General features: G+C 34.2%; 4 protein-coding genes and 1 long non-coding RNA gene across 7 annotated transcripts; 4 read left to right on the plus strand and 1 right to left on the minus strand.

Annotated features, from left to right (window-relative positions):
- The first annotated feature begins 35,525 nt into the window (after positions 1-35,525).
- Positions 35,526-61,719, plus strand: LOC128235636 (uncharacterized). Of its 2 annotated transcripts, none has more exons than XM_052950442.1 (10): positions 35,526-35,587; positions 39,067-39,108; positions 39,754-39,860; positions 42,777-42,848; positions 44,234-44,295; positions 50,373-50,422; positions 52,894-53,003; positions 57,750-57,821; positions 60,906-61,056; positions 61,544-61,719. In XM_052950442.1, exons 1-10 carry the CDS (start codon positions 35,584-35,586, stop codon positions 61,618-61,620), a joined length of 747 nt encoding a protein of 248 aa, XP_052806402.1. In that variant the 5' UTR covers positions 35,526-35,583; the 3' UTR covers positions 61,621-61,719. The 2 variants fall into 2 exon arrangements, with proteins under 2 accessions (XP_052806402.1, XP_052806410.1); XM_052950450.1 differs by lacking the exon at positions 35,526-35,587 and adding an exon at positions 38,801-38,819.
- A 5,738-nt stretch (positions 61,720-67,457) lies between these two features.
- On the minus strand, positions 67,458-85,840 carry LOC128226780 (uncharacterized). The gene is made up of 6 exons (XM_052936832.1): positions 85,837-85,840; positions 79,068-79,174; positions 78,806-78,877; positions 69,503-69,574; positions 68,623-68,776; positions 67,458-67,525 (listed from the first exon to the last, which is right to left on the minus strand). Exons 1-6 carry the CDS (start codon positions 85,838-85,840, stop codon positions 67,458-67,460), a joined length of 477 nt encoding a protein of 158 aa, XP_052792792.1.
- Positions 85,841-92,916: 7,076 nt separating this feature from the next.
- On the plus strand, positions 92,917-99,873 carry LOC128233677 (heat shock 70 kDa protein 12A-like). Of its 2 annotated transcripts, none has more exons than XM_052947475.1 (10): positions 92,917-93,203; positions 93,467-93,514; positions 94,532-94,667; positions 95,011-95,159; positions 95,769-95,848; positions 96,022-96,163; positions 96,589-96,739; positions 97,442-97,576; positions 97,678-97,886; positions 98,177-99,873. In XM_052947475.1, exons 2-10 carry the CDS (start codon positions 93,506-93,508, stop codon positions 98,885-98,887), a joined length of 1,722 nt encoding a protein of 573 aa, XP_052803435.1. In that variant the 5' UTR covers positions 92,917-93,203; positions 93,467-93,505; the 3' UTR covers positions 98,888-99,873. The 2 variants fall into 2 exon arrangements, with proteins under 2 accessions (XP_052803435.1, XP_052803442.1); XM_052947482.1 differs by having other exon boundaries at positions 92,917-93,115.
- Positions 99,874-102,887: 3,014 nt separating this feature from the next.
- LOC128233686 (uncharacterized) lies at positions 102,888-108,603 on the plus strand. The gene is made up of 3 exons (XR_008260753.1): positions 102,888-103,020; positions 105,118-105,252; positions 105,588-108,603. It is a non-coding gene; the product is annotated as an uncharacterized LOC128233686 (long non-coding RNA).
- A 6,785-nt stretch (positions 108,604-115,388) lies between these two features.
- On the plus strand, positions 115,389-121,405 carry LOC128226784 (heat shock 70 kDa protein 12B-like). Its single transcript, XM_052936844.1, has 7 exons — positions 115,389-115,415; positions 116,013-116,092; positions 117,733-117,875; positions 119,570-119,704; positions 120,192-120,364; positions 120,693-120,945; positions 121,239-121,405. The coding sequence occupies exons 1-7, from the start codon at positions 115,389-115,391 to the stop codon at positions 121,403-121,405; spliced, it is 978 nt and encodes a 325-aa protein (XP_052792804.1).
- The last annotated feature ends 491 nt before the right edge of the window (positions 121,406-121,896 follow it).

A 121,896-nucleotide genomic window follows, 5' to 3' on the forward strand; every position in this document is an offset into this window, starting at 1 on the left:
ATATCTGCAAAAAACATGTTCCACTAATCTCGGATGTTGCATATATCAAGTGAGTTTATGCTTTTCGGCCATTGATAGAGATTTATCAGTGAAATAAAAATGATATTTTACTGTTTTTAAACAGTACAGTAAAAATATAAATTTTATAAGAATTCATTGTTTCCGAAATTTAAGCAAGAACTCACGTCCAAAACAAAATTAATGTCATTGGACACAATTTCAACGACGTCATTAATTTTCGTATGACGTTACGTTCGCGTTCAATTTGGCACGTGTTTGTAAAAATATAAACTGTCATTCTTTATCCTTTATAGGCCTACAGAAAAATTATTTCGTGTTTTTCCAGTGTAAATTTTCTTTCGCTGAGTTAAACCAAAAGTAAACAGAGATTTTGGTGTTCCCTCTGTGAAAATATGATGCACTTTTACACTAATAAAAAACAATTATCCTTTAAAAAGTTTATGAATTACTTACATAATACATACTGTCAATCAAAACAAAACTGCGAACTATTAGGGATTACTTTTAAAATTCATTGTCAGTCATTGCGATGTTAACATTTGGAATGTTTATTGTGATCCTAAAAAAACAAGTTTATGCATATACATGTACATAGTAGATTTAAATGAATACTCATCTTAGGTCGATACTGAAATAAGGTAAGATCGAATTATTTTTGTAATATAGAAGAACAGAGTTATTTACTTGTCTGTCATACCAACGTATTACCTCAAAATTGAAGCATCCATATCTACTTGCCAGGGGATTTCCACCGTGGTAGTGATAACGTGCGAAACATGCCTATAATAAAATAGAAGGTTAAATACGTACATGTAAGTTAAAGTCGTGTTTTAAATGAATAATCGTCATAAAGACTCATGACTCACACAGCTTCTATCCCAATTTCGATTGCAAAGCTATTCAATTAAGATTTATTTAATTATTTCTTTATTTATTTATTAATTTTACATTGAATAATCGCCATAAAGACTCATGACTCACACAGCTTCTATCCCAATTTCGATTGCAAAGCTATTCAATTAAGATTTATTTAATTATTTCTTTATTTATTTATTAATTTTATTGTTATGGGGAGGGAGCGTCTTAGACTTCACATACGACACGGTTACTAAGAAAACAAAGACTCATTTTTCGTGTTTAACCATTATACCATCTCCAAACCCTGAATTGTTTAAACTATTTGACTAAATCATAAAGCCTGTATTGTGCTATGGTTCCCATACCTGGGGTATGAATTTAGTTTTACATGTAATATTGAATGTTTACGGACTGATGTTAGCGTAAAACCTTTGCCTGTTAACATATACCAATTCGTGCATGATACATATTATACGTTAGATAGTTCATTTGAGTATAACCTCAAGGTGTGCTGGAAATGTTTGCAACCGATAATGACTTTCAAATACTTCATATCATAATCAATATAGTGTAAATTCGAGGTCGGGACTAAACAATGAATTTAATCGTAAGGTTAAAACATCAAAGGTTCGTGCTTCTATACAGTTAACATATAGTGACTAAGTGAGATCTAGTAACTTAAGCTAAAGTGCAAGTAATTGTTTTGAGTTCTAAGTACTGTTAAAGTTAAGAAAACTACGTTAGTTTAGGACATTGGGGTCAATTGTGTCAATGTAGCAGCTGGTAGAAGTTGAATAGACAAGAAGGTGAGCTAGTTAGGATATAGCTTGCTGAGGTTACTTGAAGTGACCAGTCAATTTATAAGTAATAGAAACACCAATCACTTCGTTATTTTACTTCCATTATTAGTTGATTCGTTTACATTCAATAACCATTTGATACTAATAGATTAAAGAATTGTAGTAAATATTAACGAGCAGCAAATCAATGGCCATTTAGGGGCAAAGAAACAATTTTATTAAACAAGTTAATAGCAAAGATGCTATAATCAATAACTACGTGTTACACCTCTGAACCACTCGACTTCTCATTTATCCATACGAGAGGATATTTGCACATTGGCACGTGAATTATCCGAATCATACACGAGTTATAACATTTTGATCGTAAACACACATCCATAACAGACCGAAAAGGGACGCTGTGTTGTATGATGCCTCAATCCTTTAAATAAAGTTTACGAACCATGTATGGCTTTTTATGTTAAGATAAATTGAAACTCAGCGATTTTGTTGAAGAAGTAGTGTTGAAACTATAATGAATAGATTGTTATTTTAACAATACATGTAAGACATCCTAAATCGTGCGTCGAAGGAAAGACCGCTTTCACAATAAAGTTATTTTGCCGTCAAAACAGGTTACATCGAAAAATTCCGAATTTTTTTTTTCCAAAAGTCATTATTAAGGCGTTTCAATATTTCAATTTTTAAAAATGAATATTAAGTTGGTATTATGTTTTTATGCTCTAAATGAGCAAGTTTGCATATATAGTTCAAGATTTATATGGTTTACATCGTTTGGCCCCCTCCACTAAGTATGCCCTAATCAGCCCTGTAGTAATAACCCTGTCCGCCTATCCATAATGACTTTGTCACTGTAACAGATTTCAACTGCCAACTTAACAGGGTTTTTCATAGTAACGATACACTCGTTTATTAAACCCAAACTAAGATATTGTAAATTGCATGGCCCTTTGTAATGTTATGAAAATTCAGCAAATCAAGAGACTTTTCACAGAATGTTTTTCAAACATAAGCATGTGAATGTTCGTATAGAAAGTGTTTAAACAATCATTCATGCTTAAAGCTGCACTCTCACAGATTGAAGGTTTTTTTTACAACTTGTTTATTTTTTGCCTTGGAACGAGCCAAATTTTGCAAAAATCCATGCAAACCAGTTAAACTAGACTGCTGACAAAAAATTAGATAGCAGATTTTTATATTTAAGTTCAAAAATGTGTTTTATGCCATTTCCAAGACAAAAAAAGTTGTAAAAATGGTATATCTGTGCTTTAAATAAAAATTATTGGAAAAAAGGTTAATTATAGTTTAAAAGTTAATAAAGGTCATAACATGTTTTCCTCTTGCACATTTCAAGAACCATTACTCAGTAGCCAACTGTTCCCTACTTTTCTCCCTTAAATGGATCAGCAAATGATTTTTCTTTTCATTTGAATAGTTTTCGATGGAAAATAAAACTTGAAACATCGATAGATGACAATGTGATATTGTATGTTATATAATAATCATAAATTGAATCAATGTTTACCAAATCATCTCCGTTCACATGATAAAAAGCGTTATTAATAAAAAATAGAATTAAAATAAACGGATTGGTTCATGGCAAAAGGGACTTGCGCAAAATAAATCAATAAAACGTTACTTGGTTTTTGTTTCCAAATTATAACCGTCGACTAAACAAGTATGTTGTTTATAAATATAAAAAATAGAGTGTAATTTTATAATTTGTTGAAAGCAATATAGCTGTACCCAATTGTATAACCAAAATCTCGTAGTAATATTTCAAAGTTAACTCCCTGGCCGCTGGCCTTTTATAGTATATTTAACATTTGGCTTGTGTTATTGTGTAATCTGGTGAAAAACTTCTACAAATCACACTTGTTTCAACTTTTTCAAAACATCATTTTGTGCACATGAATTCTGAAGTTTGGTCGAGAGTTAATTATTCGCCAATACTCGCAAAGCCATTATGTATTTATGACATGATATAACGTGTTAAGTAATGTATGTTTACCAATTCACCAAAATGGTCAATACACAAAAAAAAACGCTAAAAGGAAACAGCTATGTTATTTCAGTACAAACCATATCGGAACCACATGATGTAAACGTGAAGCATTGGCTCGGATCAGTGACGTCACCTTGGTTGCCTAGAATCGTACCGTAGAATCACAATGATAACACTGAGAACTATCTGGAATGAAAGACCGTGTATTGCATTATTTCATGCTTTGTCCCACGAGAGTAGTGTCTATTGGAACACAAGGGAACAGGTTACTCACTGCAAATTTGAGCAAACTTATTTTGCCAACGATTTGTCAACGTCGCTTGTGGCGGGGTCATCAAGGAGTCAAAATTTCGCAGGTGTGTATAATTGCAGTATTAAAATGAAAATTACAGGGATAGCCCATAAGTAAAACACAGTGTTCATTAGAACAGAACTGTTTAGAACAGAATATAATATATTTATTTAGATACAAGCATATACAGCTTATAATCATCAAAACAATTATCATGGCATGCACAACAGAATATATAAATTAGCATGATTACAAACATAAAGAAACAACAAGAAGAGAGCAATAACCAGTTTAGGTAATGTTAACTAAATTGTCTCTGATCTGATTTGACTTTATAGTAAATATAGCCAGTGTGTGTAACAACGACTTTTTCTTAGAGTTAAGAAGAGTAATTAACGGTTTAGAGACACAAGGCAAGGTTCAAAACAACTATAAACTAGAGACACAAACGTACAAATACCACAAACAGACCACACACGCATAGAAATATCTTGATTAATAAATGGTGTGATAACAGCATTGGAACGGTCAGTAAAACACTAGTCCAAGCCAATTTGATATCATTAGAGACTGTCTTATCGGAACAATCTAAATGTTTATGCAAAAAGCTACAGAAACAAGCTCAGTAGCAAACAGTTTGAACATGAATCCGGTTTAATGGCACTGGTAAACGCCATACAACATAAAATCACAAACAAGAAACATGGAAGAACAGCACAAAACTCCACAAACAGCACAGTGCATACATACTATATATAAAAAAGGTATGTTTTTCGAGGATTGTTAGGTTCCGCCTTGAAACGGTTATTCAAATGTAATATACTGGGGGTTTAAACCAGTTTAAGTGCACAAACCTCACTCTTATCCCAACAATCCAAAATAAAGAAAAAAACGCAAGAGGTTAATCTTATCAAAGTATGCATTAACTTGAGGAAACTTTACAATAAAACAATTAATAATAAAAACTTATAGGTAAACCCCCGTACTTCTATTGTTACCATCCGCAGTCTATGTCCCCTTTATACACATTACCATTATGCATCATAGATTGCCTGCTCTACTTAAACTTTAACTGCACAATATTCATTGAAAACGGCAAACTTAGGAGTGAAACTATCACATTAAAAATAAACTATTTTTAAAATCAAGGGTTTTTTCTTTACCTTGACCAAAACTAAACTCATCACTTCCGAACGAGTAAATATTGCCCCAAATAACAATATGATATTAAAAAAGGTTGCGTATGTTTATATAAGATAGTTTTGGCAAATAAACATAGCGTACTGTGAGAAAGATGATAATCGTATTTTTAAAACGTTTTCTTGAACCTGAAACTGAATGTTCGACCATTTGCTTTCGAAACAAATATACAGCCAAAACTACTGCTTGAAAATAAAATTAGATTTTATATCAGATATCAACTATGTTTTAACTGTTTGACTTTGTGGTGCGAACTTTCCAGAAATTTCACACCACAATTTAATAGTTTTTCCCAGCCACACCATGTTTGCACTAACACACGAGGGAATTATAAACTATAAACTGACTCTTTAAGAACTATTTCTCCATGAACCGGAAATATCAATGACAACTAAGTCAACAGATAGAAAAACCTTGCGTGAGTCGCGTCCAGTGAGTAGCGGCGTAACAATCAATCTTTCCAAATTAGGAGGTTTTCAGAAGAATGAATATGATATAAAAAAAATCGAAAATAAGCATAAAAGAATCCAAGAAATTGTTGATTTCAGTGAAGGATATAATAACATTAATTTACTCATATAAAAACTATATCTTCACTCTGGCTTCGCTCTTGTGATATTAAATACGATCTTACACTGAAGTCAACAAATAACCTCTATATATTTGCAAAACGTTTTGACAGAATCATCGTTTAATAACAAAGTGAGTTGTAAATAGAAGCACCTTGCTGGAAACTATTATTATTATTATTTCCCAGTTTCGTTACATCAATGCTAGGTTTGAATAAAAATGTGAGTTGAAAATGCAATTAAATTAATGTACAATTTAAAACGCATTTACCGAAGAATTGCTTTCTTTTGCAAAACCGTGAATAGAACACAAATTAGTGAACATTGGCAATTTTCCTCCTCAATAAAGTTAAGCGTTTTAAAAAAAATGGTAACATATAATAGTTGCCTTACTTGATTTTATTCCACAAAAGTGAGAGTTGCAATCTGCTCTGTGGTCACAACATCTGAAACATCCAGAAATGAACAATGGCTCCGTGAAGCGAACTTGTGCTTATATCTTTCACAAAACACGGGGGGGGGGGGGGGGGTAGCCTTCAATTTTATTAATCATGGGTTTTTGCTACATCGTGATTGCAAGTTTCGCTTTAATGCCTTCAACGGTTTGGTTGTCATGTCAAAGATTTAGGAGTTCTGCTCAAGGTTTAAAACAACGACCTTGCAGAAGATTTCGAGCACACCATTAAGACTATGACAATACCTCGGCTATGCACAGGAGCTTAAAGACATGCTGGATAACATAAAACAAAGTACCATTAGGATAACACACTGGCTTACGGAAAACAAACATTGCAAATCATTATTGCTAACTTGTTGTAAGAAAGGTTGCAACAATACAAAAATACTAAAATCATTTATTTAAACTTACGTCAATTTTGGTGTTATCCATTTTCACTTGTATACATTACATTTATACTGAATTTGTTCTGCAAATCAGATCTGTTTTTCGATGATATTGTCCGAAATTTAAAACTTTAAAATTTGTTTAACCATTGTTCCAAAAATAAGATAAATACTTAATGTTGATCAGCAGTGAAAACTCTTACAAATTAATAAATTATCTCACAAGAAAATGACAAAATTCTATCTATTAATCATGTATAAAAGCGATGATTGACACCTCAAATTCCATTCCTTCAATAAAAAGCCTTTCGGCAATTGCGAATAGTTTTCTATGAATGCAACATCAGCAGGCCAAAGTCAAATTAATCTACATGTAAGTAAGTGTTTATATATTATTAGCTAAATTCATTGTTGTCATTAACGTTGCAATTTTCATTTAAAAATGATTTTATTAAAGGCCTATTTAAGTAGGTAGCCATAAAATGTGTAAACCGGTGGGATCGTTCTACTTAGGCCACTACTTTTATATAAATTGGTTTACAAAACCGGCGGGTCTAATTTTCCGAAAAGTACAAAAAAAAAAAAAAAATGAATTTCACTATTTTTTCAAAATTATTTTCCCGACCGTATTGACTTTGGTGCAAAACAAAAGAAAAACGCAGAGATAAGAGTACGAATGCAGTAGATCTCGACTGGTTTGTTGTTCCGTGGTCGTAATTGCCAATTTATAGTGATAACATGTGAGCCAGTCAACTGTTATGGCAGCGCCGATGGCAATGGCGGAATTGACGATAGCAGTCATTCTTTGTATGAAATAATTAATTAAAATATGCAGGAGTTGTTAAAATAACAATAACAATAAACATTGGCAAATTTAACAGCCGACACAAACAATAACTGTCACGTGATTGTTGTTATTCCCCGCCAATTTAGGTCATGAAAATATTGTTGTTTATAGATAAAAAATAAAATTGTCAGCGGCTGCCATCGAATTAGTAGACACAAATATCTGTAAATTATGTGTGAGAAAAACATTTTATAACATTTTATGGTTAAATATCAAATAACAGTGCACTAAGTGTGAGTGGTGAAATCGAAAGTAAAATTTCTAAGTTGATACCGGTGACCTAATTTCACAAGTTCGGTCGATGGTGTTTATGGATTTGAAATCACAAAATGGTTTGGAAATACTTGTTATTGAGTCAATGTAAAGCTTGTGTTTATTCTAGATTACATGTTTATTCATGTTTGGGTTAATAGTAGAGTAAAAACAATGAAAGAGTTGAACACATGTCTCAATGACATTTTAATACTAATGCCAGGAGTTGTGTGCAAAACATTTAGATAAAACAACACGGAAATCTATTTTGAATAAGTCCATTTCAATTTGTAATGAACTTGATATTTCACTATAAATGAAATTTGTTGTTGTAACCAAGGAATACTCTTTAAAATGAAAAATAAACAAGCATGAAGTATAGATGCCCTGTGAACTCGTGTATACACAAAATGGCGGAGTTGGGAGAAGATGAAAATATCCGATACATAATTATGGATTTCTCTGTTACTATCATTGGTACATAAAGTTAAGTCACATGCTAGATTTATTATTTTGTTATGTGATTTTTATGTACTGATGTGGTAATTTGCTGCAAGATTTGAATTTGAAATGGATTTGGTGAACATCCCATGGTAAATATCCCGGTCCGAAAATATCCGAACTTAGCATGGATCGGGTTACACACAACTAAGACACACCATGGTAAAGGTTATTAAAACTCAAATCTAGGTCTAGTTTGGTTTTTAGTTTTTCAGGAATTGCTTTCACAATGTTAAAGCTCAAATGTCTTCATAAAATGTTACTTCCTTATTTACAAAATTGGTAATTATTTTACTTTATTGGCATTTTCCAATATTGAAATAACTGAAACAATATTTAGAAAATATCATGTATTGTTTTAATACCGTGCATTTTTTTGTATTTTAATGCGTAAAATTGCCTTCTCTTTTTTTCAATTTAATATTGTTCAGTTTAGTGTTCTGCATTCACTTTTGCTTTAGCATACCGTTGAAGCTTAAAAAATGTCTTGCTGAGTGATATTCAATGTATCTTTGATAAAAAGTGTAGTTTATACATGTAAACATGTTTTATAGTCAATTTCATTGATGTTTTATATGCACATTATGTAAGATTTAAACTGTGTGTTTAATTAGAACTTTATAACTTTGAGTGTATTAAAACATGCATTAATAGCAGTTTAAAAAATTAAAATGTCATGTAAATGATATAAATTTTTAAATGTTTTTATGTTGTTCTCTGATTTTTACCCTTTAAGAGTATGTTTTGTGACTTTTTTCCTTTTTTTTTTTTTTTTTTTTTTTCGACCGCCCGATGGACATTTTTTCCAAAAATTCTTGTAAACCAAAAAATAAAAAAGGAGTGGCCTTACAGCATGGCTGCGATATTTTTCTTTTAGTTTATGATAATAGGTATTTTATTAACAATTATGTACATAACTTATAAACTTTTGGTGTAACTACAAGTAATGAATTGCGTTTTTGATGTGAAAATCAGATATATGAACTCAGATGGGCTGGTAAAAGAACGCATGTCCTTCTGACTCCACACACTTTGAACAGCCCAACTTCGTTCATATCCCAATAATGACATGAAACACGCAAATCGTTCCTTTAATGATCACAATTGCTTCACGCTCCGCTAAAATTGAAATATCGCGCGTGACAGACTTTATAATGTCACATAAAAGGTTAAAGAAAACTAATATAATAAACAATAATAGCGTAATCCATTCTCTTATGATATGACTTCGATGGGCAGGATGTATATGTGTTGCAAATGTGTTGTGTGACAATGGTCACAAAAAAGTAGACCGAACATTGGGGCGTTTTATCTTATCTGGAGATAATTTATCTTACTTGGCTATAACATCTAGGTGCGGCTTTGGAGAGTGCTAAAACATGCCCATATGACTTGTTAGACTTTGCATGTGGGCAAAGGTCATGATATAATATTAACATAGCAGACAGCAATGTTCTATGTGTAAAGATGACTTATGCCATGTGCTTTTAAATCATTATTCGATGTGATAGAAATCAAATGAAATACAAAAAGTAAGTCACTATTTCACATAGCAGGTGAGTGCACGGTTCAAAAACACCAGAAAGAATGAATAAATCTATCGTTTTTCAGATACAATAAATGCTTTTTTGTCAGTATTAGGTTCAAAATAACTTTCAAACAACATTTAAGATCAATCAATGAAAAACATTTTTGTATTATTAAGAATGTCTTCTACATAATCGACGTCTTCAAGTAAAATTTTAGACATGAGTATTATGATCTGAATCAGATAATAGCCTTTTGAGTAAAACTACTCTAAATTACAGAAAAGCATGCTCAAGCGGCAACTTGTGTTTTTATCATCATGCCAAACAATTCACAGTCATTTGATAGGCATTTTTTGAGATAAGTGTTGCCTTTTGAAAATTGTGTTCACGAATACCCGAAGCCGCCATTTTGATAATATTGACACCAATTAAACGGTTGAAATATAAAACTCCACGCATCGGTTTCTTCCTTTACAAAACATACCATAAAACTGCGTTGGAAAATAATAATCTATAATACTTTAGCTTTCCAAAAAACGTTTTCCCACAAACACATTCGGGTTGCTATGAAAATATAGGTGCGGTCGCACATACAAAAACAGTGTGTGGAGTCCGAAGGATTCCACGCGTACGTTGACCAGCCCAATTGCGTTCATATACCCGATAATGACATCAACCCCGCAACTCATTACTTATATTTACACCAATAGCTCATTATTTCATTCAAGAATTGTTTTTTTTTTTATTTCATTTCATTTAAGAAACCTTTCAGTAATCCTGTCTTACCCATCCTGTAAATAGAACGACCCGACTGTAACCGGAAACATTTCTTCAAATGACGTCACAATAACGCGGGAAAAGATCAACCACTTGAAACACATTTGGCAACAATACATTTAAAATAAAATAAATTAACACTTTCTAAAATGTTGATTTATATTTACGGGCCCTGCTGACACAATACAACAATAACAAGATCAATAGTTTTCATGTATATTGTTATGCGATGAATTGCGACCCGAACAAATTCAAAGATGTTGCGTTTATCGATTGATAAACGCAATTGCCAAAAGGCAGTTCATTTAAGGAATGGAAGTTGAGGTGTAAATATTATCCCATACACCTCAGCTACTTATAGTTTAACTATAATACTAGTGTGATATCGCCCCGTTTATACTGATATTCAAGTACTTACTCAGAACATGCTATCACCTCACCCGCACTCTGTCGCTTTCCAATCACATTAGTGGATGCTCCGCATTGCTGAAGAATAAACAGAGCGAATTTGCGATTTCTTGGTCAATATATTCATTTTTCAAATTCAAACAGATGAGTATAGAGAATTGTATTCACATGGTAATAGGATATAACTTCTATGTGCATAACACACTATAGGTCCAGGGTTTCTTTGAAAACTGTCTCCATTCATGTTTTATTGCACATACAAGTTATTGATGCCTCTTTCATCTTGCATATACATTTTGTCTTATTTTGAAAACCTGGTTACTTTAAAAGCTATAAACACTTATAAGGTGCTTTTGAGGCCGGGTTTTTAATCTGTAAAAAATATTCAAAATTGTTTTGCCATTTATGTATAACATACGAACTCCATTTCGTCACATTTGAATGAAAAACACAAATATCAGTAATAAAAAATAAAAATTAGTATTACCTGGTTCGTTATATATATTCAAATCTGTTTTGTTCTTTGCTATGCTACATGAAATTTATCTTTTTGTCTTGGATTGAACTATTCCCGTACAACAGAGTGATATGTTTCCATTCCGCGCTATGACGTCATTGGATATAACAAATTTGATTTTTAGACCGCCTATCATTAACGTTATTTAATGTTTTTACCACTCTGTTCAAATACAATTTTCATCAGAAAATACAACAATTTTTCTTCCTTGTGTAGATAAACCTTTGATCAAGTAATAAAACAGTTATTTCATCGTTATTTGGGTTTATACAGTCAAAACTATTGTCCCTTGGCGTCGGAGGTGACATTCTGAACTGCCTATCGGCCTCGAGCAGCAGATGACGTCCGCTCCACCTCGAGACAACAGTTTTGACTGTAATCCAAGATACAATGAAATAACGCTATACTATTAATATGAATATTCATGTATTACACAGTTTTGCTAGACTTTTCCCCACGGTATAATATTTAGAGTAACCAGCAATATAATATTGTCTGAACGATATCCTTCATTACGCCTTCCACAAACCTTCAGCACCGCCAGTGCTTCTTTCAAACTGCTGCGCAGTGGTTCTTCCCCGTGCACTGAGCAATCGTGCATTTGTACAACAATGAAGGTACGTATTTGTAGATAAAAATGGTTTGGGCGTCCAGAAAAAATATGAAATAGCTTTTATATATTACCTGTCGTGAACGACATCCAGCTATGTACACAACTTCTGCGTTCGGAGTGATAACCTCATCCATGTAGCATTCCTTCAAAACAGAAAAGGAATCAAACTATGGCGAGCCATTCGATGCGCCATTGTCGGCTTACGAAAATGAAATTTCATTGTACAAAATCAATGTATTATAAGCGCTGTATTTGTGTTGATCATTTTTTTGTCGAATCTTTGGGATCGTAGTCTACTGAAACGTGTTTTGTGTAACGTAACTTTAACGAACCTCAATTATATTATCACATACAATACTCGTGGTGCACGTGTCGATCGTCCTCGCGTTCAGACATCGGCGACACGATAAAACGTCTTCTGCTGGTATTGAACCCAGTACTGGAACATTGTGTATGGGAAATATATCATTGCTTTTTTGTTGCCGCGTTCAATATAAGAGAGAAGCAATTACAGGAACAAACAACAAGTGGAAGCGATTAAGTGTATGTGGTATGAAACATAGTTTTTATTCTGTTGCAGTGTTCAACATGCGAGAAAAAGAGAAATAGTTTTATGGTCAACAGGCCAATTATCTGCTTTTACAAAATGAATTCAATGGGGATCCGAATACTGCGATTATCCCGCGATGACAATACGAATACTGCGATTATCCCACGATGAGAATACGAATACTGTGATAACCCCGCGATGGGAAAACTAATACACCGATTATCCCACGATGAATAAACTAATACTGCGATTGATCCGCGATGGGAAAACTAATACACCGATTCTCCCGCGATGAATAAACTAATACTGCGATTGATCCGCGATGGGAAAACTAATACACCGATTATCCCACGATGAATAAACTAATACTGCGATAACCCCGCGATGGGAAAACTAATACACCGATTATCCCACGATGAATAAACAAATACTGCGATTGATCCGCGATGGGAAAACTAATACACCGATTATCCCACGATGAATAAACTAATATTGCGATTGATCCGCGATGGGAAAACTAATCCTGCAATTATCCTACGATGATAATACGAATACTGCGATTTCCCCGCGATGGGAAAACTAATACACCGATTATCCCACGATGAAAAAAACTAATACTGCGATTACCCCACGATGGGAAAACTAATACTGCGATTACCCCACTATGGGAAAACTAATTCTGCTATTATCATACGATGATAATACGAATACTGCGACTATCCCACAATGAGAATACGAATGTTGCGATTACCCCACGATGAGAAAACGAATACTGCGATTACCCGACGATGAGAAAACTAATACTGCGATTATCCTGCGATGATAATACCATTATCCCACGATGGGAAAACGAATACTGCGATTATCCCACGATGAGAAAACGAATACTGCGATTATCCCACGATGAGAAAACTAATACTGCGATTATCCTGCGATGATAATACCATTATTCCACGATGGGAAAACTAATACTACGATTATCCAACGATGAGAATACGAATACTGCGATCATCCCGTGATAAGAAAACAAATACTGCGGTTATCCCATGATGAGAATACGAATACTGCGATCTTCCCATCAATGAGAAACTAATACTGTGATTATCCCGCGATAAGAAAACTGATACAGAGATTATCCCACGATGAGAAAACGATTATCCCACGATGGAAACACTAATACTGTGATTATCCCACGATCAAAAAACGATTATCCCACGACGGAAAAACTAATGCTGCGATTATCAGACGATGGAAAAACTTATACTGTGATTATCTCACGATGAGAATACGGATACTGCGATTATCCCACGACGGAAAAACAATTATCCCACGATAGAAAAACTAATACTGTGATTATCCCACGATCAGATAACGATTATCCCACAATGGAAAGACTAATACTGTGATTATCTCACGATAAGAATACGGATACTGCGATTATCCCACTATGGGAAAACTAATACTGTGATTATCTCACGATCAGAATACGGATATTTTGATTACCTCACGATGGGAAAACTGATACTGCGATTATCCCACGATGAGAAAACTAATACTGCGATTATCCTGCGATGATAATACCATTATTCCACGATGGGAAAACTAATACTACGATTATCCCACGATGGGAAAACTAATACTACGTTTATCCCACGATGGGAAAACTATTACTGTGATTATCCCACGATGAGAATACGAATACTGCGATTACCCCGCGATAGTAAAACTAATACTGCGATTATACCACGATGGGAAACCTAATACTGCGATTATCCCACGATGAGAATACAAATACTGCGGTTATCCCATGAAGGGAAAACAAATACTGCGATTACCCCACGATGGAGAAACTAATACTGCAAATACCCCACGATGAGAGTACGAATACTGCGATAACCCTGCGATGGGAAAACTAATACTGCCACTATCCCATGATGGGAAAACTAATACTGCGATTATCCCACGAAGGGATAACGAATAATGCGATAATCCCACGATAAGAATACGAATACTGCGATTATCCAACGATGAATAAACTAATACTGCGATCATCCCGTGATAAGAAAACAAATACTGCGGTTATCCCATGATGAGAATACGAATACTGTGATCTTCCCATCAATGAGAAACTAATACTGTGATTATCCCACGATAAGAAAACTGATACAGAGATTATCCCACGATGAGAAAACGATTATCCCACAATGGAAACACTTATACTGTGATTATCCCACGATCAAAAAACGATTATCCCACGACGGAAAAACTAATACTGCGATTATCAGACGATGGAAAAACATATACTGTGATTATCTAACGATGAGAATACGGATACTGCGATTATCCCACGACGGAAAAACAATTATCCCACGATGGAAAAACTAATACTGTGATTATCCCACGATCAGATAACGATTATCCCACAATGGAAAGACTAATACTGTGATTATCTCACGATAAGAATACGGATACTGCGATTATCCCACTATGGGAAAACTAATACTGTGATTATCTCACGATCAGAATACGGATATTTTGATTACCTCACGATGGGAAAACTGATTCTGCGATTATCCCACGATGAGAAAACTAATACTGCGATTATCCTGCGATGATAATACCATTATTCCACGATGGGAAAACTAATACTGTGATTATCTCACGATCAGAATACGGATATTTTGATTACCTCACGATGGGAAAACTGATACTGCGATTATCCCACGATGAGAGAACGAATACTGCGATTATCCCACAATGAGAGATGGGAATACGATAAGTAAGATTATCCCACGAAGGGAATGAGAATTATAGTACCACGATTTCGAAATCATGTTGCTGTTATTCGCTTTTCTATCGAGGGATACCAAGTCAAATATTTTTACGAGTGTTTAAAGATACGCTACAGTCTGTAATTCGCTTAGCAAATCGAATTTAATCGCATTGAAAGCTCCTTTAATTGCATATTATGCATAGCAAATGTCCATGCGAATATGCCCGATTAAGGAACGATTACATTAAGGTTGCCTTACGTTTTGAACACATCTTCGTAATATAAGGGTTTTACTTTCGTGACGTTTGTTTGCCGTACTAGATCCGTTAGTGTCAAACAAGTTTGGTTGGAATTCCTAATGAAACGAATACATTCATTTGATGTGCAGGTTCGGGCTTTAAAACATTGCATTATTTCGCAGTTATATAATTATGCAAATGATTTCTGTTACTATGGTGTAATATGGTACTTTTCCGTTTAAAATAATAAAAATCTTTATACTTTTTCTTTTCAACAGTGGCTTTTTTCTGGTCTTCGTGATCACCGAGAAACCCGATACCCGGAAAATTTACTTATTTAAACACAATTCTTTTTAAAAGGTAATAGGTAAATCAAAACGTGATAACTTCATTATTGAATTATGATTACAAATGCGTGGAAATCAACTGTAAAGCATTAAAATCCATGTAAAAGTGATCAAAAATTTCGCCGAACATTACATTAAGGTATGTGTCTCAGCCATAAACAAGCTAAGTTATTTTTGCAAACGCATTTCGAAGTCAGATTGAAGTCAGGATTTTTTATTGAAAAAGTTAAGTATTCTTTTCAGGAGATTTGGGAGTTTCGACTCAATCAAATCGCATTTTCTGTCATAAGTTCATATTTATGTGTCAGGGTATATAAGAAATAAGATGCAGGGCCTTAATCGCTCTCCTTTCCTCGAACCATTGTAAAACTAAGAATGTCATGGAAACACCCTTCGTTTGAAACCTTTGACATGTGGTTTAAACTGACCAATCATACATGCAAGGAACGCAGGACAACTGTACCGTTTAGAGATGCACTCTTACATGAAAATAAGATTTACCACAATTAATACAACTGATTTAATATACCAAACAAAGGATAAATAAATGTCGAAAACAATGGTTCTTATGAATGATACCGAGTTCAATTTGATAAAAAGGTGCAGAAAACACGGTATTTCTACATTATATGACAATAGTATAAGCCACTGTAAATCTTTTACACTCACCAATCATGTATTTTTTTGCGTATTCACCTATTGAATACACAGTTACAATCTTGTTATCAGTAATTTATATGTTCCATAAATGCATAAGTTGTTAAAGGTATATTACTCCATAATATATATTTTTATATAGGTGTATGTTTTGATTTTAAATAAGAGTGTAACTTTAAATAGAGAAGGCCATTTAAAGATACGTATCCGATAGCCAAAAAAAATTGCAATTTTATCCAGCCATTGGCTTTAATGTTAAACTTGATCTCTTGTGAACACAGATAATATTTGAGCATTGTGTGAATTTATACTATTATGTGAAATAAATGGCTAATAATTTAGTTTGTACTTTCTTGATTATTTAAATAGTTTGTAAAGCTGTTATTTAATGAAACTGAATTCGGACGGGAATTGGCTTATTTTGCAATCCCTTAGGGCTTAAAAAGCTTAATAATATTTGTAATTATTTTCGAATAATATTTACATAATCTTTCTGTACCTACAAATGCTTTCAAATGATACCAAAACAGAATGCGGTCAACAGGCTTCAAAAATCCCTGAGTTGTATCAGATACATAGAAATGGATAAGGCCATGTTAACGTTTCAAGGAGTACTTAAGGCAATGATCTTGCCCAGATAATGTATGGTGTATCCCCGATAATGGAAATGATGTTTTCCATCGCCACGAATTAATAACTCGTACCCATGACTTAGTTATCTCTAAGTCATGATCACGACATGCTAAGTCGTGGGAACAATTCCGATTAAGTCACCATACTGTTCACACGTTTACAAGTATTTCGTAAATATACAGATACATTGCTTACCTTGAGGAACGAGTAACACCACAGCAAAAAGTATCAGACCTGCGAATAAAAAATCGTCTAAAGAATAACAATGTTATAAATATAATTCGTTATTTACTGAAATGGGTTTCCCATGCTGGTACAAAAAAAAAGTTCTAATTGATATACAAACTCAATGATTATATTATTTCTTAAGTTACGCTTGTCTATTGAAACGGTACAATGTTGTCTGTGCCATAGGATAAGCTGAGGAAACCAACCCGAACGTTTATCATTCCGGGCTTCCACTTAACATTGTGTGTATACCACGTGATAAATTATGTCATATATTCTACGTCGGAATGCAACATTTTGCTTAAAATAAAGACTTAAATAAAAGATAACTTTTCTTTTACTACACCATTTTAAATAAAAAAGGGCAGTCTATGCCGCTTAAATAGCCCCGCCTTCGTTTTATTACCGAAATTCGATAAGGTGATTAGTTTCATCAAACACTTCGACAAACCTGTTTCCAAAATAATGTTTTGACAGTGCTCGGTCAGACGGCCGTATTGCGAAAAGGTTTGTCGAAGTGTTTTTAGAAATTAAACTCTCAATCAATTTCTAGTAAAAGACCGAATGTGGAGCTACGTAAGCGGCGTAGATTGCGCTATGTTTTTTTTTAAATGGTGAAGAAATAATGAAGATACCTTTGTTTAAAGGATTCATTCGAAGCAAAATATAGCCGACGTAGCATTTATGACGCAATTTATCACGTGGTATACAAACACTGCTTAAGGAGTAAATGGCGGGGTTGATGTCGTTATCGGGGTATGAACGCAATTGAGCTGGTCAAGGTGTGTGGAGTCCGAAGGACGCGTACTTTGTTCAGCTCAATTGCGTTCATATCTCCGATAATGACATCAAACCCGCAATTCATTACTTATATTTATTAATAGTTCATTATTTTATTCAGGAATTGTGAAAACAACACATCATTTCATTTAAGAAAATCTTTCAGTAATCCTTTCTTATACATAACATCATGCAAATAGAACGACCCTACTGTAACGTGAAACATTTTATCTAATGACGTCACAATAACTCGGGGAAAGATCAACCACTTGAAATTACTTTTAAACGTAAAATAGAAACACTTATGACAGCAATACATTTAACATATTATAAATTAACACTTTCTAAAATGGAAAGTTCCATTCTGGTTAGTCACTCCGTATTTCAGTTGAAATAAAGAAGCAAAATAAAAAGTTAACCTTTTATTTATCTTACATATAAATTCTCGGGAAGTACTACCCTTTCATATGAGACCAAATGTATATGAGGTATCTAGCATGATTGTCAATTGTTCAATGAAATCACAAGGATATTTGAACATTAACTTCCTTTAAGAGTCAAACGTTTATTAGGTTACATTTGTGTATATTGTAAAATGCATACAATGGCGAGTTAAATAAGATATATTTAAAATTCTTGATATGTATAAACGTTCATCCATACGTGAACATATGGCAGAGATCGCTTCATTTTTGCCGAAAGGCATTAACGATGAAATTGAAATAAAATAATTTTAAGCTTGAGCTAAGAAAGATTATTTCAATTTATCAATCCAATTAAGCTGCATTTTGATTCCAAAAATGAAGATATTGCTAAAGGAAACAGAACTTACCCATTGTGTTGTCGTCGATCTAGATACCGTAAATGGCCGCAATACGTGATTGTTTCTGTGCCCACTTCGGACTCGTTCAGTCTTTTATCTGATAATGACCTTAAATTTACATCAGGCTATAGGTCAGGTGTTAGATTTCACAAAGATACTATACATGGCCAAATGAAAATGTTTAATGACAACGGTTTTCAATACTGAAATCAATAGAATTAAAATAAATTAAATTGTTATTTGCTTTTTGGCGCAAATTACCAATTCGATCATGTCCAAGCGGAAACTGTCCGCCAAACATAAAAAATGACCATAGTATTGTGAGTGCATGTCTTTTTGTGCGTACTTATATTTGGTATATGTGTATGTACGTATTCGTATGTAAGCTATTAGATGGGTATGTTTGTATATATGTGGGTGTGTACATGGTTTGATCTCTATGTATGCAAAGCATATCAGTTCCTACTACAGCTATTAATTACGTTTATATGTTTGTTTGTTTTCAAAACATATCTAAACAGCATGAATCTCACGATGTCAGCATAATAATTATTACACTATCCAATATATCAGGTAGTATATAATGGCATGTACAAACATTGCATATGATACAAACAATAACAGATGATCACAACGACTTACAGTATATGCATATGCAAAGTTTCTTCTGACATAGACATTTCCACCATATACACATTATTGTAGTCCACCTAAATGACCGTCACTGAGTCTTTTGGCGATTATTTGTCTACGATGGCAGACTCGAGGTCACAGGGATACATAAGAAATGTCAATATAATAAAAGATTATCTCTGATCGCTAATTATTGTAGCTACACATTATTGCACCAATATTCGGTATTGAAAACTGTCTCGAGTCTGAATCTCTCATTCACAGATATGTGATGATGTGTAAACCAATATTAGTGTTAAACAAGTTAAAAAAATGGTGCGTATTCATAATAAGAAATCTGTGAAGAAATATTTTATCTTTACTATACTGAATTTCGGATAGTACCCTATCTCGGACATAAAATCAAATCAGAATTAGTTCATGCAATGGTTCAGATGATCTCAGCGAGAACACAATAAATACAACAACAGTAAAAGTGAAAAGAAAAGAACAAAAAGAAGAATATACCAGAGATAGCATCAGAACCAACATAACATAAATAATTGCTGTAGATAAAACATGTCAAACTGATATTAATAGCAAAGGTGTTCCAATTACGTAATTCGTCAAAGTGAAAACACGAAGTCCGGTCATTTAATCACCGATCTGGTTACATATGTATGTCTTTTTCTTTATGTTTGTAAATAAGAATGAAGGTATCAGTATGCACGTGGGTATATGGGTGTGAATATATTTGCTTGTATGTACGTGGGTATATGAGTATATATATGTGTTTGTGTGAGGATGTGGGAATAGAAGTATATATGTATGTGTGAGGATGTGGGTGTATGAGAATGTATGTATTCGTGTGGTAGATGATAATGTATGTATTTGTGTGAAAGTGGGTAAATGAGAATGAATGTATTTGTGTGGATGTTGGAACATGAAAATGTATGTATTTGTTTGGATGTGGGAAAATGAGAATGTATGTATTTGTGTGGAAGTGGGTAGATAATACTGTATGTATTTGTGTGGATATGGGTAGATGATAATGTATGTATTTGTGTGAATGTGGGTAGATGATAATGTATGTATTTGTGTGGATGTGGGTAGATGATAATGTATGTATTTGTGTGGATGTGCGTAGATAATACTCTATGTATTTGTGTAGATTAGGGAAGATGATAATGTATGTATTTGTGTGGATGTAGGTAGATAAGAATGTACGTATTTGAGTGGATGTGGGAAAATGATAATGTATGTATTTGTGTTGATGTGGGTAGATGATAATGTTTGTATTTGTGTGGATGTGGGTAGATGATACTGTATGTATTCTGTTGATGTGGGTAGACGATAATGTATGTATTTGTGTGCATGTGGGTAAATGAAAAGGAATGTATTTGTTAGAATGTGGGTAGATGATAATGTATGTATTTGTGTGGATGTGGGTAAATGAAAAGGAATGTATTGGTGTAAAGGTGGGTAGATGATAATGTATGTATTTGTGTGGATGTGGGTAGATGATACTGTATGTATTTGTGTAAATTTGGGTAGATGTTAATGTATGTATTTGTGTGGAAGTGGGTACATGATTATGTATGTATTTGTGTAGATGTAGGTAGATGAGAATGTATGTATTTGTTTGATGTTGGTAGATTATAATGTATGTATTTGTCTGGCTGAGGGTAGATGATAATGTATTTATTTGTTGGATGTTGGTAGATGATACTGTATGTATTTTTGTGGATTAGGATAGATGATAATGTATGTATTTATGTGGATGTAGGTAGATAAGAATGTATGTTTTTAGTGGATGTGGGAAAATGATAATGTATGTATTTGTGTAGATATAGGTGGATGATAATGTATGTATTTGTGTAAATGTGGGTAGATGATATTGTATGTATTTGTTTGGATGTGGGTAGATGATAATGTATGTATTTGTGTGGATGTGGGTAGATGAGAATGTATGTATTTGTGTGGATGTGGGTAGATGAGAATGCATGTATCTGTGTGGATGTAGGTAGATGAGAATGTATGTATTTATTTGGATGTGTGTAGATGATTATGTATGTATTTGTGTGGATGTAGGTAGATAATAATGTATGTATTTGTGTGGATGTGGGTAGATGATAATGTATGTATTTGTGAGGGTGTGGGTAGATTAAAATGCATGTATTTGTGTGGATGTGGGTAGATGAGAATGTATGTATTTGTGAGGGTGTGGGTAGATTAAAATGCATGTATTTGTGTGGCTGTGGGTAGATGATAATGTATGTATTTGTGAGGGTGTGGGTAGATTAAGTGTGGATGTGGGTAGATGATAATGTATGTATTTGTGAGGGTGTGGGTAGATTAAAATGCATGTATTTGTGTGGATGTGGGTAGATGTAAATGTATGTATTTGTGAGGGTGTGGGTAGATTAAAATGCATGTATTTGTGTGATCTGGTTAAATCATAATGTTTGTATTTGTGTGGATGTTGGTAGATGAGAATGTATGTATTTTTGTGAATGTGGGTAAATGAGAATGCATGTATTTGTGTGTATGTGGGTTAATGATAATGTATGTATTTGTGTGGGTGTGGGTAGATGATAATGTATGTATTTGTGTGGATGTGGGTAGATGATAATGCATGTATATGTGTGCATGTGGGTAGATGAGAATGTATGTATTTGTGTGGATGTGGGTAGATGAGAATGTATGTATTTGTGTGAATGTGGGTAGATGATAATGTATGTATTTGTGATTGAGTGGGTAGATGATACTGTATGTATTTGTGATTGTGTGGGTAGATGATAATGTATGTATTTGTGTGGATGTGGGTAGATGATAATGTATGTATTTGTGTGGATGTGGGTAGATGAGAATGTATGTATTTGTGATAATGTGGGTTAATGAGAATGTCAATCTCATTAAAATCATATCGTGACGTTCACTTCATTTCATTACGTTATGTACGATCTGATAACATGACGTTAGAGGTCACCTCAAGTTAACCTTTATAACTTGCATATGCATAAGCAGGTGCACTAAATCATGACCAATGATAACGTTCGTAACGTATCAGGTTTGGTTGAAACTTTAAATGGCGTCGTTGGTGACGATGCTGACCCGGGATCTCCCTGCCCGCTTTAACAATTTCTTTCCGAAAATCAGTGACTGTTAGCCTTTGATAAATTAACGAAGCGTGAAATAAATAACAAGGTCAAGGATGACAGTTAAATTGAATCGGAAAACGACAATATAAACTTAATTGGATTAAAGAAAGTTATATAATGCTTTTAAACGAGAGCATATCGTGTAAATGGATAAATAACATTATTAATTAGACCCATAGATGATACACCATTACAAACCTGATGTGATGTTTTGAATTTGACAATGTAATACAAATTTGCGAGCACGAGCAACATCATTGTCTAGATTCCTGGACCTGAACTTCGTTCTCAGACGTTAATCACGGTGATTGACCAATTAAATGCTGAAAGTTAGTCATTATTTGCACATTTCTATGCTTGCAAGTGTTCATATTGATACATTGTTAATGTTATATGTAAACACCTAAGTATAGCATGTGTAAACTATCATCTATGCTAATCATGTTGCACAGTAAATGTTACTGTAGTAAGTTTTAACTTGACTTGTATTTAATTGTGTAAAGCTCAGTCGGGTTTTTTTTTGTTATTTTTACGAGGGAAACCCCTGTGGTATAAACTGTTTTTACTGCATTGCAGCTGCAATATTTTGGAACTTAGAAGAGTGAGGTTCATTTAATAAATAGTATTTTTTTATATTATCTTTTATTAGGAGAAGGATGTATCATCAAACAGGTTTTAAGATAATATAAAAAAAAACCAGGAGCCTGGGACCCTCTGCATTGGATTAAAAAAATCTTCTATTTTTCAGAGAATGCCCAAAAATATTTTGATTTAAGAGTAAAGACTGAATCAGGTGAATGATATGAATATTTTGTGGGGTATTTCATTTAAGTTATACTTAGAAATGTGAATTAGGGTGTTATTGTTTATGATTATCATTCTAAATATCAATAATTACATTCGACATAATTGGTTTCGCCTTTGCCAACCCGACGTCAGGTTTTGATATTTGGGAAGTGTTTCGGCTGATAAAATGGAAGATTTTAAAATCTACTTCATCATCATATTCACTATAATTCAGTAATCACATCATTCGAGCGGAGTATTCTCGCGATGTTGATAAAATACTGAGCGCACATAGCAGTCGGAAAAGCTTTTTCCAAAAAAAAACAACCTTCTTTTGTTACAAGAAACAACAACCTTCTTTTGTACACATCTGATAAACTGGTTAAAAGCAGTCAACAGTTGGGTGTTTAGATGCTTTCACCACCTAAACTTTTTGTACTAAATTAATTGAGGCATTATATTTCACTTCAGAGAAATTTCTATCATATTTCGATTTCTTTAATTGTTTATACATGTAATGGAACAATCTGTAAAGATAACATCGATTCTCTTTCAGCCAAAATAGGGAGGATGAAGTGACTTGATTATTTTCAAACCTCTGTATCTAACTCGGTGATTTGATTAATTATACTTCAAATATACAGGAAAAATAAATGAGATCATCGTATTCTGGAAGCAGTTTATTAGATAAAATAGATACCCGATATATGTAGCCTTAGTGTTCAAAACTATATTTTGTCCAGTGGGATGGCAGTACTTTTCAAATCTGGTATACATTTATTAAGGTAAATCAGCATTCAGTAGTTATTGATTTAATGAAGTGAATCAGTAGGACTGAACAGAAGCTGGGTCAGTTGACAAAATATCATCTCAAACACTAAGCCGCTAAATGGTGTGTCTGTCATTAAGACATTTTATTTTGGTAAATTCAAACTAATTAACTTTAACCATAACATAAACATAACATAAAGAGACACATTTAATACAACAATTAACAAATAAAATAGTTAATGATTGTTGACGAACTGTATTCATGTGCAGTATATATAGCTAATGAAGTGAATGTCACTGATCTGTATAAATGATCAAATTCATCATAGCTGATCATGTTTAATTTGAACTTCAAATATTTTGACTCCTGTTTTCTTTTTTCTTAACATATTGGTTTACATAATGGTTGCTGTTATGAGGCAGCCAGAGTCCCAGTTGTTCTGCACTTCCATAGTGTACCTTAATAATGAATTGAAATAATAGTTGAATAAATAAATTCGTGATAAATGCTAAGCTACAACAATATTGTATTTTGGATTCTAAGAAATAAAAAATGTTAAGTCATCTAATATGATTTACTTTAAATTTCTTCACTGATTTCTCTCTTTGACAGAGTGAAAGAATAATACTTAACAAGTAAATTTCCAGACTTGAAATGTAATATCATTCAAATTTTTACAAATTTTTTTTTATCTTTACACAAATATTGCAAACACATGGAATCCAAAGATGCTTTAATCATTAACTTCAAGTAGTATTATATCTACCTATTTTCTATTCCTTAAATAAAATAAAAAAAAGTTTGATGAAAATTTTAATTGAATATGTATTCACCTGTTCTGTTTGTGTCTAGGGATTACCATATGGATATGGTTATTACAGGAACACCTTCTTCTCAGACTTTCAGACAGCTGGACTTCCTGAATTGTTCAACTAAAAGCAATAAGTTGTCAAAAAACACACACATTCATTTCACTTCATGTCAATGTAACATTAGTTAGTAATTTATTCTGCACACAAGAACACAAGTACATAAAACATGTATTCTTTAAATAAGCAGTGAAATTATAATTACTTGTTTTAATATTAGTGTAGGTCTATTTTTTAAGAATGTATTATTTTGGACAAGTACATCAGTAACATTCATCCATGGGACAATATTAAATACACTTGGAGAGTACTGTATTGCATTTATGAAAGTACAGATACACACAGGTTAAGCAGTACTTACCATCCATGATACCTGATACAGTAACTGCTAAGATATACGTCTGTTCTGTCTGGTTCTGTATGTTGTAACCCACAGTTTTTCTCTAGCCAGCCAATCAGGGCACTGCTTGCATCGCCCTCTCATTCTGTGATCACGTTGTAATCATGTGATCACAACAACTGTTAAAATAATTTAAACATTATCAAAATATTCAAATGTTAACTCAACCAGGGAAGATAGCTCAGATCATATTTGTTTCAAACTCCATGAAATGAAAGTGTACAAGCTTCAATCTAAGGAATTTATAAATTAATCTACAACTGCTAGTACATACCAATAAACTCTGCTTGTATCCTGGATGGGGGTCATCTCGTTTCAAATCCTTTATGATATCTGTATTGTAGGATATCCGGTTGGGGAAGAGATCTCAAAGACTCAATTACATTGTTATTAATAAAATTCAGCTCATTTATTCAATAGTATTCATCTATGACTGTCATAAATTATTATCATTTACATTATTATTACAATATATTGGCGAAATAAACACTTGGCCTCCATCAGGGCCTGGTTCACACATCAACTATGATGATCTACAATAATTTACAATATTAAAGTAACCTGCGAGGTTAAATATGGCGGGGTGAGGCTCGAACCCACGACCGCCGGAACGCTAGCACGACGCTCTACACAACTGAGCTAACCGGGCGGCTGGTTCTTACACACACACAATACGATTTTGTATTTACGTTTCATAATCCGGTGGTTTTATCAAACTGTTCATTCCAATAATTCTTTCCAAGCAGGCCTTACAGAGTATCTAATGATGCAGCAGAGTCATAACATTTGTACATACGAAATGAATAAATAATGTAATATTTTTGGTGAAAATGAAAGTGTCAGTCAACTGGACAAACAGCAAGTTCGTAACATTTCATGGACATCAGAATAACCGTTAATATTATGGTATGAAACTATTCATATTTAATATTTTACTCACGCTTATATATCCGCATCGTTTATAATAAGTTAATAGTTCGTAATATTATGATCATATTAGATTGTTTTACTAACAAACAAGTTCAATTTTCTAAGACGCCATTTTGTTTTTTGGTAGTGTTAATTACGGGAATACTTCAGTAATCAATGACACGTAAAAAAAACAGTTAAAAGAAAATACAGGATGGAAAGGAATATTTATTATAAACTTAATCCAGTAGCAATCGGTTTACATCTACAAGTGACGGATGCCGGTGTTTACCTCGTAAATAAACGGCTATTGCAGTGTAACCAGGTCTAAGTTTTAATATTGTGGTTATCTCCCTTTGACCATTCATGATTATTGAAAGTATAATGACCTATGTGACCTTTTGTGGTCATCAGGTGTGACCAGTTCTTTGCTTAGTTTTGGAGGGAATTTGAGGTCATTGTTCACCTGACTTCTGTGGTAGCCACTACTGGTAGGCACAGCTGATGTATTTTATATGATGTAACTTTCAAGACATTTCAAGAGGTTAGTCATGGTATTATTTCTAATTCTTTATGATTGCAGTTGAATTGTTGTTTGTATTTAAATTGTAGTTATTGCATTGTTTTACAATTCAACATGGCGGCATATAAATGTATATTGTGTATTCTTAGCATGAAGATACCACATTCTTCTGTGCACTTATCACATTCTTATTTTTACAACCAGACAGACTAACACGGGCACAGTTTGGATAATGCAGAACGGAGAGTGAGTTGTAGTAATAGACTACCCGATCCACAATCGGTATGTAAAATGTATTGTTGCTGTGTTAGTTTTGTGCTTTATGTGTTTTATAGTTTTCTATGTATTTTAGCAATGATCACGGCCACTAGATTGTCTCAGCTAAACTATTCAATTGAGTTGAATAGTTGTTATGACTTATATTTTATTTAGAAGTCATTTATTTATTTTTATTGATAATATATATGAATTACTATGTATTAATTCTTTATATTATGCTTATGATTTTTATTTCTGTATTTTCAGAGTACGTCATATTATATTACTCGTATTGGATATTATGCTACATTAAAAATTGAAGTGTGAGCAGCTTTGAGTTTCCTTAGAACACCACGCTAGGATATATAATGAACCTTTAACTGACAAGCTAATCCGGAAATAGCAGCATCTTAAAATGGTGTCCTTTTAATGGCATTTGGTATACAGAGAGAAAAGTAGTTTCGGAAGAAATCCTGAAAGTTTCATCAAAACGACACCATTCCGAGCATACGAATTTGCTATTTTTTGTAAAATTGCCATATACTCACAGCTTAATTCGGCCATGACGTTTGGAGAAAACGTCTGCTTCGTGTCTGCCTTCGAGGTAACGAGCAATTTCATTGGCTAGTGGAGAGGTCAATCTGAGGTGATCCATTACGCGAAGTCCTCAGATCCACATAGCGTAACGTCGTGAAGCGTGTATTGGGGATCTGATTTAAATGAGATTGTGAGAATGTATGCATTTATGTCGATGTCGGTATATGAAAATGTTTGTATTTGTGTGGGTGTGGGTAGATGAAAATGTTTGTATTTGTGTGAATGTGGGTAGATGATAATGTATGTATGTGTGTGGATGTGGGTAAATGAAAATGTATGTATTTGAGTGGATGTGGGTAGATGAGAATGTATGTATTTTTTGTGGTTGTCGGTAGATGAAAATGTATGTATTTGTGTGGATATGGGTAGATGAGAATAAATATATTTGTGTGGATGTAGGTAGATGAGAATGTATGTATATGTGTAGATGTAGGTAGATGAAAATATATGTATTTATGTTGATGTAGGTATATTAAAATGTATGTATTTATGTGGATGTGGGTAAACAAAAGGAATGTATTTGTGTGAATGTGGATAGATGATAATGTGTGTATTTGTGTGGATGTGGGTAGATGATTATGTATGTATTTGTGTGGATGTGAGTAGATGATAATGTATGTATTTGTGTGGATGTGGGTAAATGATACTGTATGTATTTGTGTGGATGTGGGTAGATGATAATGTATGTATTTGTGTGGATGTATGTAGATGATTATGTATGTAATTGTGTGGATGTAGGTAGATAATAATGTATGTATTTGTGTGGATGTTGGTAGATGATAATGTATGTATTTGTCTAGATGTCGGTAGATGATAATGTATGTATTTGTTGGATGTGGGTAGATGATACTGTATGTATTTGTGTGGATTAGGGTAGATGATAATGTTTGTATTTGTGTGGATGTAGGTCGATAAGAATGTATGTATTGAGTGGATGTGGGAAAATGATAATGTACGTTTTTGCGTGGATGTAGGTGGATGATAATGTATGTATTTGTGTAAATGTGGGTTAATGAAAATGAATGTATTTGTTTGGATGTGGGTAGATGATAATGGATGTATTTGTGTGGATATGGGTAGATGAGAATATATGCATTTGTGTGAATGTGGGTAGATGATAATGAATGTATTTGTGTGGATGTAGGTAGATGAGAATGTTTGTATTATTTTGGATGTGGGTAAATGATTATGTATGTATTTGTGTGGATTTAGGTAGATAATGATGTATGTATTTGTGTGGATGTGGGTAGATGCTAATGTATGTATTTGTGAGGGTGTGGGTAGATAAAAATGCATGTATTTGTGTGGATGTAAGTAGATGAGAATGTATGTATTTCTATGGGTGTGGGTAAATGATAATGCATGTATTTGTGTGAATATGGTTAAATGATAATTTTTGTATTTGTGTGGCTGGGGGTAGATGAGAATGTATGTATTTGTGTGAATGTGGTTAAATAAGAATGAATGTATTTGTGTGGATGTGGGTAGATCATAATTTATGTATTTGTGTGGGTGTGGGTAGATAATAATGTATGTATTTGTGTGGGTGTGGGTAGATGATAATGCATGTATATGTGTGAATGTGGGTAGATGATAATGTATGTATTTGTGATTGAGTGGGTAGATGATAATGTATGTATTTGTGATTGTGGGGGTAAATGAGAATGTATGCATTTGTGTGGATGTGGGTATATGTAAATGTTTGTATTTGAATGGGTGTGGGTAGATGAAAATGTTTGTATTTGTGTGAATGTGGTTAGATGAAAATGAATGTATTTGTTTGGATGTGGGTAGATGATAATGTATGTATTTGTGTGGATATGGGTAAATGAGAATGTATGTATTTTTTGTGGATGTCGGTAGATGAAAATGTATGTATTTGTGTGGATATGGGTAGATGAGAATGAATATATTTGTGTGGATGTAGGTAGATGAGAATAAACGTGTTTGTGTAGATGTAGGTAGATGAAAATATATGTATTTTTGTTGCTGTAGGTAGATTAAAATGTATGTATGTATGGGAATGTGGTTAGATGATGATGTTTGTATTTGTGTGGATGTGGGTAGGTGATAATGTATGTATTTGTGTGGATGTAGGTAGATGATAATGTATGTATTTGTGTGGATGTGGTTAGATGATGATGTATGTATTTGTGTGGATGTGGGTAGGTGATAATGTATGCATTTGTTTGGATGTAGGTAGATGATAATGTATGTATTTGAGTGGATGTGGGAAAATGATAATGTATGTATTTGTGTGGATGTGTCAATGAGAATGTATGTATTTGTGTGGAAAAGGGTTGATGAGAATGTATGTATTTGTGTGGATGTGGGTAGATGATAATGTATGTATTTGTGTGGATGTGGGTAGATGATAATGTATGTATTTGTGTGGATGTGGGTAAATGATAAAATATGAAATTATGTGGATGCGGGTAGATGATAATGTATGTATTTGTGTGGATGTGGGTAGATGATAATGTATGTATTTGGTTGGATGTAGGTAGATGAGAATGTATGTATTTGTGTGGATGTGGGTATATGATTATGTTTGTATTTGTGTGGATGTGGGTAGATGATAATGTATGTATTTGTGTGGATATGGGTAGATGAGAATGTATGTATTTGTGAGAATGTGGCTAAATGAAAATGAATGTATTTGTGTGGATGTAGGTGGATGATAGTGTATGTATTTGTGAGGATGTGAGTTAATGAGAATGTATGTATTTGTGTGGATGTAGGTTGATGAGAAAGCATGTATTTGTGATGATGTGGGTAAATGAGAATGTATGCATTTGTGTGGATGTGGGTATATGAAAATGTTTGTAATTGTATGGGTGTGGGTAGATGAAAATGTTTGTATTTGTGTGAATGCCCGTATGGAACTCCTTTTTAATGGTCACAACATTGTAATTACCTCCCTTGGTGAAGACTGTCGTCTGTAGCATCATGGAAACCAAGTCTTGTGGCAATATTTAGAACGCTAATTAATTATTTATCACTTTAAATTTCACCATAAAACAGTTTTCACGCACCTTTCATGAAATAATTCTTCACTCTCATTAGAAGTATTTAAAGACCGATTTGACTATTAACATAATCTGAATCACTGCGCGCATATCCATGACAACCACGAAATATTGCATATCCATACACAATTATTTTCACTAAGCATAAAAGAGTTCCAGCAAAAAAATACATTTTTACTTATTTTTTTTAACTGAGGTGGGAGAAAAAGCATCTACTATGACCGCTTGTGTAATATAGGTCTATCCCGACCCTCGCGCAGGGTATTTTGCGGAAACTCGTTTCCGCAAAACACCCTACGTTCGGGTCAGAATGAATCTTACACTCTTGGCCATGGAAGATACTTATAGTATGTATTTGTGTGGATGTGGGTAGATGATACTGTATGTATTTGTGTGGATGTGGGTAGATGATACTGTGTTTATTTGTGTGGATGTGTGCAGTTAATAATGTATTTGTGAGGATGAGGGTGAATGAGAATGTATGAATTTGTGTTGATGTGGGTAGATGTGAATGTCTGTATTTGTGTTTATGTCAGTAGATGAGTATTTAGGTATCTGCATTTATTTTGGTAGATGAAATTTGATTCCAAGAAATTAATTTACCCTCAAAACGATATTAGAACAATGGTTTTCGCTTTAGTTGGTTGGGAACAATTTGTACTTTTATATACACGATAAATTTAACAATTAATTTTCAATTGTGTTTTTGGGTTAAAAAAAAAATAAAGTGTCCTAGACTAAATCTTCTACATTTCCATTTTTAACATTATTAAAACAATGATTTCAGCAGTAGTTTTCGGCTCATCATTCATTTGCATTATCAAAATAAAAATAATTAGTAATGTTTCAAGATAACATACGTTGACCTCAAATATACCATCCTCACTAGGGCGGCAATCCTTAGCAATTGGGGCGTAATGTCGATTAGGGCGGCAACGATACACTTATTCTGCTGGAGAAAGTCCAAGGCCACCACCAGAGGAAACAGTTATTTTACAGTTATGTGTAAGGTGTGCCATACCCTGTTGACCGGCCATACTCCTGCCAAGTAACGATCATTAAAATAACCTCCGAATCCAATGTTACTTGCATCAATATATAAATCAAGAGTGGCCCAACTGTCCCAACGGTCGGGGAGCATCATAAAAATGACATTAAAAGTATCTATAAACACGAACCAGGGTTCAGCGTGAACGTCCAACGTGAGGCTTTTCTGGTGATGTGGCTTCTGAAGACCCATAGTTAAGTCAATCATGCGCCAAGAAACGCTCTACCGGGTACGTCAACCGCACACGCAAAATTCAAAAGACCTATTAGTCTGTGCAGTTCCTGTAATGTAGCTTTCGTCTTGCGTTACATGCGGGAGAGACAATCACGTTTTCAAAAAGAAGCATTTTAACCATGGCGAAAAAGTCGAGCTCGATTCAAACGAATGTCATCGTTGTATGAGGTAAATAAGTTTTTTCCTCGTTGATGGGAACTTCCATATCGAACGCAATTTTGAGGAAGTTATTCAGGTGGGTAAGGCTGTGGTTGTATGAAGGGTTGAACGCAAGAGAAAGTCATCTAAAGTACGGGTGCAACCGGAAATACCAAGTTTGTTCGTGGCCATTTATTCAAGAGCTGATAAGAATCGTTCGAAAAGGTAACACGAGTGGCTGAGGCCCATTGGCAGAGTTTTGTCCGCATGAAAACTCTAAGAGATAATCCTTAAAAAGACCCCAGGACATGTTGCCGCAAAGGGTGTGCTAGGTTTATCTATGATGTAATCCGTTTTAGTTCTTCCATGGCGTATGATGGATTTTACGCTATTTACCCATGTGTTCTGTGAATGTGTATGCAAATGAAAAAAATATGCGTTCATCTAAATAATATGTTTGTCAATGTTAGCAAATGTCATCATAAGATTTTCCTTCATAAAAAAGCAAACAAAAATAGTATGAAGAAAAACAACGCGATAGACGTTATACGAACAAGTGATTAAATTAGACTTTGTAAGAATATAACACTTGACAATTTCAAAGTAAAACAAAGGGGATTAACTTCTTTACAACTTTAATAAGTTCATGTTTTTGGTTGTTTATCTAAATATTGCAGTGAATTATATTCTGCTAACTAGCCGTTTAAAGCATACCGTTATACCTAATCAACACTGAATAAACGTCTATTAAACAAACATAGACACTGTGAGGGAGCAAGTTATGTGATGTCATTGAAATGAATACGGCCAATGCGAGCTTGAAACTTGAAACTTGGTTGTCCGGTTAGCGCAGTGGTTAGCCCACTCGCTTCTCACCAAGGCGACCCGGGTCCGATTCCCGGCCTGGGCGCATGTGAGTTTTGTTAGTGGTCACCAAGCTGGACAAGTGGGTTTTCTCCGGGTACTCCGGTTTCCTCCACAACACAAGACCACACACTCGCGCAACATCGTGCCAACGAGAGTGACTTAGTATAATCTACTATAGCTTCCTTCACAATCGTTGTAAAATATATAATGTTTAAAGTAACTTGAAACAACGAAATGTATTGTTTTGTAATTATATTCTTTACGCTAATCGAATTAAAGCAATACACCTAACTCACTGTACGCCAATTGATTTGGGCTTTCAAGTGGTAAATTGTCTGTCATTCTTGGTGATGTACTTTTTGAAAACCTTGCAAAAATAGGAATCGGTGATGCAGACGTCCAAACGTTTTTGTTTTTTTTTACTGATTTGCGAAAACAATAATAGAACGGATATACGCAACATGTTCAAAACAAAAAGTTTGTCTAGAAGACTAAAACAAACCGTTTAGAGTACCAATGTATTAAATTCATAGGGTAAGGAGACAGGCATAGTCCTTTCCCCAAACCCATTCACCGTAAAAGAAGACTTACAGCAGTGTCGACAACTGTTGTAGCGGTCATTATAACATTCTTTTACAATCTACTCGTGAAATTGGGCATTCTAATTCGTGATTAAAATTGATATAAACATTTTTATAAACATATTCAGGTTGATGAACTCAATTCGCTAAGTTTATTCACACAACCATGGCTCTTCCCTTCAGACATCAAAACATACTCTGATTTGTGGTTTACAGTATAAACTAGAGCTATTCGTTACACCTTTAAATGTATAATAAGTCGTCCTACAGTTAAAGTATGAAGAAAGCGAGGAACTACCCTCGCAATGTATAATTGGATTTTATTTGACGGCAACAACGTCATAAACTTGCAAGAAATGTTAAACGACGCAAAAACACCCACATTGAAAGTTGTTTGATGGTAGTTTACATCGTGATTACTTATTGAGAGAAAAGCAAAATTAAGTAACACATTCCAGCAGGCAAAAACGGATTTTAAACAAAAGTGACGTTTTCAGCAGTAATAATTGTGCCGTCAATTATTGCCGGTTGTCATGGTTGTCATTTTTATAATAAAGCCTTATACCAATAGTAAAACAAACATATTGGACATTGACTTGGATTTGGGTTTAACCAGTTGTGTGCGAGCATGAATTGTTAATAGCAGCAGTTATTTCGATTATATATTATTATTTTATTTAGTTCCTAAGAAAAGCTATGCAGCCGCCATTTGGTTGTGCTTCCGGTGGTTTTGATGTAAAAAATTCAGGTAATATAATATTGCATCAGGCAATTTGTTTTTGCACATTGGTTTCATAAGCGTCAAATAACACATCTTAAAATTTAACGCAAATAGGTGTAGTGTCGGTAGTGTGGTCGTTCTCATTATTTTATAGATCATGATTTTTTTGAAAAACAAAATTTCGTCTAGCAAAAGAATAAATTAACTTTTTAAGATATGTTTTTTTCGTGAAGAACCAGTTTTAAATATATGTTAGATTACTTGTTACTTATTTTATGATCTTAGATTTAACAAAGTCGCTTATCAGTGCTCGTAATGGACACAAGTCATTTACATCAAATATGTTGTCATATTTTATGCTTTGAGTGTCGCCCTATTCAAGATGTTATCTCATTCAGAATGTAAAGAAAAACGAAAAACATTTTAACCACATCATGTTCTTAAGGTGTTATTTCAAGTCTATATTAGCCTAATGGTGGCTCCGGGATTTGGAGTTAGAGGGGTGGTAACTTCAGATGTGCGCCCCGCTTTACAGAACCGAAACAAATGTGATTGTGTATTATATTTCTTGTTTATTTTTACGACATAACGAAATAGGTTTTCCGTCATAACGAAACTTTAATCATATTCGAATAAGGTTTTCCTTTGTGTCGATATTACAAAATGATATTTCGTAATCATGAAATCAATGCATTGCGAAAAGAAATGTGCATTTTTACCAGCCAAATGGCTCCGTACAATCAGGGGCGTCGTAAGATCAGTACCAATTAAGCATTACTTTATGAATTCACAAAAGTCGTGTCTAATGTTGCACTGAAGTTCAATGAAAGACGTCTATCAGTTATATTGCACTAGATTTAGATTTAATTATGCATGCACCAAGTGCATGTCGACCTGCACTCCAAAGACCCTATATAGATACAAGCCAACGGGCAAATGAGATAAGGATGCACTAGTTATAGTCCTGATTAATGAACAGTTTGCTGGGGCTCATTCACAAGAACTGACTGAAAATGAGTAAGTAGATCTGCTTCTTCTTTCAAACTAATGTTTGTGTCATTGTATGAAATATATTGTCGAAACACTACAACGTTACCACAAGTAAACAAGTACGCCTCATCGGGGCAATGTAGTTAATTAATAATACTCAGAAAATGACATTTTGTATCCAAATTATGCAATAAGGAATGGTAGTTGTTGAAAAAACGTAGCGCGTGTATCTTATGAAACTAAAAACAAAGCACTTGTGAATAACTTATGTAATGCAAGCTATTATTGATAAAATGGTCATTTCCATTCATGTTTAATAACTAATAAAAATAACAAAACTAATTCAAATGGCATATTATTATTTGCATTTGGCCATCATTGCATTTAATACCTATCTAATTTTGAAAATCAAATATATCAATTGGTTTGTAAATTGTTCTCGAAAGGCATATAAAGTGTACTAGAAATAAAACAAGATAATGACAATTAAAAATACAATTGTTTTGGTGTTTACATTTGTGTATGTGATGTTCATATGTTTGTGTTGTCTAGTTTATTGTCGCTTGCCTTGTGCCCCATAAACAGGGTTTATTTTCGTGTTTTTCGACAACTGCGCTTGTCCCTGTATTTTTATTGTATTTTAGATGAATAGGTATTGCGCAAACGCGTATTAATCATTATTGCTTCGGCTCCGTAAAACAATATAGCATGCCTCCAACATGAATGACGCAACGCCATTAGTCCGGGACCGGTCACGCTGTAACTCCATATTTTTCATTTTAGGTCACACATCTTTAAATAGTACCAAAATATCGTCTTTATTCCGATTCTGATGAATAAGTGAAACATTTTCCATAAATGGATCAGTGCTAATAGTTTGTCGACGTAATATATACTTACCCGTACCTTCTTGTTATTGATAAATCGATAATGTCACACATCCCTTTGTAATATGAATGTTGGTCACCTTCCGGATACCAAAGATTGGTACATTGGCTTACGTCACATTCATCAGATACAAAACAGCTGATTAAACGCACCTAAACATAAACGAAAGAATGCTATTGGTCCAGGATTTGTCACGTGGTGACCCCATATATTTTCCATTTTGTGTCACGTAATTATATGTAACCAAAAATTGCCTCTATGATCTGATTTAAATAAATAAAGGAAAAATTTTCCATAAATTGATCAATGTTAACAGGCTTTTGACATGATATAAACGTTACGTGGTTAGTACGTAACCTTACATTAGATATACGGTGTGCTGGAAACCATATTCCAACTATATGAAATATTTTCCCCGTATATCAATATCGTGTGACCTCTTAACCCCAAAACTTCGCAAGTGGGTATCCAACGATTCATTTCTGAGTATAATTCAGCAGTTAGAAAGTGGGTTGCAAGTGGTTATCCAACGTTATTTTCTTAGTCTCTTTCATCACCTAGAGAGTCTGTCGCAAGTGGGTATCCCACGATTCCTTTCGAAGTCTCGTTCATCAGCTGGAGAGTTTGTCGTACGTGGATGTCCCACGATTCCATTCGAAGTCTCATTCATTAGCTGGAGAGTCTGTCGAAAAAGGGTATCCAACGAATTCATTCGAAGTCTCATTCATCAGCTGGAGAGTCTGTCGAAAGTGCGTATTCCACGATTCTTTTCGAAGTCTCATTCATCAGCTAGAGAGTGTGTCGTACGTTGGTATTCAACGATTCCTTTCTTAGTCTCTTTCATCAGCTGGAGAGTGTGCTGTACGTGGGTATCCAACGATCACTTTCTGAGTCTTATTCAGCAGCTGGAGAGTGTGTCGCAAGTGGGTATCCAACCATTCCTTTCTGAGTCTTTTTCATGAGATGGAAAATGTGTCGTTCGTTGGAATCCCACGATTCCGTTCTAGTCTCAATTATCAGCTGGAGAGTGTGTCGCCTGTGGGTATCCAACTATTCCTTTCTAAGTCTCATTCATGAAATTGAGAGTGCGTCGGACGTAGGAATCTCACGATTCCTTTCTAAGTCTCATTCATAAGATGTAGAGTGTTTCTGACGTGGGTATCCAACAATTCCTTTCTCTGTCTCATTCATGAGAAGGAATGTGTCGGTTGTGGGTATCCAACAATTTCTTTCTGAGTCTCATTCATTGAGAGAGTGTCTGACGCGGGTACCCAACGATTCCTTTCTGAGTAGTTTTCATCATATCGCGAGCAACGACATGTGTCGCAAGTGGATAAAAAACATTTTGAGTATTGTGTCTGTTCGCTGCGTGTTTTAATACTATATCACTTCTGTTTTTGTCTGATGTGGATGGACACCACAGTAGGGCGTAAAACACTTGCGAACTTGTAAGTCCAAGTAGACTTGTGCAAAGGTTCACTGCAAGATCTGTTTAAGAAGAGAATTAATAAAAAAAGAGATCTGATTTTAAAACGAAATATCTAAATGTAATTATACTTAATTTGGAATGATTTAATAGAAACAAAACGAATACAGTTCAATGTGTCTTTGTGCTAATCAAAATTTAATTATTTAAATAAATTTTGCCAAAAAATATTATTCTGGACCGTATTATTATATAATAATATGTAATTTTGATTATACATTTTTTTATAAATATGTATCAATATAAACATGTTTGTTAAGTTATTGTTACTACAAATAGGTTGATTCGCGGAACAAAACCAGATAATAACAAAAAAAAAAATGACAAATCACCCTGGGCCAAGGACAGAGTCAGGATTTTGACCTCCAAATAGATTGACAAATTCTCAAAATATATTTAATATTTTGCTTGTATACACCTTCATACTAACTCTCTCCCCAACTCTCACTCTCTTTCTTGGACACTTTGTTGAACGGAAGGCATTGTATTTGTTATTTATATGAATTTTCCATTTTGTATTTTAATGTTAGTATTTATTAAGGTTCATTAAAATAAACTGTTTTCCGTTTTTGTCCAGATTTGTTTAGAATGTTGGAGATTTTTCTATTTTTTATGTATGTAATAAAATAATATACTTATAAGTACCTTTGATCAGTGAAGATATTTTGACAAGTTTTGTTGAGTATATTTCATAACTCACGAAGTGTGTCAGTCGTCCTTCAGATACCATAACACAAGGTCAGGCGTCATTCCCCATTACAAATATAGCAATACATCGTGATTCAGATAACCTAATTTGCAATGCCATATTGGTCATCTGCGATAACTGCATTAGCAGATTTTATTTATTCAGTTTTAATGCGTTTCTGATTTCAAGTGCAATGAGTGAGTTCATTTTAATGATTATTATATCAAATAATTAAACTTATATGCTAAAATTTGATTTCATAAATGGACTGTAAAATTGCAATGCATATATATATATATATATATATATATATATATATATGTGTGTGTGTGTGTGTGTGTGTGTGTGTGTGCGTGCGTGCTTGCGTGCGTGCGTGCGTGCGTGCGCGTGCGTGCATGCGTTCGTGTGATTAAATTTAATGAGAAACTATTTCGATTATTTCAGATGTTTTGGTTTTATCGTTTATTAGTGTCGTCGTGCCTGGCGGTAAGAGATTCATGAGTTCTGTAATTTTATTATCTATTTTTCTTTTAACATCGTCCTCTCTATTTTCATTCTTAATACAGTTAATATCAGTCCTTTACAAGAAATTTAACAGTTCGTGATTCGCTAAGGTACAATATATATAAATCAAATAAGTATCCTGAATGGAAACCCAAAGTGGTCAATACGACAAACAGCCTGGTTAGAAAGACTTTAGAGTCTTACAATGCAACCTCACTTTTTAAAACAAAATTGTCAAATGACGTGTAAGTCTGTCCAAATTCACAATTTTTAAGGGGTAAACATCTAGAGTAGTTTTATAAATAATAATCGCATTTATATGAAAAATAGTGTTTGTTATCTGCCACCTAAAATTCATTATACTTTTTTAATACACACTTCCAAGTTTGATGTTTTAAATATGTGTGGTCTATAACGAGTGCATGATGCAGCGTCAGAGAGTGAAAACCCGGAGATTAACTAATTGTCAAGTTTGGGTACCAAAAACTAAACCTCACATAAACCAAGGCTCGGAATCGAATCCGGTGCTATTGTCTAGAAGAGAGTGCGCTAACCACGGGAACAACAGTTTCCGAATTACAACTTGAACTTCTTTATTGAACTGTGTACGATCTAATTTTTTTGCAGTGTTTTCACAGATACCAACGCAGAATATCTTAAAGTGTCGCTTATGCAACAATGCCAGGACATTAGCCGACTGTTCCACGCTTACTTTGTGTACCAATCAAACACAGGTGATGTTCATTTAATACCGTGTTTGTTAGTTAAGGTTCATATTTTTACAACGATTGTAAACCAATTTATCAATATATTGTATTAAACACTCCCTATTGCACGATGTTACACTAGAGAGTGGTCTCGTGATGTGTGTGTGTATGTGGGGGGTCCAGGATAAGCCGGAAGAACAGCACCTGTCAGGTTTGGTGACCATTAATCAAACTCATAAACCCCAGCCCGGGAATCAAACCCTGGACTCTTTAGTGAGAAGAACAGACGACACGAGTGCAAGTCCACTTACCACTACATGTACCTTCGTTTGGTCACCAGGAATCACTAATTCACATTATTGTACGTCGGATACTTTACTAACTCTTGGAAAAATAGAATACCGCTTTGGTCAGTCCTAGGGGCGTTGACACCTGTTGCTAATGAACAGTTTTCGTCATTCTCAAGAACTAATATCGTGTAGCGGTGGATGAAGTATGTTCTTCTAAAGGCTATAGTACTCCTTATGTGCATCTGAGTTGGGATAAACCGAATATAGTGTTATACCACCGAGACGTTAAGAATTTGTGGTCATGTGTAATAAAGTCAAAACTTACATGTATGCAATTTCATGTCGGAATGTATCTAGTCAGTGGCGAAGCTCGAACATTATAAGTGTGCAAGCCTGGTTGCTAGGTGTATTACCCGAGAGTCTTGATAATGCAGGATGCGCTTATGTGCATTTTATACTATGTAAAAATACTATTTTTGAAAAGTGTGTACAGTTGGAGCCTAAAGCGCCTATGTGGAGTAGGTCTAGGCCTTTTGCGCTATGTGAAGCAGGCCCAGGCCCAACACGATTACGCGGAGCAGGCCCAGGACTATAACACCTACTTGAATTAGGCCAAAACCTGTAGCGCCGACTCCAAGCATGCTTAAGTTTATAGCGCCTACTTGGAGCAGGCCCAGGGCTAATGCGTAAACATGGAGCACCTACATGGAGACGGCCAAGGCCTATAACACCTACTTGGAGCAGGCCTAAGTCCATAGCGCCTACTTGGAGCAAGGACAGGCCTATAGCGCCTTCAAAGAGCGGACCGAGCACTAAAGCATTTACATGCAGTGGGTATACTCCGCCTAAGTAGACACAGTCCTATTGCATATAAGTAAAGCAAGTCAATGGTTATAGTGTCTTCAAGAAGCAGATCCAGGCATAAAGCGCCAAAGAGGGGCGAGCCCAAGCCTATAACGCCTACGTAAGGCAGTCCCAGGCCTAAAGCGAATACGTTGAGAATGACCAGCCCACTAGCTGCTACTTGAAGTAGGCACAAGCCCTAAGTACCTACGCGGAGCCTAAAACGCCTACTTTGAACAAGCTAAGGCCTATAGCGCCAAATTAAAGATGGCGCAGGCCTATAGCACCTACGTTGAGCAGGCCTAGGCTGAAAACGCCTACGTGATGTAGGCCTAGTTTTGAGGTGCCAACGTGGAGCTGGCTCGAGCCTTACACGCTAACATGGAGATAAAGGTCTACAGTGCATTCTTGGAGCACAGCCAGGTCTAAAGCCAATGCCTGTATCGCCAACTTAGAGCTAGCCAACGCCTGAAGCACCTACGTTGAGCAGCCCTAGGCTAAAATCGCCTACGTGAGGCAGGCCTAGGCCTATAGCGCCTACGTGGAGCTGGATAAGACCTTAAGCGCCAACATGGAGCAGACAAATGCTTATAGCGCCTACTTGGAGCAATGCCAGGTATAAAACCTTCAAAGAGCGGGCGCTGGCCTAAGGCACCTACATGGAGCAGGCCAAGTCCAAAGCGCCTACTTGGAGCAAACCTACAGCTAGCGCGCTTAAGTGAAGCAAGCCCAGGCAAGTACTAAAGAAGCATTTTTGAGAAGGCCCAGGTCTATTGCACCTTTTTCAAACATGCCCAAGGCCTATAGTGACTACTTAGAGCCGACCTAGTCCTAAAGCGGCTAAATGGAGCACGCCTAGGCCTATAGCGCCTACTTGAAGCAGTTCTAGACCTATAGGACTATTCGGAGCAGGCTCAGGCCTATATCGCTTAAGCCCTTGCCTAAAAGCACCTACATGGAGTAGGCCCAGGCCTATAGTGCCTACTTTGAGCATACCAATGCCTGCCTATAGCGCCTGCATTGATCAGACCCAGGCATAGAGCGCCTACTTGGACCAGGTCAATTTGTAAATTTGTAAATTGGTTTTATTTTTAATGTCTCATTGACAACCAAATATTGACCTTGTCCAAGTAGGCGCTATAGGCATGGGCCTGCTCTGCAATGGTGATATTGGCCTTGACCTGCTCCAAATAGGCGCCCTATGGCTGGGTCTGCTCAATGCAGGCGGTATAGGCATTGGCATGCTCAATGTAGGCACTAAAAGCCTGGGCCTACACCATGTAGGCTGACCTGCTTAATTTATAGCACCTTTGCGGAGCAGTCCAATGCCTGAAGCGCTTACTTGAAGCAGGCCAATGCGAATTCCGCCTTCTTGGAGCAAGCCCATGACAATAGTGCCTACTTTGAGCAGGTCAAGCCAAAAGCACCTTTGCGGAGCAGGCCCATGCCTATAGCGCTTACTTGAAGCAGGCGCAGCCCTGTAGCGCCTAGTTGGAGCAGGCCCAGACCTAAAGCGACTACGTGGAGCAGGCCCCGGCCTATAGCGCTTAAAATAGCTACACTTGCTATATATTGCTATTAAACTACTGCTTTATTTATATTTTAATGTATATGTCCTGTGTTATTGTTGTTTTTACGGCATGTGTCTTTCGTCGAATGTCAAATCATGTCTCTTGACAGGATTATCGTTAATTAATTCGCTACTTGGCTTGTATCTTTTGTTTCCCGGATATGTCTGTGATAATTCTGAAATTGCTCAGCCCATGTTTTTGCAACGCTTATATTCGAAATGTTTTTTTTTCATTGGAAGGAATGTTACATGGAGGAAGTGATTACCTCGTCCTCTACCATTGTCTACAATGGCGGATGCCGTGCAATAAACGTATGTGTCCCTGTTTACTTTAACACTTCAATTCGGTTTACACCACAGTTTACTTTACTAGTGTATCTCATAAAACATGCAATATCTCGTAACATTGTAACTCGACCTTTCCTCGAACTCGGTACACGATTACAATGTGCGCTACGTCGTGCTCGATTCTCGATTACGTTCTGTGCATCGTGTAACCGATATTCGACTATGCTTTGTGGTTCTTCGTGCCCGGTACCCGATATTAAGCTCTGCGCTTTGTTGTGCGCTAATAAAATGGTACCCGTATAAGTTGTTTGTCGCAATTGCTCTACTACTTGCACTATAACTTGTACGTGCAGATACCTGAAAATATGGTTTCAATCGTCGTTTGCGAAACTTCACTCCGCGTGTAACGGTAGGCATTTCGGATCTCATGTAAAACACCTTTCTTTGGTTGTATAGTTGCAAATATCGTTAATGTCGTAGAATCCTTTTCAAACCGTTCGGCGTAGATAACACATACCATGTTTCTTAGATATCCAGTACATAGCTTTAACTTGTACAAAGTAAATCTACTAATACCTTGATGACGTAACGTACTAAAAGAAGTCTACACATACCCTAAATGTCCGACCTAATTACTATTATAGAGATGGATGAAATTAAAGCCAGACAACTAAGATGAAATAAAATCTTGGGTTTGCTTTTCATTTAACATGTCGTCACTATAAAGAAGGTTTAAGGTGTTCATGTTAATTTGGGAATTTTGCATCTTCTCGCATTATCCCAACAACATGGTATTCGATTTAATAGTGATATTGCATTGTCATAAACGTGATCAAACTGTTTACTCTACACTCAACATCCAAAAGACCGCCATGGTGCCGTACAATATATGTAAAGACTTTATAAGATATAACTACTTATGTTTTGTAAATAAAAACAAATCAAGTAAACTAAGATCAGAACGCAGCAACTGCCGCATTCTGCAGAACCAAGGAGTTCGAGATAAACAAGTGTTCCATTTAAATGTCATCAACATTGGCGACAATGTGTTACTTTAAAACCTGAACTCTTCATGGCATTTATTTAGGACCACAATGTTGTTTGTATTACTTCTTCTTAAAGAATCAATCGAATATGTCAACCTTTGCATCAAACCAATATTTCAATGTCAAATTATATTTGAAACTTTCTTAAAATTAAGTTGATATTAAGAAGCTCGGTGCCATCTCAGCCTTATATGACCACATCTAATTTCTAATAACAAATATATCTGAGGCTTGTTTTCGTTACAAAATGAATATTTGGCGGTTTCATTTTGCGAAATGTTTTTGGTTGTCAATGAGGCATTTTTCATGAGTCGGTTAGGCAAACGAAACACATTGGTTTTATCTTTAATATGTTTCCTTCAGCGCTGTTCAACTTCATCGACGGCCATTGGAAAACGACAGGGAGACTTGATCTCATGCTCGGAGTATGTATTTTAAGCTCTTTTTACAGATATTTACTATATGATCCTTTGTGTTGTTGTCCTTTTTTGGCAAGGATGATTTCTAAGTCAACATCCAAAATTAATATACACTCTTACACAGTTCATAGCATTACTTAATAAGTAGCACATTCATTTGGGAAATACTTGTAAAAATCACCTGAAATACATGCGTACGTATTCGTACAATCAAACTAAAGACAGCTGGCTACTTAACTGAACTACTTTATTAGTACTCTTTGGACAACTATAAAATGTGTTTTTGAAACGCCGCATTTGAAAACTGATTTATCTCCGTAACGGGGACATGTAAGAGAACCGTTAAGGTAAAACATAAAAAATGAAAAAAAAAAATAATAATTCAATTCCTTTGCGTATTTTCTGAGTTTTGCTTCGACAAATATCATTGGAAGATAAATCAATTACCTTAAAGGCTTACTTTAAAAGAAGTTACCCAGTAGTTAATATTCCTTCCCTGTGCGTTTCTAGGCATCGTCTTCCGTACTAGTACAATGATATAAGTTTAATTGTATGCAGTAGCTATTGAGATATATGTTTCAGCCAATTTTGTTTTATGATCATCAAATTTCAGATATTTTTTTTAAAAAGAAACATTGCTAAGAGATAAGGTTTTATTAATTTATTTTATATAGTTATTCTGCATAATACTATTCTTTCAATAATAAATAAAAGCAAGAACATTTTTTTTTGTTTTATGAAAGATAATAACAAAATATTAAAGATTTTTTTATATTCTTTCCATCTTATTCTGCGACATGAAAGCAAGTTTCCATAGAACTCGAAATAGCCATGTCAAAGTTCTGTAATTATTCAATGCCACAAAATGGGCTCTTCACGCATTTTCAGTTAATCTTCAGGAAAGAAAACAAAGCTCATTAATTAAAAGTCTACAATTGGAAAGAAATGCGTTTACAAGCATGAGAATAGTGTCAGTGGCAAATATGTATTGCTAAATAATAACTCATTTCCTTAAGGTGGAACGCGACTATGAATTTTTTTCGAGTTACTGTCTGAAAATTGGTATACGAATAGAAGAGCATATGCCAAGTTAGGGACTGTTTTTACTTTTTAAATATTCGGAACAGTTTTGAATCTACGAGTTTTCAGAATATGCAACTGACGTCAATTTTGAGACGTCTCTCATATTTTTGCGTTCCAGCTACAATAACCGATTTTCTTTCATGCTTTACGATGAAATATGGGGGTTTAACAGTGAAATAACAACAGTGAAAATATCAATTTGATATTTTCACTGCAAAATAAGGAGTGCAAATATCAACTTTCAGAACTACTTTTAAATTCCTTTGTTGTTACATGTACTTGCCTTGATCAAAACAGAACATTGGACTTCAGTAAATTATGTCAAAAAATGTTAAAAAAAGAAAGAAATATTTTATAAATTTAGATAAATATATAATTGGAAATTAACAGCTTACCGTTTATTACCGGTTATCCCGTTTATCAAACATTTTACTGATTTTTGAAGCTGAAATTTCGAACATTTGCTTTCATACCAAACAAATTACAGACAAAAACAACTGTTCGAACATAAATAAAATTTTATATCCTCGTTCAAATGTATTTTGAACTGTTAACCGTTGTAGTACGTAAAATGAGCTTCCTGGAGAATTCACACGATTTACAGATAGATCCGATATTTTTTTTACCCCACCCACACCTCAAAATGTGTCAACAAACTAGAGTGGCATTTACTCTTTGGAAAACAAACATTTTAAATCGAAACAGACTGGTCTCTGACAGTAAGATGACTGAATATTAACTTACTATAAAATACGCGTACATGCAGTCTTAAACTAAGAAGAATGGTTAAAATCCAACGAGTATCCACATTTGTTTTGCTAACAGATTTGACCTTCCAAATTTTCATTCTATAAAATAAAAAAGTGTTTTCATTATTTTTTGGAACATATGTGCACTAATTATACTTCATTGTTTACTGTTCATAAAGCTTTGCAATAAAAAACGAGCGAATATTAAGCTATAAGAATAAATAGCAGAGAACTATTTCTCAGCAAACCGAAAGTAGAAAAGTTGACAGCTATAACTATGCATGAGGGGCGCCCCACGGGTAGCGGCCTAAAGCCCACCCTTTTCAAAAAAGGGGGTAATTCAGAAATAAATACAAAAACACAAATAAAACTCCGAAAATAAGCATAAAAGAAACAGAAAATTTGTTTATTTTAGTGTAAGATCGTATTTTATTTCACTCGTGATCATAAAAAAACTACATTTTCACTCGTGGCTTCGCCACTCGTGAAAATATGTTTTTCTATGACACTCGTGAAATAAAATACGATCTTACACTGAAATAAACAAATATCCTCTATTTCATCAATTCTTCGTATACAGCTATGAAATTTCAACGTCATGTACGTCTTGTGAAAACGTTCACGCTCATATATTTTTCTTTCTCTTGTTGAACGTTATTGTTTCTAAATTCGTCTATAACGTCATTTTTCGCAGGAAAAACGGCGTCGTATTTCGCGGGAAAAATGGCGTCGTATTTCGCTGAAAAAAGTGCGCCTTTCTTTAATTCTTGAAACAACTGCTCATTTAATTTTTGATTTTTTTAAATACATGTATTCAATGTTTTATTACAAATCGCCTGATATCAAGAAAAGCGTACCTCACCGACTTCGTTTTTGCGCAGTATCAAATAATCAAACCCCTATACCTGTTTCTTTTTCAATACGTAGTGTATTTAAACGTTTAGCATGACGTTAATCGAATTGTTTATGTTTATTAAATGGAAAGATTAGAAATCTTATAGTGTCTGATCAGTTTTATGTTAGGGATATTTGTTATTGTTGTTGTACAAAATATCTAATTTCACACAAGACGGGCGCTGAATATACATCAATGACTTAAATCTGGCGGCTATTTTAATGAGAGGCTTTCTTAATTATTAAGCAATCTCATTTGCCGAATTATAATAGTTTGATAATACACATCAATAATCGTTCCAGTCACTATGCTATGAGCTGTGACTATGCTGATTAGTGCTTTTTTATACATACATCTACAGTAATAACACAACAATAAACGGTTCTACTACTTTATTAGTTACCAATTTCTTTAATAAGTATCAGTAGAAATCTGCAGTTATAAGGCTCTAAACTAGGCAAAAGCATAGTAAATCCAGTGTGTGACACTCATTTCATACACAAAATATAACTTACAAACCAAAAAATGATAATCGACAGAAATCTGCATTGTAATAAGCACAAACGGATCCCGGCAGTAGAGGGGGTGCAGCCCCCCCCCCCCCCCCCACCTCCTCCCCTTAAAATCATCCAAGTTTTCTTCTGTATGTCACTATCGGAGAAAAATGTAATAGTATACAGATCTATAAAATACGCGACTATAGAGTTAAGTGTTTTGAATCTAAGTTTGATGTAGTCAATCGGTTATCTTTGAATAAAAACATATACAATTAATAAATTCCACTAATATTGGTAACCATATTATTGACTAAGTTCGGTAGTGAATATAACTCTTGAACATTTTTAACGAGCGTCATTTGTTACGCAACGGTTTGGGGAGGGGTGGTGGATGGTCAGTTCTTGACGTTAAAAAACAGTTGAACAGAAAGAAAATGACTCATGTGGTCAATATATAACGGGGTCAATCGGCGTTAATTATAAACACACAAAAATTTTAAAGTGAAACTCTTATTCAAATCAATATTCCACATGTATAACAAACATTTATTTTGACTGATAAACCCTTACTTCTAACTTAATAATAAACTCATACAAAATATTATTAACTGATTACAAGATTGTAACTTTTTATTTAATAGTAAAGCGCAAAAATGATTCATTTTTTGGTGAATGCAAAAGGATTTACTATGGTCTCATATTTCTTTCAAATTAAACTCTTCTTCATAAGAACCATTGTATTTATTCTTAAAGGCATATTAAAACAATAGTATTAGTTGTGGTAAATCGTATTTGTGTTTAATACTTATGTTTGCACTGATTGTAAATGATCACATTGAATTGTTTCTATTATCTCATCTTATTAAGGGTTGTTATATTTCACACAAATGCACTCACATGAACGCACGTATTCGCCCACATACTCGTACATGCACGCACGCCCATACACACGAACACGCACACACATACGCACACGCACACTATGATAAAATATAAATGACGATCTTAAAGTTAATGTTTTTAGTGCAGTAAAATGTTTAATTGTGTTAATCAATGCCCCATAACGAGTTATTTTGTTTTACTTTACCACGCAAACAAAGCTTCTCGTGCGTACAAGCAAATTCATGAGACAACTTTCGGCGATGCATTCAATGCCCATTATACAAAAGCCAACATAGCTACCTTATCCCGCACTCAATGTCCCTGCCGTGCGTATTGTACACGCGTGCGTGCGTGCGTCCGGGCGTATGTACATACATGCCTGCGTGTGAGAGCGTACATGTGTGTGAGAGCGTGTGTGTGCGTGTGCGCGTGCGTGTGTGTGTGTGTGTGTATGGGCGTGCGTATGATCGGTTGTGTGTGTGTGTGTGTGCGTGTGCGTGTGCGTGTGCGTGTGTGTGTGCGTGTGTGTGTGTGTGTGTGCGAGAGCGCGAGCGCGTGCGCATATTTGCATGCGTGTACACGCGTGCTTGAGTGTGGGATGGTGTGTGGGGTGCGTTTTTACGCGTGCTTGCGTACTTGACTGTATTGTACGTTTTGTGCGTGTGTTTGTATGTAAGCTATAACAGCCCTTAACAAAATGAGCTTACAGTAACTATTTAAAGATGCACACTTACTCCCCCATCTCAACTCAACTCAATATCTTAATTTTCCCCATGGTTGGACATATTCATAATATATCCAAACATTGATAGACATAGAACATAAATAATAGTATATACAATAATAGTACAGTTTAAAATTATAGCATATTGTTGTCAAAATATTTATATAGGTAGGATATAGCTATATATAAGTATAAATTAAAAGCTTACAATTTACATGCAAGTCTATTTGACTTCCATGATAGTAAGGTCGTATGTGATCTGACGCTTGGATGCAGAAATATTGTCGAAAACAAAGGTTTTTATGAGAAATACCGAGTTGATTTGAAAGAAATGAGCATAAAACATGGTACTTTTACAGTATAAGATTAGAGCAGACCAGAGTAAATATTTTAGCATTCACCAATTATTTAATATTTTTGTGCATTCTGTTATTAAACACGCGGTTAAAAACTTGTAATCAGTAATGAATATTTTCCATAAATGCATTAATGAGTAAGAAGTTAAAGTTTTATTAGACAAAATTGATCTTGTTATACATGTTTATGCATGGATTTTGGATAAGCATGTCACTTTAACTATAGTTCATTTACAATCAGTGCTTTAATTATTAAAAAATGTTAACTATTCGGAATTTAACAGAAGAAAACAATGTTGAATTATTAATTTAACTAAAATTAACAACAACTGTTATATGTTATTGATCAGTGGTTTATTCAAAACTAAGCTCTTATTAGCGTAAATAATAGTTCGATTTACGTCATGCTAAACGTTTTGTAACAATACGTAATGAAAAAGAACAGGTATAGGGGTTAGATTATTTGAAACTGCGCAAAAACGAAGACAGTGAGGTACATTTTTTTGATATCATAGTTTCAAAACTGTTCCGAATATTGAAAATGTGAAAACAGTCCCTAATTGTGCACATGCTCTTCTATTCGTATACCAATTTTCAGACAGTAACTCGAAAAAAAAATCATAGTCGCGTTCCACCTTAAATGTTTCATTTGAGTTTATATTCAATATTAATTAAGCTAAATAGATCTTATACCTGTTTGTTTTGCTGTGTGTTGTGCATACAAGTTTGTATGTCCATTCTCTGTTTTGCCATATGCTTTGTTATCTAGCTTGCAAATGGGGGTCATGACTGCAAATACAATTCGAAAAATTTAAGAAAATTACCAATCTGCGTCATGAGCCATTTTACACTTATTTATGAAACCAATCATTATATTTAAATAATCTCTCATTACAGATGTTGCAAAAGTGGACATGATTGCAATTCTAAGATGTGCGGTATAAAGAGTAAGTAGAGTCAAATCTTGAAAAACGTTATGTTTTATGCTTTGTATGAATATTTACACGTGTTTTATACTTGTCGTCATTTTCGTATGATATTCAGCAACATGTGTCTATGATCTTCTGGTAGATAATTGTTCTGTTCTGTTCTGTTCTGCTCTGTGTTGATCGTATTTGTGACACACACAAGGAGCATTCAATATGGAATGCAAATAAAGCCAGCTCATGTATGATTACGATTAATTGTAATGGCTTTAATTGTTTTGTTGAAAAACAATTCATATGGTGATAGAACGGATCTATGACATCTATGTTATTGGTTTTGTTAATTAAGGAATTTCGGCATATGCATTCATGAAAATTTAACAACGTCTGTGGACTTTGAAAAGCGTAACAAATGATAAACATTTGTGTGAAAAATGTTTTCAACAACAAGCACAATCAAATATTTAGTCATTTTTATGTTCTTTGTTTACAAGCATGGATACTTAAGCAGTGATATCATACAAAGAATAAATATGAAACATTATCTACCTTACAGACGCGTCAGATAAAAAATGAATATAAACTGGAATATTTTAAATAAATGCATCAAATGTGAAGGTTTTAAGATAACATTTTACTACGAAATTCAGCTGCTTCAGTATTCATTCTCAGAAGTTTGTACCTATCTGTAAGTTTATTTTTGCCTAAAGTTGTTAAATGAAATTGTCATTATAATTTATATGTACGAAGTGTAACACACTTTGTCGACAGAATGGCATTGCTCCAGTTGCTTTGCGACATTTCCTCAGGAACAATAGAATTTCTTCAGTTGCATAACAAACAAAGTGCCCCTTTGCCAGGTTACTGCCCAATAATACAAAACTAACTACAGTGGCAAACATATTAGTAACATTACCTAAGAATGAACACTGTTTAGAGGCACGGATAAGGGTCTGAAAGACATTAAACGAGAGGCAATAGTACGAAAAACATAAAAAGACCAGACCCTCATCAGAATAACTGCATCACTGAATTATGGCATTGGTGCATCACCAGCTTACTGTACCACGAGATTACCGTTATTATCACGAGATTACTAGATCAGAACTTATAGGGGGTTCAAATTATTTTACATCCGCATAATCTCACAATTGTCCCAAATTAATTATCAATTAATGATTATAAAGGCCAAAATGCATACGGGGTGAACTATAAAACAATGAATAACAAAGTTACGTGTCCTGTGATGAGACGCTGTCATCTTTACCTCTCATTTAAAGGTACATTGAACTGGTTGGAGTAAATGGCAAAAGCAATTTTTTATAAACCTAAGTAAAACTCTACAAAATGTTGCCCTTGAGTATTATATTATAAACAATCCTCCCAGACTATGTTAATTGTAGCTACGAATTGAATTCCACGTCAATTCGTATTCAATTAAGTTAAATATGGGATAAATGATTGAAGTTTAAAAACAGTGTTTCCCTAATGATATATTTAAGGGATGTCTGACAGAACGTGGTGATGCAGGGAGGGATGTCCACTCCCATTTTATGACGTTTTTAGTATTTCATTCACAGATGGTGCAATTCGACCTATATTGCATAAACTTTTAAGATAAAAAAGTGTAATAAAAACGAAATCAAAATGATCAGAAAACACAAAAGATGCGAAATAAATAAAATTAAATGACTTCTAATAACAGTTTCAACCAGGAAAACGTATGTTATAATAAGCTGAAATAAGATTCTAAAGGACTTTAATCAAGACCTTTTTTTCCATTTCGACCTTTTGAAGACGAATTGCCAGTATTTGGGAACATCCACTGTCGCTTAGTTATTATTTTTATAAGATTTTATTAATTTCATATAATGGTCAACACATATATAATTAAATGATCATTCGTCAAACTTATTGAATCATCATTGTTTGATTTAAATTAATACATACATTTCACATCCAGTGTGCTGCGCTAATAAATCGTTTAACACCCACACTGAATGAAGCACCACTCATTAGGCTGACATTAATTGGAGCGCAAACTTTACATCCTTCCTACTGGCAGATTTAATATTCGTTTTACTGCATACTTTTAATGACATGTAGTACACCTGGATTAAGCATGCCAAACGAATTAAGGCATTCGGGATTACAGCTCTGCCTCTGAGGGCGTGTCGCTTCTGATACCCGATAAGGCCCTTGAGGAAAGACTGTCTATACACCTTGACAGAAATGGCACAGTATCACATCACAGCGCTTTGAGTTTCATATTGCTTTGTTTATACAGTGTCTGATACTAAGAGCAACAAAACATCGTCAAATAAGGTCTCAGTTCAGATGTTCAATTGTAATGGTGTATGATTATACATTTACATTCTCCATATAATATACACTTTTAGATAAATAACCAACCGGTAAACCGTCAATAATATTAACCAGATTGAACTGATTATAATACCATGCGTGTTTGATCAATACGTTTTCTATTCAAGACCCCTTAGCTAATTCTCAATGCTACTTCTGTGACTCGGCGCACTCAGCCCAAGGAGACGTCACTGATCCAGAGGATTGCATTACTATGACAACATGCGATGTAGACCAGGTATGTTTCGATTGGTTAAGGTAAAATGTTCATGACTGATTACCTGTATTGTTTGGTCATATTTGAAAGCAGTTTATTGGCAGCATTCGATTCACGTCAGACATTGTTGTAAAAAAGATTATTTAGAAGTTATTTTAAAATATTAAAATAACAGTAACTTTGATAAACTAATTATAAAATTTTAAAATAGCAATAACTTGGATAAAACTTGTTCGATATTCATGCAAAACAATCTTTGGTTATAAATACATGCGTAAATGCTATTGTCCCAATACTTTCCGACTTTCATTATTTCAATTGCATCACATTAATACAATCCAAACCACAGGGACAAGTCCAGTGGTCAAACTGTAAAATTAACAAAGGCACAAGTATGGATCCAAAACGACAATAAACTAGGGACACATATAAACGTATGAACACTACACATACACACACACACACACATGCAAACGCTACAAATAGACCACACGCGCATTAAAATAGCTTTTCCCAAAATTTAGAAATGATACCCTGGCCTTTGACCTACTGAACCTTGTTTCCACTATTCAACTGATCATAGACTATGCGCATACTAATTTTGAAGACTGTACATTCCAAGAAGTTGCAAAAAATTAATTGGAAAAGAAAGCGCCCATAACATTTCTAGTTGTTGGTTATTACGACCTTGACTTTCGAAGTTATCTGCCTAAATTAATGTGGGTCATACACTGACAATGACCATTGTGCATACCAAGTGTGGTGACTACAAAGTCGGTCACAAGTATTTGATCTAAAACAAATACTAAAAATAGTTCAATATTTGTATGAAAAACTTCAGAAACAAGTCCAGTACACGAAACTTTAAACATAAACCCCGTTTAATTGAACAAGGTTTAACGCCAATGACATGTAACACAAAAACAATCACAAACCAGAAACATGGAACAACAGCACACAACTCCTAAGGGATGTTTAGCAATTCAACAACTCACTGCCTTGGAACGGTCAGTAAAATGTAAATTTACAAGGGGTTTTCACAAGATTTAATTGATTAGATAACAATGTATTATTTTAATAGAATATACTAGCAAATTAAAGTTTGATATTATTTGTAACATCCTCACTATCAAACCGCGTCCTATACACTAAGCCGTTCAATCGTATACAAATAAAGTCAAAACATCCACGTCCGATGATACAAGTTTTATTGTAAGCAATTATTTATGTCTTAATTGTCAATTGTTTTGTTCAATTAAACGAGAGTAAAGCTGACTCTCAGATCTTAACCAAGTATACTATCAGAATCCTAACCAGAAGCAGACTACTCATAAAATTCCCAAAATAAGGTTTTATACTCCCTAATTGGTCCCTATTGTAGTTGACAATTCAGACGTGTTTCCTAATTCCCCTTAATAGTTGAATGATATCATGTGACAATAACCAAAGTATTTCACTGGCTATCGCCACAAAAAAGAGCTTGTCAATCGATAGTTTCAGTGACGACAAAATTAACTAGACCAAACCCCTTAAATAGGGTTTAAGGAAACAAGGTAATTAAACTAATTTCTGGACAGTACTTAAACTATCCATTAGCGGTTAACCTAATCCGTAGACGATTGACCTTCGATGGTACCATGTATCGTATGAGTTAAGCAAAAGGCAGATCCTTTGATAATTATAATTCAAGTCTTAGGGCCGTTCTTAGCATATGCTAAAGCGATTAACTGTTCCATATTTTCTCAGAATATCTAATCGACACCTGCCGGTAACGGTAATAAAGCTCAAATGAAAATAAGCGCTATGGTATTTCGACCGCTTAGTAGCAAAAGAAATTATGACAATAACTGCAATGAATTAATATTGGAGAGGCCCATTGTGTTACATATTGTAGAACAAATCACCACAAAACAACATTTTAGATTACACATAGCCAAAAATGCCAGGAGAAGTGATCCCTTACCTCATCCTACCAATATTTTAACTACACATGTTCTTTTTTCAACATCTACAACCTTAAAGTAGTTTTACTTTAGGCTTAATTATGGCAAAACCTGGACGCATTAACTATATTGTATGTTAATCTAAACAAAAACATCGTTCAATATACGTTATTTCGTTGACACTAACTAAGGTCATTATGGAACAATTGGTCTTACAGCATTTGTCTGTAAAATATATTTTGTGCGAACCGAATTAGATAAACCCCTGTGGCATTAATTTGATAGTGGTTTTGTTTTGTATTTTTGCTAGCAATAGATTTTACATTAGGAGTTTGGTTCATTATATGTATGAATTCACACACAAACAGGGGACAATATACACGTTGAGGCAACTGTCGAATAATCAACCTTATATAAGAACAAAATGAACAAAATCAAATACGAAACATTAAAACCGCTCGGTCAACAAAGTATAATTGTTTTCTATATGTATGATCGATATAAATAAGTCCAAATGATTTGATAGTTCTTGACATAAGTATAAAATAAATAGTTGTTTCGATTATAATATTTATTCAGTATCATAGTTTGCAGTATTACAAACTCTATGGACAAGCATAAAAGAAATATTCATCTTCTAAATATTGATGCACATACGAAATCTTAATTCTCTTGAAGATTTGGTATAGCGGCCTATTTAGATTTAGATTAGTAGCAATGCATATGCATCATCGCATGCTAATGAGTCTTATGCATTCCTCTGCCATTCCCACTTCATGGACTACGCAAGACAGCCCTATTGCATTTTCCAATGTTTAATAGTAGACTGAAACTTAGAAAATATGAATTATAAAAATAAATTAAGATATGCATATCTAGTGTCCAAGATCTTCTCTGCGCATTACATATTCAACTGAACTTTAATGAAACATTATTCCCCAAATAATATTTTGTTTGTGCAAGTACCGCTATATCACCGCTATGATTTATTATTTTTATTGTTGGTATTATATGCTGTATTTACAGACATTTGATTTTGAGCGTTGGTTTTCAGTCCTCCTTTCAATTAAATATAAATATAGATAAGCAATCTGTAGTTCCCAAACATTAGTTACGCTAATACCTTTTAAAGTTTCATTTTCATATACCATGAAAAAGGATCTGTATTTCAGAAATAAAATGCTATCATATACATCGGTTACAACGGATCATAAACGAACATGACAGGACTTGATTCCTTTGGCCTTATTATACCATAACAACTATCGAAATAAGCCTTACAAATGCAGTTGAGCACACATATTTTGAATTCCCTGTCACCGGCTAGTGTCAAGTATTTAAGGATTGAAATTCTTTTCGGGGCCATGCATTCGATCTTGAATGTCCCGTTTAAACGGCAATATCTTCATGGGTAAATTGCCATTTCGGGCGGGGCATTCAAGATCGCATTAAATGGCCACGAAATAAATTTAAATCTTTATATTTACATGTTTTCTGTTCAGTTACAGTTTTTTCTCGAAGTCAGTACCGCTCTTTTTAACCTCATTACGGAAATGCATTTTTTAATATTACGCAGAAAATAATCCTGTTATGTTCTCTCGCTTTTTTGTTTTTATGTATCTTTGAAAACTTGAAATCTGCCTCTATGTTTTAATTAATAACATCTTCTACCTTTTTCAAAGAATTTTGTAAGACGTTGTGTGTTCGCACAAGGGAAATACTTTTAATTAAAAAGAGATTATCCCGTTCAAGTTAGTTAAATATTTGTTATATTTTGACATTATGCGTTCCATAATGTCCAACTGTTCTTTTTTGTAAGTTTACTACGTAACTGTAAATAATCTAAAGGTTACCTCCACTCAAGTTGTATTCGTATCACATTCGGTTTCACGACGATGAGTAAAAAAAACTATCAAATAAATAAGAGTTCTTCGGATTAAGGCAAGCCGGATAATGTAAACAGCATTGTGCTGACAATTCGTTTTTCCATCATTTCATTCTTTGCTTGAAAATCCATAATAAGTCTATTCGAATTCGCTCTGTACAAATCATTGACCCTCTTTCTTCTCATGTATTAAATTTCACAATTAAGTTAAATAAACAAGGACCTCTGAAGAGGAACAATTTTCTTAAATATGCAAATATCTTGTATTCTTGATGTCGAAATATATGAACAGTGTTCAAAATGTAATACACAATCGTCTCTTCATCTGTGTTGTTTTCAATGTCAACACCAAATAAAAATCGCCTCCGTATTAGTCTACCCTGGTTATAGTTACTAGTATAATTTCCTAAACTATATTCGCTTTTGCCTCCCATTCAAATTTTAAAACCCATGCTGTTTCAACGTATAAATAAATTGCGATTAAGTACTGGATACTGCACTGCGTCTATTTTTTTTAAAAAGCGAACGTTAAATTCAATTGCGAGCGTTCCATGGGCCGCAAAACGTTTATTGGCCCTGGCTGCAAAAATGATAAACGACGATTCATGCAAATAACCGCGGGAACCCTGTACAAATGTGCTTCTCTATATAGAAACATATGTATTAATTGTCTATGTAAAAATACTTGTATCGTAGCGATTGTTATTGTTTGATTGGATGCGTGTACTGTGCATGCGCCTAACTATCATTTGAATGATAAGAAGGTCGCCGAAATTAGTACGCTTCTGATTCGTCGGGAGCATTCATGCGAAAATGAATGTCACTCCATTTTCACAGAAATGTGGTCGAAATTGTGAATGTTGTTTTGTCATAATAATATTGGCAGGAAAGCCGATCATGAACTTTGACTCACTATTTACTTGATTTTCTATTTATCAGGCCTGTTTTGGGCAAAACAAGTACTATCCAGGGCAACCTACGAGCTTCAGATACGGATGTTTCAATTTCGAGGTAATCAGCTAAGTATATCTATCCATAAACTCCTGATAACGGATTATGGGATCTGTATATATACATAATATTCTTTGCATGAGGTGGGTGAAAATGCCTTTGTCTCTGAAAAAAGCATAACTTCTGGAATATGATAATTCTACAACAAATTGTATTATTATCATTTATATTGTTATTATTATTATTCTTATTCTTCTTATTATTATTACTATTATTATTATTATTATTATTATTATTATTATTATTATTATTATTATTATTATTATTATTGCAAAAATATGAACAACAAACTGTTTTGGCGTGTCAAGCAATACATATTCAATATTTTATATGTGTGTGCTGTAATGCAATTTGCATGTTCAAAAGAAAAATGTGTCCTGTTTATCAGGGCATGATATGTTCAATTGACTATGTGGTCATGCCTCGGGATTTGTCACATTTGGATATCGCATTAAGTAAAACGGGGCCCGATTCGAAAAGCATTTGTTTAATTGTTCTATCAATATCTTAACGAGCCAATCCAAGGGTAAGTGTTCTTTGCACTCGGTTATTGAGATTCATAATGATCATTGTTTGTTTTTTCTCTAAAAAGTTTGATCAGTGAAAGAACAACACTGAAAATATATCAATTTGATATTTTCACTGCAACTTATTAGTAAAAATATCAACTTTAAGAATTACTTTTAAAATCCATTGTAGTAACTTCGAACATTTGCTTTCATACAAAACAGCGTGGTCTTCACTGTATACCTGGTTAATGAGCTGTCTTCAAACGAATCAGACTGGTCTCTGACAATGAAGACTCAATACTCATGTATCATAAAGCAAACTCTAAAACTAAGAACCTGTTTTTATCCAATGATTTTCCGCAAAAGATCAGTAAACTCTTTCTCCACGAACCAGAAATAGAAAATTGACAGCTACGTCATCATGCCTGAGGGGAGTCCTACGGGTAGCAGCCTAGAAATAAAATCCATCAAAAATGAATTAAAACAAGTACAAAACAACGCTGCGGGATAAAAGAAACAGAAAAAAATGTTGATTTCAGTGTAAGATCGTATTTAATTTTACTTTTAATCGTAATGGCTTCGCCACTTGTGAACATATCTTTTTCTAGATCACTCATGGAAAACAATACCATCCGACACTGAAATCAACAAATTCCATTTGTATAATATCGTTATTAAATAGTAACATTAATTTACTTATAAAAAGTACTAGCAAAACAGTAGTTATAAAAGGTTGTGCTAATTTGCACGAGGAATGATGATCTATGTGTGAAAAAAGGCGTTTTTGTGTACAAACGAAAAAACAATGTTGCTTATTTATTGCATGAACAGTTAAACGTTGCTTATCATTGTTATTCATTATAGATGTAAGTGATCATATGTCGTTCGTCATTTTTCTTAACTTGAATTAGGGCTTATATAAAATATATCAAACACATTTATATTTAAATATTAACAAAATATTTTAACAGTCATTTGTTGAATGGTTTCTCATTGTGTGACGAAATGTAGCTCCGTCTTTTCAGAAAATTAATGATATCTTCAATTCATGAGATGGTTTCTCATTTTTCTCATCTTTAAACACTCGAACAGCCCGTATATGAGAGAGGACGTACTTTTCACGACGATGAGTAAAAAAACTGATTATTTTTTAATACATAAACACTGTTTGATTTGATTGCAATCCGGATATGGGAGTTGTTTTCGAGAATATCAAACTCATTTTTATACAATCTGAGCATTTCCTTTAGGTTGTGAAAATATATGCAATTAACAACATATATCTCAAGAACCGAGGGCTATATTCCCTTTCTGAAACTGCTCTGTATTTTGGTCAAATGGACAGGAAGAATATTTTCCTTGTTCGTTTTTTTGAATTGATCAAGGTTTACCCGCGCCTATTTGTTGCATTATGGCTTGACCCCGCCGTAACGCCATCATGACTTAAATTGTGGTTAAATTCCAAAAGTGAAGAGTGATAGAAGTGACTGATATTCGCAGTTACATCCAGATATTAGAAGACTTGAAGAAACAGAGTGAAACACTAGAGATCCGGGTGAGATACCCTAGCTCTTTGCACATAGACATCTTTGTTCTTAAACGTGCTCGGTGTAAACCACAAATACATTGGATCCAACTTTCCTGGGTTGACAAACATACGTAATAATTTTATGTATAGTATGTATGCACTGTGCTGTTTGTTGAGTTTTGTGCTTGTCCATGTTTCTTGTTTGTGATTTTATGTTATATGTCTTTGGCGTTTACCTAGTGCCTAGTGCCGGGTTTATGTTAAAACATTTTGCTACTGAGCTTGTTTCTGTAGCTTTTCGCATGAATATTGACTACATCTTTTTCTTAGTACTACCGTTTAAATGCCGAGCGTAAGGCAATGGAGCTACTGGTATTGTACAACATAAATCCTTTGCACAACGTATGCGCCTCTAAATGCATTTTAAGAGGAATTAATGTTTCAATTGCCGATATATGATCTTGAGTTATACAATCAGGTCAAGCGTAGCCTGATTTTTCAATTGCCCCCTGCGTCAAAACCTATGTTGGATTTTCCTAAATTGATTGAATGTTTTAGAAAGCAACAGGCAATTGAATAATATTCCCAGTTATCATCTTTAGGCTAATCATTTAGTTTGTAAATTAATACTTTCTACCACCACTTCGCTGATTATTAAAATGAAATATTCGATCGTTGATAATTGTCACGGGGGATGTGGACGAAGTTACTTTTTTGTGTCATATTTTCAAGGACAATATGAAATAACTAGGCTAAAACAGCATATAAGTTATTAGGGCCCTCATTCATTCGCATGATAGTTATTGACCAAATAAGCTCCGCCTACTTGTTACCGCTCCGTAACTCTATAGCCACAGCTATATAGAACACTCTTAAACACTGTGATATAATGATAATAAATTCTTAACTTTGACCAAACCATATATCAACAAACTTAAACCAATTGCCTACATATGTTCAAAATGCATATAGGTTTATCTAGCATGTGCTTATGGCCGGGAGTCATTGGCAAACATTATTTTCTATCATTGCAAATGTATGTTGCAGATATGCCGCGTTATGATGAAAAATGCATTTGACGACTTAGCCCGATGCCTTGCACCAAATGCCACTAATTGTGGAACTGATCATTCGGGAATCTGTAACGTTTGCTGTAGAGGTGGAGGATGTAACTATGGTGATTGTCATACACTAAGACGTAGGTCGTTTACTGTCGTGTAAAATTAAAATCATCACGTTTCTTGTTTCTATTTCTACTAAAACCTATTATTGACTATAAAGCTCAGCGCAATAAGTGCCGTTTTAAGTACATTGTACCTTGCTTGTTATACCAAGTTGTAAAGCATGACTGAAAAATTTAAATTGTAAAATAAATATTGTCAAAGATTTTCTTATTTGTATGTTTACCTTTAACCATTCTCAATACAATTTATTACTTCGGTATATTTGCATGTTTTCTGCACAAATACTAAACCGCAGTGTGTGAATAATATAGCAAACTACACGTATTCAATTCAGACACTTGTTCCAAGTTCATACAATGGATCGATAAAATATTTAGGTATCGAAGGATGTAAACGAAAATGTATTATCTAATGCATTATCTTATGGCACGAGGAACAAGTATGCTTTCATCCCCGATATGTGAATGAACAATCTGATTAACAGTCCTACTTGCTTTGCAGAGCGACTGTTTGAGGAGTACAATCGTGGTGTGTTTAGTGTTGACACCTTGAAGTCCACGCCTGGTGTAACAGGGTAACACATGCGGAGCGGACTTTTAGACAGTGAGGTCGCCGTACAGACGACTGTGAAATGCCTTGTTTGTATTGCAATACATTGAAATAAGGGTATTTTCTCAGCGGTGGTTTTTGTATCTGGTGTATTATATTATCGGAATACACTCTCATGAGCCCTATTATGTCACACATAAAGGCCTAGTTTGTGGAAAAACTGACTTGCTTATTACCAGCCGCCCAAAGCTTATTTGTCCCCCTGGGACAGGGTGCCACAATTCCCGTGTAAATGTTTAGTGGCTAATTGCTATTGAGGTTGTGTTTTTTTATAATTCAAGAGGTACCGTTTATTCAATGAGTTATCAAATCAATGGTCCGAGATCTGAGGGATGGTTGAGGCAATAATCATTAGGACCAATCAACAAACGACTGAAATATCTGATATTGTTTGTGCTTTTTTCATTGGGGTGGGAGGGGTGCTACTTATGGAAGTGTTAATCAATGCAATTGACGTTTCGCTTGAACAACATTTGCGGTAATTAAAGGTAACGTTAGTAGGATATAACCGTTGGTATGCATTGGGTGATTTAAAGTATCAGATACCTTTAAATTGTACTGAACAGTAAGCTTTACTACGACACAGTAGGAACTTCTAATTATGCTTTGTAAAACGAACAGAGAATTAGCCGATATAAAGAGATGTGATGGAACAAGGACAAAGTCGTATCGCGCACAAAAATAACTGAAGCGTTTACGGTGCAAATCTGTGCCGATTAAGGTTGTATCTCCGGACATTGCCATCAGTTAACATGTGCTTGACTGACATGGTGTGATTTACATTTATGTTTTAATAGGTGTTTCCGAAAGCTTACAAAACGAAATTAAACAATATGCACGACACCCCTACATGTCTATGCCAGTTGTTTATATCTTTACTTTTATCTGAAAATTACAAACTTTCATAACCTTTCCAAATTTAACTCGTTTTGCAATACAGAATAGCGATAATCTACGGTACCCCGAATTTTGGATACACACATTGATTTAAATAAATTAGGTACCTTTACGAAAGTCAACTGATGTTCAAATATATAGGTATTATGGCTTGACCCCGCCGTATAATAAGTATTTATCATGGCTGCTCGGGTAAGATAGGTTCATCCAAACCCGAGCGTAGTTTTTTTTAAGGCAACGAGGTACACTTCGCGAAGGTTTGGCCATGGTAGATGCTTTTATCTCGAACCTCAGTTAAATAAAAAAGGTCTCTTTTTCCGCCGGAACTCCCTGTTGTGCGTAGTGAAAATAATTTGCGTATTGATATGTGATGATTTGTGGTTATCATAGAAATGCGTGCACTTTGTGTACAACGTGAAAAAAATGTTTTGATGCCAATTGAACTGGAAATGAGTTATTTGGAATTCAAATATTACCACAAGACAAGGTTTCTATGGTGTTACAAGGGACTGTTTACAACAAGGGAGATAATTGCTTGAAGACAATAAAAAGTATTCCCATACGGGTACTTTCTTTATCTTTGCCCGCGTGCAAGATAAAAAAAAATCCAGCATGGGCAAATATTTTGATCTACTTATATGGGGTGGAAGATTTGTTCTCATTAGATGTAAGTTTTATATACAGGTTTGCTAATTAAATGTTCTTTCACAGTGCAAACACGGTTTGAAGGACACGAACTAAAAATGTTTTATAAAATCAATTCCTATTTAGTTTTGAGGGTTCATATTTAGCAAGCATGATTCATATATCAGTTGCAACATGTGAAGCTTTTAAGAATGAGTTGGGCAGTTTTTACAAAAGAAAGTTCTATCAGATATTAAATCTAGAAGCATTTACAATTTTCTGGAATCTAAATGCAGAAAAAATAAGTTTTGTGTCAAAATTGTCAGAAATACCCAATCAATTTTGATTTTTTTCTTTTTTTCAAAAAGTTGCATTTTGTAACCAGTAAATGAATTTCATCCATCATTTTTTTATTGAATAACTTTTATATTTGAAAGGATTTGATCGAGAACTCTCAAGTACCTGTTGAGTATGTAGTCTGTGACATTTTGACACAAACATAATGTTATTATGTCGACAGACATTTCCGTAAAATATGAATGCTTTTTTATCCAAAATCTGATAAAATTTCATTTGTAAAATTTAGTCAATCCCTTCCAACACGAGACATGCCACCAAGAACGTATGTATACTCCCAAATAAGATCGTTCCTTAAAACTAAATAAAACATGAACTTTTAGAACGACGTTTAAACATTTGACTTTCACCGCCCAAATATGCTCTGCGGAAGGCCATTAAGTAGTGCACAAAATAAATGAGATATAACTGAAATCACAGCTTTTTTCCTCTTAACATGTTTCTATTTATCTATTTTTTTGCGAATAAGAAGTGGTTCGTTATTTGTCAATGTTGCACTAGCATTTTATCCTGTTTAATACATATGTTTTGCCAGTTAACCCGGCTTTTACAAATGCATAGATCAATACAGGTCTTGATTTGCTCAAAAAAGTATTTCTGAGAAGTACAAAACTGTGCAAAAATCAAAGTAGTTGCAATGGCATTAGCTGGCGCTCAACTAAAATCAAAAGTAACATGAAACTAAAATAGTGAACTTTATAAACAGAATAATATGTATAATCATTTCAGCAAAATGTATTCTCCTGGTGTTTTTTTTCCTTGATTGTAAAGTTGCGGTAGACTCGTAAAATCAATTTCTGATAGCAGGGCTAATTATTACATTTAGAAAGTGACTAGTCGGTGTTCTTTTTGTTATTTACACATGAAACTGAATCAAAGCATGTATATGCCATATTAGTCAATAGGCTTTCTTTGTAGGTTTTGAAGCGGCTTCGTTTGCGATTTTAGAATCAAAGAGCTGGAAGCACTGAAAGACTGTCGGTGATGTAACTGAAGCAAGCAAACACAACCGCTAAGTTCTTTCAAATGAAAAGCGATGAATCGGTTTGATACATTTGATGAACTCCCTTAAAGTAAATGAAAAAGGATTATAATAAGCACAAATTTATCGTCCTACATAATTATAAAGGTCCCTTAAAAAAGCAAACCGAAACATTCGAATTCGAGTTTTTTCTTATTTTTTTGTATAATTTTACTCGAAATCAAGTATAATAGTTTTTATAAACAGTATTAAGACAATGAGCGATTGAAACTTCTGAAATGCTATTAAATGCACGATTAAACATTAAATCATGCAAGACTGGGATCACACAGTTTACACCGACAATTTTATAAACCACGAATTTTCATTTATAAACTTTTGACACGGTTTTTAAATGTCACAAAAATTAAAAGTAATGCAGCATACCTTTTGGAATTTTCAGGAGCACTAATGTTAACAGATTATAAAGCACTGGGTATAATTTCAATTTATTTTATTGCAAAATGGACGGTTTTGAATGTAACACGACCCCAAACACCATATATGGGATGAAAGTCCACTCTTATACTGTAGTTTAAACAACACTAGGAAAACGTTATGGGTATTTTAAGAAAAATTGGATGACCGTAACCACTATGCATTTGATAAAAATACGCAATCACGCGTAGGAGCACAAAAAAGCGGTTAAAAAGTAAACAATCAAAACTACATCAAGTAAATTTTACATGTCCTGCAAATATTTTACACTCTCGGCTGCAAGCCATTTGGAAAACTGTTTCACAGAATCGCGACATTGAACATAAATATTTTAATACACACTGCCTGCGTAGCAACAAAACTATTCACGTGAATGTGGGGAGTCAAGTACTTGCTTAAGCGTTTTAAAGGCGTTATTGCGTTTTTCATGGCAAAACATTGCATGTTATTTATAGTATGATTGTTTATGTAATTTGATGAGTTTAATTGAAAACAAATGTAAATATCGCATTTACATACTAAGACATTTTACCCTACAAAGAAAACTTTGCTTCGCCATATTTTTTTCAACCCGTATGCCATATCCCGGCATATAAGACTGACCATATCGAGAACATATTTTATGCATAAAACCTTTTTATAAATAATTCATACGCGGTTTATAATGCGGTTACAGAGTCCGTGAACTAAATCGAACCAATTTCAAGCAATCATCTTTTAGTGTTGTAGCAATAAGTATGCCGAAACTGGGAGTGTTTGAGATAATTATTCGGATTCAAACTATCACAGCGTGTCAATATGATGTACAGTCATTCTGTACTAATGGGTGTAGTTTTTAAAATCAAACAGTAATGGCGGTGTCCGTTGGTTATGATGAACTGAAGTTGATCTTTACTTCAAACACCATCGTCTACAAAGTAACCAAACAATATTTAGTGTCATTGCTTTATCATTAGTCGAAGCAAAAATAGCATCAATGTATGCGTTTAGAAAGGATAAATTTTGATGAAGACAATTCAGAAATGACCAGAAGTGATCGATTTCGGACACATAGGTAAAAACTAACTACTATATATACACCAGGTTACTTCTTCCAAGTCATAATCGATTATTGTGCGATGCCCTAAACAGTTTTAATTGTTGTTAAATCTAAAACATCCCAACCATAAAAGTTGTACATAATATTTTATTCAACAACACTAATTCAGTGACGTTTGGTACGTTATAACTTAATGCTAAGTACCAGGATGTGCAATGTTTTTGTTTATTCGGTGCCATGTTTTAAATTCAACGCTTGCAGCAGCGAGTATTAAATTCCGATTTGGCGTTATATGTCCTCACCAGAAATTGTTGAGGACTTCTAGCCGATGCAGTACAAAGCAGAAGTAAATATCCCATTGCAGTGGTGCATTATTTGTCGCAGTGACGTTCATTACGTGAATTCAAATATCTGAATAAACTGAATAGGATAAGCATTCCAAATGTCTTAAACATTTTAATATGTTTGTTTAAAGCGTCAGCTTGGCGTTTCTTTTGACAAATGATGTTTTTTTAAAGCGTCAGATTGGCGTTTCTTTTGACAAATGATACTTAATTAAGTGTTTTCATTCTCTTTAGATCACAAATCAAGTTTAATTTGCAAAATTAACAAAACACGTGTTGATATGTACAATAAAAATCGTGATGTGAAAAAGTAAGATTTTATGTTTTAAAGTATCCAAGTTTTTATTATTAGAATTATTAGAAAACCACATAATTTCATCAAAGTTCTTCAACTCTTTCTGACGTTTATTTAAAATTTTACGTCATAATATAAATTCTAGTACGTCATACAATGTCAAACCATTGTGTCAGGCAAAACGTTCGGGACGTTATATACGTAACGTTGGATGTTAATTGGACCTTGAAATAAGCAATTAAAATGTATAGAATAAATCATAAATTTCTTTCGTTCAAATATGTTGCGGTATATTTTTTGAAAAAATAAAAATTATTATACATACAATTTCAATACATTTGTGCCAACGTTAATATTATAACACAAGGTAAAGTTACTTACTACACTACAGAAAAGCGATGTCATTGTGATAGGCGATGTACAGCTTAGTATGTATATTTTTCAGACTGTAAATCTTTTACACAATGATCTTCCATTACATACATTTTATTGGATCATTTAAATATTTTATCTAACGAGATAGTTATAGAACGTGGCGTAAAGTATATGTACGTCAACAAATGCCGTGGGGTCAGTAGTCAATGAGATGATGGCTTTCATATATGAAAAGAATAACGACGCAGGACAACAGATGTAACACACCGGGATCACAGAAAATTGACAAAACGAATGAATAAGTTAACATTTCAGTGAAATGGCGAATGTTTAATACTCATACTATTACATGAAGATTGATAAGTTGTTTACGATATCATGCTTCACGTTGTCGTGTGTGTTCGCATCGCTGTTGTTTACGATGTGGTTGACTTCAAGGTATCCAGACTAAACAAACCCTGCTTATACTCTTCAAACAGACGACCTGCACGTGGAATGAAATATATATTTAGCTACCTTTACATTATTTTTTCCTATCTGCTTTTCTAATCTAAATATAAATTATACGCTTTTGATTTGTACTAAATAGTTTTTGAACGGAAGGTTAAATGACTCTAAATTGATATTGATTTTTACAAAAGGATATATTGCACCCAGGTCAACGTACATTTGTTTTTCATAGGTTATCGTGTGACTAGCAAATCACTCCATCGTTCTAACAGTTATGTCTGATTATTTGATGGTGGTTCGGCGTCATGACAATTGGATTACTTTTGGATAAAATGTAGTTTCAGTTTTAACAACTTTACACTATCAGGCAGGGATTAACAATGTGTCTTAATCATAACCGGTAATATTAGTTACACTGTTAGTAGCTGGGGGGGGGGGAATGTGATATACACCCCCAGTGCTTTCATACCATGCGAGAGCGAAGCTAGCGGATAGCGTCATTCATGTAGGAAGTGAGATATTTTGAAATACCACGTCCATAAATGATTGATTAATGATAAAAAAAATAAGATTTATAAAACATATGTGAATTAGAAAGAATTACACACTTTACGTTCATGTAAACTGATCGATAAATCAATGAATAAGCATTGACGTATCTGATGTTGTTTTAAATTCGTTTAGAGATATCTTCGGAGATTTTTAGTGTATTTGAAAATGCCAAATAAAAGACTTGCGTCTAATTCCAGACTTCTACAGTACTGTTCATTTTCTATGTTTATTGGATACATTTCCAGCCGGTTATCGATTCCCCGAGATTCCATAATCGATTATCGGCAACCTCAGCCTTAGGGTAAATATATTTTCGACAGTTTTTGGTCAAAGTTATATTGCAATTTCAGGTATACAAACGTCGTCGGAAAAGTTTTGAAATTAGCCAAATGTTTGTTTTTTCAATAAACCAATCGTGATACATGTTATTATCTACAAAAGTAGGGAATCCAGATTTTTGCATCGATTCTAATACAATGTATTATGAATGCAACTTAATTTTACCACCACATGGGTCAAATGGAAAGACAAAAGATAAACGTCGAATAAGAATATATTATTTTTAAAACATGTACGTACGTTTTATCTTCTGGCAATCGCCGTAGTTGCAACCACCATCTCTGCAGCAAACATTACAAACGCTATCATTGTTATTATCACACAGATAAGTATCTTCAATCCCGTAACATCTCTTCAGATCATCGAAGGCACGCCTCATTAAAAGCTTGCATATCTGCAAAAAAAACATGTTTCACTAATCTCGGATGATGCATATATCAAGTGAGTTTATGCTTTTCGGCCATTGATAGAGATTTATCAGTGAAATAAAAATGATATTTCACTGTTTTTAAACAGTACAGTAAAAATATAAATTTTATAAGAATTCATTGTTTCCGAAATTTAAGCAAGAACTCACGTCCAAAACAAAATTAATGTCATTGGACACAATTTCAACGACGTCATTAATTTTCGTATGACGTTACGTTCGCGTTCAATTTGGCACGTGTTTGTAAAAATATAAACTGTCATTCTTTATCCTTTGTAGGCCTACAGCAAAATGATTTCGTGTTTTTCCAGTGTAAATTTTCTTTCGCTGAGTTAAACCAAAAGTAAACAGAGATTTTGGTGTTCCCTCTGTGAAAATATGATGCACTTTTACACTAATAAAAAACAATTATCCTTTAAAAAGTTAATGAATTACTTACATAATACATACTGTCAATCAAAACAAAACTGCGAACTATTAGGAATTACTTTTAAAATTCATTGTCAGTCATTGCGATGTTAACATTTGGAATGTTTATTGTGATCCCCCAAAACAAGTTTATGCATATACATGTACATAGTAGATTGAAATGAATACTCATCTTAGGTCGATACTGAAATAAGGTAAGATCAAATTATTTTTGTTATATAGAAGAACAGAGTTATTTACTTGTCTGTCATACCAACGTATTACCTCAAAATTGAAGCATCCATATCTACTTGCCAGGGGACTTCCACCGTGGTAGTGATTACGTGCGAAACATGCCTATAATAAAATAGAAGGTTAAATACGTACATGTAAGTTAAAGTCGTGTTTTAAATGAATAATCGTTATAAAGACTCATGACTCACACAGCTTCTATCCCAATTTCGATTGCAAAGCTATTCAATTAAGATTTATTTAATTATTTCTTTATTTATTTATGAATTTTACATTGAATAATCGCCATAAAGACTCATGACTCACACAGCTTCTATCCCAATTTCGATTGCAAAGCTATTCAATTAAGATTTATTTAATTATTTCTTTATTTATTTATTAATTTTACATTAAATAATCGCCATAAAGACTCATGACTCACACAGCTTCTATCCCAATTTCGATTGCAAAGCTATTCAATTAAGATTTATTTAATTATTTCTTTATTTATTTATTAATTTTATTGTTATGGAGAGAGAGCATATTAGACTTCACATACGACACGGTTACTAAGAAAACGAAGACTCATTTTTCGTGTTTAACCATTTTACCATCTCCAAACCCTGAATTGTTTAAACTATTTGACTAAATCATAAAGCCTGTATTGTGCTATGGTTCCCATACCTGGGGTATGAATTTAGTTTTACATGTAATATTGAATGTTTACGGACTGATGTTAGCGTAAAACCTTTGCCTGTTAACATATACCAATTCGTGCATGATACATATTATGCGTTAGATAGTTCATTTGAGTATAACCTCAAGGTGTGCTGGAAAAGTTTGCAACCGATAATGACTTTCAAATACTTCATATCATAAACAATATAGTGTAAATTCGAGGTTGGGACTAAACAATGAATTTAATCGTAAGGTTAAAACATCAAAGGTTCGTGCTTCTATACAGTTAATATATAGTGACTAAGTGAGATCTAGTAACTTAAGCTACAGTTCAAGTAATTGTTTTGAGTTCTAAGTACTGTTAAAGTTAAGAAAACTACGTTAGTTTGGGACATTTGGGTCAATTGTGTCAATGTAGCAGCTGGTAGAAGTTGAATAGGCAAGAAGGTGAGCTAGTTAGGATATAGCTTGCTGAGATTACTTGAAGTGACCAGTCAATTCATAAGTAATAAAAACACCAATCACTTCGTTATTTTACTTCCATTATTAGTTGTTTCATTTACATTCAATAACCATTTGATAATAATAAATTAAAGAATGGTAGTAAACATTAACGAGCAGCAAATCAATGGCCATTTAGGGGCAAAGAAACAATTTTATTAAACAAGTTAATAGCAAAGATGCTATAATCTATAACTACGTGTTACGCCTCTGAACCACTCGACTTCTCAATTATCCATACGAGAGGAGATTTGCACATTGGCACGTGAATTATCCGAATCATACACGAGTTATAACATTTTGATCGTAAACACACATCCATAACAGACCGAAAAGGGACGCTGTGTTGTATGATGCCTCAATCCTTTACATAAAGTTTACCAACCATGTATGGCTTTTTATGTTAAGATAAATTGATTTTGTTGAAGAAGTAGTGTTGAAACTAAAATGAATAGATTGTTATTGTAACAATACATGTAAGACATCCTAAATCGTGCGTCGAAGGAAACACCGCTTTCACAATAAAGTACTTTTGCCGTCAAAACAGGTTACATCGAAAAATTCCGATTTTTTTTTCCAAAAGTCATTATTAAGGAGTTTCAATATTTCAATTTTTAAAAATGAATATTAAAGTGGTATTATGGGTTTATGCTCTAAATGAGCAAGTTTGCATATATAGTTCAAGATTTATATGGTTTACATTGTTTGGCCCCCTCCACTAAGTATGCCCTAATCAGCCCTGTTGTAATAACCCTGTCCGCCTATCCATAATGACTTTGCCACTGTTACAGATTTCAACTGCCAACTTAACAGGGTTTATCATAGTAACGATACACTCGTTTATTAAACCCAAACTAAGATATTGTAAATTGCATGTCCCTTTGTAATGTTATGAAAATTTTATCAAATCAAGAGACTTTTCACAGAATGGTTTTCAAACTTAAGCATGTGAATGTTCGTATAGAAAGTGTTTAAACAAACATTCATGCTTAAAGCTGCACTCTCACAGATTGAAGGGTTTTTTTTACAACTTGTTTACTTTTTGCCTTGGAACGAGCCAAATTTTACGAAAATCAATGCAAACCAGTTAAACAAGATTGCTGACAAAAAATTAGATCGCAGATTTTCATATTTAAGTTCAAAAATTGATGTGTTATGCCTTTTGCTTTAAACGTTAGTAACGGTTTAAGCCATAAAACATCAATTTTCGAACCGAAAAATGAAAATCTACGATCTGATTTCTTGTCAGCAACCTTATATCATTGGTTTGCAGATATTTACGCAAAAATTTGCCCTTTCCAAGACAAAAAAGTTGTAAAAATGGTATATCTGTGCTTTAAATAAAAAATATTGGAAAAAAGGTTAATTATAGTTTAAATGTTAATAAAGGTCATAACATGTTTTCCTCTTGCACATATCAAGAACCATTACTCAGTAGCCAACTGTTCCCTACTTTTCTCCCTTAAATGGATCAGCAAATGATTTTTTCTTTTCATTTGAATAGTTTTCGATGGAAAATAAAACTTGAAACATCGATAGATGACAATGTGATGTTGTATGTTTTATAATAATCATAAATTGAATCAATGTTTACCAAATCATCTCCGTTCACACGATAAAAAGCGACATTAATAAAAAAGGAATTAAAATAAACGGATTGGTTCATGGCAAAAGGGACTTGCGCAAAATAAATCAATAAAACGTTACTTGTTTTTTTTCCAAATTATAACCGTCGACTAAACAAGTATGTTGTTTATAAATATAAAAAATAGAGTGTAATTTTATAATTTGTTGAAAGCAATATAGCTGTACCCAATTGTATAACCAAAATCTCGTAGTAATATTTCAAATTTAACTCCCTGGCCGCTGGCCTTTGATAGTATATTTAACATTTGGCTTGTGTTATTGTGTAATCTGGTGAAAAAACTTCTACAAATCACACTTGTTTCAACTTTTTCAAAACATCATTTTGTGCACATGAATTCTGAAGTTTGGTCGAGAGTTAATTATTCGCCAATACTCGCAAAGCCATTATGTATTTATGACATGATATAACGTGTTAAGTAATGTATGTTTACCAATTCACCAAAATGGTCAATACACAAAAAAACGCTAAAAGGAAACAGCTATGTTATTTCAGTACAAACCATATCGGAACCACATGATGTAAACGTGAAGCATTGGCTCGGATCAGTGACGTGACCTTGGTTGCCTGCTACCGTAGAATCACAATGATAACACTGAGACCTATCTGGAATGAAAGACCGTGTATTGCATTATCTCATGCTTTGTCCCACGAGAGTAGTGTCTATTGGAACACAAGGGAACAGGTTACTCACCGCAAATTTGAGCAAACTTATTTAGCCAACGATTTGTCAACGTCGCTTGTGGCGAGGTCATCAAGGAGTCAAAATTTCGCAGGTGTGTATAATTGCAGTATTAAAATGAAAATTACAGGGACAAGCCCATAAGTAAAACACAGTGTTCATTAGAACAGAACTGTTTAGAACAGAACATAACATTTATTTAGATACAAGCATATACAGCTTATAATCATCAGAACAATTATCATGGCATGCACAACAGAATATATAAATTAGCATGATTACAAATATAAAGAAACAACAAGAAGAGAGCAATAACATCCAGTTTAGGTAATGTTAACTATATTGTCTCTGATCTGGTTTGACTTTATAGTAAATATAGCCAGTGTGTGTAACAACGACTTTTTCCTTAGAGTTAAGAAGAGTAATTTACGGTTTAGAGACACAAGGCAAGGTTCAAAACAACTATAAACTAGAGACATAAACGTACAAATACCACAAACAGACCACACACGTATAGAAATATCTTGATTAATAAATAGTGTGATAACAGCCTTGGAACGGTCAGTGAAACACGAGTCCAAGCCAATTTGATATCATTAGAGACTGTCTTATCGGAACAATCTAAATATTTATGCAAAAAGCTACAGAAACAAGCTCAGTAGCAAACAGTTTAAACATGAATCCGCTTTAATGGCACTGGGTAAACGCCAAAGACATGTAACATAAAATCACAAACAAGAAACATGGAAGAACAGCACAAAACTCCACAAACAGCACAGTGCATACATACTATATATAAAAAAACTGGGTATGTTTTTCGAGGATTGTTAGGTTCCGCCTTGAAACGGTCATTCAAATGTAAATACACTGGGGGTACCAGTTTAAGTGCACAAACCTCACTCTTATCCCAACAATCCTGAATATAGAAAAAAAGCAAGAGGTTAATCTTATCAAAGTATGCATTAACTTGAGGAAACTTTACAATAAAACAAATAATAATAAACTTAAAGGTAAACCCCCGTACTTCTATTGTTAACCATCCGCAGTCTATGTCCCCTTCATACACATTACCATTATGCCTCAAAGATTGCCTGCCCTACTTAAACCTTAACTGCACAATAGTAATTGAAAACTGCAAATTTAGGAGTAAAACTATCACATTATATATAAATTATTTTTGAAATCAAGGCTTTTTTTCCCTTGATCAAAACTAATTTCATCACTTCGGAACCAGTAAATATTGCCCCAAATATCAATATGATATTAAAAAAGGTTGCCTATATTTATAGTTTTGGCACACAAACAAAGCTTCCTGTTAGAAAGATGATAAACCTATTTTTAAAACGTTTTCTTTAACCTGAACTGATTGTTCGACCAGTTGCTTTCGAAACAAATATACAGCCAAAACTACTGCTTGAAAATAACTTAGCTTTTATACCAGCTACCAACTATTTTTAACTGTTTGACTTTGTGGTGCGAACTTTCCGGAAATTTCGCACCACAATTTAATAGTTTTTCCCCAGCCACACCATCTTTGCACTAACACACGAGGGAATTATAAACTATAAACAAACTCTTTAAGAACTATTTCACCATCAACCGGAAATATAAATGACAACTACGCGAACAGATAGAAAAACCTTGCGTGAGTCGCGTCCAATGAGTAGCGGCGTAGCAATCAATCTTTCCAAATTAGGAGGTTTTCAGTAGAAAAAAATGAATATGATATAAATAAAATTTCGAAAATAAGCAGAAAAGAATCCAAGAATTTGTTGATTTCAGTAAAGGATGTAATAACATTAATTTACTCATATAAAAACTATATCTTCGCTCGTGGCTTCGCTCTCGTGATATTAAATACGATCTTACACTGAAGTCAACAAATAACCTCTATATATTTGCAAAACGTTTTAACAGAATCATCGTTTAATAACGGTAGTTATTACAAAAGTGAGTTGTGAATAGCAGCACCTTGCTTGAAACTATTATTTCTGAGTTTCGTTACATCAATGCTAAGATTAAATGAAAAAGGTTAGTTGAAAATGCAATTAAATCAATGTACAATTAAAAACGTCTTTACCGAAGAATTGCTTTCTTTTGCAAAACCGTGAATATAAAACACAAAATGGTGAACGTTCTCAATTTTCTTCCTCAATAAGTTTAAGTGTTATAATAAAAAATAGGTAACATAAAACATTTGCCTTACTTGATTTTATTCCACAATAGTGAGAGTTGCAATCTGCTCTGTGGTCACAACATCTGAAACATCCATTAATGAACAATAGCTCCGTGAAGTGAACGCAGACGTGCGTCAGTGTTTGCGTGTTTTTTTTTTTTTTAATAAAACACGGGGGAGTAGTCAACAATTTTATTAATCATAGGGTTTTGCTACATGTGTGCGCATTGTCTCTAAATCATGATTGCAAGTTTCGCTCTAATGCCTTCAACGGTTTGGTTGTCATGCCAAAGATTTAGGAGTTCTGCTCAATGTTTAAAACAACGACGATGCAGATTTTGAGCACAATATTAAGTCTATGACAATATTTATGGGAACAGCTACAGAAACAAGCTCAGTAGCAAAAGGTTTAAACATAAACCCGGTTTAATGGCACTGGGTAAACGCCAAAGTCATAGAACATAAAATCACAAACAAGAAACATGGAAGAACAGCACAAAACTCCACAAGCAGCACAGTGCATACATACTAAACTAGGTATTTTTATCAAGGATTGTTAGGTACCGCCTTGGAACGGTCAATAAAATGTAAATTTATTGGGGGTTTAAACCAGTTTATGTGCACAAACCTCACTCTTATCCCAACAATCCTAAATAAAGATAAAACGCAAAAGGTAAATCTTATCAAAGTATGCATTAACTTGAGGAAACTTAACAATAAAACAAATAATAATAAACCCCAAGTACTTCTATGATTAGAGATCCCAACTCTATCTGCAGACGGTGGAATGCAATTCAGAGCACCTAAAAAAACTTTTCAAAGATACGATGCAGTCATTGTTTGAAACTATGAACATCACACACAGTCTGCCTTATAAAATAAAAGGTTTAAAACTGTGTGAACATAGAATTTTATAATAAAAAGCATCATTGTACTAAAACTTGGAACATATAAGGAAAACATTATTAAAAATAAAAGCGACATGTATTAGCTAATCTTTCCTTCCAAATGATTTGAAAATGTAAAATATTTGAAGAAAATGAAGTCACATGCCAAAACACTCCGAGTCAGTCAAAAAAGTTTCAGCCAAAAAAGGTTTTAAAGATAGCATGAATTAGCAAAATCTTCATAATATCAAAGGACTGAAAGCTTCGTTAGGCAAGAATGCTATATATGTATTAATAAATTATTAATTAATTAATACCTCGGCTATGCACAGGAGCTTAAAGACATATTAAATGTTGGATAACATAAAACAAATGATAACACACTGGATTTACAGATACACAAAACAATGCAAATTATGATTGCCAACGTTATAACTTTTAAGAGTTACACTTACATTGAATTTGTACTGCAATTCAAATATGTTTTTCGATGATATTGTACGAAACCTATCAGACATGTATTTTATTGAGCAATGTTCCAAACATAAGATTAATACTTAATGTTCATCAACAGTGAAAACGTTAACAAATCAATCAATACTATCTCACAAGAAAATGACAAAATTCAATCTTTAAATCATGTATAAAAGCGAAGATTGACACCACAAGTTCCATTCCTTCAATGAACAGCCTTTCGGCGAATATTTTTCTATGAACGCAACATCTTCGGATTTGTTCAGTTTAAGCTATCATCAGTAACACTTTAGAAAGCGTACTATTGTTGTTTTTTTTATATAAAATCAGCTGGCCACAGTCAAATTAATCAACATGTAAGTAAGTGTTTATATATTATTTGTTAAATTTATTGTTGTTCTTGGCTGTTACATCTAGGTGCGGCTTTGGAGAGTGCTAGAAATATGCACATATGACTTGTTAGACTTTATATGCATGTTGGCAAAGGTCATGATATAATATTAACAAAGCAGACAGCAATGTTCTTTGTGTAAATATGGCTTATGCCATTTGCTTTAAAAATCACCATTCGAGGTGATAGAAATCAAATGAAATACAAAATGTCACTATTTCACATAGCAGGTGAGTGCACCGTTCGAAAACATCAAAAAGAATGAATAAATCTATCGTTTTTCAAATACAATAAATGCTGTTTTGTCAGTATTAGGTTCAAAATAACTTTCAAACAACTTTTAAGATCAAACAATGAAAAACATTTTGATATTATTAAGAATGTCTTCTACATAATCGACGTCTTCAAGTCAAATTTTAGACATGAGTATCATGACCTGAATCAGATAATAGCCTTTTGAGTAAAACTACTCTAAATTACAGAAAAGCATGCACTAGCGGCAACTTGTGTTTTTTTATCATCATGACAAACATTTCACAGTCATATGATAGGCAGTTTTTGAGAGAACTGTTGCTTTTTGAAAAATGTGTTCACGAATACCCGAAGCCGCCATTTTGATAATATTGACACCAATTAAAAGGTTGAAATATAAAACTCCACGCATCGGTTTCTTCCTTTACAAAACATACTATAAAACTGCGTTGGAAAATTATAATCTATAATACTGTAGGTTTCCAAAAACCGTTTTCCCACAAACACATTCGGGTTGCTATGAAAATATAGGTGCGCTCGCACAAAAAAAATCTTTTTTCAAAACAATAGGTGCGGTAAATCCGCGGAACAAAACATAAATTTGGTGAGGCCTGAGAAACAATCACCATACACCTCAGCTACATATAGTATAACTATAATACTAGTGCGTTATCGCCCGGTTTATACTGATATTCAAGTACTTACTCAGAACATGCAATCACCTCATCCGCACTCTGTCGCTTTCCAATCACATTAGTAGATCCTCCGCATTGCCGAAAAAAAAAACAGAGCGAATTTGCGATTTCTTGGTCAATATATTCATTTTTCACATTAAAACAGATGAGTATAGAGAATTGTATTCACATGGTAATAGGATATAACTATTATATGCATAACACACTATAGGTCCAGGCTTTCTTTGAAATCTGTCTCCATTCATGTTCAATTAGTTTCATAGCACATACAAGTTATTGATGCCTCTTTTATCTTGCATATACATTTTGTCTTATTTGGAAAACCTGGTTACTTAAAAAGCTATAAACACTTATAAGGTGCTTTTGAGGCCGGGTTTTTAATATGTATAAATATTCAAAATTGTTTTGCCATTTATGTATAACATACGAACGCCATTTCGTCACATTTGAATGAAAAACACAAATATCAGTAATAAAATTAAAAATTAGTATTACCTGGTTCGTTATATAAATTCAAATCTGTTTAGTTCTTTGCTATAATACATGAAAATTATACTTTTGTTTTAGATTGAACTATTGGCGTCGGAGGTGACATTCTGAACTGCCTGCCTATCGGCCTCGAGCAGCAGATGACGTCCGCTCCACCTCGAGACAACAGTTTTGACTGTAATCCAAGTTACAATGAAATAACGCTATACTATTAATATGAATATTCATGTATTGCACAGTTTTGTTAGACTTTTCCCCACGGTATAATATTTAGAGTAACCAGCGATATAATATAGTCTGAACGATATCATTCATTACGCCTTCCACAAACCTTCAGTACCGCCAGTGCTTCTTTCAAACTGATGCGCAGTGGTTCTTCCCTGTGCACTGAGCAATCGTGCATTTGTACAACAATGAAGGTACGTGTTTGTAGATAAAAATGGTTTGGGCGTCCAGAAAAAAATATGAAATAACTTTTATATATTACCTGTCGTGAACGACATCCAGCTCTGTACACAACTTCTGCATTCGGAGTGATAACCTCATCCATGTAGCATTCCTTCAAAACAGAAAAGAAATCAAACTAAGGCGAGCCATTCGATGCGCCATTGTTGGCTTTCGTAAATGAAATTTGGTTGTACAAAATCAGTGTATTATAAGCGCTGTATTTGTGTTGATCATTTTTTTGTCGAATCTTTGGGATCGTAGTCTACTGAAACGTGTTTTGGTGTAACGTAACTTTAACGCACCTCAGTTCTATTATCACATACAATACTCGTGGTGCACGTGTCGATCGTCTTCGCGTTCAGACATCGGCGACACGATAAAACGTCTTCTGCTGGTATTGAACCAGGTACTGGAACATTGTGTATGGGAAATATATCATCGCTTTTTTGTTGCCGCGTTCAATATAAGAGAGAAGCAATTACAGGAACATACAACAAGGGGAAGCGATTAAGTGTATGTGTTATGAAACATAGTTTTTATTCTGTTGCAGTGTTCAACATGCGAGAAAAAGAAAAATAGTTTTATGGTCAACAGGCCAATTATCTGCTTTTACAAAATAAATTCAATTGGGATCCGAATACTGCGATTATCCCACGATAAAAAACTAATGCTGCGATAATCCTGCGATGAGAATACGAATGCTGCGGTTATACCATGATGAGAATACGAATACTGCAATATTCCCATGATGGGAAAACTAATACTGCGATTATCTGCCGATGAGAAAACTAATACCGCGATTATCCTGCTACGAGAATACGAATACTGCCGTTATCCCACGATGAGATAACTAATACTGCTATTATCCTGCGATGGTAATACGACTATCCCAAAATAAGAAAACTAATACAACGATTATCCAACGATGGAAAAACTAATACTGCGATTATCCCACGATGAGAATACGAAAACTGCGATAATCCCACAATGTGAAAACTAATTCTGCGATTATCCCACGATGAGAATACGAATACTGCGATTACTCTGCGATTTGAAAACTAATGCTGCGATTATCCTACGATGATAATACGAATACTGTGTTTACTCCACGATGGAGAAACTAATACAACGATTATCCCACGATGAAAAAACTAATACTGCGATTACCCTGCGATGGGAAAACTAATACTGCGATTATTCCACGATGAGAAAACGAATACTGCGATTAGCCCACGATGAGAAAACTAATACTGCGATTATCCTGCGAAGATAATACGATTATCCCACGATGGGAAAACTAATACTACCATTAACCCACGATGAGAATACGAATACTGCGATAACCCCATGATGGGAAAACTAATTCTGCAATTATCCCACGATTAGAATACGAATACTGCGATTACCCCGTGATGGGAAAACTAATACTGCGATTATCCCACGATGGGAAAACTTATACTACGATTATCCCACGATTAGAATACGAATACTGCGATTATCCCACGTTGGGAAAACTAATACTGCGATTATCCCACGATGAGAATACGAATACTGCGGATATCCCATGAAGGGAAAACAGATACAGCGATTATCCAACGATGGGAAAACTAATACTGCGATTATCCAACGATGAGAATACGAATACTGCGATTACCCCGCGACGGGAAAACTAATTCTGCGATTATCCCACGATGAGAATACAAATACTGCGATTAACCCGCGAAGGGGAAACTAACACTGTGATTATCCCACAATGGGAAAACTAATACTGCGATTATCCCACAATGAGAGTACAAATACTGCGGTTATCCCATGAAGGGAAAACAAATACTGCGATTATCCCACGATGAGAATACGAATACTGCGATAACCCTGCGATGGGAAAACTTATACTGCCATTATCCCACGATGGAAAAAAAACTAATACTGTGATTATCCCACAATGGAAAAACTAATGCTCTGATTATCCCACGATCAGAAAACGATTACCCGACGATGGAAAAACTAATACTCCGATTAGCCCACGATGCGAATACGGATACTGCGATTATCCCCCCATGGGAAAACTAATTCTGCGATTTTCCCACGATGAAAATACGGATATTGTGATTAACCCACGATGGGAAAACTAATACTGCGATTATCCCACGATGAGAGAACGAATACTTCGACTATCCTCCGATGAGAATATGAATACTGCGATTATCCCACGATGGGAGATTGGAATACGATTAGTAAGATTATCCCACGAAGGGAATGAGAATTACAATACCACGATTTCGAAATTATGTTGCTGTAATTCGCTTTTCCATCGAGGGATACCAATTGAAATATTTTCACGAGTGTTTAAAGATACGCTAAAGTCTGTAACTTGCGTAGAAAATCGAATTTAATCGTATTGAAAGTCCTTTTTATTTGTACTGAATCTTCATAGATCAAAACAAAATCATCACAATTTTCCAAAAGTATTTACGAATTGCATATTATGCATAGCAAATGTCCATGCGAATATGCCGGATTAAGGAACGATTACATTAAGGTTGCCTTACGTTTTGAACACATGTTCGTAATATAAGGGTTTTACTTTCGTGACGTTTGTTTTCCGCACTAGACCCGTTAGTGTCAAACAATTTTGGTTGGAATACCTAATGAAAAGAATACATTCATTTGATGTGCAGGTTCGGGCTTTAAGACATTGCTTTATTTTGCAGTTATATAATTATACAAATGATGCAAGGAACGCAGGACAACTGTGCCGATTAGAGATGCACTCTTAGATGACCTAGTTAAGTACTTAAAAAGTTTAGATGTTGGGATTACTATTGAAGATGAGAAAATGTGTGTTTTATTATATGCAGATGACATTGTTCTACTAGCTTCAAGCAAAGCTGATTTACAAGTACTTTTAAATGCTTTAGCTGACTGGTGTAATATTAATGACATGACTATTAATACAACAAAGAGTAATATAGTTCACTTTCGTCCTCAATCTGTACAACGCACAAATTTCAACTTTAAGTGTGGCTATATGCAGTTGATAAGTATACTTACCTTGGCATTGTTATCAATGAATTTCTTGATTATAATGTGACTGCTAAAGCCGTTGCTCAGAGTGCTAGCCGTGCGCTCGGGCTTCTTATTGCTAAATGTAAAATCGTTGGTGGTATACCGTATGACGCATACACTAAATTATATGCATCTATCTGGGGTGTAAAATCGTTTTCATGCATCAACGCCGTGCATAATAGAGCCATGCGTTTCTTTCTCGGCGTTGGGAACTATACACCTAATGATGCTCTTTCAGGCGAAATGGCCTGGGTACCACCGATTATCCGTCAATGGAAATCTATAGTCGGACATTGGTCTAGGTTGTGTAATACACCTGTGTCTCGTATCAATAAACGAATAGCTCTTTGGGCAAACGGCAAGGCATGTAATACATACAAATCTTGGTTTTATTATGTAAATGAGAAGATGGTAAGCCTTGACTTGGATATATATACTAATATGAATGACCATGTACCAAAATCCACCGTTGTTAGCCAAATATATGATAAAATGATGTCAGCGTATATCAATGAGTGGCACGATTCTATTAATAGACCAAAAGGTATACGTGGAAGGGGTGGAAATAAGTTAAGAAACTATTGCAAGTATAAAATTAACTATTCTGTTGAAAATTATTGTAAATTGATTATGCCGCCAAAACATAGGGCAGCGTTAAGTAAATTTAGATACGGGGTAGCTCCTATTCGAGTGGTAACGGGCCGATATGAAAATCTTGCCCTTAATGATCGTCTTTGCCCTTTTTGCAATTCTGTTGAATCAGAAATTCATGTGTTATTATATTGTAAGTTGTATAATAATATAAGAATGTCATTGTTAGAAAAGGCGAACACATTTAATCCATTATTTCAAAGTATGTCTGATATGATAAGTTGTCTTTTATTTTATCAAATAATATGTTGTCAAGACTGAGTGCCAAAACCTGCAACGATATTCTTAATTATAGGATGTTTTATTTGTGTAAGTAATGTTGTTGTTGTTTTTTAAACTTAAATTATTGTGTTATTTTACATTAAGCTAGAAATGAGTGCTAATCTGTTCATCTACGGTCTGACCGGGGTGATATTCGATTTTTTACACCCATTTCGTAAGTATGCACGTTTGTGCGCGTTCATTTTCGGTATTTTATTTTGTTTCATTTAACTAAGTTTTAAAACAAGATTAGCATTGGTTTCTAGTTTCTTACTTTTGTATATATCGATTTTAGATGTTAAATAAGTAATATGTTGTTTTATGTTTTTTGTGTGTGTGCTATAGTCTCTTATAACTCATATACTGAGTGGCAATGCATATTTTAATGTATATTTAATAGCTGATGTATATATGTTGTATTAATGAGACTTTAATAAACTATCAAATATTACATGAAAATAAGATTTACCACAAATAATACAATTGATTTAATATACCAAACAAAGGATAAATAAATGTCAAAAACAATGGTTCTTATGAATGATACCGAGTTCAATTTGATAAAAAGGTGCAGAAAACACGGTATTTCTACATTATAAGACAATAGTATAAGCCACTGTAAATCTTTTACACTCACCAAACATGTATTTTTTTGCGTATTCACCTATTGAATACACAGTTACAATCTTGTTATCAGTAATTAATATGTTCCATAAATGCATAAGTTGTTAAAGGTATATTACTCCATAATATATATTTTTTTATATAGGTGTATGTATTGATTTTAAATAAGAGTGTAACTTTAAATAGAGAAGGCCATTTTAAGATATGTATCCGATAGCCAAAGAATTTTGCAATTTTATCCAGCCATTGGCTTTAATGCTAAACTTGATTTCTTGTGAACACAAATATTTTTTGAGCATTGTGTGAATTTATACTATTATGTGAAATAAATGGCTAATAATTTAGTTTGTACTTTCTTGATTATTTAAATAGTTTGTAAAGCTGTTATTTAATGAAACTGAATTCGGACGGGAATTGGCTTATTTTGCAATCCCTTAGGGCTTAAAAAGCTTAATAATATTTGTAATTATTTTTGTATAATATTAACATAATCTTTCTGTACCTACACATGCTTTCAAATGATACCAAAACAGAATGCGGTCAACAGGCTTCAAAAATCCCTGAGTTGTATCAGATACATAGAAATGGATAAGGCCATGTTAACGTTTCAAGGAGTACTTAAGGCAATGATCTTGCCCAGATAATGTATGGTGTATCCCCGATAATGGAAATGATGTTTTCCGTCGCCACGAATTAATAACTCGTACCTTTGACTTAGTTATCTCTACGTCATGATCACGATATGCTAAGTCGTGGGAACAATTCAGATTAAGTCACCATACTGTTCACACGTTTACAAGTATTTCGTAAATATACAGATACATTGCTTACCTTGAGGAACAGGTAACACCACAGCAAAAAGTATCAGACCTGCGAATAAAAAAATCGTCTAAAGGATAACAATGTTATAAATATAATTCGTTATTTACTGAACTGGGTTGCCCATGCTGGTACAAAAATAAATGTTCTAACTGATATAGAAACTCAATGATTATATTGTTTCTTAAGTTACGCTTGTCTATTGAAACGGTACAATGTTGGTTGTGCCAGAGGATAAGCTGAGGAAACCAACCCGAACGTTTATCATTCCGGGCTTCCACTTAACATTGTGTGTATACCACGTGATAAATTATGTCATATATGCTACGTCGGAATGCAAAATTTTGCTTAAAATAAAGACTTAAATCAGAGATAACTTTTCTTTTACTACACCATTTTAAATAAAAAAGGGCAGTCTATGCCGCTTAAATAGCCCCGCCTTCGTTTTATTACCGAAATTCGATAAGGTGATTAGTTTCATCAAACACTTCGACAAACCTGTTTCCAAAATAATGTTTTGACAGTGCTCGGTCAGACGGCCGTATTGTGAAAAGGTTTGTCGAAGTGTTTTTAGAAATTAAACTCTCAATCAATTTCTAGTAAAAGACCGAATGTGGAGCTACGTTAGCGGCGTAGATTGCGCTATGTTTTATTTAAAATGGTGAAGAAATAATGAAGATACATTTGTTTAAAGTCTTCATTCGAAGCAAAATATAGCCGACGTAGCATTTATGACGCAATTAATCACGTGGTATACAAACACTGCTTAAGGAGTAAATGGCGGGTTTGATGTCGTTATCGGGGTATGAACGCAATTGAGCTGGTCCAGGTGTGTGGAGTCCGAAGGACGCGTACTTTGTTCAGCTCAATTGCGTTCATATCCCGATAATGACATCAAACCCGCAATTCATTACTTATATTTACCAATAGTTCTTTATTTTATTCAGGAATTGTAAAAAACAATACATCATTTCATTTAAGAAAACCTTTCAGTAATCCTTTCTTATACATAACATCATGTAAATAGAACGACCCTACTGTAACGGGAAACATTTTATCTAATGACGTCACAATAACGCGGGAAAAAATCAACCACTTGAAATTACTTTTAAACGTAAAATAGAAACACTTATGATAGCAATACATTTAACATATTATAAATTAACACTTTCTAAAATGGAAAGTTCCATTTTGGTTAGTCACTCCGTATTTCAGTTGAAATAAAGAAGCAAAATAAAAAAGTTAACCTTTTATTTAGCTTACATATAAATTCTCGGCAAGTACTACCCTTTCATATGAGACCAAAGGTATTTAACATTAGTGTCAATTGTTCAAGGAAATCACAAGGATATTTGAACATCAAATTCCTTTAAGAGTCAAACGTTAATTAGGTTACATTTGTGTATATTGTAAAATACATACAATGGCGAGTTAAATAAGACATATTTAAATTCTTGATATGTATAAACGTTCATCCATACGTGAACATACGGCAGAGATCGCTTCATTTTTGTCGAAAGGCATTAACGATGAAATTGAAATAAAATAATTTTAAGCTTGAGCTAAGAAAGATGATTTCAATTTATCAAACCAATTAAGCTGCATTTTGATTCCAGAAATGAAAACATTGCTAATAGGAACAGAACTTACCCATTGTGTTGTCGTCGATCTAGATACCATAAATGGCCGCAATACGTAATTGTTTCTGTGCCCACTTCGGACTCGTTCAGTCTCTTATCTGATAATGACCTTACATTTGCATCAGGCTATAGGTCAGGTGTTAGATTTCCAAAAAAAATACATTACATGGCCAGATGAAAATGTTCAATGAGAATGGTTTTCAATACTGAAAACAATGGAATTAAAATAATTTAAATTGTTATTTGCTTTTTGGCGCAAATTACTAATTCGATCATGTCCAAGCGGAAACTGTCCGCCAAACATAAAAATGACCAGAGTATTGTGAGTGCATGTCTTTTTGTGCGTGCTTATATTTGGTATATGTGTATGTACGTATTCGTATGTAAGCTGTTAGATGTGTATGCTTGTATATGTGTGTGTGTGTACATGGTTGGATCCATATTTGGTATATGTGTATGTACGTATTCGTATGTCAGCTGTCAGATGGGTATGTTTGTATATATGTGTACATGGTTGGATCTCTATGTATGCAAAGCATATCAGTTTCTACTACAGCTATAAAATACGTATTTTATATGGGCTTTTTTGTTTTCAAAACATATCTAAATAGCATGAATCTCACGATGTCAGCATAATATTACACTATACAATATATCAGGTAGTATATAATGGCATGTACAAACATTGCATATGATACAAACAATAACAGATGATCACAACGACTTACAGTATATGCAAATACAAAGTTTCTTCTGACATAAACATTTCCACCATATACACATTATTGTAGTCCACCTAAATGACCGTCACTGAGTCTTTTGGCGATTTTTTGTTTACTATGGCAGACTCGAGGTCACAGGGATACATATAAAATGTCAATATAATAAAAGATTATCTCTGATCGCTAATTATTGTAGCTACACATTATTGCACCAATATTCGGTATTGAAAACTGTCTCGAGTCTGAATCTCTCATTCACAGATATGTGATGATGTGTAAACCAATATTGGTGTTAAACAAGTTAAAAGATTGGTGCGTATTCATAATAAGAAATCTGTGAAGAAATATTTTATCTTAACTATACTGAATTTCGGATAGTACCCTATCTCGGACATAAAATAAAAGCAGAATTAGTTCATGCAATGGTTCAGATGATCTCAGCGAGAACACAGATAAATACAACAACAGTAAAAGTGAAAGGAAAAGAAAACGAAGAAGAATATACCAGAGATAGAATCAGAACAAACATAACATAAATAATTGCTGTATATTAAACATGTCAAACTGATATTAATAACAAAGGTGTTCCAATTACGTAATTTATCAGTATGCACGTGAGTATATGGGTGTGAATATATGTGCTTGTATGTATGTGGATATATGAGTATATATGTGTGTGTGAGGATGTGGGTATATGAGTATATATGTATGTGTGAGGATGTTGGTGTATGATAATGAATGTATTTGTGTGGATGTGGGTAGATGAGAATGTATGTTTTTGTGTGGATGTGGGTAGATGAGAATGTATGTATATGTGTGAATGTGGGTATATGATAATGTATGTATTTGTGTGGATGTGGGTAAATGATAATGTTTGTATTTGTGTGAATGTGGGTAGATGATAATACATGTATTTGTGTGAATGTGGGTAGATGATAATGTATGTATTTTTGTGAATGTGGGTAGATGATAATGTATGTATTTGTGTGAATGTGGGTAGATGATAATGTATGTGTTTGTGTGGATGTGGGTAGATGAGAATTAATGTATTTGTGTGAATGTGGGTAGATGATAATGAATGTATTTGTGTGGGTGTGGGTAGATGATAATGTATGTATTTGTGTGGGTGTGGGTAGATGATAATGCATGTATATGTGGGAATGTGGGTAGTTGATAATGTATGTATTTGTGTGGGGGTGGGTAGATGATAATGTATGTATTTGTGTGGGTGTGGCTAGATGATAATGCATGTATATGTGTGGATGTGGGTAGATGAGAATGTATGTATGTGTGTGGATGTTGGTAGATGAGAATGTATGTATTTGTGTGAATGTGGGTAGATGATAATGTATGTATTTGTGATTGAGTGGGTAGATGATACTGTATGTATTTGTGATTCTGTGGGTAGATGATAATGGATGTATTTGTGTGAATGTGGGTAGATGATAATGTATGTATTTGTGTGGATGTAGGTAGAAGAAAATGTATGTATTTGTGTGGATGTGGGTAGATGATTATGTATGTATTTGTGTCGATGTGGGTAGATAAGAATGTATGTATTTGTGTGGATGTGGGTAGATGGGAATGTATGTATTAGTGTGGATGTTGGTAGATGATAATGTATGTATTTGTGAGGATGTGGGTAGATGAGAATGTATGTATTTGTGAGGATGTAGGTAAATGAGAATGAATGTATTTGTGTGGATGTAGGTGGATGATAGTGTATGTATTTGTGAGGATGTGGGTAAATGAGAATAAATGTATTTGTGTGGATGTAGGTGGATGATAGTGTATGTATTTTTGAGGATGTGGGTAAATGAGAATGTATGCATTTGTGTCGATGTGGGTAGACGAAAATGTTTGTATTTGTGTGGGTGTGGGTAGATGGGAATTAATGTATTTGTGTGAATGTGGGTAGATGATAATGTATGTATTTGTGTGGGTGTGGGTATATGATAATGTATGTATTTGTGTGGGTGTGGGTAGAAGATAATGCATGTATATGTGTGAATGTGGGTAGTAGATAATGCATGTATATGTGTGAATGTGGGTAGTTGATAATGTATGTATTTGTGTGGGTGTGGCTAGATGATAATGCATGTATATGTGTGGATGTGGGAAGATGAGAATGTATGTATGTGTGTGGATGTTGGTAGATGAGAATGTATGTATTTGTGTGAATGTGGGTAGATGATAATGTATGTATTTGTGATTGAGGGGGTAGATGATACTGTATGTATTTGTGATTCTGTGGGTAGATGATAATGGATGTATTTGTGTGAATGTGGGTAGATGATAATGTATGTATTTGTGTGGATGTAGGTAGAAGAAAATGTATGTATTTGTGTGGATGTGGGTAGATGATTATGTATGTATTTGTGTCGATGTGGGTAGATAAGAATGTATGTATTTGTGAGGATGTGGGTAGATAGGAATGTATGTATTAGTGTGGATGTTGGTAGATGATAATGTATGTATTTGTGAGGATGTGGGTAGATGAGAATGTATGTATTTGTGAGGATGTAGGTAAATGAGAATGAATGTATTTGTGTGGATGTAGGTGGATGATAGTGTATGTATTTGTGAGGATGTGGGTAAATGAGAATAAATGTATTTGTGTGGATGTAGGTGGATGATAGTGTATGTATTTTTGAGGATGTGGGTAAATGAGAATGTATGCATTTGTGTGGATGTGGGTAGACGAAAATGTTTGTATTTGTGTGGGTGTTGGTAGATGAAATGTTTGAATTTGTGTGGATTAGGGTAGATGAGAATGTATATATTTTTGTGGATATGGGTAGATGAAAATGTATGTATTTGTGTGTATATGGGTAGATGATAATGAATATATTTGTGTGGATGTAGGTAGATGAGAATATATGTATTTGTGTAGATGAAAGTAGATGAAAATATATGTATTTATGTTGATGTAGGTAGATCACAATGTATGTATTTATGTGAATGTTGGTAAATGATAATGTATGTATTTGTGTGGATGTGGTTAGATGATGATGTATGTATTTGTGTGGATGTGGGTAGATGATACTGTGTTTATTTGTGTGGATGTGTGCAGTTAATAATGTATTTGTGAGGATGAGGGTGAATGAGAATGTATGAATTTGTGTTGATGTGGGAAGATGTTAATGTCTGTATTTGTGTTTATGTCACTAGATGAGCATTTAGGTATCTGCATTTATTTTGGCAGATGAAATTTGATTCCAAGAAATTAATTTACCCTCAAAACGATATTAGAACAATGGTTTTCGCTTTAGTTGTTTAGGAACAATTAATACTTTTATATACACAATAAATTTAACAATTAATTTTCAATTGTGTTTTTGGGTTACAAAAAGATTTTGTGTCCTAGACTATATCTTCTACATTTCCATTTTTAACATTATTAAAACAATGATTTCAGCAGTAGTTTTCGGCTCATCATTCATTTGCATTATCAGAATAAAAATAATTAGTAATTCCATCGCTTTAATATTAATGTTTCAAGATAACAGACGTTGACCTCAAATATATCATCCTCACTAGGGCGGCAATCCTTACTAATTGGCGCGTAACGTCGATTAGGGCGGCAATGATAAGCTTGCTATACGCTCCGCTTATGATCCAAATTTTTGTTAATAATTGAAGTCCGATATAAATGGAACAAACTCCAAGCTGTAATAGTATAATTCTTAGTATCAAGTTTCAGTAAGTATTTTGGTCTTTTGATGTGGCAGGTAAAAAAGGCAGAAAGAAACATTCTGATACGACAGATGCTTAGTGTATAGTTTTTGTTGACGCGCTGGTAGAAATGCATTTGCAGGCCTTTTCTCGCTGTCAGCAAAACAATACAAAACACCAGTAGAATTAAACACCGATTTAAAACGGTGGCATATCATCTTTGGAGGCGGGTGAGGCGGGTCCGGGGCTGGTTGTTACATTGATGCACTTCCTGGTTACTTTCTGAGTCTTCATTGTAATAGCAAGATTTCAATATCTCAGGGGAAGGGCAGACACAGTTCCGTTGTCTCTGTCGTGTAGATTTCTCTGATAAGCAACTTGCATTAAGAGTTGCGTTAGTAGATGTAGATGTAGAATGCGTGGTTTGCGTACATGTGATTGCTTGCGTGTGTTGTTCCACAGGTTTATAATGAATGAAACATCATTTTGCGAGTGTTATATCCATTACAACTCAGCCTCATAAAGCAATTACAATGTCAAGTATTCAACTCTACTTTCTAATTCCGATGCTCGGCATTTCAAAAGAAACGTTGAATATTGGATGATTCAAAGAATCTAACGCGAGGAACTGAATCGCGTAAAAACAATGGTGTAAGCAATGTTTTATGTCACAGTTGCACCAGTTTGAGGTTTAAATGTTCGTCTTTCAACTACCTCTCCGTCTTCCACTCCTTAAGTCTATGTAACGACGGATTAAGCTAAATATTCGGCTACGACGTATTGTTAATGAGGCAACTCGGTCTTCGAATATGGCTTGCTAGACTTCTAAAAAGAACAATGTGTAGTTTGAAAAACTCAGTGGAATACGATATCCTTATTATATATATATTACGTTTCTGTTTAAGATAAAGCCACACCGCTTTTGCAGACACTGACTCATTAATTGGCTTTTTTTCTTCAACTTTTCTTTAAAACGGTTAAAGTGATTTGATGGCTCCGATTACTCTAGACATACCGTGTGTATACATTATTTAGTTTTATATCAATGTTAAATACTCGTTTAAATGTCATACAAAGGTAAGTTTTAAGTTTTCTTATCCAAATATACACATATGTATTAAAATGCTAAACAATTAGAGTAAAAGTCCATTGTTGGTTGTTTTAGATACATGAGATCATTTATAAAGAAAAATAGGATAGTATACTTAAATTGAAACCATCTGTAGAAGGATTTTTGACCGCTTTTACCAGCGCTCAACCTATTACTTGTAATAATATCTATTAGTAAAGCAATATTTTACTTAAATGTATAAGCCTCACAAAGCTAGAATGATTTTAAAGAATATACAGAATAAAGAACCAACGTATAAATGATTTTGAAGTACTAAAAGAATAGATACATAAATAAAAATCCTGACTACCTATGCTTATCAAACCGGAGCAACACATTTACTCATTTTAAACACGACCATACACATTTAACTTCATCTGACACAGTTACGTGTTCATCATTCGTTTTATGTTCAGCTGCTACCTAGGGGCCGTTTCAATAAAGGATTTTAGTGGTAACTTCAATTATCTTAAACCTGCATAAAGATTTACAATATATGTACATCAACTATTTTTATTTACTCAATTTGGTGTTCATTTTCAATGCTGACTCGAGTTCAAGTCACTCAAATATGTAATAAAATAATGAAACTATGACACTAAGATAATTTTAATTTACGATAAAAATCTTTATTGAAACGCATATAGGTTTTGTAATAGGTTGAGCGCTGGTAAAATAAATAATAAAATAATCAAAGTTATCTGGAGAGGTCTTCCAAGTCTGAAATATCATTTTGAAATACGTTATATACATCTACATATAGACCTACATATATATGGCTGTTCAAAATGACGTTAAAACAGCCTTATGTTTCAAGTCAATATGGTCATTGTAATTGTATATCCTGGCAGTTCAAGAAAACTCCTTTCGAAAGCAGAATATTAAACTAACCACGAAATGTCAATCCAGTGTCTATGTATACAAAATATTCATTTAACGATGTTTTATAATTTACTAAATTAAATAGACTAATGTTGGATACTGTTGTTTTTTTCGACACTTAAAACTTGTATCCCTTTTATGTTTTAATTTAATGACATATTATCAGAATGTCATCAGCAAACTATATCATAATATAAACAATATTAAACAGAAACCGAATCATCATCAAGAAGCCTGTATTTGGCTATGCCTTACAGAGTTGGTGAGGTGAAGTAACTCAACAGTCTGGTAAACATCTATCATTTAATAGTGTATGGAGATAAAGAATTTGGTTCTAAAAATAAACAAAAACGATGTACAGGGTCGGATCCAGGATCGACGTTAGAGGGGGCGTCGTTTAAGAATGTAACCCTTTTTACTTGCCCCCCTCCTTTAGAATCTAAATTTATTTGGTTTAAAGGGTTGGCAGTGGAGTTTGTGGGTAACTCCCAAGCAAAATTTTAACAATCTTTAGACCGAAATTGTGAATTTTGCGGTCTTTCATTACTTTTTTTCACCTATATTGAAATAAAATGTTAACCTTGACGATTTGAGGGGGAGGGGCGCCGGGTGCCCCCACCCCGGATCTGCTAGTGATATAAACAGACCAATAAAATATAAACACATGATTATTCAATGTTTAGCCTTCATAGATAACAGATTGTCGCTTGTATAGTATCAACTATAAACTTCGAGGCCATGAGGATAAGATTTCAGCAGTTATTTGCATTGTTCCATTCTATTTCTTTCAACGATCCGTGCCAGTATTTAAAGCATTAAGTGCATGTTTGGACGCATACTTTTAAACTCAGTAGGATCTTTTTTCAAGAAATCGTCAACAGGTACTTTCAATGAATTTGGTAGGTATTTTCTTAACTTACTTCCTGTTAAGATAAGTTGAACTTGAAATAACCGGACTGATGGAGTTTAAATAAAGGATCGCTTAAGGTAAACAAGCAGCAAAGGAATAATATTTAAATGTTGGCAACATGATTAACAATAATATATGTGCTTGTGAAAGAAAATGGGCCGTATTGCATTGCATGTAAAATGTATATCGAAAGAGGAAGTATAAAACAAATGGAATAACGCGTCGTGTCATGTATCTACATGTTATCATCAAATCGTAAAGGACTGGAGGATTTATAGAAAAATAGAAAGTAAAGTGGAATAACATTGTTTTCAAATATAATTTCCATTTTTATTTCCAGATTCCAAATCGACGACAATAAAGACAAAGGAATTCCAACATGTCTCTTGTAAGTACACATTCGAATCACTCTATTGAAAAGAACTTATCATTACACAAATATATGATATATGAACATATATACATGTATCTTATACAGGTGTAACGGTCCGCTGTAAGCGGCCGAAGGTGCGTTCATAATAATATTCCGTATAAACGGAAGTACGTTCATACCGGATGTAAACTTGGTTGGTAATATGCAAATTAGCTAAGCCCGGGCTATGTGAGAATAGAGAAGTTAGTGTATATAAATACCAATGGACCCCTTCAGGGTCGAGCATACTTTTCCCTGAAGGGATCTGTTGGTGTTTCATTACGCCAGAAAGCTCGGCTAACTGATATTTGTTTGTTTGTTTGGCTCGCACGTTACACAGGTAAAGATTTAGTAGCAGATCATTTCTTTGAACTTCCTATATTTATTAATACTTGTATTATGTGGTGAGACGGTGACAGTGGTCTAATGGTATAGGTGTCCGCCTTTGATCCAAGAGGTTGTGGATTCGATTCTACCAGGGATACTTTCTACTGGCCTCTCAAAGTGGATCCAGCTCTGATTAAAACCCAGGAAACGGATTCGAGAGTGCTTCTCTAAGATACCATATATCTTCACAATCACGTTAAAAAGAGCAATTATGAGACCGTTATGAAAATTATGTCATTGGTATTGATAGTTTAATGTGCTGCCCTCTATTACTTTTAGTGCGGTCTATTTCAAAGAGCGTGTTGCCAAAGCTTTGTAGTATTATTGTGTTAAGAATGCACTAGAATGCAACATTTCAGTCAAAATATCTCTGTGCCGAAAACCTGACCTCATGAGACATTGGGATCCTATATTGTTAAATGCCAATGTGGTTAGAGTACGCCGCGGTCTCCATCCCCTCTTCTCTAGCGTCAAATTCTGGATCCGCCTCAGCTTATTGTCAAATAGACTCGATATTATTTATTCGTTAGGCCATTAACATACTATCCTTGAGATTTTTTTGTACGATTCGACGCAGATTTCTCAAGATACCACTTTTTAAAACAGTCGAAACCAATGCTGGTTGCGGCCATAGATTTCGGTACGACGTACTCGAGTTGGGCGTTCTCTTTACTTCATGAATACGAAAATGATCCAACACAGATATCAGCAAAACAGTGGCAGGGACATGAATCGACGAAAGGTATGTAATGTATAATTATATAACAATCTAATGGCGTGCGTTTTAACAATGCATTTACTGCTAAACGGCGTTTTTTATGAATGCAGTCATTTACAGGCAATTTCTTTTCAGTTATTTGAGTCCTTTCAGAGATAAACTTACATGACTTTGAGCCGCTGCACTAAATTTGAATTTCATAAAAAAAACTAATGAAAGGAGATAAACTTATGACGAAATAAAGACTTGGTTCAATATATTATTTTCATCAATTCCTCCATTACATGCAGAGAATTAACATAATCTAACTTATTCGTATAGTCTTTTGTTTTAATTATTAAACGCACATATGCGTTCTTTTGGTAAGGACCAACAACGGTTTTGATAAAGCCCGATGGAAGAACCTTAGAGGCATTTGGCTTTGAGGCGGAGACAAGATACGCAGAACTGATAGATGAAGAGGAGCATGATTCGTACTACTTCTTTAAAAGATTTAAAATGAAATTGTGGAACCAGGCAAGTACATGTCCAGAGTAAGAGAGAAAATTTAATTTATGGAATTCATCCGCTTTCACATCATGTTGTTTGTACTTTCTAACCCAATTCTCTGTGCTGTAATACATCAATATATTCATATTTTCAGTCTGTGTGCCGTTCCAATATTTATACATAAAAGTTATTTATTACTTACTTTATAGAAATCCCCATACGTAAATAACTTGATCATGTTAATTACAATCAATATTTGGCAATACTTCGGGTAATTAGATATCAGGCAATTTACGTTTTACCATTCAATGATTGTGTCATTTCGTATCTTATTGAATAGAAGTTTGTGCACTCGTTTGAGTACAATTATTTTAAAATTTGAAATGATTTTGTAAACATTTGTAGAATATATTGATGAAACAAACACTGACATAAAATGCTGGTATTTCGCGTCAACATGTCGGCCATATGGCTGATTGAAATAGCTGTATCTTAAAACATTAGTTTCAACACGAATCGAAAGCGTTTGAAAAATTCTGATTTAAAAACAATATGTCACCCAAGTATTTTCAAGCAACTCGTTACAAACAAACTAAGCTTTCGATGTTAATTTGAGGTACTCCCATTTTGTTTCAGAAAATCGAACGGGATATGCTTATTGAGGACGAAAACAGTCGTCATCTATCTGCAAAAACTGTGTTTGCACTAGCAATCAAGTAAGTCAACTAGTTGCACAGACATATTAAATGTGTACGCTTTTTATCAAATAACACTGCAGCATGTATATATGCATTAAAAGTGCACTTCTGTTATGAATATACGGTTGATATATGTCAATAATATACGGTCAATATATGTTACAAACAAATTCTACTTTTTTTACTTGAAGATGGCTCAAGGACGACCTTTGGCGGGTTTCAAACGACAGAATTTCTGGCACAATACGAGAGAATGAGATACACTGGGTGTTGACTGTGCCAGCTATCTGGGATAATGCTGCCAAACAGTTTATGAGAGAAGCCGCTACACTGGTATTCAAAAGTCATAAACGATAAATAAACAAACGATAAAGAGCTTTCAACACAATGTGGGTATTTTTAGAACTGTTAATCGACTATTAAACACTCGATACAATGTGGTGTGCAGAGGACATGAAAGGAAATATGTATTAGCATTTGGTTTATGAAGGAAATGTAATCTAAAGATTGAGTAAATATAAATCGCAGATACCATGTATTTTTTAATTGATCAATTTTGAAAACATCTGATATATCGTCGTTCTTTATCTTTTTCGATAGGGCAATACGTGAATAGTGTATGAATATATTGAATGATTAACAATCTTATCTAACATTATTATCAACTTTGAAGAAAGCATTCATTTTGGATGAGAGTACAATGCGTGCAGAAATGTATTATGTTTAGTGTTTGGCACATATTTGCTTTTTTCCTTTAGGCTGGTATCGAAGAAAAAAAGCTCACTGTTGCTCTTGAACCAGAGGCAGCGTCATTGTTTTGTCGCCATCTACCAATCGAACGAAGCGGAAATGAAACGTCGCTCGGCAAAATGAAAGCTGGACAGAGATATCTGGTTTTGGACGCGGGAGGTATAACTGGCCGATGCCATAGATACACGTAGCCCCAGACTATAGTGTATTTATATACCATTTTTCACAAATGAATATCAATATATTTGTCAATGCTCAGATAATCGCGAAGTCTGAACATAATCAATCTTGAATTGACAAAAATTCTGAATGCTACGCTAAGATATATTATCGTTCAGTAGTGTAGTAATTTTAATAAAATTAAATAACGACTATAACAATTTTGTTATTGATGTTGTTCAAGTTGATACTACTGTACCTTTTGTGTGTGTGTGTGTGTCGTTTAAGGCATCCAACCATCATATCAGCTAGTTCTCGGATAGTTCAATTAACCATTTTTTTGCAATAAATTGAATTAAAAGGCTGAATACATTTTTATAATTTTCAATAAACAACTTTTAATGTTAATTCATTGTAGTTTGTATTGTTTGCTCTTAATTACTATGAAAATGCTCTTGCAATCAAAAAGGTTGCAGTTTTCAAGGGCAAAGGAAAAGTGTTTGTGAAATGATATTCAGTATAGTGTCTACATATAATTGTTCTACATTTAATACGCTTTTAAATGATACCAAAATTGTTTGATCACCAGGCAGACTGAATTCCCGTATCCGTGTATCGTATACCTTAAGAAGTTACATTCATAGTGAAAGCATGGTGTCTTGTTGATATGTACATAAGCTAGGAGATATTCTATACCTTAAGGTGGGACAATAGACATCACCGTCCATGAAGTAATGCAGTCGATGGACGTTAAGGAACTGTTTAAGGCGAGCGGTGGTGCGTGGGGTGGAACTAAGGTCGACGAAGACTTCAAAGGTTTCATTAATGACATTGCAGGTAACATAAATGATTGTATATATGATAGTTTATACAGCGCGTACGGCATTTTTGCCATTTGAAGTGTGATCAAGTTTGAAAATTTGTATTTTTATGTACAGGCTTCGACGCAATCGCCGATTTAAAGCAAAAACACCTGGACGATTTCATTGACTTGTTTCGCCGATTCGAAAACAAGAAGCGGTCCATTTCCCCAGACAAAGACAGCAAAACGGTTATACCCCTGCCTCTGTCCCTTTGTTCCTTAATAGAGAAACGACAGGGACGAGCCTTGTGTGACCTCATCACGGACACAGTTTACGCCTCTTCGGTAAACTTTATACTTGTTATACTGGTACATGGTGTTTTCCAATTTCGTCTTAAAATATTTTTTAAGCATGGTATGTTCTTTTTAATTATGTATATATATGCAAGTCGTTATGATTCACGATCAGGCAATACATACATATAACAATAAAAAAGAAAATACAGTTTCCAATACTTACCAATACTTTTATTTTAGAAGTCTTTGATTGCTTTACTCAAACATAGAAATATATATATATTACACAATGATCAATGAAACATGATTTCATAAAGAATCTTTTTTACTGTTATTAGGTGTCAATGACAAACGAGAAAGTCAAGATCGACGCTAGCGTTGCTAGACAGTTTTTCGATTCATCTGTTTCAAGCACTATTGAGCACTTGAAGAACATTCTAAGCTTGCCAGTAAACATGGGTGTAGAAGCTATTTTGATGGTAGGTGGATTTTCAGAATCGCCTATGCTTCAACACGCCATTGGCAAAGAGTTCGGAGCTCTGAAAAGAATTGTACCACGGGAAACAAGCCTTGCAGTACTAAAAGGGGCTGTAATATTTGGACACAACCCCAACGCGATCACAGAACGTATAAGCAAATTGACATACGGTGTTAGTATGGTTCAAACATTTGATGCAGCAATACACGTTAGTTCTAAAAAGAAGTGTTTTGATGGAGTGGACAAATGTGTTGATTTGTTTGATAGGCATGTGAAAATTGGACAGAAACTAAAGGTTGGTGAGGCACAGTATAAAGAGAGGTATCATGCAGTAGAATTAAATCAAAAAGCTATGTACTTTCCGATTTTTACAACATATGAAACGAATCCCATGTATACGACAAATCCAGGGTGTAAACAGATCGGAAACTTGGAAATTCCACTATCCGGCAGCGGAAAAGACAGATGGGTCACTGTGAGATTCATCTTCGGAGGAACGGAAATTGACGTTGAGGCAACAGAAGATTCAACTGGAAAGGTTCAACACTTGAAGATCGACTTCCTGGTGTAAACTGAACATTGCAAGAATGCATTAACAAAGCTCCAACAGTGATGCACACTTTTAAAAACAATGAATTAAAATGAAACATTTCTTTATTTTCAATATAGCAATGTTGCACAGTTTTGTTGTATTTAATTTCAATTTTAGCATTAGTATGTTCCACATGTGTTTGAATGATTTTTCTTAGTAATAAATTGTTTTCATATTGAAATAAGAAGGCTACATGTATTTTGATTATCGCAATTGAAACTTCAAATATAAATTTAAAGATTATTATGAACATTTAAATATAAAAAAAAATCCATCTAAGATATTCTTATATTAAGTTTTAATTGCTGTGTCAGTTTTGAAGATATAGTTTTCTTATTTACTTTTCAAAATGTAGTCCTGTGTTTTAATGGATTTATTCCATAAAGAGATTTACCATTTAAGCATTGCCTGATTCATCACATTTAATCCAATTCAGAAATTCTATCAAATTTGGATGGAGAGAAACAAGGTGTATCAGCAAGAAATATTGGCTGAACAGTTTATGGGGTTTATTTGTATTTTGTTGAGTATGTTATTTCATATTGCTTTAAAAAGTATTGTTTATCAATAACTGATTTAATATTTACATTCGCCATAGTTTTCTGTGCAAACTAAGTTTTGTTAATTAGTCCCTGATCTTCCCTCGACAAATTACATACATTGTAATGTTGACCATAAATCTAAACTATTTTTTTTATCTAGAAACATGCAAATATGAAATATACGTTTTTTGGGGTTATTATATGGTTGACAGTATATATTCTGTTTCAGTATGGTGTTTGGATCAACTATCTAAATGTAAAACATACTAAGTATTAAACAATTTTAATATATAAAATGTTAACTAATCAATGTTTGTTTAGAGTGTATAGTGTTTGCCTAAAAAATGTATATGATATACGTGATCATGCTCTTTTTGTCACGTGTTTGGGACATGAGTTTAGATAAATAGACTTGTAAATGTGTCGATGGCTTTAATACCGTCCATAAGTTCTATGGTGGAAGGCTGTCAATAAAGATATTTTTATATAAGTCCCGACCATAAAGCGAACATTTAAAACATGTATTTTCATTATTTTACATTACGGTAAGCTGTACCCTCACAGATTGACCATTTTAACAACTTTTTATTTTTTTTGTCTTGGAAAGAGCATATTTTTGCGTAAATATCTGCAAACCAATGATATAAGATTCCTGACAAAAATCAGATCGTAGTTTTTCATAATTATGTTCGAACATTAATGTTTTTTGGCTTACACCGTTACTAACGGTTTAAGAAAAACGCATAAAACATCAATTTTTGAACTTATACATAAAAATATGCGATCTGTTTTTTGTCAGCAGTCTTATATAATTGGTTTCCATGGATTTTGCCAAAAATTAGCTCGTTCCAACACAAAAAAATAAAAAAGTTGTCAAAACGTTCAATCTGTGAGAGTGCAGCTTTAAGACAACACAAGTTCAAAGTTATATTTCTACTTACACCCAATTTAAGAACGGACTAATTCTTGACAGATTCACATCAATTAGTTCCCTAAGATACCGATCGCCTCGCCGTAAAACACCACATCAACGCATTATTTTCGTATCTGGATCAATTTATAAAACATAGCACATAACTAACCAAATTTTCATATAAATTTACCCGACTTTTTTATTTCCGAAATTTAGTTCGCTCGTTCTCTTTCCACTAGTCCAAACGCAAGTACTCAGGATGGATATATGTAGTGTGTCGTTAGCCGTTTATTTGTGTTCATTTTATTAATGCGGGAGTCTGTCATTTTGAATATCGAAAACACGAATACAGTGCCGACAGGGTTTGAAACAAAGATTGCAGCTTTAGTGGAAAAACTATCAGAAGAAGAGCATGAGATTCAGGAATGGAAACTAAAAATAGAAATACTAGAACGACATATGGTGGAAGTAAAACGGAATAAGGAAAAAGGAAAGACGTTATAGCTGTTTTTCTTTCTTGAATCAATGAACGACATATCTTACAATCTTTAAATTATGAAAGTGAGATCCTTAAAAAAGGGAGGACACATTTAACCGGAAGCATGGAACTAACTCTTAGTTATGAATACAGCAGCCTCGATTTGAAAAAAATAAACAGTTCATTTACGGCAATTAAAGGTGGACACTGCCTCCTGGAACAGCTTAAAAAAAGCGGTTATTTATTTCCATGAGTCATTTATATACATGTATGTTAATGGTTTTAGGGGAATCTTCGACAAAGGCGAAAACATGATTTTTTACGTCAGTTACAATGCACGGAACACTAGTACCATTGTTTCCTTACCTTAATTAAATTCATTTTGCGACAAACGTGTGTTTGACTAGTTCTACCTAAATTTAATGCAATAATGTAGTATTATCATTTGAGTGGCTAACTATCATTGTCACAAAAATAGAGAATTGTCCAAAGTGTGCTTACTTTTTCTAGAAAATATTGCTTTTATTCTATTTTACGTGATGGCTTTTACGACCAATGTAATATGAATTGCGTGCACGTGCTTAAGCACTGATATTAATCTGTATAACCCGCTTCATGGATAATAGATCCACAGAGACGATTTTGAAGTGACAGCACTGAAAACGTAATCAACAACGATATCTCATGTTTTTACTTTATTCACTTGTTTATTCTAATTACGCTTATTTCATAATGACGTCATTTCCAGATACGCAGGTTAACCAAGTCAATCATGGATATGTCTTAGCCTTTGATGTTTTTGTTTTTTTGATAATCCACCACAGTTTAACTAATCGAGGCTTTCGATATCAGAAACAATAACGATAATTATTGATAAAAGACAAAGACGTTTAATGACGGGACATAACACCTATGTGACGAGAATCTGTTCATCCGTCCCATTCGGAGCTCATCGGCCATTTTTCTCGAAAACAACCTCGGATGTATTTGGACGGTTTACATACTCAGAAATTAGTATGTTTAAGTCCTTAATTTCAATTTAGCAGTTAAAGTTAATGACTTAACTCTTGGAAATCGCAATTTTGTTTGCAATAATACACTTCACTGGCAATCAATTTAAACTAAGATCAACAAATACAAGCTAAAACACAACATTTAATAAATGATATAATTCAAACATTTACGAACTACTTCAACTAGTGTACCGGCATACATCCGAGGTTGTTTTCGCGAAAAATGGCCGAGGAGTGCCGAATGCATTCGTCCTATTATCGATTGTTATGATAATTTATTTAGATCAAGCGTTTAAGATATGTTCAAGGTACAAGTGTGCGCAAGTGTGTTGCTTGCGTATGTGAGTTTGAGCGATCGTTATTCATGTCTGCAATATACAACATAAACTACATTCTCTTTGACTTTAAATCAACCGGTAAATGAGATAATGAAACGGAATTTTAATGCCCAGTGAGTTATACTTATGTATGTATGAAGCAATGGTTAATGGGGGGGGGGCATATGGAGTGTGTATTAGAATTAATATAGTGAACAGAACATTTCATTGAATCAGATACTCGCACGCAAATCCAAGATTGGATAACGCGCACCTTCCAAAACTGTCAATATTAACATTATTGTGCCTTTCGTGTTGAAACAACACCGCCATAAATATGATTGTGTTCTCCCGAAGGATCTTTCGTCAAGAATATTTTCTCATTTCACTACAACTGGCCTTAAGTGCTATGTAAAAAATAAATCTTTACTTCCTAAGTTCGTATTTGGTCCGTAGTGCAGTTATTTATATCTTTGTCCTACGAGATCCTTATCGTTTTAAAGGCCAATGCTAGGTGGCATTGGCGATGCTCTATATTTAGTTAATGTCAATGAACAGTACTTTTGTTTTTATATTTTGAAATGGGATAGTGCTTTCGGAAGGCCTTCCATTCTGAATATACTTTAAGCAGTTTATGCTGTGTGTTATTTTTACCAAAGAATTTGAAGGAGGTTAACTATCTTGCAGATTTTTACAGCTTGCGCTAAAGCAGATTATGATATGTCTTTGGATCAGATTAATCTACCATTCGATTAACTTTTGCTTCGTTTTTTTCAGTTCTTAGCCGACGTACGAGAGGGGTAGTTGATCATAGACTTGAACTTTTTGTTGGCAAGCCGGGTCCCCCAGGTAAAAACTACTAGTATAGGGGAACCCAACTATCAAATAAAATAATTTCAATAGAACGCTCTTATATAGCTCACTGATAACATAGTAACCTATTGGATATTATTATATTAATATTAGAAACAACAAGAAAAAACGAGCATCTTAAGTCTACTATTCATTCATGGCTAAAAGATATAATATTAGGCTTACATCATTCAAAGTTGTGAAATGTCTGTTATATGTCTTCTATTGATTGTTACATGTGAAGGTAAAGAAATCACTATGCCTAATTGTTAAGTTTTTTTATACGCAATTATAATGGTTGATTTTATAAGCCTAAAACACAACGCCAACAAAAGCATTTTGTTACTGTTTTTTTCCGTATAAGTATAACTCAAAAGTGTATTGATATGTTTTAAATTAAATAAAGTCCTAGTCTAGCATAATCATATGTGCATTAAGTTTCGATAAATATGATTTACTCGCGGTCTACCATCAAAATAGGTGCATTAAAATTCGTTGAATATGATGCACCCGCGGTATTCCATCATCATTTGTGCATTAAGTTTTGCTAAATAGGATACACTCGCGGTCTGCCATCATCATATGTGCTTTAAATTTCGCTACATATGATTTATTCATGGTCTACCATTACCATTTGGCATTAAGTTTCGCTAAATATGATGTACTCGCGGTCTACCATCATCATATGTGCATTAAAATTTGTTAAATATGATGTACTCGCGGTCATCCATCATCTTTTGTGCATTAAGTTTCGCTAAATATGATACACTCGCGGTCTGCAATCATCATATGTGCATTACGTTTTGTTAAATATGATTTACTCGCGATCTACCATCATCATATGTGCATTAAAATTCGTTAAATATGATGCACCCGTGGTCTTCCATCATCATTTGTGCATTAAGTTTTGCTAAATATGATACACTCGCGGTCTGCCATCATCATATGTGCATCAAGTTTCGTTGAATATGATGTACTCGCGGTCTACCATCATCATATGTGCATTAAGTTTCGCTAAATATGATGTACTGGCGGTCTACCATCATCATTAGTGCATTAAGTTTCGCTAAATATGTTGTACTCGCGGTCTACCATCATCATTAGTGCATTAAGTTTCGCTAAATATGATGTACTCGCGGTCTACCATCATCATTAGTGCATTAAGTTTCGTGAAATATGATGTACTCGCGGTCTACCATCATAAAATGTGCATGACGTTTTGTAAATATAATGTACTCGCGGTCTACCATCATCATATGTGCAATATGTTTTGCTAAACTTGATGTACTCGCTGTCATCCATCATATGTGTATTATGTTTCGTTAAATATGATGTACTCGCGGTCACCCATCATCATATGTGCATTACATTTTGCTAAATATGATATACATGCGGTCCTCATCATCATATGTGCATTAGGTTTTGTTAAATATGATGCACTATTGGTCTACCATCATCATATGTGCATCAAGTTTCGTTAAATATGATGCACTCGCGGTCTTACATCATCATATGTGAGTTTTGTCTTTGATAGACGTATATTACCTGTTATACAGCAATGCAGTCTTAACAAAGAACTTGTAAATGGAAATGTCTTTATCTTTTTAATGCAATATCTTTATTGAGCCGCTGTTATGATCCTGCATAAGATTTAACGTTTGGCATAACTTACTTCCTCACCATAGCTCTTCTTAAACACGTATTAACATAACGAGAAAGCAAGGACCAGTACAAGATATGTCCAAAAGGAAATAAGCGAGTTCTGGCACATAGAGCGTGTATTATGATATCGGATTCCAGTGGTTTTCCACTGACCGTTCCAGAGCGGTATTCCCATCATTTATCGGCACAACTATTTTGATGGGTGTGTGGTAAGCTTGTGGTGTATTTGTGTATGTGTTTGTACGTTTGTGTCTCTAGTTTAGTTATGTCTGCCCCACCCGCCTTGCTTTGTGCCTCTAATAACGGAGTGTTTTTGAATGTTCGACTACTTGGCTGTAGTTTCAATTGCACTATTAAGGGACAATCAACACCAAGAGTAAGGTCCCAACCATCCGGCATCATCGATAGCTCTGACTATTTTGTTCTCGTCAGGTATCCCTGGACACCAAGGCCCACCAGGCAGAATCTGATCTAGAGGTCAGAAAGGCCACAAAGGCACCAGTGGAAACCCAGGTTTACGCGGACCGCCAGGCCCATACGGGCATCCTGGCTGGCCCGGACCACCAGGTATTGGAGCCGATTTGTTACTTTAAATCTTGAATAAAGTTGTATGTATGATATCACTACAACCTTAACCTGTATATAAATAGTTATATCAACTTAAATGGTTCAACGAAGTTCTCGATGGCCAATTGTTCCTGTCCTTGACATGTCGTTGCTGTTCGTCATTTTATTGAGGTAGTTCTGTTTCCTTAGTATATTTCTTGGATATGGATACACTCAAAATAATAGCCCTTAAATCAGACACAGGAACGATTACTATATAAGTTATTCCTTTCCTAAGTGTTTTTTTTTCTTTTATAATTGTGCAATCTTATTTAGTGTGTATTCATTACTTACAGGTCTTTTCGGCTTCCCGGGCGAGATAGGTGAGAAGGGTTTCCCTGGATACGACGGAATCCCTGGGATTATCGGTGACGTAGGCTGGGCTGGTGTAAATGGCAAACATGGTTTTAGAGGCCCTCCTGGGTATCTTGGTCATGTGGGTTTTATTGGTATGCCCGGGCCTCCAGGCATCAAAGGTGATGTGGGGATGCCAGTTATGCTTGATTGTTTACGTTTGTAGTAAACAGAATTCATTGTTACATCTACACCGGAATAAAACCGACTGAAAGCAACCAAAAATGTCAAATGATTCATGAGTAACTAGATTCAAAATATGTAGCAAGTAACATACCCCTTTACTTAATTTTTGCTATTGGATATAATTAGTTACAATGACTAACTTACGTATTTTTAGTCCAAAATTTTACACTTCTGTGCTATATAGCAGCTGTTTATGATGACAACATATTTCAGTTATATACAATAGCTATAGCTTTTGACTGTATGTATTTGCTTAAACACACATCGGATGAGTGCAAATTGCATTACAATCTTGTAATGGCTTAGTTGGCTATCATAAATGTTATTTTGCGAAACACTGAGCTTGTTCAAATCTTAATCAAATCAAAATATTAAAATAAGTTTATCTCATTTGTAACATACTTATAGCTCTACATAAATGTTGTATTGTTTACATTTAACTCGTGTCTATTTTCTAAGGCATCCAGGGAATCGCCGGCGTTCCAGGTGACGTGAGATTTTATGGAGAAGCTGGTCTGATGGATGAACCTGGCTTTCAAGGACCAGAAGGGGAAATGGGTCTCAAGGGGCCAAATGGTGAAAGAGGAAAACAAGGAGACATCGGACCATGGGGACCTGTTGAAAGTCCGGCACCCATGTATGACCATGTTTGGTGCTGCATCGGCTGCATTTGATTACGATGCTTTTAAAAATGTAAACTGCTCAGAGACGGATGATGGCCAATCAAATTGCTCCTTCGAAAGTGGACCACCAGCTGAAAACATCAGGAAGTCCAGAAAGATGGCACTTCCGGTATACATGCACCCCCACCCGGTACGCAAGTAGTTCCGGTAGCAACTGGTCGTATGATTGGAAAGGCGCCTTTTATATATGGACCACCACCACCGGGGACAAAAGTTCAAGGTCAAAGTGTTGATATATCTAAGGTCACTACTTTTATATAAATTGGTTTACAAAACCGACGGGTCTAATTTTCCGAAAAGTACAAAAAAAAATAAAAAATGAAGTTCTCTTTTTTTCAAAATTATTTTCCCGACAGTATTAATTTTGGTGCGAAACGAAAGAAATACGAACAGATAACAGTACGAATGCAGTAGATCTCGACAGGTTTGTTGTTCCGTAGCCGTATTCGCCAATTTATAGTAATAGCATGTGAGCCAGTCAACTGTTATGGCAGCGCCGTTGGCAATGGCGGAATTGACGATAGCAGTCATTCTTTGTATGAAATAATAAATTAAAATATGCAGGGGTTGTTAAAATAACAATAGCAGTAAACATTGGTAAATTGTTACAAACAATAACTGTCACGTGATTGTTATTTTTCCCCGCCAATTTAGGCCATGAAAATATTGTTGTTTATAGATAAAAAACAAATATAAGTGTCAGCGGCTGCCATCGAATTAGTAGACACAAATATCTGTAAATTATGTGTGAGAAAAACATTTTATAACATTTTATGGTTAAATATCAAATGTGTGCAGTGCAGTAAGTGTGAGATGTGAAATCGAAAGTAAAATTTCTAAGTTGACACCGGTGAGTAGTTTCACAAATTCGGTCGGTGGTGTTTATGGATTTTAAATCACAAAATGGTTTGGAAATACTTGTCATCGAGTCAAAATAAAGCTTGTGTTTATTCTAGATTACATGTTTATTCATGTTTGGGTTAATATGAGTAAAAACAATAAAAGAGTTGAACACATGTGCCAATGACAGTTACTAATGCCAGTAGTTGTGTGCAAAACATTTAGATAAAACAACACTGCAATTGGTAATTATTTCACTTTATTGACATTTTCCAATATTGAAATAACTGAAACAATATTTAGAAAATGTAATGTATTGTTATAATACAGTGCGTTTTTTTGTATTTTAATACGTAAAATTCGCCTTCCCTTTTTTCAATTTAATATGTGTCAGTTTTTAAGTGATCTGCATTCACTTTTGCTTTAGCATACCCTTAAAGCTTAACACATGTCTTGCTGAGTGATATTCAATGTATCTTTGATACAAAGTGTAGTTTATACATGTAAACATGTTTTAAAGTCAATTGCATTGATGTTTTATATGCACAGTATGTAAAATTTAAACTGTATGCTTAATTAGAACTTTGAAAATTTGAGTGTATTAAAACATGCATTAATAGCAGTTTATTTTTTTTAAATGTCACGTAAATGATATAAATTTTCAACGTTTTTATGTTGTTCTCTGATTGATTTTCAGCCTTTAAGAGTATGTTTTCTGTCTTTTTTTCCTTTTTCTGTTGTTTTTGTTCGACGACCCGGTGGACATTTTTCCCAAAAATTCTTGTAAACCAAAAAATAAAAAAGGAGTGGCCTAATGAAGATATTTTACGAGATATGAGCTACGATTCTGAAGATGGAGATATCTTGACGGAGGAAGAGTATATTAAACTGTTGAAGAAAGAGGAAGACGGTTTTATTGATGATCAGTTTAACAATGGAGCCATAACATCTACACCGGTACTATTTTAAGATCAATTCAACAATGAGACCACGACATTTGCACCTGAGATGTATGAAGATATTTCAGAGGAATATTCTGATGCACATTCCGAAGATTGATCTGATGAGAGTTCGTTTTCGTTAACATACTGTTCACTTATTCAGTGTTTGATATCAAGCATATTCAAACTAATGTTTTTTTATTGTTGTCAAAATGCAACTTACGATTTTAAAAAAATGCAGTTGCATACACATACATTTAGCTTAAATCTAACAAACCTATTTCTATTATATAATAAATAGTAAGAGAAATAAACACATTCAATACACTTACATCGTCAGTTTACCTTTAATTTGCAATATAGAAATAAAGAAATATTGAAATATTTAAGGCGACAATAGAAGTCAAGAACTACAGATTATAATAATTATTTGTATTTTTTTATTTATTTTACCTAAAGCCTAGAAGGTCTAAATGATTATGAAGATTTGTGAAAAATAATCATCCCACATATTCAAACACTTATAAAAGGCATTTCCTAACTTAAGTCATATTATTTTTTTCAGATTTTGTCAAAAATACGTTTATACATTTTTAACATAAACAGTGAGTAGTTTAAATAAAGAGAATGAAAAAATACTGTCTAAGCAAATATACAAAGACATATTATATAAAAAGCGAGAAACTTAAATTAGAGAATGGCTTAAGCTGGGAAACCCCTTTAAGATATCGCTTGAATACTGGGTCTGCTCTATATCACTGGAAGCTGTAAAAGCTTGTTTAGTTTGAACCGTTGTTTAGTCACAGCACCTGATGAATATTGTGATATGTTGTTGCCTAAAACTACACAAAGCTGGACCAAGTTCGCGTGAATAATGTCCTCCAAAAGCCAAGAATGCAAACATGCGAGTTACATGATTGAATAGTCAGTCAGCCAGTTTAAATATCCTAGTATTGGTTTCCACCGTCGGTGTTGATAATTTTGGCTTTCATGCCCTGAAAACAAAATACAATATAATTGTACGTCTAAGCGTGATTGTGAAGATATCTACAAATGATAGGTTTACCCTTATCATTTTGTTAGAAGGATAATTATCACCAGCTACATTATTGAGCTGAAGTAATGCACTATTGTGAACTGAAAATTAGGCAGAGTTATTAGGATAGTGACCGAGGTGCTTTATATATAATATGTGCTTGTTGTGTGTATCTCGTTTAATATTATGCATTAAACACTTTGCCTCTGAACAGGGTCATCGTGAAACTTGGCATTTGATTTACCCAAAAAGTTACCATTGTTTAATTAATATAAAGCACACCAATGTTTGATTCAAAACTGTACCATTGTGTTGAAAGCCGAGCGAATATTGCTTTGTCTATGACAGCCACTAGACACTACCTTATCATTTTATCCGTTTACCATGAGTTTAATGTTCGTTTACAGTTTATCTGCTGACGTCCGTCGACATGTATTGCATTTGATCTCTTTAAAGGCCGCAATTAATCATAGTGGTCTTGATAAATAGTTTGATACGGAAACAATCGTTGTCAATACCTAAGTTATAAGGTCAAACTAAACAACAGCAACTGTGTACAGTAAGGTGCCACATGTAAGACATATCGCTGTCAAACTTGATCAGAATGTTTGTCTCGACATAAGGTCGAACAGGATCAATATTGTGTCATATTGGTCAACAGTATTGCCACTATGTTCAATCAAATAAAGTCCTGTAAACATACTTGAGGTCCATTCGGGATGAAAATGTGCATCCCAAAATTAAAGGCAAATTAAATTCTATATCACTATTGGTCAAGACCAATCTTATAAAGTAACAATATAGTGAACACTCGTGAACACGAGAGTCCAAACTTATTCAAACATGGCTTGCATGTGTATTGTCAAGACAACTTAATGCTAAGTTATTTTAAGTCTGAAACTGGGTCAGTGGAACAAACCATACCATGGTATACACTTAACGCGCAACAAACATGCCTCGTTTGTTAAATAACGGAAGGTCATAATGTTTGTTGAGGTGACATCTGGAACGTGTTTGTTATTTGATAGCCTATGATTAAACCAAACCTGGACTCCAAGTGCCACTTTGTGTTATAATCTAAACAAATGTAAGACAAAACCATAGGCAGAAACATATCTTCAAAACGTTTTGATTTAACATAGTTGTTTTTTAATCTGATAAAGGGTAAACAGATTTACGTTATAGCCGATCATGAAACAAAAGTGTTTGCATCAAAGACTTTAAGCATTTCGTTTAACTTTGAAGTTTTGTTTCCTAACATTCAAGCTATCGTAGCCTTCAACAAGTTGATGACCAGTGAAGGCTTCATACACATTGCAAGCATAGTTATCAAATTTACTCATTAACATTTTATTTTAGGATCAAAAATATATTACTCCCTAATACATTGAATGACACAATATATCACAAACATACGTACCCTTGCATCTGAAATGGAGCACCAGAACTGGTGGTTAGGACACAGCCGCATACCAGATTTCTTATTGGTTTTCAAACATCTCTTCGTTGTCCTCTCCTGAAGTATATACGTAAAGACGGTTTCAGCTAAAATTTCGGCTACGACGTATTGTTAATAAGGCAGCTCGGTCTTCGAATATGACTTGCTAGACTTCGAAAAAGAATAATGTGTGGTTTGAAGAACTCCAAGGAATACGATATTCCTCTTTTATATTAAGTTTCGGTTCCAGATGAAGTCACACGGCTGTTGTAGACTATGGCCCTATTGAGACCGTAACATTACCTTAATGTGGCTCATTAATTTGCGTTTTTTCTTTACTTTAAAAAGGTTCAAGGGACTTGATGGCTCAGACAACTCTAAACATACCGTGTGTATACATTATTCAGTCTTATATCAATATTAAATACGTGTTTAAATCTCAAACATATGTATGTTTTAAGTTTTCTCATCCAAATATACATATGTGTATTAAAAAAGCTAAACAATTAGAGTAATAGTACTATTGCAATTCAAATTTGAAATTGTTTATTCTGGCAGTTCAAGAGAACAACTTTCGAAAGTAAAATATTAAACTAACCACGAAATGTCAATCAAGTGTCCATGTATACCAAATATTTTTTTCCAGTTACGTTAACGGATTAACGAATATCTTTCCTGGGTTACATTTAGGACAGTTTCATTTAACGCCTTTGGGACCATCTATCAACAAAGGTATGGTATGGTCCAAGATGACCCATATCTGAAAAGCGGAATTCTAGATTGAGTTAGCATATAAACTCGTATCTGACACTCGCTGTAGTTCCTTGTCTTAAACTTATAGGTCGTATGCTCCTTAAAACTTTGAATTCAAATGTCCAAACCAAACGAATGTTGAATCAATCATCCAACAATGTTTAAAAATAAAACAAATCAATCACGGAATTCCTGATGTGTCTGTTGCATTTATCTTCATAACAGGATTATTAAGTTCTGAGATTTATATCCATTTTGAAGGAAAACATGTTCATGTTTTATTTCCAATTGCACTGAACATCCTGTCGTATCTGAAAGTACATATTGTCAACTCAATGCCACAATTTAATCAAACCATTTAGAATTGCAATTTACTGCTGGGATGGTAAAACGATGTTTTATTATTTATCAATATCAGTTTAAGGTTGGATACTGAATTTGTCGACAATTAAAACTTGTATCATAATCGAAGACAAAAACCAATTAACGGTCAAGGAGACTATTTTTGTATATGCCTTACAGAAAACAAATTGCGTAGGTGAAGAAAAAATAACTCAAAAGTCTGATCATCATCTTTCATTTAATAATACTAAAGAGAAAAAGAATGTGGTTCTAAAATTAAACAAAAATGATGTACATGAGGGGATCCAGGATTCGAAGTCAGTGGGGGCGTAGCTTAAGGGTATAACCCTTTATACTTGAGCCACTCCTTCAGAATCGAACTTATTTGGTTAAAAGTGTTGGCAGTGGGGTTAGTGGGTAACCCCCAAGAAAATGTTAACAATTTCTTATCCGAAACCCGAATTTGGGTGTATTTTATTACTTTTTACTCCTATATTGAAATATACATTTAATTTGGACGATTTGGTTGGGGGTGCGCCGGGTGTGCCAACCCCCGGAACCAAAAGTGATGTAAACAAACCAATAAAAGATAAACACATGATAATTCAATGGTTAGCCTTCATAAATAGATAACAGAAAGTCGCTTGTGTAGTATCAGCTATAAGATGAGAGGCCACGAAGATAATATTTCAGCAGCTGTGTGTTTCATTTTATGCGTTACAACGTACCGCCCCGGTATTTAAAGCATAAAGTGCAAGTTTGGACGCATACCTTTAAACTCAGACAGACCTTTTTCAAGAAATCGTCAACAGGTACTTTCAACCAATTCGGTAGGTATTTCAAAACTACTTCCAGTTAAGATAAGTGGAACTTGAAATAACCGGACTGATGGAGTTTAAATAAAGGATCGCTTAAGGTAAATTTAGCAGTTTACATATAACAATTTAGATTTATGTTTAAAAAAATGGTAATATAAAATAAGAGCTTGTGAAAGAAAATGGGCCGTATTGCATTGCAAGCAAATTGTATATCGAAAGAGGAAGTATGAAAAAATACGCGTCGTGTATCTGCATGTTATCATCAAATCGTGAAGGACTGAGGGATTTAACCAAAATAGGAAGTAAAGTAAAATATCATTGTTTTCAAACATCATATCCATTTTAATTTCCGTATTGTATTTGGTTCCAGTCGACGACAATAACGAAAGAGGGATTCCGATATGTCTCTTGTAAGTACACATTCGAATCACTCTAATGAAATATGCTTTATACCGAATAACATATTTATATCTGTACATGTTTATTGCATTACATTTTTTAGAAGTTCCTATACTTATTTATACAAGTTTTAAGTGGTGAGACGGTGAGAGTGGTCGTGTAGTTAGGGGGCCGCCTCTAAGGTTCTCATGGCCTAAAATTGGACAACAGTACTGGATTCTACCCAGGGAAAGTACTCGAGTGTTTCTGTAAACTGTCGCTACAATCGATATAAATGAAATTAGTAAAGAAAAGTTCTTAATACATGAATTTTAGCAAATTTATTTAATGATTCATGTGCTGCACTCTATTACTTTTAGTGTGGTATATTTCAAAGAGCTTGTTGCCAAAATTGGTAATATTATTGTGTTACGAATGCACTAGAATGCAACATTTCAGACAAAAATTATATGTGCCGTAAAACCCGACCTCAAGTGACATAGGATACCAATATTTTTAATGCCGATGTGGTAAGGGTACGTCTTAAGGTACGCCGCGGTCTCCATCCCCTCTTCTCTAGTGTGAAATGCTGGAACCACCTCAGCTTATTGCCAAATAGACTCGATATTATTTATTTGTTAGGCCATTTTTATACTATATTAGAGATTGTTTTGTACGATTCGATGCAGATTTCTCAATTCTTCTTTTTGAAACAGTCGAAACCATTGCTGGTTGCAGCCATAGATTTCGGTACGATGTACTCGAGTTGGGCGTTCTCCTTTCGTCATGAATACGAAAGTGATCCAACACAGATATCAGCAAAACAGTGGCTGAAACATGAATCGACGAAGGGTTTGTAATGATAATTATATAAAAAAATCTAATTGCTTGCGTTTTAAGATTGCATTTACTGCTAGACGGCGTTTTTTTATGAATTTACTTAAGAATTGAACATAATTTTACTGCGTTTCATTGATTCCGACACTTCATACATCAATGAAACGCAGAAAACTAATGTTCAATACTTATAATAACAACCATAAAAATAAAAGATCATTTTCATTTTGCTATTATCCAAGAACCGCAATTCATCACTCGATAATTCCACGTAGTTTGTAGCCTTCCCACGTGTATGGATACATCATCGTCTTGGAGACACGAGGAGCTAAATTTAGTAACGATGTGACCAGTAATGGCTGCCGACTCCTCATTTTATCCCATTTCGAAGCGGATTTACAACACCTTTCGTGTAAGATATTTACATAAAGGCGACTTTTTTAAACTCTGAAATGTATCTTCCATTATTCCTTACCTAAGACAATAGTTTTACCATTAAATCTACTGCCCTGTTGTTTATATTCCTGAATTGTCGGCATGTCATTACTTTCGTTAAGCTGTTGGCTTAGATCTTACTTTTCATTTTCACCTTCATTTTTATTTGTAACTTCAGGCAAATCATCAAATGAAATGTTCATCAGTTCTTCAATTTCTGGAAAACTCTCAGTAGCAGCAGCAGTTTCCTCACTCAATTCCGGCACAAACAACTCAAAACTACCAAAAATATCTTTAAGCAAGTCGAAATCTAACAGATCATCCGCCATGTTTACTCTGTGCTGTAGACGAACTTTCAGCTTCCAGTGATCCGCAATCAATTTTTTGTCATTTATAATAAAAAATAAAACAAAAGCAATATTTCTTAAAGGTTTATTGTTCAGTTGTTGCTTTTTTATCCCCAGATTTTTTTAAGAAGGAAAATGCACATGTAAGCAACTTCCTACTATGACGTGACGCCATAGGTTGTAAATAGAAAGTAGCCCGGTTATGAAGATTAACAAGCTGATTTGCATACACGAATGCTCATTGGGAAATGAATGAATATCACATGGGTTGTGTTATCCAATAAGATTTAAGAATTTACTCGCACCTGCTCAAAGTAGTTATTATAGGCAGTTTCTTTTCAATTATTTGAGTCTTTTAAGATATATATATATACATGACTTTGAGCCGCTGCACTTAATTTGAAATATATAAAAAGAAATGAAAGGAGATAAACATATGACGCAGTACAGACTTGGTTCAATATTATTATTTTCATCAATTTCTCCATAACATAGAGTGAACATAATCTAACTTAATCGTACTGTATTTTGTTTTAATTATCAAACACACATATACATTCTTTTGGTAAGGACCAACAACGGTTTTGATAAAACCCGATGGAAGAACCCTGGAGGCATTTGTCTTTGAGGCGGAGACAAGATACGCAGAACTGATAGACGAAGAGGCGCATGAATCGTACTACTTCTTCAAAAGGTTTAAAATGAAGTTATGGAACCAGGCAAGTACATGCCAAAGGTTAGAGGGAAAATTCAATTTATGGAATTCATCTGCTTTCACATCATGTTGTTTGTATTTCCTAACCCATTTTACTGTGCTGTTAATAATAAATATATTCATATTTTTAGTCTGTGGGCCGTTCCAATATTTATACATAAAGTTTATTCATGACTTACTTTATAGAAATCGCCATACGTAAATAACTTGATCATGTTGATTACAATCAATATTAGGCAAAACTTAATGGGTAATTTGATATCAGGCATTTGACGTTTTACCATTCAATGATTGTGTCATATCGTAATGTATTAATTTGAAGTTTGTCCACTTGTTTTGAGTACAATAAATTTAAAACTTGAAATGATTTTTTTATAAATTTGTAAAATATATCGATGAAACAAACACTGACATAGAATGCTAGTATTTCGCATCAACATGTCGGCAACATGGCTGATTGAAATAGCTGTATCCAAAAACAATCAAAGTTTCAACACGAATCGAAAGCGTTTGAAAAATTCTGATTTAACAAAATGTATCACTTAAAATATTTCCAAGCGACTCGTTAAAACAAACTACCTATCTATGTTAATTTGATGTACTCTCATTTTGTTTCAGAAAATCGAACGGGATATGGTCATTCAAGACGAAAATAGTCGTTATCTATCTGCAAAAACTGTGTTTGCACCATCGATCAAGTAAGCCAAATAGTTGCACAGACATATTAAATGTGGGTGCCTCTATATCAAATAACACTGTAACCTGAATATATGCATTAAAAATTCACTACTTAATGGTTAATATACTGGGTCTTATCTGTAAAGTCAGCTAGATTCATTAAAATAAAAATAGTATGTTTTCTCCTCTGCTACTTTTAGCATGTTTTTTTTTTTTTTCTTCAGAAAGTTTTAGATTTTTCTATTTATTAAATGTATAGAAAACATAGAATTAAAATGATTCTTATAGAGTCTTAGAGAAAGTTATTGATGATGTTTTCGCATTTATTTTGTATGTAAGGAAAATATTTTCTAACTTTAACCTTTGGAAAAATAAACGTTCATTAAAATGTTAACAAGTCTTTATAAAAGTTTTACCGGTGCTAGAACATGTAAACAATTATATTGCATTAAATTAATGTATCATGTAAGCATTACGTTTTAATTTTTTTGGGGGGAATTATATTGAGCGATGTTTAAATGTACAGGGGTTATTATGAAAGGATGCTTTTCTGGTGGCTGCAAGGATCATGGTTCTTATTCTTTAAAATTGTAAAACAACTAATATATAAATGTTGTTGTTGTTTTAAGTTTCTCGCTAGTTTCTCTTTCTCTATTGTGTACGGTCGTCGTAACTATATAAAACATATTATTAGTTTTTTTACTACACATATCTGCCCTTCATTGAATGACTGCACTTTCAATTGATCTTAAGATTTCGGGGTGTTGATAGAACAGATCAATAGCAGTGATATATAAGATAAATATGTCAAAAATAAACGGTTGATATCTGTCAAGAATATACGGTTTATATTTGTCCAGAATATGCGGTTTATATATGTCAAGGGTTTATGGTTTATATCTGTTCGTATATGTAGAACACGTACGATGTATATCTAACAAAACATATGGTGTATATCTGTCAAGAACATTAGACGAGTCGTAATAAATCTTTATATTTAAAGTAGAATTGTTTAATGCAGGTTAACATTTTTGAATATGTTAATAACTAGAACAAAACAATACTACTTTTAATGAATTGAAGATGGCTCAAGGACGACCTTTGGCGAATTTCAAACGACAAAATTTCTGGCACAATACGAGAGAATGAGATACACTGGGTGTTGACTGTGCCAGCAATCTGGGACAATGCTGCCAAACAGTTTATGAGAGAAGCCGCTAAACAGGTATTCAAAAGCCATAAACGATAAATAGACAAATGATAAAGAGCTTTTAACACAATTTGAGTATTTTTAGAACTTTTAATCGATTATCAAAAACACTCAATACAATGTGGTATGCAGGGGACATGAGAGGAGATATGTATTTATAAGCATTTCGTTAAGAAAGGAAAAAAATCCAAATAATTTGTAAATATAGATCGAAAATACACTGTATTCTTTCATTGATCAATTTTGAAAACATCTGATTTATCGTCGTCCTTTATCTTTTCGATAGGGCAATGCGGTATATTGTACGAATATATTGAATGATAAACATTTTTATCTAATATTATTATCAACGTTGAGCAACGCATTAATTTTGAATATAAGTACAATGCGTGCAGAATTGTATTATGTTTAGTGCTTTAGCACATTCACTAATATGCGTTTTTCCTGAAGGCTGGTATCGAAGAAACAAGTTGCTCTAGAACCAGAGGCAGCGTCATTGTTTTGTCGCCACCTACCGGTTGAACGAAGAGGAAATAAAACGTCGCTCGGCATACCGAAAGCTGGACAGAGATATCTGGTGTTGGATGCGGGAGGTATAACAGGCAGATGCCATAAAAACAGTAGCCCCGGACCTGCACATACTGTTCCAACATGACTCAGTATCGTTTTCGTACAACCAAATGTGTCTTTTGTCTTAGCTTCGCTTTAATCCGTTCTAATATGAATCCTAGAGTAAATATTTCTTTCTTATGCCCCAATTTGTCCTTTCCTTGCTCTCAACTTGGAGAGATTACGAAACGTTACTTAAATATGAACGTTTAGGCGATAACTTGTTTTTAACACCCATGTGTACAGTGTACAAATTTAAAACGTCCTGCCGATACCAAAGGCATGGGAACTTTAAACACCGGTTTGAATAGGCTCGTACAAAGTGAGTTTTTATTTAAGCATAAATACAACGTGTTAAGCAATTGCAATTTCTATCTGTACTGGTAGCTGAATGGAGAGTTAAGCAATATGAGTAATATTATGAAGTATCTTCGAGTATACGTGAGGACATTTTTAATACCTTTTCATGAATTAATATTTGATCAAATAATGAAATGTAACGCACCTTATCATAAGGAGTTAGTCGAACACTGCTCATACGTACCGATTTCAGTATAATTGGATGTTGGCATTTAAAGTCATTTGCAAACCCTCTCTTTTTACGCAAAGGGATGGCTGACATATTTTTTCTTTCTTGGGATTGTGTTGATGCCATTGCAGTTCACCTTGCACAAGCATATTTGTACCAATAGGATGTGCATCAAATAATTCACATGTTTTCTAGGTACAAAATACACGCTGGTATGTTTTTGGATAATGTACGTAGCAATCAGGTAGATCGTACTCGTAACAGCAGGTTCCGTAACCCCTCTATTCAAACGGAGCTTACAAAACTGATCTAAGGAGTAACGCGAAAGAGTCTGTTAGCATACTATATGCATTGTTTAAATAAAATTTAAACATTTTTGCTGGAATAAAAGCAGTGGTAATGGTAGATGTACTTGAACATGTTGTAGAAGTTATAGTAATATTTGTGTAATATTTACACTCCTTTTTTTCGTTCCTTATATGCGTGCATGGTATTTCAGTTGTAAACATTAAATATTTTTAAAAGGCGGTTCATGTGTGTATAAATACATTTGTCAATGCTCAGATAATCGCGAAGCCGGAACCTCATTTACCTTGAATTGACAAAATGTTTTCATGCTACGCAAAGCCATATAATCCTTTAGCAGTAGTAATAGTAATAAAAATAAATAACGAGTATAAGATTTTTTTATTAATGTGGTTCAATTTCCTACTTCTGTTCCGTTTGGTGGTGGTTTCGTTTAAAGCATCCGGCCAACAAATAAGTTAGTTTTCGGATAGCTCCATTCACTAATAAGTTAAATTAAAAACTAATTCCTTACATCTTAAATAAACAACTTTATTGATAATTTTGGTTAAAGTTTTTTTTTCTTTTGCTCTTAATTAACAACAATAAAATCGGACGTGCAATGACCAGTTTTGAAGCCCTTAGAGGTGAAAGTAACGTGTTTGTAAAACGATGTACAGTATAATGTCTACATATACTTGCTGTACATTAAAATCCCATTAGAATGATACCACTTTTTGGGGTCACTAGGCATCCAGAATCCGCGTATTTGTGTCTCGTATACCTTAAGGAGCTACATTCTTAAGTGAAAACATAATGGCATGTTGCAATGTATAGAAATTAGGAAATATTCTATAACTTAAGGTGGGACAATAGATATCACCGTCCATGGAGTGTTGCGTTCGATGGAGGTAAAGGAACTGTACAAGGCGAGCGGCGGTGCGTGGGGTGGAACTAAGGTCGACGAAGCCTTCAAAGGTTTCATCAATGACATTGCAGGTAACATAGATGATGTTTTTAAACAACGCATATGGTATTTTAGAACATACATTTATACTGAACCAGCATAAATCATCGTCAGTGATTCAGAAGAAAGGTTCTATTGAGAACAGTATGGTAATTCATTCAATAACAAAAACTTATTTATTTGTATTTACGTATTTTGGTTTCATATAAACTGAAGAAGACATCCTAAAAGTCTTAATATATTTGGTCATTCTGTCTTGGAGAAAAGTTGATTTTTATTTTGCTTAACATAAATGAAGATTGACTTTATTGTTAATAAAAAAATCGATTCCAAGAAATACTTTCCAAGAATAAATTCAACTCTTAACCCAAAAGTTTGTTGCCATTTGAAGTGTGATCAAGTTTGATAAAGCTCAGACCACAATTTTGATAGCATTTCAATAAAAATGAATAGAAATATTCTTAATATCATTGTTTTACAGTTCGTAAATCATACAAAAAATATTATTTTCGTGTGCAGGGTTCGACGCCATGGCCGATTTAAAGCGAAACCACTTGTACGATTTCATTGATTTGTTTCGTCGATTCGAAAACAAGAAGCGGTCCATTTCTCCAGACAAGGACAGCAAGACTGATTATACCCCTTCCTCTGTCCCTGTGTACCTTGATAGAGAAACGACAGGGACGAGCCTTGTGTGACCTCATCAAGAACACGTATTACGCCTCTTCGGTAAATCCTTGATACTTGTTCTACTGTTACATGGTGTCTACTTATATATTTTGTCGTAAAATGAATTTGTAAGAATTGTTTGTTCTTTTCAATTATGTATTAATATGCAAGTCATTATCATTCACGATCAGGCAATACATAAATATAACAATGAAAAAGAAAATACAGTTTCCAATACTTACCAATACTTTTTTTAGAAGTCTGATTTTTTGACTCAAATATTAAACAAATTATACTAGACAATTATTAATTAAACATGATTTCTTCAAAAATCTGTTTTACTGTTATAAGGTGTCAATGACAAACGAAAAGGTCAAGATCGACGCTAGCGTTGCCAGACGGTATTTCGAAACATGTGTTTCAAGCACTGTTGGGCACTTGAAGAACATTCTAAGCTTGCCAGTAAACAGGGGTGTAGAAGCTATTTTGATGGTAGGTGGATTTTCCGAATCGCCTATGCTTCAATACGCTGTGAGCAAAGAGTTCGGAGCTCTAAAAAGAATTGTTCCACGGGAAGCAAGCCTTGGCAGTACTGAAAGGGGCTGTAATATTTGGGCACAACACAAAAGCTATCAAAGAACGTATTAGCCAACGGACTTACGGTGTTGAAACGACCTCTCCTTTCGATGCAACCAAACACGATGTGACCAAAAAGAAATATTATGAAGGAAAAGCCCGATGCACCGATATTTTTTTGAAGCATATAGAAGTTGGACAGAAACTAAAGGTTGGTGAGACCCAATTTAAACGGCGTTATGTTAGTATAGGAATCAGACCAAAGCTCAATTGTCTTTCCCATTTTTATTACGTATGAGAAGAACCCCATGTATACAACAGATCCAGGGTGTACTTGTGTTGGGAATCTTACCATCCCTCTTTCCCGCAGCGGAAAAGACAGAGAGGTAATTGTAAGGTTCATCTTTGGAGGAACAGAAATTGACGTTGAGGCAACAGAAAAATCAACAAGAAAGGTTCATCACTTGAAGATCGATTTCCTGGTTTAAACTGAATTTTGTTGTGTTTGATTGCATTTTGAGCTTTAGGCGGCAGTGAATTATCTGTGTTATGAAGTATAAACTGTGTGTTACACAAATTGTTTAAACTGAATTTTGTTGTGTTTGATTGCATTTTGAGCTTTAGGCGGCAGTGAATTATCTGTGTTATGAAGTATAGACTGTGTGTTACACAAACTGTATAGCTGATGTGTTTCGAAAGTGTTTACTTAGTTATTAATATGGCTAAGATTATGTAAACTTAAGACTACCGTTCTCAGTCTCTGTAAAACTGGAAATTATGAAAACAAACTCACATAGATAATAATTTACTTTGATTTACCTTCACAAAATTGATGAAGTGTCTAGGTTTAAATGTTAAGGTTATATTTTTTGTAAAGCTAAAGATCGTATTGTTTACAAGCAACAAAAACTATATTTTGTTCAGTAAAAAGGAAGACATATATGTTTATCTACTGATTACTGTAAAATCAATTGCATTT

Source organism: Mya arenaria, chromosome 1 (assembly GCF_026914265.1).
Source record: "Mya arenaria isolate MELC-2E11 chromosome 1, ASM2691426v1".
Taxonomy (NCBI): Eukaryota; Metazoa; Mollusca; class Bivalvia; order Myida; family Myidae; genus Mya; species Mya arenaria.

What these genes read in the sequence shown, in the direction of transcription:
- LOC128235636 (XM_052950442.1), top strand. An exon ending in TAAGATGTGCGGTATAAAGA is followed by an intron (nt 50,423 to 52,893) that starts GTAAGTAGAGTC and finishes TTTCTATTCAAG; the next exon opens with ACCCCTTAGCTAATTCTCAA. An exon ending in TGATTGTCATACACTAAGAC is followed by an intron (nt 61,057 to 61,543) that starts GTAGGTCGTTTA and finishes CTTGCTTTGCAG; the next exon opens with AGCGACTGTTTGAGGAGTAC.
- LOC128226780 (XM_052936832.1), bottom strand. An exon ending in ATGGATGCTTCAATTTTGAG is followed by an intron (nt 68,777 to 69,502) that starts GTAATACGTTGG and finishes TTTTTTTTGCAG; the next exon opens with ATATGCAAGCTTTTAATGAG. An exon ending in CGATTGCCAGAAGATAAAAC is followed by an intron (nt 67,526 to 68,622) that starts GTACGTACATGT and finishes TTCCACGTGCAG; the next exon opens with GTCGTCTGTTTGAAGAGTAT.
- LOC128233677 (XM_052947475.1), top strand. An exon ending in TGAGAGAAGCCGCTACACTG is followed by an intron (nt 96,164 to 96,588) that starts GTATTCAAAAGT and finishes TTTTTCCTTTAG; the next exon opens with GCTGGTATCGAAGAAAAAAA. An exon ending in TCTGGTTTTGGACGCGGGAG is followed by an intron (nt 96,740 to 97,441) that starts GTATAACTGGCC and finishes CTATACCTTAAG; the next exon opens with GTGGGACAATAGACATCACC.
- LOC128226784 (XM_052936844.1), top strand. Translation starts at nt 115,389, where the DNA reads ATGGAACCAGGCAAGTACATGCCAAAG. An exon ending in AAACGACAGGGACGAGCCTT is followed by an intron (nt 120,365 to 120,692) that starts GTGTGACCTCAT and finishes TACTGTTATAAG; the next exon opens with GTGTCAATGACAAACGAAAA. An exon ending in TGGCAGTACTGAAAGGGGCT is followed by an intron (nt 120,946 to 121,238) that starts GTAATATTTGGG and finishes TGTATACAACAG; the next exon opens with ATCCAGGGTGTACTTGTGTT.